Source organism: Amblyomma mixtum, chromosome 2, assembly GCF_055824585.1.
Source record: "Amblyomma mixtum isolate Tamu chromosome 2, ASM5582458v1, whole genome shotgun sequence".
NCBI classification, from domain to species: Eukaryota; Metazoa; Arthropoda; class Arachnida; order Ixodida; family Ixodidae; genus Amblyomma; species Amblyomma mixtum.
Genome location: NC_143013.1, coordinates 249559338 through 249702914, shown reverse-complemented (window position 1 = coordinate 249702914; position 143577 = coordinate 249559338). Strand labels below are relative to the sequence as shown.

General features: G+C 47.4%; 5 protein-coding genes and 1 pseudogene across 5 annotated transcripts; 3 read left to right on the top strand and 3 right to left on the bottom strand.

Moving 5' to 3' along the window:
- The first annotated feature begins 25741 nt into the window (after positions 1–25741).
- Positions 25742–37739, top strand: LOC149363452 (uncharacterized). Its single transcript, XM_089569922.1, has 6 exons — positions 25742–25900; positions 28399–28544; positions 29244–29379; positions 35632–35805; positions 36709–36840; positions 37520–37739. Exons 1-6 carry the CDS (start codon positions 25784–25786, stop codon positions 37715–37717), a joined length of 903 nt encoding a protein of 300 aa, XP_089426048.1. The 5' UTR covers positions 25742–25783; the 3' UTR covers positions 37718–37739.
- Positions 37740–44214: 6475 nt separating this feature from the next.
- LOC149363451 (uncharacterized) lies at positions 44215–46023 on the top strand. Its single transcript, XM_089568554.1, has 3 exons — positions 44215–44532; positions 44662–44864; positions 45519–46023. The coding sequence occupies exons 1-3, from the start codon at positions 44248–44250 to the stop codon at positions 46021–46023; spliced, it is 993 nt and encodes a 330-aa protein (XP_089424680.1). The 5' UTR covers positions 44215–44247.
- A 2220-nt stretch (positions 46024–48243) lies between these two features.
- On the bottom strand, positions 48244–78187 carry LOC149363450 (uncharacterized). Its single transcript, XM_089568553.1, has 8 exons — positions 77826–78187; positions 77332–77507; positions 70784–71111; positions 68897–69731; positions 65465–65729; positions 60848–61099; positions 57495–57985; positions 48244–49668 (listed from the first exon to the last, which is right to left on the bottom strand). The coding sequence occupies exons 1-8, from the start codon at positions 78185–78187 to the stop codon at positions 48244–48246; spliced, it is 4134 nt and encodes a 1377-aa protein (XP_089424679.1).
- Positions 78188–91413: 13226 nt separating this feature from the next.
- LOC149363448 (fatty-acid amide hydrolase 2-like) lies at positions 91414–115193 on the bottom strand. Its single transcript, XM_089573481.1, has 7 exons — positions 114846–115193; positions 104878–105097; positions 101171–101380; positions 100147–100266; positions 97464–97618; positions 93292–93387; positions 91414–92060 (listed from the first exon to the last, which is right to left on the bottom strand). Exons 1-7 carry the CDS (start codon positions 115032–115034, stop codon positions 91485–91487), a joined length of 1566 nt encoding a protein of 521 aa, XP_089429607.1. The 5' UTR covers positions 115035–115193; the 3' UTR covers positions 91414–91484.
- On the top strand, positions 106926–111263 carry LOC149363449 (uncharacterized; annotated as a pseudogene).
- A 5500-nt stretch (positions 115194–120693) lies between the features above and the next one.
- On the bottom strand, positions 120694–137621 carry LOC149363447 (fatty-acid amide hydrolase 2-A-like). The gene is made up of 7 exons (XM_089568552.1): positions 137433–137621; positions 135157–135385; positions 133031–133162; positions 132073–132192; positions 131453–131586; positions 130177–130272; positions 120694–121269 (listed from the first exon to the last, which is right to left on the bottom strand). Exons 1-7 carry the CDS (start codon positions 137619–137621, stop codon positions 120703–120705), a joined length of 1467 nt encoding a protein of 488 aa, XP_089424678.1. The 3' UTR covers positions 120694–120702.
- Between the last annotated feature and the right edge of the window lie 5956 nt (positions 137622–143577).

Below are 143577 nucleotides of genomic sequence, written 5' to 3'. Positions count from 1 at the left end.
AATTTATCGTCAATAAAGTTTTTTCCATCTATCCATTCTCGGCTCTCGCCTGTCAATACTTTAGTTGCCAAAGGGTCCACGCATTTTTTTTTTAATTACATATCGGTAGGCTGAAAAGCATATTTATTTCCATAGTCGCTATTATCCCCAACAGCGAGTTAGCCTAGCTGCTGAGAGCCTAGGAAGAACGAAAGGCAGAAGAAGAAGAGACAGAAGAAGAATCCCACATAAGCCGCTCGCATGCCGCAGCTTGCTATCCTGTGCTTTCGGCGGATCGGTCTGCTGCCTCCAACTGCTTGTGGTTCAACGGCATCGTCTCCAGCGAGCCTCAGGGGCTGCCTACCCAACCATGGGTGAGCGGCAAGTAATAATAGAAAACTAAATGACGTGATGGTATTGGTAACCAACACGCCATGCAGCGGCTGGAGGCACTCTGCATTGCCTAGAAAGCGCTGTAATGCGAAGGCTGCGTTAATGCCCGCGGTGGCGTATCAGATCGCCACAAGGAAGACTTTGTGTTCTACAGAACTATACGCACATGTCTGCGATTTGTAACGTCCTTTAACTTGGATGGACTAGTGGAAATCGTTTGCGCAAAAGCGCGCCTAATTCCCGCTGCCTTGCCAGTGCACGAAATATGGTGCATCAAGATGTGTTACACATTGGCGCTTCTTTTATCAGGGAGAAGATAACACACGCTGTGAGTCCCAGCCAGGGTGGTTCAATTTCTATGGAGGCGAAATTCTAGAGACCCGTGTACTGTGCGATGTCGGTGCACGTTAAAGAATCCCAGGTGGTCGAAATTTCCGGAGCCCTTCCCTATGGCGTCTCTCATAGCCTGAGTCGCTTTCGGACGTTGAACCCCATAAACCAAACCAAACCTCTTTTGTTTTATTGTTCTTTTTATAGTGCTTCAATCATCACTTCCCAGTATGAGTAGTTTCGTAAGCCTACCGTCGATGCCCTGTCGACTCCACTTTTGCAGTCCTATCTGTCTTCACACTGATGCCTCCACCCCCGTCAAGCAGCTTTGAAAGCGTGGAGATTACCGAAACCTTGTGGGGTTCTTAACGTCGTTTCTATATATCTTCCGTGCAATGCGATTAGCGCCCGCATTATTCTTCCCGGCAAAGAAAGATGGAGTTCAGCAGATTGGATCCTCTGCAACATTTTTTCCAAACTCGAAGTCAACAAGGTCCGTCTCTAAGCCCATTTTGGCTTTTACGACTTCCAAAGGCATAGCCTTCCCAGGAGAAAGCGCAATCCATGGCAGTCTGCCGGCCATCCTTACCCCTACGCTCGTGTTCAGACAAGCAACTACCGAAGTGTAACGCATCTTCGAGGATACGCAGATGTTTCGAAATGTGAAAGGGTTCGTACACACGCTTGTCTTTATTCATGGACACCTGGGCTCTATTCTTCGATCTTCGTCTCTTCTCAGGTTCATCAATTTTTTTTCCTAGCGGAAACTTACACTTTCACCTGAGCGTTCAACTGCACCCGAATTGCGCCATCACCGTCTTCTGTGGCATTGACGAATGTCATAAGAGTGACATTTATTCGCCCAGTTATCCGGATGCCATAGAATGTTGCTGGCCGCACATATATTACACACTAATTACCTGGTTGCACTTCCCGCATTTCACGGTACTATCCAATACCTCGAAGTTATTTACCTCCGTCACGTCAAGGCCATTTTCCCCTTCAAGCTCTAGAGTGACATTCATTACACCCCGCGCCACTTCCTTCAGCATCGGGTGGCAGCCTCAAACCACTCGGGGGCCCGCAATGCCGACCCGGCATTAACACGTGTCAGATTTTGCCATGCGGCCTCTCTTGGCGTTTTTGTTGCCAGAAAGACGGAACACGAGGTGACCGATGAGCTCATGCAGCCGATGTTACCTTGTATAACCGCCATTTTGTCTACGTCGTCTCACTAATCGCCTGTCTCCCACTCGACCTATAAACCAGCTGTTTTCCCCCAGAGAGAAGGCGACAGGTGCCACCTCTCACGCTTCCCCAGTGCTCTATCGTCATCCCCTGTCATTATACACAAGCAGGGCCGTGCGACTTTGTGTCCCGGCATTCTGTTGCCCCATTGCGTCCGCTTGACAGACGTGCATGGGCTCTTCTTTTCCTCTTTCACAGTCCTCCTCCTCCTGCGATCTAACGCCACGTGCACATATTAAGCATCGACCTTCATCAAGCCTTCGTCGTCCACATGAGGCTGCCGCCTGCTTGCGAAATGGCCGCGGACGCGCTTCTACATTTTGCCTCAGGCTTTCCGCCCGTCAACCTCCCCCCGTGGCTTAACCATCCCGAGACACCATCGGTGCAACGGTGTGTTAATGGCTCGTTGCTCAGGTGTCTAACGACGTCGCGACTAGGGCACCTTGTTTAATGAGCCGGCGTAGCGGGCGGCATGCGGTGGACGTACTGCTCCTTAGCCTGCTTCTTTAACTTCCTCTCTGTTAGTTACAACAGGCCATTTCGTCATCAACTCGCATTTCCAGGAACTCTCTGAGTCCTCGTCCCTTCTTGCGACAAAGAATGAACAACTGTTGTATCGCTATTGAAAGTATTGCAGTCTTCTCGGCGCGTTGCAGAAGGAAAGCGGTGGGACGTATTTCAATTTGCTTGCTTTGGTAGCACGATCGTGTGTCTTAGGCGGCAACCTAAAGAATGTAGCCCATCCTGTAGAAATTGCGCAAGTGTAACCCACTACATTTTGACTGAGAGGAATAGCGAGGAAGAGATACGTGCCAGGAAATAAATGAAACCCAACACTGCTTTTTTTTGTGGGATTCTAACCGAGGGCTTGCGAGTAGAGAGCAGCAGAACGTCCAACCGGTGCGACAAGTGACTCATTAGACAAGATTCTTTGGGCGGGTTGGAATGCCAAGAGAGGACCTAAATTCCGTGTCATGCGTCTCCTCCACTTGAGTTTCCTTGCTGCCGTGTTCCTTTACGTTGAAACGATGACAATCGAGGAAAACGGCAACGTTGGTTCCTTTGCCAAATTCCTGGGCGTACGAGATGTATGACATACGGCATTTCGTTTCTTTGGGAGCCAGTTTTATTGTACTCTGGTTTTCGCTGCTTTTTTCAATCGGATAGAATTAGAAACCCCATGGGGGCCAAAATGCCTCATCGGTCACAAAATTCACTCATTGGCTGGAGGGAAGCGAATTCACCAGACCAGACAAATCTTAATGGCTGGGGGAAGGGAATTCGCCAGACCAGATTTCACGCCTCTTTCGGTAAAGGCATCAATAGCTTTCTACACTATCGCACTGTCAACATGTAATGCAGTTAGCGGTCCCTGCCAATTTTTTTTTATAGGAGACGTTCCCACCGAGACCACTTCATACGCGTCATCAACGACCCTTACGTCCACCACGGGAACTTCATGTGAGTTAAGCCTATTTCTCCTTGTTCGGAGCAGAGGCGGTACTTTTTTATGGCTTCGTTACCAATGGGCACGGAAGTAACCGCTGTTTACAATGTGCTTGCAGTGGTCTCTACTCTTGCCACGGAGACGACAGCGACGCACACAGAAGGTAAACAAAATCGATCGCCAACCACCGCGGTGCGCATGCATTCTGCTTGAGGAAGTGCTTAGAAGAAAGGAATGTATTTTACAAGGATACACGTGCTGTGATTGAAGAAATATGGGAGATAATTACGGACAAACGATGTGCAGCAAACTTAACTGCAACTGACGTTGCGAGCTGGTACGTTCTTAAAGGCGTAGACGTATGCACTCTAAAACTTGCAGTCAGTTACATTTCATTTTCCTTTTTGAATGCCCTTAGTAACTGGCCTCGCCTATCTTTGTAAACAGAAGTTTGTGGAAAAACTTGCTGACCACGAGGGTGTAAAGTGTTGCATGTGTTTGCATGTGTTGCATGTGCTTAGCATGTGCTTTGCAATTCACGCAGCACCTCTTTAAGAGGAGTACAATCACTGCTCGCGAGTGTCATCTTTTTGGATGCAAAACCGAAGTAGAATAGATAAAGTTTTGTGATATAGACATATTTATTGGTTCAAAAGTGCCTCTAGTGTGCGGCATCAGCCGAGCGTTAAGTGGAGAACCACACACTAGAACACATAGTAGGCTGTTGGTCAATGGTCTATTTATGAACGATGGTAGGGCTTGATTTGGGCATGGGATTAATCAGAGAAATTTACAAAAGCACTACAAAAACATATGTACAAAAAGACACTTCCACTCGACGCTCTCCCTCGGGGTACCTGTCGCATCAAAATGGCTGCTTCTTCCGGCGCCATCATTAAAAAATAGTATAATTGGGCCTTTTCCTTCCCTAGGATTCAATCACTGAAAAGGTGGCAAGTTTTTACCCAGATAACGATTCATATTGGAAACACATCGCGATTATAACTGACAGCAGTGAATATTTTGTCTGAGTAGATACTGTCCGACCAGTAAATATAGAACTCTAAGGGGATGACCCAATAGTTCGATATATATAGAAAGGCAGATAATTGCATTCATAACCTAGAAGCGAAAATACGTTGCACCTACATTAGTGGCTGGCTTCTTGTAGCAACATGCCTCCCATTGCCGTGCTGATAACGCATCCGTCGGTAGGCACTGCTAGGCCTAACCTGCTTCTCATTCAAGCCGCAGCAGATAGCCCCTACCTTCATAAGATGTCTAATTCTGTTATCAGTTGTCTATAAATAGAATAAGGTCATTAAAATTAATGAAGGTTTATCTTCCACAGCGAATCCGGCCACGAAGCACGTCACGTGAGGGCGGCCGCTGCGCTTTTGCTAGGTTGGCTTCGCTACATGACTTAGGTGTGACGGGGAAAATGACTAGAAGAGACCGGAGGACAACCTTGAAACGCACCGCTCGTTCACCTCCTAAGGCGATTTCACAGCGCTAACGCTGCCAACAGGTGCCTAAGACAGGTGCCTAAGCCTGCCCCGTCTGCACACGCAAGAAGGAATCGAAGAGCGCCACGAGGAGAAGCGCGATTTGCAGGGGTGCATAACGCTATTCGATATATAAGTATGCACAAAAGCATGCACAAAACTGCTATGCTTTTGTCGGGGATTTTCAAGGGAATATTCTTCCTGTTAATTTCACCATACTTCGATATTTCCAGGCTCGACTGCATGGTGGTTTTTGAGCTCAGCCGATAGGTGATGGTATTGCCTTAAAGATGAAGTATCGATAAAATATAGACACTGGGTGGCTTGTGATAATCGCCGTAATTAAGCTAAGCATTCTAAAGCGCTTCTATCTAACTTTATGACACAAACCTAGTACCTAGTAGTGTACAGACCTATGCACTACGGCTTGCGTTGGAAGTGTGTGTTTTACTCAGGGCTCTCATATTAACACGCCAGGGAATGCGCAAAAAGAATGCATATTGAATTCATTAAGCAATTAGTCACAACACATTTGAATTCATAATAAAGTCATTTGTCACTCTATACTTTTTTTTTTCAGTTGAATAATTCAATTGCAACCTTAATAATGGTTGAAATGTATCGATCATATGGTTTTGGTACTGCCTAAAACAAAGCTTTACGCCTATAGGCTGCCGGTTAGTTTCCAGTATAGTGGACTGAAGCTACGTGGTCAAATGTTAGTCGCTAAGCAACGAACTTTCCTCTTCCAGTGGCGTTACCTACGAGCGGCCAAGAAGCGCCAGTGGCTGTGACGCCCTCTGCAAGTCTTCTTCCTTTCAACGCAGGTGTGTGGAGGATATATTCCCTTCAGTCACTGCGCTGCTACTTTTCGGACTTCTCAGTTGAGACGGTTACAACGGACAGGTTGAAGAATTATGCACCTTGGAATGCGCGATCAAAGTAATTTGGTTCTGTAGAACGTCTCCAAACGAAGCGCGTTCTGACGCATATGTCCTTGCATTTCCTTATTTCAGAGGGTTTGTAAGTATTTACCCTCAATAACACTTCTCTGTCCGGTAACGATGGGAAGCGCCAGCACCAAGGATACGTGCAGCATTGTAATGATAGCCACTAAGGAGGTTTTCCCTAAGGTAAACGCGACGCAGACGACATCACAGTGTATTGGCGCAGAAGACTGCCCCGTTAGCATGGGTGTTAGCGCCCCCATTAGCTGGCTTAAAATGCGACATTTCGAAATTTTACATTTCATTAAGCTTTGCTGCGTTCCTGTTCAGTTGACCTTTTGGTATTTCGTTAGCGGCTCCTCCCGACAGCAGAGAATAGTTCTGTAATATTTTATTTTTTGATATCTGAGAAAAAAAAAATAGTGACGAAGATCTGAAAATTTGTGTTGCCTTTTACCCCACTCTGTCCTAAGCAGCGCTTGGTGCCTATTTCTCCTCATGCTTCGCGTATCTTCGTTGTTTTAAACTATATTGCTTGTGAACTGACCGGCGTGAACCAGCTCTTACGGTACTTAGGCCATATTTCGGTGACAAACGTAGTTGGGGACAGAAACTGTTCTTTGAAGAAATATCACTAAGCCCATACTGCAGGTTGCACCTTCCTTTAAACTTCATGGTTCAGCCCAACTGTCATAGGTGTACCACTCGCACTGCTATCGTTTCCAGGCCAACGCCCATTATTCTTTCGGACTGGAATCAACGCCTCTCCTACAATCAGTAAGTACGCAGCCTTACCTTTATTTCTGCGTGCTTTCCGATACAGCAACAGTTACAGTTACAGCACAGTATTCAGTATCAGTCATCTGTGGGCTCAGGAGAACGCTACTTAGTTCACCCTGACCTACTTAGGCCTAACCTTGAGTGACATAACTATACATCACTGCCACTTAATTGCACCTGGAGAGGGGTAACCATTAAAGATACCTCTTTCAACCACAATATAGTGCATTTCGTCAATAACCCTTTACAATGTGAGACCGGCGTACCCTTCAACCTGAGCTGCCTCTTCCTCAGGTCGCGCTTAGTAATATCCCCTCGTTACGGGATTGAATTTGACCATTGGTGAAGTCCGCTGGACTTGTTTCAAACTGCTTCTGAACCCCATGCAATCACCGCTTTAGTACGACTGATTCAGCGGAGCTCACTTCCTCATCTTGTTGACGTAGTAGTTCTGGTTGAAACGCTTCCGAGGATAAAAAAAAAATTGGAAGAGGCTCAGCTTGGTTAAGCCCGGAAATTGCGAAAGCAACTTCATCCGTTTCTTCAGCCCGCATCCGCCGTGTCTACCGCCGCTCTGCATAGACGGCTGTTGTTTTTGCACCTGAGAGAAGGATGAATAGCTCGCTGCTGTCTCTTACGCGCATTGCGACGAGCTTCCCTAGCGGTGGGCGGCATCGTCGCGAAGCAATGTTAAGCCGCTGGTGGTTGGCACAGCTACGGCTTACTAGCGACGTGAGTTGAGCCTAATCTCTTCGGCGTAACGCCACAATTGCGCTCCTAGCGGAGAGCCTAGCAGTTAGGCCAGGGCTGTGGCATGTTGCAAGTTTCGCGTCCGCGCCGAGGGTGGCGCCCCGGTCGAAACGATTGCAGCGATCCTGGTATCGGCGGTAAACGGGGCTACAGTTAAGCCTAATAAAAGTGAAATTTTTCGACCACTATCAATAATAAAAACATGCTTATGAACTAAATTATAACCAGCCATAGGTATTAAAAATAAGACATCAAAGAAATTAGTTGCGAAGATGACGACGCGGGTAACGCGGCAGCAGACGACAAGCAGACGACGCACGGTCAGCCGCGCAAGCGAAAACGGCGACGTCGGCGACATTCGCACTGCAGCAGCGTCATTGGCGTCATGTCGAGTCACACAGTGAGCTTTTCTTGGAGTCTTTATACTAAGAACTAGCGCTGCAGCATATTATGTTGTCCCTAGCCCAACGCACTGTGATTTCTTCTACACGAGTCAAAGGTTGAAAATTTTCTCTGCGTGTGTTTATTCATAGCCACAGACTGATGCGTTTCAATACGGGTCAGATGTTTTACTTCTCTGCTATTTACCTAAATCTCTTACAAAGTCGCGTACAAACGTATATTCAGTCATGTAGCATTTTATTATGTATACTGTACCTTGATACCTTTTTTTATCCCCTATATATTCTCTGTGCGCTCATGCATGTCTGCTAGGTTTACATAATGGCGTTTTTTTTTATTTTGATTTTTAGGATGCCTGTTACTGATACTGCAATGTCACTCATACTTAAAATCACTTTTTGAACATCGATTGTCACTGCTGATGTTCTTTTAATAAATTGTTCTTTGTACAAAAACCATTTACGCTTTTCGTTCTCGATCGAGCGCAGCTGCTAAGCAGTCGCGCCGCTCGCCACCATACACCATGCTACATCAACAGACACATCGAAATACAAAAGCGAGTGAGCAGATTCCGTAAGTACTTAGGAAATCAAGCGTGAATGCAGCGCGGGATCAGTTAATCACCACTATTTACAAAGCTTGGATCGAGCTAGCGGCCGCCAGCACCAGGAACGCGCGGGTACAGTGCACTGTAGCGCGAGCAACCGGCCACAACCAGCCGCCTAAACGCGCGCCGCCATATTGGATTTTTGATGCGTTTACCGCCTCTCCCAGGTGCCGCCACCATCGCCTTCTAAAAAAAACGTCCCCATTGGCTCTATGAGAGTGTCACTCCCTTGGTTAGGCGCCGGTGAAGGCACCGCCGCTTCCTCCCATGGCGCGAGATGGTCGCCCAGCTCTTCGGCGTGACGTCACAACACCTGTTGCGCTCCTAGCGGAGAGCGCAGGAGTTAGGCGCCGGTGAAGGCACCGCCGCTTCCTCCGACGGCGCGAGATGGTCACCCAACTCTTCGGCGTTACGTCACGCATGACGTCACACGGGGTTCATGGCACCGCCGCGTCACGGCAAAGGCTTGAAAGTGCAAGTAGTATTGCTTTCGCAATAAAATGTACCATCATCCCATGTATTCAAAACGTCAGCGTTTATAACCGGCTGAGAGTGGCGTGATGGCGCCGTCCGGATTCAGCTGCGAGACAGAGGAAGGGAGGGCACAGGGAGTAGTGTGTATCTGTGGGGGCAGAGCGGGTACAACCGGCAGAGCCCATAGGTGCACAGCACTCTGTTGTTGTCTCCGTTCTACCAGTGGTTTAAGGCAGGAGACGATTTTCCGCTTACTACAGGCTTCCTCGAAAGTACCCAGAGGGAGAAGTTGCCCCAGTTTTTCTGCTGAATTCTATGAGTGCTTCGCCGAATGGCAACGCTTGGAAATCCAAAGTTGGTATTTGATGTCTGATCTCACTATTCATACGAAATCGGGGATTCGACTTAGTATATAGTCGGGCCTGAATTCAGTTCATTATTTTTCTTTGGCGACGTCAGTTAAAACTTAAATGGTAATTCTGGAACATTCCCGAAGTGTATGGTATGTTCATGTAGGTTCCTGAGCTCTTAAGGCAAACGAAAAGCTGTGATCTCTGCAGTGAAGACACTAATTAACGCGTTTTTCATAAAGAGGTTCTGTAAAGGCAAGGAATCTCTGTCTGCTATAAGTGGATTTCCCCTCCTAGTGATCAAGGGAAGAAATGGCAGCGAAAAGCCCGTCCAGTCAGCCGATACGCTTTGCTCATAGATGGAGGAAATAAAACATGTGAAGCCATGATAACACCTTCTGCGAAGCCGGGACTGCCACATTAGTTCTCCAAGTCTGTAACGATTTAGTCACGTCAGTGAAAAGAACCTTACTTCAGTGTCAGAAGAAAAGACGCATTGATCCCAGGGAAGAATTTTACCGTCGGAGCCGTTTCGCTTAGAACCAAATCACTTGACTTGAGGAAATATGTGTCCTAGGCTGACAGGTGTACAAGTGGGCGAGCAAACTTTGTCGCAGAAGACGAAAAAAACTTGGAGCCAAGCGCTTGGAAGTGATGATCCCTTTGTCAGTGGACGCAAGTTATAAGCCTGAATTATCACTTGAGTTTCTGCACACTTTTCACAATGCGTTGGAGATACTAAGTGACCTTCCTGCGTGATATTTCTTCCATTTCTTGGCATCGTGAATGGCCGTCGTCACGGCAGTCGCGCTTAACCAGGATCCGCGACTAACGCAGGATCCGGTGGTTCCCGTTGTAATAGTGTGTTACTCCAGCCTAGAAAAATGGCAGTCAAGTCTCGTTTCTTTAATAGCCCTTAAAGCAGCCCATTAGGAGAAGATATTTACAGTGAAGACATTCGGCCTGCATAAAAGGAAAAAGAAAGGCTCATTCATGGGATCCTAGCTTGGCTCCGCAGATTCAAAGCCAGGTATCGTACCACAAGAGGGTCGCTGTCTATTGACGATGGCCATATTTTTACAATAGTTAGGAATCCAGTTTGCATACTTCATTACAGGAAATTTAGCTGTGAGGGCTGAAAAGAAAGGTAGCGACGTGTAACTTCAAGCTATTTTTTCGGGATGTCGCTTATACCCCTTGCTCATACGAAGCAAGCTGCACTAAACTATGTTTTGCTTAGAAGTACGAGTGACAACAATGGAAGTCTAGCTCTGCTAAAACTGAAAAAATAACAGGCACTTCCCTTTGCTTTTCAGGCGGCAACAGCAAGGTCTAAGGAATTCTTCTTGAACAACTAATAAACACGCCACACAGGAAAGGGGAACATTTTCTGCCTTTTACTTTTCTACTTCAATGAAGGGTTACGGCATGAACGGTTGACTAAAACTAATGGTTTTAATCATCACGACCAGTTACCGAGTCATCGTTAGGAGGAGAAGGAAAACACCTGTATTGGCCGTCTTATTCCAGCCGCCTTGAATATCGACGGGGAGCCGGACCCTTGCTGGCTGTAGGTCGTCGGTGAGGCCCGCCAGCCAGGTGGACCCGTGAGGGTGAGGGAGTTGGGACAGTGCGGGGAAGTAAGAGCGACAGGGCAAGAGAAGAGACAGTGTTCCATGTCGACGTAGGAGGAAGGACTGCTAGGGCAATCGGGCTGCTGTATAAGTTCGTGTAGGTATAGCCTCGCGGAGGTTAGGAGCAACTGGAATCTTCGTTAAGACCCCATATCTAGTTACAGTGTTCAAGGTCCATTGGTTATCTGGTTCTGCAGCGAGTGGGGACTAGAAAACAAGATGCATTAAGTGTACGGCATGGTTCATCTTCAGAAAGGGGGTCGAACAACCAGCGATCGCGCTACGTATCGCAATGGTGCTTGCTTGCGCTGCTCGCGTGTTTTGGCATTGCACGGGAGGAGGAAGGAAAACAACAAGGAAGAAAAAAGGTTGCAAAAACACTTGACGGCTTTCGGTGAATGGGAAAGTCGAACGTCGATGGATTGCGCAGGGGGAGGGGGGGGGGGGGGGGGAGGCGGGCGGAATTTTTCAAAGGATGGCTTTTTCTTTTGTTCAATGATGGGCTTTTGACCCAACGGGTGAACAGGACGGCATGGTCGTTACATGGCTGACCGAGTACTGAAACGATCTGTTAACTTGTGCCCAGTAACCGAAAACAAATCGGTGACGGCAATCGCAGCGTGTGCGCTCGACGGTCGCCTGGGGTGCCCGCCGTCCTCAGCCACACTTCATTAATACTGGCCAATAACTTGCAGATCGCGCAATTAAAACAGCAACAATATGAGCATTGTATAACCAAGACGGCGACGACGATAAGTCAGCGCGGCAGCTGCAATGCCATTGGCTTGTGCGAGCTTCTGGTTGGTGCTGTGACGACTACGAATAGTCCGTGAACGCCGTTGAGTGCTTGGCGCTTATCGTGCTAAAGAAGCCCATTGCAATTGTAAAAACCGCTGCGCGCAGTCAAGACAGAGCACGAGAAACTTCATCGCGTTTCGCATGGTAAAAAAAGTGACAAGCCCGCTTGCCGAGGGCAGTGGATCAGAGAACATGTAAAGAAAATCATTACGGAGCTTCTCAGGTTTATCTCACGAGGTTATGAGGTTTGTGCTTTAGAATGCAGGATGGCCAGAACTTTGTGACAAACACAGACCTGAATCAATCGTTCTAGTACTGCAGTGACAAATACTATGTTGTGAGGAATAAGGAAACAAAAAAAAGGAAAGGTGTCCCCGCCCGCACCTAATACCGAATGAGAGTGCTGCCTGCTGCCAATTGTGTGTTCATCATTCTGGGCTCCCTTCTGTGCACAACTGTCCACCTTGCTCTTGAAAGTAGTTATGGGAGGGTTGCAGCATCACCTTTTCCCTCTAAATTTATTATATTATTCTTTTCCTCTTAGGGAAGCCGCTGGTGTTGTCATGCTTTTGTTCTGCTTCCTGTTTTTCCTGCTGTCCGTTCTGCTGTACGTCGTATTCATTATCCTTTCAGGCAAGTTCAGCATGCTTTGCCAATTTAGTATTTTTACTGCCAGCATTGCCGATGCTTCGTATAGTTCATTACAGTCTATGAACAATCGCTGACGAATATTTCCATGCGTTATTTTCACGTTTGAAAACCTGGTATAGCGAGAACTCATACTGAAAAAAGTTTATGCAATCAGAGGTTGGCGATTTTTTTTATTTGTTTGCATTTAAAGCGCGCTGCTTCAGATTTGATAATGCACTGTGCAATTTGTGCTACTAGAATTAGCTGTATGTATCTATTTCATAGTCTGCACTATGGCTGCGATAATAGTCATTGTTTTGCGAATAATATGTTTGAAGTCTTTAAAGGCGGGTGTTCATTCCAAGAAAAACAACAGTGTTAGCCTTGGGCGCACAGTGCAAGTGAATGTTTGAGGAATAATGCAGGGTCCAGGATGATAATTAACCCCGTGGCTTGCGGATACAGGTATTGAAGTGATATTTAAGGAATTTACTTCAAATTTTCACTTAAAAAATCGGCCTACTACGCTTATCTATTTGCAAACAGCGAACAAGTTGCATTCGTTTAATATGCACTTTTAACTGCGTAAGCAGTACCGGTGTCACAATCAAGAAAAGCCGTCTAGCTGGTTGTGTCCTAGGTGGTGCTGGTATAGAAATATTCTCTGTTTATTTTATAGTGCCCCTCTAATTTATGTCTGGCTATCTCAGCCCGTTGTCCCTTGGGCGGTGCGGGCAGCGCGAATTTTTATTTCTTTTCCTTCGTCCAATCGAAAGTTTGTCTCTAGGCCTCACCCTCCGGAAGAACCTGCCACCAGAAACCTCCCTACCGCACCCCTGCCCACCTACAACTTCGAAAGGCGCTATTCACCCACCCAACCATTGCACTCTGCCCTGTAGTGTCGCAACTCCCCACTATCTCACCTTCCTTCCTCCTGCACAACGCCTGCACCCATTAGAAAGCCACGTAGCAGGGGAACGGAAAAGGTACAGCTAAATCGATGTGAAAGACTCAGTGGCAAAGCCAGCTGCCCTGAAGAAGCACCTAACACCACGTCTCGAACCTACTCGCCTAGCTAGGGGCTGCCAACTCGCCAATCACCATCCCCCTAAGCCATCTCCACCCACTTTCACTCTCCAGAAAGAAGTTGTGTGTGTGAAGCTTCGGCTTAGAGAGAGAGAAAAAAAACATTCATTAAATCCAAATGATTTTATTTATTTATTTATTTATTATACTCTCAGGGTACAAATGTACATTATAGAGGGGAGGGGCGGATGCAGAGGCATACACATTGTACACAAAAAAGTTATTAGTAAAAAATATACACAATCTCTGTAAAACCAGTACAAAAACGAAAGTAAGCATACAAAAAGAATGAAAAAGAACAAAGGTACAGAGAGTAAATTACGAAATCGGTAACGGTGTTAATAAACACAGAAAAAAAAATGACAAAGAAAACAAATAATAAACAAGGAATGCAGTTCCTAATAAACAAACTCGTAATGGAAATATGAACATCATCTATTAACGCCTTTATGATGATATGAGCACTAGCTATGAAAAGAAACTGTGTAGTGCCGATTTAAAGTTCTCAATTTCAGATATGCTTGTTAGTGATGCTGGTAGTTTATTCCAGTCATTTTTTATCCGAGGAATAAACTAGTATGAATATGCAAGCGTATTTGAGTGTGGAATGTGTACCTTTTTGCTGTGGTCACGGCGAGTTGAAATGTATGACGGTGGTTGAACCCAAAGATAGCGCAAGGTTGTGTTATGGTGGTATATTTTATGAAAAAGAGACAGGCGAGATAGCTTTCTTCGGGTCGATAAAAGTGGTAGTTGTAAGTAGGTTTTCATATTAGTAACACTAGCTGTCCTTTGGTAGTTGTTTAAGATAAACCGGGCTGAGCGATTTTGTATTGCCTCAAGAGAATGTATGAGTGTTACGTGACCGGGACCCAGACAGATGACGCGTATTCAAGTTGTGGACGAATGTAAGTTGTGTACAATAATATTTTTAATGATGATGGTGCAAGGCGGAAATTACGGCGTATGTATCCAAGGGTGCTACTGGCTTTAGAAGTGATATAATTGACATGCGATTTCCAAGATAGATTACTGGTAATGAGAACTCCCAGATATCGGTATGATGTCACCGATTCTAATGACACGTTATTAAGCATATAAATGCGACTTATGTGGTTAGTGCGAGATACCCTCATTGATTTGCATTTATTAATATTTAATTGCATGCACCATGTATTACACCATTGAATTAATGAAGCATCTGAAGCATCAGTTAGTATACGGTATAAAACACAGTCGTCTGCAAAAAGACAAATTTTGGAAGAAACGTGAGAAGGCAAGTCGTTTATGTAAATCAGGAATAAGAGAGGACCTAGAACCGACCCGAGGATTAATCCATGTGTCTTCCCAAAACTGTCGCGTCACATAATGATTTCGCTTTAAAATGTTTTTTCTGTAGGGGTGCAAACAACTACTGCTAGTACCACCACTACGGCCACCATAACTACAATGGCCCCTCTGACGTTCACAAGGCAAAGTACGACGCCGCCTACGACCCGCCGTACAACACGAAGCTCTACTAGCACCGCTACAACAACCACCACTACGACAACGACAACCACTACTGCAACTACCACAACTACTACAACCACCACAACCACCACAACTACCACAACCACAACTACTACCACAACCACAACTACGACAACCACTACAACAACCACAACCACTACTACCACAACAACGACAACCTCCACCACTACTACCACAACCACAACTACGACAACCACTACAACCACAACGACAACTACGACAACTACCACAACCACCACCACCACAACGACGACGACGACTACCACCACGTCCACCTCAACAAGTACTACGACAACTGGTAAGTTTAATCATCCACTTGGAGGCATTTGATTCTCATTCATCCTTTTAGATTGATGTACCTTGCGGGGTACTCTGCATGCTTGCAAGCAATAAATAGTTAAGCCCCACGAACCTCAGTATTATATCAATCGTGCAAATGAAATAAGATTACTATACCACTACCATTAATATAATTTTTATTACTAATACGAAACCTGCTCCTCTAATAACTTTAGACACGCTTGTTTTGTATACACGCTCACTTTCATTAAAACATTGTTATGAATGTTACCTTGAATGATCTTACTAACGCCGCTTTGGACGAACTACACGACCCGGAATAAAAAGAGGTTTAATTCAATTTGAATATAAATTGATGGAAGATGCTTCGAAATAGGGGTTTGCGTTGTTGAGAGTATCCGATAAAATTCATCCCTTATTGGCACATGTATTCAAAGGCATTGTTCGACATGTTCATTTTATTCCTGTTTAGTTATTTCTTTTCGCTGGCAGAGATTACCAACCTGCTCGATCAGCCATAATCGCTTGTTATGACAATAATGGGAGTGTATGAAGTCACATGTTCACTGCTTATGTTGAAATTTTCTCCAGTTTTTGCTCTTCATGAGTATTCAATATCCTTTCTAGGTCCTCTTAACATGTTAAGTGGATTGTGAGTCACAGTTTGGTCGTGTAACTGATTGATGAGCAAGTTTATAGACCCCTACAACTTGGGCCTCGCCAAACTGCTTGCTGAACATGATCACCTCGCTCTAATATTGCCCATGGCCTGCGACAGGTGCACACAGCGGCCTAGCGGAAAGACAGATTTAGCATAGCGATGCACGACCGCTACCGCGAACTGCTTCCGCTGGGAGCCACTTTGCATGTATAGGTCGCCCTGAGGGCGCCAGAGGGCGCCAGGTGCAGGACAGCTGCGCGCACGCCTGCCGCGTCGGGACCAATCAGCGCGTGCGCACTGGCGGCGCGGTGAAGTGGTTCGTGGCATAGGCCGCGGTTTACGCTGTGCTACATCTCTCTAATAAAGTTATGCCCAAAGAGCGCTGCCACCGAGCGACATGGCGGTCCCCAAATTGCAAAGACCTCTAGTTTTCTGTTGTAAAGAGCTAGCGCAAACCACAATTCGTGAGTAACGATTCAGCATCAGCTTGCCCGGAAAGATTGTATTCAATAAGGAGCAGTAAAGATGCATTAATATCGTTATTATATGTTGAGCTCCTGAGGAGCGCTAGCTGACATCAGCTTCCTGCACAAAGTCCTTATGGCCATTCTTAATTTTTACTGCCTGCTTCCACCTTATGTGTTTCAAGCCTCCGTGGTGGCTCAGTGGTTGTGGCTCTCGGCTGCTGACCCAAAAGACGCTGGTTCGATCCCGGGTTCGATACGGGGTCACTTTTGGTGGCGGTGAAATTTAGAGGCCCGTGTACTGTGCGATGTCAGTGCACTTTAAAGAACCCCAGGTGGTCGAAATTTTCGGAGCCCTTACTATAGCGTCTCTCATAGCCCGAGTCGCTTTTGGACGTTAAACCCCAATAAGCCAAAAGCCTACCTTTGTATGTCCCCCAAATCGATTAGAGCGCATCGTCCCTTGTGTTCGTCGCCGCAATTCCCTCATCATTCTATGTTACAACGGCTTCAGAATTTATATAGCACCCATTATTCCGGTCTTGACACTTTTAGAGTTCCTTGTCCCCGTTTTGCAAACAGCTGAAAACCTACTAACCTTGTCCTTGTCCAAAAACCCACTGCCTTTTAATTTTCGCGTTTTTGTTTTCTTGTCGTAGTCCTTCCCGAATATAACTCCTTAATAATGCACGCTTATTGTTGATATTTATTGCGAGTCACGCTTGCAATTAGTGAACTGCTTTCTGAGAACTTCGATGGTGCTTCTTCTGCTACCCACCGATGTGTTATTTTTTGTTATTATGATGTGTTCATTTTGTCTTGCTGTTTTGTTCGTGGTTTGTTTCGTAGTAAGTGATTTTCTATTAGTTTGTAGCACAGTAGAGCCCATTTATAACGGCCGCAGCTGTAACGAATGCTTGCTTATTACGAACGAGGGCAGCGCTAGCGTCAACATAAGTATTAGGACAACGGCAATGGAATTCAGATAAAACTAACTATCGTGGCCAAGCTACTGTGAGCGAACGGGTAGCTACCGTATACACGCTACTGGAGCGAAGCCAAAAACCTTGCATTTTCCTGCCTCTCAGAGACCAAGCAGTGTTTTTTAGTACCTGAACCATCTTACGGCCCCCCACACGTCACACGTCGACGGGCTGCAATATCAATCACTACGTGCGACTGTGCTGTCTGGGAAAGTGCCTGGAGGTAAGGAGAAACATGACGGGCTTGAAACAGGGAAAGTGTTGAAGGGACAGTATTCAAGCAATGGCGGTGTTTTAGGTGCTCGGAGAAAGGGAATAGTTTCCTCCATGAAGAAGTTTCCTTCACATCGCCCGTTTAATGGGCTCTCCGCCTTTTACACTGCTGCCGCGTGCGCGAGGGCATCCTTACAAGTTTAGCGAGTATCTTTGGACAAGCAATCCAGCGTACGCCCCTTGTCGGCGCCAATCGTCTCGCCGAAGATAACATGGCCTTGCTGGAGATTAAGAAAACGTCCTAACAGGAGCTGCACTGAACGTCGATAGAGGAATCTTTTATGAAATAGATACCACTTTTGTCTCACAGTATTTTCGACAGCGATCAGAGACGTCCACTTGCTACCAACATCGGATACAACGAATGCTATATAAGCGTGCATTTCTGGGGGTTTGTTACAAGTGGGCTTGAGTTGATAAGTTATATTATCTGTATGGAGAGAGAGAGAGAGAGAGAGAGAGAGAGAGAGAGAGGGGGGGAGAGAGAGATAAAGAGAGGGGGAAAGGCACGGATGTTAACCAGAAAGGTTTCCGGTTGGCTACCCTGCACTGGGGAAGGGAATGAGGGGATAAAAAGGGAAGAGAGAAGGAACGAGAGACAAAGTCACAATCTAACAAGCAAGGCAGTCTCTGGAGTTTTGCGTTTATCATCTGTACAACCATTTTTCTTTCTCAGTGCATTGTTTTTGTACGCTTAAATCCTATAATTGTACTCGGTGTTCCAGTGCTCATACCAGCTGTTTATGGGCGCGTTAAATAAACAGATTGATTGACTGACTGACATCGATTGATTGATTGATTGATTGATTGATTGATTGATTGATTGATTGATTGATTGATTGCTGCATCGTTGGTAAACCACTTATTTGCGGATCTGCTGGGCTGCGTGATATAAGATAATTAAAGATGTTTTCATGCTCCGCCTTCGCGTTCAACCTGCAGCAGTACCGGCACAGCGGCCCATGGGGAAGTACCCAATCTTCTGCGTGCTGACCACCATCCAGCGTGACTACGACCAGATCAACCTGGACGGCGTATGTGACTACGTGTTTATGCCATTCTACGTGAGGACGAACGACACCTTTCTGGACGACAGCCACCCCGTGGTGCAGAAAATGCTCGCCAAGGCTGGCAACAGCTCGGGCAGGACTTCTTATGGAATCAGCATTGCTAACAAGCAAGTTTACTGTGCTACTGTCCATTTCATAAAGTGTGACGTCATGCTTAAACATATGCGTCACATAGGGCACAGTTAGGACACCCGCCATCCTCTACAAATTCTGCATGCCTTTGCCCAGCTGCAGATTAATCGACACAAGCTTCAGCAAACCACTAAAGAGTGGCGACGCGCACTCTTCAATACTCAACGCTTAGCTTCTGGAGAGCCATCAGATATTCTCACACGCTTCCTAAACCGTCCACCTGATCGTGTGAAAGCCGACGCAGTTATGTTGCAATACATGCCCTTCTTGCTAGTGGCTCTTTCTCTGGCAGAAAGAAGTCACCTTTCTTTTTTTAGGGACCACCGTAGTACCTGGAAGATAAACGACTCTCTTTCCTTTTGGTCTCGTTTCCCGTGTGTCTGGCATCCTTGTTGCGCACTTTGTGGCATAGGAAAGAATGAGCTTTTTATTAATTACTACGAAAGTTTTGAGCTATCCAGAAACGTCAAGTGCGCAGTTTGACCTTAGTAAGGTGTAGGACGGGGAGCAACAACACCAGATATAGAACGGGATTATATTGTATATATAGGCAACGGATGGCGGAACAGTACATTTCGACTGTTCGCGACACTTCCATCATTTCTGGGCAACATCCCTGCGGAAGATTTCCATAAACATGCCGCCTATATCTACATCAGACATACAAAACGGATGGCCTTCCAAGCCGTATTATATATGGCAAGTAACAGATTACTATGAGTACCTGTGCCACCCACTGTTTTCGCACCAATACGTCAATAATTGCTCAGGATGCTTACCTCATTGAAGACAAGAATGAATGAAAAGCGACGAACGAAATCCCTCTGTGGGATTATATGCGCTAACGGGTGCATGCAGTTATAAGTATAGGACCGAACAATGAAGATACCGGCGAATTAGAAGTGCATTGCTTGAGGTGCTCAGCGCAACGAGCAAAGTATATAAGCAAAGGTAAGAACCCAAAGTCGTTTTGGCGGTCAGCTTTCCCTCGTAATCACCCTCATTTCGCTCATTATCTCAAGTTGTAGCCCAAGAAATGAGGTACAACTAGCCCGAATTGCGTGGTTCTCTTAAAGTTTAGAGATAGGGATTAAAAGCTCCCGATGCGGAACAGCCAGCGTCTAATAAAACCATGTTAATTGCAATGCTTCATTATCAATTAGTTAAACCTTTGGGTATTTTGCGGGGGACCGTAAACCTACCTGCAGTCATTACGAGTGCTTGCGTTCAGAGTAAACTCTTATATATGCGGAAACATTTATGCCCGCTTCTGATAATACATTCCCTGGCCACACTGATTGGAATCCAGCAAATGGGTCGACCCTGGCGGACGCCTATGATTACTGGGGGTGGGATGAGAAGTCGCGAGCGCCGGCGTAATTCGGAACTAGATTAAACAGCAGTACATTCCTATGGGGCAGAAACGTGGAGGCTAGCAAAGAGGGTTCAGCTTAAGTTAAGAACAACGCAGCGAGCTATGGAAAGGAAAATGATAGGTGTAACGCTAAGAGATCGGAAGAGGGCGGAGTGGGTGAGGGAACAAACGCGGGTTAATGACATCTTAGTTGAAATCAAGAGGAAGAAATGGGCTTGGACAGGGCATGTAATGCGAAGGCAAGATAACCGCTGGTCCTTATGGGTAACGGAGTGGATTCCAAGAGAAAGCAAACGTAGCAGGGGACGCCAGAAAGTTAAGTGGGCGGATGAGATTTAAGAAGTTTGCGGGGATACAGTTGCGGCAACTGACAAAGGACAGGGTTAATTGGAGAGACATGGGAGAGGACTTTGTCCTGCAGTAGGTGTAGTCAGGCTGATGATGATGATGATGATGACATTCCTATGGCACGACCACTGCAATACAGCTGCTCTCGTGTCTATTTACCTGTGCTCAGTCGCCTTTCGCGCAACTCGCCCGATGATATGCGTATACCCGAATTATTTTGCATGCCTTAATCCCGTTGCTGTTTTCCTGTGCTTGAGGGATGCCGTGTCGCATGCAGATAGCGCAACCAAGGCTTCCTGAAGCAGGGGCAGTGTCCCATTGTGCCTTTATATATTCACCAGCTGCTTTTTTTTATGCGCCATGCAAGGTTAAACCGGTACCAGCTCGCCCACTATACCACCCTCCTTGACTGCACAACATCTTCTCTGCATTATAAAAAAGCCGGCGCGAACCAAGGCTGCCGTGGTGTCGACACTGGGTTTCGCCCATATACGCTTTAAACGCTTATTATGGGAGATGCATTGGAAGCCCGTGGTTTTAAAAGCCTACGTGGACTTTTTTTACAATGCTCGCACTGTGATCGCTCTGCTAGGACGTTACATAAAAAAAAGCTCGATAAGGAAGATACGCAGGTCGCATGGGCATTGTAATTTTGCCTACCTACACAGGACTCCCATTAGTACGCGCACTACATACTGCTCATAGTAGCCTGAGGCGCCACCAGACAGGAGATAAAAGTGAACCTGGTGGTGGTGGTGAAAACATTTATTAAATCATAGAGAGAGGTGTTGGGGGTCGTGACCTGAAGGGTCACGCCCTTACAACCACTAGGTGGGATGCCTAGTCAGGCACACCACTGGCGTTTGCCGCAGCCCGGGCGCGCTGCGTTAAGGCCCTTTGGGCCTCGAGGGTGCAGCAACCGGACAGGGTCGCCTCCCAGTCCTCTCGGGTGGGATTCGGAATAGGGGGTAGGGATGGGTTCTGCTGGCAGGTCCACACCATGTGGTAGGTGTCAGCCACCTCCCCACAGTGTGAGCACCGCTCGTCGAATTTAGGATCGAAATGTTGCAGAGTTGCCGGGCACAACATCGTGTTGGTGAGCAGGCGCAGGAGTACCCGCTCGTTGACCTTCCCCAGCCCTTTGCCTGGCAGCGTTTTCAGCAAATACTTTGACGCCACAATCATGGGTGCAGCTTGTAGTAAGAGAAAAATTTATTCATGCGGTAACTCGTGGTAGCCGATTTTCGCGCAATCTCAAAGAACGCGTTATGTTCACGTTTAAAATTACCGCTGCCGTCAAGCACACTGTGCCGTGCCTCGTTTGATGCTGCCAAACATCCTCGATGGCTTTGTCTTCGGTGGCGTTAGTTTTTTTTTCCTTCAAAGCAAGCGCTTATGCGTTGAGAATGTACTGCACCTCCGATGACATCATCATGCTCCTACAACTTGGCACTGTCTCTACAGAGAAGCTTGAAGGCCACTGCGATTTTATTCGGCGATTACGTCACCTTTCCAATCCCAGCCCAAAAGGACTTACCTGCAAGTTTCACACATTCTGCTCCTTTAAGCTCGTCGATTTCTGAAACCTATGCAGTTGCGCTTTAAGGAACAAAGGGTGGCTGGAATTAATCAAGTGCTCTCCACTACGGAGCCTCTGTTGTGCAGCTTTGGGTTTTTAAGCCCCAATACAACATATCACAAATATGTATTACATTGCCAACATGAAGGCATCGCCTATTAGGGTCATGTCTCCAGAAAAAAAGGCCCTCCTCACTGAACCCGCTGCACATAGTTCTACGCCGTAGTAACATTGCCGTACTCCAACACAGTTTTGCCCCCCACGTCGCAGGTGGTGCGATAATGTGAACAATGCTTTTTTTTATCGAGAGCGTAAAGGGTGATAGGTTTAGCATGTGCGCGAAATTTCATCTTATGCGGACAATAACCAAGTGCAAAATACGTCCAGTTCGGAAAAATAGAAAGGACAATGATATGGGTCAAACATTAGCGTTGAGTGGCCTGTCATGAAGAGATATTATACCGCAAGTAGGTGCAAATTATATTTATTTTCTTAATCGATCAAATAGGAGGTCACGTTTAAGGCAATGTTGCGTTTGCAAATGTAACAATTTGCCGAATTTATAAGGATTCATTAGAAATAGGTATCCATTTTTCATTTGAATTGGATAACGTAGCCTGATGGCAGCGTAAGACAAAAGCATCAAAGGTCGCCGCACGCACTGGTTAACCATTTACTGCGCTGTGTAGCCAATGGCGAGTCCGGTCGCAAACCAGAAACAACACGTAATTTTACTTGCCGCAGTTTTAAGAATAAAATAAAAGTGAAACCCAAAAATTAATAGTTATAAATGTATGTTCGTTCGATTGTGTTCGACCACGCGTGAGCAACATCGAACCGAAAACGGAAAGTTCTTCTCTGGGTTCTGAAAGAAAAAATATTTGTCTGCGCAATGTTCTTAAGTGTCCGGCGCCATTAAATGGTTGACTGCACCAAAATTTTGGGGACAATTTGGGCACCAAAATTTCTGCCATTACTACCGAGAAGCAGATAAAAGATGTGAACACCACCTTTGCGATTATTAAAAAATTGCGCAAGTGATCTCGAGACTTGCTTTAAGTCGATGGCCGCATTGGGCAGTCGCACTCAATTAAATGTGGAGGTATAAACGCCTAGCTAAACTCCCCGAATTAGTGCAGGGCTTCTTCTGTTTCTAGACCTGTCGGAAGATATCTGTAAAAGGCAAGCCATCTATTGCCCTCTGCAGTCACTATTTTTGAAGCCATCCAAGTAGTTAACCTCCGCTGCAGCTACTAATGTTCCGCTCCGCCCAGGTATAAGGTTCACGAGAGAGAGAGAGAGCCGAGAGAGCACTACACAGCTAGTGACATACAACGGGGAATGTATGAAACAAAGTTTTACGTTCTCTGTTTTCTCGACAGGTGACGCTTTATGAAGACGCGTTCGGTCGCCAAGCTAGCCTTTCGCATTACGACGTGAGCTACTTCTCCTGTAAATCACACGAAATAAGGTCTTAGCATGTGGCTTGGAGACGAACAGAAGCGTCCGAAGGGCTCCTTAGTTAAGCGAGGGATGTGAGCGGGGTTGACGTATAATATAGGATGTACTGGCTAAGCAGAAGGGGATCGCAGAAAAACAGAATCCGGTGTCGATGGGATCTGCAAACAGGCATTTTCTTTTTTCATAACACGCAGAACTCACAAACACCTTTATATTTTATGGCAAACATGTAGGGAACAAGTATTTCTTTTCTCTATTGTAATTAGAATAACGTCACTTAATTTTATAAAAAAAAAAATTCGGGGCTTTTTTAAAAACCACATTTTTAAAGAAAGAATTGCGAGACTATTTGTTAGTTCGCCAACCCTCCTAAAATTCTAAATGTTCCTAAGATATTGGAAGTAGGCAAACCTCAGAAAATGAATTGAGGTGTACTGGTGGGAATAAGTACGTGGATTAAGATGGATTAGTGGGGTCAAGGTGGAGTAATGTGGATTAGCTGGTCGGATTAGCGGATTAGTATATGCCCGTATGATAATCATTGTAAATTACTCGAACATTATAGTCCTCAGAATGTAAAATTTCAAGGCGCTGATTAAGTCACGACCCTGTCGACCGCTCGTGGAATTACGTTGCGAAAAATCAGAAAATTTTTGGGCGACGATAACCTAAATGCTATCACAACAAAAAATCCTGCGGGCTGTCAGGGAGTAGTATGCGTGCGGAAAACGGCCATAAATAATCCCGTATTAAGAGTGTCACCGGGTTGTTCAAACGAGGTTTACCAAAAGCGTGGACAGTTTCATGTCTTCCCTATGAGCACTAGGCTGTACGGTGAAGTTGTGATAATGGTTGGGCATAAGAGTTCGCTCCCAGCTTTCCGCGCTCAATCCAGGAGAGCAAAGAAAGACAGCCGTGAGGAAATTCTGTGGTCTTTCTACGAAGCGTAGTCAGTCGTGCCCTACAGCAAGGCTCGTCAGGTAAAAAAAAAAGACAAAGGGTACCACTGCACCCAGTCATTCCCGCTTTCCGCGCCTTGTCGCTGCAACTTGGGCCCTAGTTCCCTAGTTTTTCTTCCGTTGTATACTGCGGGTACATTGCTCCAAGAAAACTCGGGGCTTGATTGTTCTCACTGTGTAGGCTTTCCACACGGAGCTTCCTTTTCGGGTACGAATTTAGCTTGAAGCTGCAGTTTTTGTCGGCCACGTGAGACTCTTACCGAGAATTTTGCAGCGTCAGCTATTGAAGGCAAGGTGGCAGCATTCACGTCGTAGCAACAAAATGAAGTCATCACACCTGTGACCTATAATGTGATTTCGCATAGAATGCACCGTCGGGCCAATTTAAATCCTGTGCCCGGCAGCCATGCAATAACTTGGACCGGACTTTATCGCACAGGCATAAAGTCGTCATGAAAAGCGCAAGATAAGCATTATTTCTGATGCGGAGATATTTCAGTTTTGGAGATGATTTATAGATATTATTTTAAAGCGCAAGATAAGCATTATTTCTGATGCGGAGATATTTCAGTTTTGGAGATGATTTATAGATATTATCTAAAATTTTTTTTCCGTAAGAAATTACCACTGCATGAATTTTAGCAAAGACAAGGAGAGCTTACAAATGCTCCCTCCGCATGACTTTGCCAAGTGATGCCGGGAGGCCCGTCCGCACGAACGCAGAAAACCGGTCATGATCGGTTCACGAATATAATGGGGTTATACTTTGCGAAGGAAACTACATGACTGATAGCTTGCTGCTGTTCGTCCGCGCAAAATATCTCCCGGCCTGCACCCTTGTCAAAAGTTTAAAGCCATGAGTTTCGTGCTTTTGGATCAAGCTGAGTGGCTTTTTATGAATCGACAGCGTTAAACATGTAAACAAGGCGAGATGAACTCTGGTTCTCTCCAATCCAAAAGTTAGGGTTTTCGAAGATGCTACAAGAGCCCGACTAAGCAAATCGCCATGGGCACTAAGTTCTTGACAAAGGCTGTACCTAAGTCGACATATAAAGTTGCAAGACAAAATTTGCAAGAATGTTCGCTCAAAATAATACAAGCTTTACTTGAGTCGCATGAGTAATCATACCGCATAATTCCATATAATAATCTGAGTTGGCGTCGAGAGTCGCATCACCTTGAACGAACATTGTCGTGATACTTTTTTCTATGCTTATTCCTGCTGCTGCCCAGCTTGGCTCATGAAGCGCGGCTTCACGTGGAGTCCGACCCAGGCAAGCTGCAGATGAGAAAGTACTGGACCACGTACAGGGTGTTCCATTACGGCGTCCTCGACGTGGAAGTTCGTCCAAGAAACCCTCTGATCGCGGCAGAAGTCAGGAAGGCGTACGAAGTCCTCAGGGTGCGCAGTCTCTTGCAGTGGTGTGTCTTGGCCGCTTGCCAGGACGGTAGCACGATTACATGTAAAAACCTGATTAAAGGGACACTGAGATTTTTACTTGGGATGGTGCGTCACCTTTTCTGGCTATGTTCATGTTTGTTTTGCAGTGAAAGCCGCATTTATTGCTAAGAAAACTGGATGTCAAAAGCGAACATCTTTTGCCACCACGTTATGGAAGCCCAAAAGGAATACGCGATCAACGATTGTATGTAAATGGCAGTGCAGCTCAGCCCTAGATATCTGCAACCGAAATAAACTCTCTTGATGTGGCCGTTGTTTTGCTTGCGAGAACAGCCGGCTGCCGTAATGCCTGCATTTTATACTTCTCATTTCTTTCCCGAATACAAAAGATGAATTTTCATTGAAAGTAACCAGTTTGCAGTGAAAGTAACCAGTTTGCAGTGCCAGAACGTGATAATCTGTTAAAAATGGGCCACACAAAAACACTTGCTGCCCCCTTAAGCCTTTGCTGCAAATATTCTGCGTTGAGTGGAAGTGTCTACAAAGGACATTCAACCTTTACCGTAAGCTAAACTCAAGCAGTAGTGTTGTCAGTACAGTTCCGCCATATCAATACAGTCCCGCTGTATCTACCTCCTCTCATCCGGAGTAAAAAGGGCGGAGTGTTTCGAACACGTTTGGCATCATAGTCTTCTTCAGATTCCGCATCATGTTTTTCTTCAAGTTCTGAGACGTTCACGCAAGGAGTTTCATGATTTATATCAAATGGTAATTTTAAATTTCGCGTTTTCGAAAAACAACCTGTTGGGAGGGTCTTTCAAATCCACTGCAAAAAGCATGGAATCTAGTCTCTTATTTCAACGTCCTCAAAAGTCGATAATTAGGGTGCAATAATTTCAGGTGGTCTAAATTTCGGGAGCCCTTCACTACGGCGTCCCTCATAGCCTGAGTTCTTTTGGGACGTTAAACCCCAACAAACCAAACCAACCAATTTTTCATGTGGCAGTACACCACCACTGTGATGTGAGGTGCGGTCGCAGCGATGGAAAATCTATTTAAATGAGTCGTTAAATATTTGTGTTCCCTGTATTACAATATATACAGGTTTCCGTAAGCGCCGTGATATCTGCGCTGCACTTGTAAGCTTCAGAATGAAATCTATCATGCGTGCTCTCAATACTTTTACGTTAGCGAGAAAAGATATGTGCAATGTAGGCGATTACTGTCCACGTCCCCTTACTCGATGCTATGAAGCGTTCTTGGAATGGAATACTTGGGTTGGAGCCAACCGCTTTGTATCCGCTTGACGTGCTTGGGCAGGCAATTCCCTTGGGGAATCAATAGTATTAGTCAAATGATCGTACATGTAACGTGCCGCCTCGGTGGCTCACTGGTTATGGTGCTCGACTGCTGACTTGAAAGACGCGGGTTCGATCCCGGCCGCGGCGGTTGAATTTCTTTGGAGGCGAAATTCTAGAGGCCGGTGTACTGTGCGATGTCAGTGCACGTTAAAGAACCCCAGGTGGTCGAAATTTCCGGAGCCCTCCACTACGGCGTCTCTCATAGCCTTAGTCGCTTTGGGACGTTAAACCCCATAAACCAAACCAAACCGTACATGTAGCAGTTGTTATGACGTAACTGTAACTTGGGTAGGCAGGCTTTATTCGAATTCAGTAAGCTGCGATCTCAGGTTACGGTTCGCAAGCGTGAAAGCTTGGGATATGAAAATGTTGCTTTATTTTTAGTGGGAGACACTAGTATCGTGGCGCATTATATAAGCGAGCAGAATCAAAATCTATAGGCTGATGCCTATGCGTTGAAAATGTCCCTATGCTGTGTGCACACAGAATGACCGTTCAAAGAAATTCACAGCCAAAGACAGTTGAAAAAGCGGCAATTATTTTTTGTTCAATCTAGTCCCAGGCTTCACGCACGCCGGGTACATCGCGTATATGATTAAACTGTTTTGTCTTGAGCGGCTTTCAAGGTTGTCTATTTGAGCAAGTCGCGAAGTCAGATGCTCGACAGCATCTTGAGTTGGGATGCAGTCGAGTTAAGGCCTGTAGAGCTGCTCACCTTCTCTCGACTAGTTCCAGATGTATTAATACATCAAGTAGCTTAGTTTTGAGGTTTTCTTGGCTTGATTTTGTTGAGTTCCTGTACAAATGGTTCAAAACATCGCTACTAATCCAGCATAGCCAGCAGCCGTAGCATTCGAGTTTTGCTCTTCACAAGATTCACCGATTTTACAACTAGTTTCAGGGTTTGCGAGACAGAAAGGATATTTTGCGCACAAAAATTTGCCGACCTAATTTGTGCAATTGTCTGCAATGCGATTAAACCCTCGGAAATATTTAGCAAGGACCACGAGATGCAAGGATTTTCTCAGGGATTATGCAAGTGTAAGTGCGGAGCGTGTTCTCACGCTAGTACATGAAGTTTTCTGCTAAGGCATTCGGTCCGTTCGGTATTCCAAATATCGTGCGTTCTTGCCGCAGGCCGTGAGAGTCCAGCAGACGCTGCTCAAACAAAACTTCTCAGGGCCTCCGTCTCCGCCACGTGGTTTCATCGTGATGGGCATCCGTATTTGGCCAGGGAGCCGAGCGCAAGACTTTTTGGTTGAAGTTAACAACTACTACTACAGGTATCAAATCTTATTATTTTTTATTTAATAACACAAGAAATGAACTAGGATGCCTTTTTAATCTCAGAACGCGTCGAGAAGCATTCGTCCCGCCTACGTAACTGTTTTGAAGGGCGTCCGGTGGTATTTCATTGCCCTTGTTCTTTCACTTTGCTTGGTATGAACACTTGCCAGGCCTACTCTTGTAGCGTTAGCCCGATAGAGCCTGGATAGAATACATTCGCCTCTATGAAAACAGTATGCTCACAGGAAGCGGCTGTAGTTTTGGAAAGTGTAGCTTCAGAAATGTTTCGGAAATGGGTCTGGGACCCAATCTCGAGTATGTGAAAACACCTTGTGCCCGGGAACTCTTTCCCTAACGCAGAGATTCCCTTACCCCCAAAAGTAGTTAGTCACCAGGATGATCTTCCTCCTAAAGGTGTACCTTTTGCGAAGAGCACATGGGGGCAGTGCTTGAGAGATTACCTTCCTTCCAATTCTAGGAACTTTCACTAATTCTTTGCGGAAAGGTATTCCTTTCGGGGGAGTGTCTATGACGAGGTTTATATTTCCTTCCTTCTTGGGAGGAGTGGCTCCGGGCATTCATACCGAAGGAGTTAGAGGCCCTCCTTACCTCTCTGAGAGGAGCGTGTGCTTGGAGCAGCAGTGCACGAAGCGCAACAGTGTGGGCCGCAGTACAATGGAAACTGCTCTCCCCAGGACCCAAAGTGTCGATGGCTTCATCATACGGACACACATAACCGAAGATGAGCGTGCGGCCAACTACCCAATGTGCGCGGTGACGGGACCTTCGCCGTACAGGGTGAACATCTCAAACACGAACCTCAGAGGCATGGTAAGCGAGCAACTAATGATTTCCTCTGCGCCAACTTCTCTGGTTATATTAATAACGATGTTACAATAAAAAATTCGCTGTGGCTTACCTTGGTTAAGCCCGGTAATTGCGAAAGCAATATCCGTACCTACGCCATGGTACAGCTGGTAGTGTAGCTGGTGGTGGTGCTTGTGGTTAGACTTGTGGTGATGCATCGGTTATACAATCCAATCAAATCCAATCCAAACCGATCCAATCCAATCCAATCAACTCCTATCAAATCCAATGTAATCTACTCTAATCTAATGTAATCTAATCTAATGTAATCCAATACAATGTATTTAATATTGTTTACTGTTGTTCTTTCCACTTTGTACCATATTTTGTCTGTTAAATATTGTAACCCCTCCCCTCACACATTGTTCCAAGTGTAGAACCTGTGAGGTATTTGTATAAATAAATAAATAAATAAATAAATAAATAAATAAATAAATAAATAAATAAATAAATAAATAAATAAATCCAATCAAATCAAATCCAATCCAGTCCAATCCAATCAAATCCAGTCCAATCCAGTCGAATCGAATTCAATCCAATCCAGTCCAATCCAATCTAATGTAATCCAATCTAATCCAACTAATGCAATCAAGGTGAAATGAAGGTCAATGGTGGTCACCGCCGCGGCACGATGGTGGTCACCCTGGAAAGTGCAAGTAGTATTGCTTTCGCAATAAAACGATTTTAGTTACAATGATGACAGGAGTGAAACAGTTTGCGAACTCCCGCTGCTGAAGGAACACTGCATCCACAAACCGGCATCCTGCTTATCCTTTAAAATGAATAAAGTTTCACACATATTCTGGATGACTCAAGTCATGCTAAAAAGAACGCTGCTTAGAAGCATATGCAATCTGGCTCTGTCCGTGTTAAGTGTACAAAAATAAGAAAATTGATTTTCGCTGACGTGGAAGGCGCTGAACAGAAGTGAAAAAGGGTTTGCTTGATGATGTTCGAGCACCCTTTAACAAAGCATACAACAATACAGAAGACTAATCTTGATGCCTACGAGCTATACGCAAGAAGATAGTTGGATTTTTCAACCTCGCCACAGCGTTCATAACATAATTTACCTTCTCAGGCGACCTTTTAAGGTTTCTCTAAGAATACCCATCGATTTAATCGGTGAAAAAAATCAGCAGTGACGTCGAAATTTGGATGGCCTCAAAGATATATTGAACTCCTCCGTCGACAACGGAATCAATGTAAACAAATCAAAACATTGCACCGCTGGAGCGCTAATCTTCGCCAGTTCTGCAATACTGCCGGGAAATGCAGGTCGGTTGAATGGTACAAATTTATTGCAAATTAACGTATATAGGAAAAACATTTTGAAAAGAAACAGCACGGTATTTGAGTACAATGTAAGTCTTTCTGAGCGCCTCGAACTAACTTCCACTCTCTGGGTTGGCGCTGCGCTTTAGCGTATTGTATTTACTGAAATCCTCAGGACTAATGTGTGATTATATCAATGAAAAATTAAAGAGCGAACGGGGCTACAGCTCTGGGCACTGCGCCTTTACTCCGCTCAGTATTCTATTATTCCACGCCAACAGTGGCTCCGCCCCTCGTTTGGCAATGCTTGTCCAATGTCCGGTCTGAATGCGTTCTTTGTAGATAAATATACTTAGTACAAAACTCAGTGCAAAATGTTGTAGCGTGCACTGCGTGTAAGCTTTCGTGAAAGTAAAGTAGTTGCTTTTCCTTGTTTGTGAGGTGCTCTTCAGTTCACAAGGGCGCTGCTTTACGGCGGATTCGTCCATTTTTATTATCCTGTGTGCATACCTTTCCATCAAGTCTTCCGCGTATCCCTGCTTCGTGCAGGCGATGGTATTTCATCACGGCAGCTAAGGTAACAAGCAATTATTGCCGGAAAAGCATGGCACGATTCCATGCTTGTTGTGTAGGGAAGTAGGTAACTGCTTCTGCGTATAATGAGACCATTGTTTGAAGGAGAAAAATCCAGACTATTCGCTTCTTGGAGGGTGAATAGGTGAGAGCGATAGCTGAGAAACTTCCCTCTACACGCCACGGCAACCAGAGGTACATGAATCACAGGGCCTGAAGCGCACCTTCAGAACAAAAAACAAAAAAGGCTAAAATAATACCGACTAAGAGGACATTAGAAAGAATGCACGTTGCTAATTTCAGGCCCATATCGCTCACTAGCACTTCTTGCAAAATTTGATAGCGTATACTTTTTAAACACGTAACTACGTTTCTAAAACTTAAACTTCTTCTCACCTCACGAATATTGTGTTCGATCTGGTTTATTAGCAATCACTGAACTAACGGAGGTAGTCATGACGTTACTCTTTGCATTAGTAACCGTTCCGAACCTGACATGATTTTAACGCAATAGCGTTAAAGACCCCGTTCTCCAGAAAATCCTGCGTTGGCGTTGTTAGCGTTCTTGGCGTCGGCGTTGTGAGCGATCACAGGCATGACTCTGGCAGGTGGTCCCCAGGAGGACCACCAGGCACCTAGGACCCCCTAGGAGGAAGGTGGGCCACCTAGGTCACGTGACCTTGTGGCGTCATCAAAACCTGCCCACCGGGGCAGGTCGCAGTTAATGATTGGTCGCTCGGGAAGAGCAATCTCGGTCGCTCAAGGCCCACAGCAGGGAGCACTTGCCATCTCAGGGCAGTGGCGCATCGCTTAACCGCTGCACCACTGAGCCAGGAGTGGTAGAGAACGCCCCGGGATCTTTGAATGTTTAGTCTATTTCTCCTTCGGGCAACATACAGGTATTGCCCGCGAGGCAAGACAAAAAGAGGTGCTAAACCTCCTTACTGGGTCTTGTCCTCTTCTGGGTACAGCAGCAGGAGCGGTATTGCATTATACAACAAAAAAAAAAGGCTGTCTTTGCCATCACTTACACAACAGACGCATCATAAACAGTTCTTGTCAATATGTACACATAATAAAATAATAATACGCACTAAATATATACAAAAATGGTACAGAAATGCAATACATTAGGGTTGTTCGAACCGACATAGCATTACATCAAACGGAACCAGAAGTAAGCATTTTGTCGTCTAGGGCACAACGTTAAACAAAAAGAAAGACGAACAGAGAAAGAAAGTAGAGAATGACCTTCTGCGTATATGGGAATTGGCCCATTAAGCTTTCGCGTCATACTCTTAAGGCGGAACTTAAGTGTTCCTTCCATTTTGTACTAGACTTACCAAAACCTTTTTATTACATGAGTCGCAACAAGATAATAATGAAATAGAGCAGATTATGGCGAAGGGAGAAGTTTCTGCCTGGATAATTTTTCTACACATTGCTCGCAGTTGGTCATGTTCGACAATATGCCATCTGATGTCGTCCCTGTCACCTTAGGAGTTCCACAAGGCTCGGTTCTTGGTCCACTGGTGTTCCCGATCTTTATTAATGATATTTTGAACAATATAGGTCGGAAAATTAAACTTTTCACGGGTGATTGCGTTATATAGGAAGAAATTCAGAGCAAGGACTGCTGCTTCGTTAGCCAAGTGATGCTACCGTTAAGAATTGGTGCCTATGCCAATAAATCTACGGCAATGACAATAAAAAATGTATCCTCTCAATTCACATATATCGTTTAGAGCACGCGCTTTCGAAGGTTAAAAGACAAAAATATTTAATATCTGTGTCCTCAAGCCTGTATTGGGAAACATACATGACTAACATTACAACTACTATGTTAGCAAAGCTATTTTACCTGAAAAGATTCTTAAAGCTCGCTGCAGTGAATGTTAAGCTTCTGGCCTATAAAACATTTGTGATACCTATATTTAGAATACGGTAACATGATTTAGCTTCCTTCTACAGCAACTAACGTATAGGTAAACTTTAAAAAGAAGAGCAGCAAGGCTCATTCAAAGCAAATATCTTCGCACTGACTGATATTTATATACGTGTCGTAAGATGCTCATGCATTAGCACATTATTGACGAGAGCAAAAGAGCCAACAGAGATCGAATAAAGTTCCTTTTGAAATTCTGCATCGTGAGTATAAAATGGATATCACCAAGTGCAGTCGCCCACAGACCTGTCTCTAGAGCGCTCGAACTCCGTGCCGTCTGCGCTCCGCAGCGCGCAGAGCGACGTCTAGCGGCAGCACCTGTTTCGAGATTGCGCATTTTTTAGTGTCGTCTGAGCATAAGACATGCACTATCTTCAACCAGGCGCTGCCGCTAGACGTCGCTCTGCGCGCTGCGGAGCGCAGACGGCACGGAGTTTGAGCGCTTTAAAGGCTGGTCTGCGGACGACTGTAGATTTCGCATCCGTAGTCTACAATAACATGGCACCAGAAAGAGCATGCGCTAAACGCCGATTGCTTTTCAGGCACCCATTTTTTCGGTGGGTACTCAGAAAATAAGATACCGCCAATCGAAAACAAATTCTTTAACCTAGTTAATTTCTCAAGTAGAGCTCATCGCAAGAGAATAATAATGATTCCTATGTTTTATTCCTTAAGCATTTTAATTTATCACTACTTATACTTAGTACAGAAACTGAATAGAACTGTTGTTTTTCCCTAACATTTTGAGTTTTCCCTTTGTCTAAGGTATGCCCGTGCTGTTGTACATTTTGTTATGCGCTTGTTTTCTATTTAATTTTGGATCCATTGCATTCGTTGAATCGTTTTGCTCTTTCATTTTTCGTTTTACAACCTCAACACGAAAAAAAATACTGTCTTGCTTTTCCCCGTCTGCTAGGATTTCGATTGAGAGCGGTAGTATTATTAAACACGTAAATAACTAAAATATCTACATTATTGAACAGGTAAACGTAGAAGCTGTTGAACGCTAGGTACCAGTACAGCAGGACTGTTAACTTGAAACCGAAATGTTACTTACAGGTTGCTGTACAGAATGAAAGCAGTATTGCTGACAGTCGCTTTGAGCATAAAGGATTATTTGTAACTTCATACGAACCAAGGTAATGCAAATTTTTTTTTTCAGAACTTCCAAAGGGTCTGCAAGGACATTGAGATTTTGTGCTAAAAATCTACAGAGGAGCGCGAAAATTGCGTCAGTGCAAACTTCAAATAACGGCTCAACCCTATACTGAGTTGACACGTAACTATCTTTAAATTTAAAAATTCCTGCTGGCGTTGACCTCATCACAGGCAACATTGCAGTTTTGTTATCGCGGCATTTACGAGCCTCCAGTATTTTATGCGAAGCATATTACTAGAGGTACACTACAGCCCTTCGCCGTGGTTACGCGCCGTGCACACCACGTGGTACAGTGACGTCACACCACGTGACATACCACGTGACACATGACGTCACGACAGAGGAAGACGGAGGTACACTACAGCCCTTCGCCGTGGTTATGCGCCGTGCACACCACGTCGTACAGTGACGTCACACCACGTGACATACCACGTGACACATGACGTCACGAGAGAGGAAGACGGAGGTACACTACAGCCCTTCGCCGTGGTTATGCGCCGTGCACACCACGTGGTACAGTGAAGTCACACCACGTGACATACCACGTGACACATGACGTCACGACAGAGGAAGACGGAGGTACACTACAGCCCTTCGCCGTGGTTACACGCCGTGCACACCACGTGGTACAGTGACGTCACACCACGTGACACATGACGTCACGACAGAGGAAGACGGAGGTACACTACAGCCCTTCGCCGTGGTTACACGCCGTGCAGACCACGTGGTACAGTGACGACACACCATGTGACATACCACGTGACACATGACGTCACGACAGATCACCGTCACGCGCTGGGAGAGGGAGAACGATGCCATCGCACAGTCACCGGAATGTCCTCGAGCGGCATTCCCGCGAATTTCGAACGAGCGTTCACACTCGGTGTAGGTGAAACGCTCGCTCCACCGGGCATGCGGTCGCGGCTTCCGTGGCAATCCAGGCGCCCACCCAACGCGCGTCTCGGGGTTAGTCGGCGTTCCGCTGTAGCCATGCCGTTGTCTTCCCCCACGACGAAGGCTTCTAGTGGTTGTATTAAAATGACCAAGTATTCAACCAAGGAAAGCCATGTATTACCAAGCCTAGCCAACAATATGCTTCGCATCTGACCAGGGTTAACCAAGTTAAGCCTCAGCCATTTTTTTTAAATGACCGCTCACATTAGGTCGATTATTTAGTAGGACCACTGCAGCTCTCTTGGGGATTTACACCATATTTACACCACATTTCACACCCTGATCCTCTGTGTGATCTTTTGGCTTGCAGAGGAGGTCACTAGAAGATGCCACAAGCAGATTAAGGTGGATTGACACCCCGTCTGTAGCCATATCGTACTCTCTTTGCACCCGTCACTACAAGACACCAACGGCGCCGGCTAGCATCAACATGCCGTGCATGCATATGGTCGACCCTCCGCCACCTCCCCGAACTTCTTCCGACGTAAGTACACGTGGCCGGCACCAGCCGCATCTGCAGGATTTCGTACAGCGCAGGAAAGAACGCAAGCGCAACTTCGAAAACGTGGCTAGGTACTGCCTCGTAGGTGTCCACAGACTTCCGTCTCTTCTGTGCTTGATGTCGCTCCGATTACCAGTCATTGCTACTGTTCAGTTTCCAGACTGGTCTGTAGAATTCGGTTCTTGGTTTACTTCGTAAAGTTGCACTCACTTATATTGCGAAGGAATCCCCAAGAACTAAAAGAACAATACGCAATTCTCCCTGACGCCCGCCCCCACGCCAACCCGTTGAGGTGACGGAAGTTCTCGGGTGGGTCGAGACAGAGAGCATTGGTGGAAGGAAGCTTTCCGCGATGAGAGGACACCGGATTTGAGCGCCGATGGAACGGTAGTGAGAGCTCAGCTATCCTCATATGCGGGTGCTCTGCGGTGATAGGGAATGAAGGCCAATCTCCTGTCCACCGCTTCATTCACAAGACGTGGCAGAGAAGTGTGTATTTCGGTTCAACACATAACATGAAGCTTCGGAGTCGAGCACACTGAAGTCACTAGCAGAGCTCACCATGTACTTTAGCAGGAAGGAAAGCGATAATTAAATTAAGTTCCCAATTGTTTGCTACACCGTAGGCTGCATTAGGGAACACTTCATAATTTCGAGACCTGAACCCCTGTGTTCCTGCGGCACTTCTGGAAGCATTTATTTTTCTTGATTTCAGCTAGGACATAACTGCTTGTTTCCTGTCTCTTAAAGCTGCACCTGTGCTCAATATCCCGTAAAGGCTTTTCGTGAGCATGTGAGCATTGTATATACTTTCGCAATAGCTTAAAGCACGGTCATAATATGGCATTACAATTTGCCACATGAGACAGAATATTTTTATTGCAGACATGCAACGATGTGAACGATTGGTACAACGGATCAAGCACCTACGGCTCACAGTATGTCATGATTGCCCAGCTTTCTGCGAAATCCGATATCCTGACAACTTTCGAGAGCGTCTCCACAATCACGTACAAGGTAAAAACACTCAATTATATATGTATGCGGCAGTGTATCTGCATACAAAAATGCAGTGTACATAGCTATGTTTTTCTCATGGTCGTCGAAAGCTCTGAGATTTCTTTAAGTGGTAATGCAGTGTGCATAGTTGGCTCAGAAAAACCAACAGTCCAGACTGGAGGCAGGCTCTCACGTAACAAGTTTAGCGCCAATGACACCGAACCAGATTCCTTTACACAGTTTTTCCTTGCCCAACAGTAACGGGGTTACAAAGTTTCAAGCTACACTCTAGACTGAAAACCGGTAAAATGAAGCTAACTTCTACACTTCGTACTTGTTGCGAGCGGTAAGTCTGTGCGGAGACCTAGTGTGCCTAATTATTCATTTGCACTTAGCCTCTAGGTAAGTGATTGTTGCTTTCTGAAATACTAATGTTAATAATATTAATGTTACTAATATTACTAATATTAATGTTACTAATATTACTAATATTAATGTTACTAATATTAATGTTTATGAAAAATTAAAGTTAGTTCCCAAAGAGCTGACTCCTATGTACGTTTTATTACTTTGTGAAAATTATCAGCTATATATTGATCGCGCAATATACAGTGGCTGTAGGAAGCAAGGGCTTCCTAATCAAGGTGCCCTTTAACCTTCTCACCGAATGAGTCGTGCCTGTTCTCATTTTTTTCAGTACTGCATAATGAGGCTCGTATATACCGACTTGGGCCTGGCTCTGTTCGACATCGAATGCGAAGACTGGTCCAACGATTGCACCCAGCGGCCGTCTCAAGCGCTGGTCCAGGGAGCCAAGAGGATCCTTGAATCGGCCAATTACACTCGTAGGCTGGCGACTGTCACCATAACCCCCGCCACCTTCAGCTGTCCCTGACCACGTCCCGAGGCTGGATGGCCGATCCCACGCTCAGCATCCCTTTCAGAGCTTGGTATCCTGCAGATGCGTTGGACATGTAACGCTCGTTTGTCACAGAACATTAAACTTTTCGCACCTTTTCATGCTGCGCTTAAGCAGGCATTTCTTTTGTTTACGAGCATGTAATCGAAACCCGCACAGCGAACCAGCGTACGTCGGCAGGCGAAATCATTCGTAGCTATTGTTTCAGGCTTCTTAAAACAGCGCAAAAGACACAGACGCAGACAGAAGGGACATACACAGCGATGACTTAAATTTACGTTTATTCTTGAAATTTTAGATTTATACATGCACATGGCTTGGTGGTAGTCCATGCTTTAAGATGCATGCAACGCCAACTGGCCCGCACGTCTACCCTTGTATGTGATGGTTTAGTAGCACTTGTCCAACCGGAGAACATTTTTTGGAATGGCGCGCAGTTGCCTAGAATGTGCTGAACTTCAGGTGGTTGGGCAACGACGATAAGAATGTCTTGTATTTATATAGCAAATAAAAAATTAGGGGAGATAGATTGCACTGATGAAAAGTTCGATAGCATTTTTCTTTCAACCGCCAATCTGCAGACAACCAAGCACAGCTGCTAACTGACGCCGATCTCACCACCGCACTTGCTATGTGTCGTGGTTTCATGACGCCACACACGCCGTCAACCAATAAGCGAATTTCTTGACCGATGGCGCTAGCGGTCCCTTTTTTTTTCTCGGATGGGACTTTAATGCTATCGAATTAACCCCTTTAACCGCCAACCTCGAGCTGTACACGTCGTGGAAGATTCCACAATTATCGTCAGTTACGAGTCACATTCGTGGAGCCTGCCTTTGCGCTGCTCTCACCGCCAAAGAAGAGTCATGGCCAAAAATTGCGTAGCTTGCAATTATCAATAGTAGAGGGCGTTACTTTGTGTATGAAGACTGTTTCCTGCCATTAGCGAGTGTTTAAATAATTTCATTATTGCGTCACGCAGAATGTTGCCGACTGCGGCGATACCACGAGAAAAAGAGCTACTTATTGGACTGAGTCTGACAGCGGCGTTGCTGAAAATCTAGAATTTGTTTCTGACTGACTCTGACTTCGTTTGCGATCTGGAAACTGCTTCATATGAAGACGAGAGCTACGGCTACGACGACGACACTGCCGCACGGGGTAGTGCCCGTTCACTACTAATGGCGAAATCTTGCTTGTGTTAGGAAGAATCAACGTCTATGCACTTCGCAGTACATTACAGCGTATTTCTGTTCGTTGCAACCCAGTACTATGGCATGCTCTGAGGAAAAGTAAGAATCAAAAGTATTTTCTTTTCTAAATTTTCCTGATAATTCTAACCAGAAACAGAGTAATATATTTTAAGAATGAAAATTACATGAAAAAGTAAAAAAAAAACTTTTTGAAGTCGCTTTTCGGGGTTTGATTTGGCAGTTGAAGAAGTAATAATGATTTTAAGCTTTCCTGCTTAACTAGTGAGTATTTGATCAAAACTACGGAAAACCTTTCCTATATAGGGCATTCCCCATTCCGGAACTGCGTCGAAGAAAATTTGGTGTAAGTTTCTGGACATGGAAATCGGCTATGGGATTCATTTTGGAATATTCAACATTTTTAATGCTTTTTAATAATGCTGACATGGGCATGTCACCGTTCTAAGCACCGGTACTATGCATGCCACAAGGATGCTGGAAGGATGACTGTTGTAAGAAATAAGTGCGTGGGATATAGAGAGCATTTCACGAAAATTCAAAATCTTAGCGACTACAGCAGAGTCCGTCCTTGTGCAGGGTCGATCGTCTGCGTTCGTACTTACTACTTAGCTAACGAAACCACGATAATCGGACGAGGGTAAGGAAAAGAGGAGCTCCTTCTGACATGACGGAAGCCAACATTCACTGCAGCCAAGTACCATAGGGAATGTTTTTCTTAAATTGGTCTCGTTCACCAGTGGGGGATTAATAGCGCAATTGTTTTAAAATATTTTATTAGAATGCAAAGGGAAAAACAACCACATGCCGCTGGTTTGATCCGAACCCACGCCCTTCAAGTATCGCGTATGGTCCTCTAGCAACTGAGGTACGGTGACGGCTCTCCCATCTTCTGCTTTGGGGGTATTTGTCTCTTGAAAGTTGAGTGCTCACCAGCGCCACCCTCATTCATAGCGGCGGCAGTAGTACGTCGTATACTGCCGCGAGTACGTGGTCGAACGATGAGTGCGCAAGCTGTGCGGAAGCCTTCTTATTGTAGCTTTTTCTTCTGCCTTGTAATCAAATATCTTTAATTAATTACGCTATTAGTCCCCCATCGACGAACACAAAGAAAGAACATCCCCTATGCTCCTTGTTGTCAGTGACTGTTGGCTTCCGTCATGCATGCTATAACGAGCCCCTCGTTTCCCTTCCCGTGTCTGCTCAATACCTTAACGACGGCCCCGGTTATGGCAATCTGGATGCCTTAGTAGAACAGGATTCTTGCACAGCTTCCGCCCTCACCGTTAGATCACGTTTCACGTGGCACCAACGCTTTTACAAAGGGTCAATTAGAAACTGTCTCTGGAGTGACGGGCCCTTCCTGTCGTCGCAAATAGCCGCAAAGAGACACGAACGCCATCTCTCTAGCAGTGGCAGTACCGTGTTAGTTTTCTTGTGGCCTCTGCGATCGGTTCCGGCGGCGAGAGGAGGCCATGGTTTACTGTTTTTTTCTCTTCGCCGCCGTAACGCTTGATGGCGTGGTCAGTTTAGTGAAAAAAATTACCTTTAGCGGCTGAAGCGGTGAAAGGTACATTAATTCGTTGGTACATTAATTAACTGCCAATTAATGACGATTAATCTTTGCCTTTAGGAGTGGAACGCGACAGCGTGTTGTAGCGCTGACAGGGAGTCCACGGAACGCCGCCACCCGTTCTGCGCGATGCGTTGGCCTTTGAACGCAACGCTTTTTGAGGAAAAATCGCGCTTGTAATCTCGGTGGACACCTGAACCGCGCCGGGCGTAGCGGTCTACTATCGGTCTTCAATGTTCCCCTCAAAAATCGGAATTTGTGCACCTCCGCCCCTCACAGAAGTGCGCAACTAAAATATCTCTTTCTCTTGAGAGTGGTCCCACACGCGAAAGTGATGAGATGCGGGTACTCGGACTCTACATCCACAAACATAGGCGGCCAGACACTACATTGGCCAAACTCCGTAAGGTTGGGGACCAGGTGGGCCGCATGGTCCTCCGGGTTTCCAACACACGCGGAGGGTTACGAAGTAAGGATGCCTTGCGGCTGGCAAACGCCTTCGTAACTAGTCCAATTCTTTATTGGACTTCTTATCTCCACTTACGGAAACAAGAGGAGGACGCCCTTGAGGTCATCCTTCGCAAAATTGTTAAACGCGCCCTTGACCTCCCCATCACTACTTCAAACTGCCGGCTTATGGCCCTTGGGGTGGTGAATACTTTCCGGGAGCTCCGGGAGGCGCACCTTACAAACCAGTACACGCGCTTGTCGCTAACGGAGTCGGGTCGCCGCCTTCTTGCTCGACTCCACATCCAACACACCCCTCCAATGGAAGACAGTTTTCACATCCCAGAACTGTGGAGACGTGCCCTCCACGTGCGGCCTCTTCCAGCAAACATGTCACATGAAGACCATAATGGTCGGCGCCTGGCACGAGCGGAAGCGCTAGCCCGATATTATGGCAACAAAACAGGTGTATACTACGTGGACGCCTCTGGCCCTCACCACGGGGGATGGTACACGGCCGCGGTAGTTCACAACAGCAACACAGTTAACGGCTTCACTTTCAGAGCCCGCAGTGCAACACAAGCAGCAGAGGTCGCGATTGCTCTCGCGGCCTCACATTCCAATTCAAAAAACATAATCACCAACTCGCGAGGGGCCTGTCGGAACGTCGAACAAGGCTGCACTCCCTTCCTAGCCTATCGAATATACCAAAATTGCATACGGGATACGGAACCCGCACACCGTTACCTTATATGGGCCCCTGCTCATCAGGGGTTGGCAGGAAACGAGGTAGCAGACGCAGCCGCCCGCGCGCTCTCTCACCGGGCTGTTTTCTCCTCCCCACCTGATCAGGAACCCGATTTTAATCCGGTCTATACGTTCAAAGATATCACAACCTACTATCAAGATAGCAATCGCCTTTACCCTAGCCCATGTAAAGGCCTTAAGAAGGCGGATGAGCGGCTCCTTCTCCGCCTCTTCACCAATACATTGCTGTGCACGGCAGCCCTAAAACATTTCGACCCTTCCTTTAGCGGCAACTGCCCGCACTGTAGTGCAGTGTCTTCGGACACCTATCACATGGTGTAGGCCTGCCCCTCAAACCCGGCCATTCCCCCCATTCCCAACCCAACCCGGGAGGACTGGGAAGCGACCCTGCTCGGCTGCCACGACTTACAGGCCCAACAAGCCTTAGTCGGGCGCGCCCGGGCGGCGGCTACCGCTACTGGGGTCCCGAACTAGGGACCTCCACCTAGTGTTTGTAAGGATCGGTCCCTTACGGGCTGATCCAAACACCTCCTGTCCCTTCTGAATAAATGTTTTCACCACCACCACCTGAACCGCACCGTACAGGAAGAGAGGAAGTGGAGTTAAAGAAGAAAGAGAAAGAGGGGCCGTAATGGAGAGAATGAAAATTGTATTTGAGGAAAGGAAATTGCGCAGTAACTGTCTCGCATATTTCGGTGGACACCCGTCAAACTTCGCGCGCAGTGACGTCACGACCATTTCGACCAATCTAAAACGCGAACAAATTTGCTAACAGGTCTTGGTCACGACAGCATGAGCCATTAAAGGCTTTCGCCTTAAAAAATGCCCCATGCTGGCTCGCGCCTCGCATCGTCTTCTCTGGGCGCGGCTGCTATAGGCCTTATGCAAAATTGCTGCCATCTATCGGAGAAAAGAAGAACCAGTGAAAATCCGCCATGTTGGAGGATGACTGAAGCTCGTTTCGCCTCTGCCGCTGCCTGTGCTGTCCGGATTTAGGCGTGACCTGCGGTAGATTCCTTACGGCTGTGCTGGCTCGAAAGTCTCATTTCCTGTCACTTGAGCCTTTAAACATGTCTGAATGGTCAGTCGACCTGTCTCTGCTGCCTAAGTTTCCAAGTGACTTCGCTGACACTTATTACGCGTCCAAAACACTTTCCGAACGCCACCGGGTACGGAGCTACAAGTTTTTCACGGAGTCTTACGTCAGTCTGCTGACGCTGAAGACCAAGCAATGTACGAGGCAAGTACAGTTTTCGTTTACGGCTAAAAATGTGCTCATTTAGGTCTAGTTTGAGTCAGTTATTATTACTTTTTGCGAACGGGCGTGCCGCTTGGATGGCTGTTGTGGTAGCGTTTTCTGTATGTTGCGTCGGCGCCGAAGCAAACGATAGTAAACCTCGCGCTCATGTTGGTAGCGCCGAAAAAAGTGGCCTCTCAACATGCGACGCTTTTCATTTTCCTTGAAAAGTTCATGCAGCATTTGTTTGTTTGCCCTAGTAGTGCTTAAAGTTGCTTCGTGCGGCGAGCGGCCAGTTCGTAGTGGTGAGCAGCCTTGCGAAGAGCCTCGGAGTGGTGTGCTGCATGATAAATGAAGTGAATCCTTATCGCAGCTGGTTCGTTGAGGGCACTGCGCTTGTGCTTTTATCATTCGTGCAGCTATGCGACCGCGTTTGGGCGCGAGCATTGCCTATGAAAACCTCGTCCCGGTGTAAACATTTCGTTTTCTTTCGTTCGGCACTCCACAGCTCGCGCGTTCTAGACAAGGCTTCTCACCACTGTACCTGTTTGCGTCTGCCGTTTTTCGCCAACCTCCTGCATCATGTTCTGTGTTCGCTTTCCCACTTAGTTTGTGAAAACCAAAGCACACGCTTTTATTCTATGCAAAACGTGCAGTTTTCACGAATTTTGAAAAATCTTTTATTGCAACTGGTAAACTGGCCCGCAGTAGCTTGCGAAACGCGTGGCAGAAATTGCGGGGCCACGCTTGCAACCTCCAAGAATTTACTCTAACCATGCCACAGAGAATATTAGCAAAAAGGAAGTAGTGATAATTACATGCAGATCATCCTGAACTTAACTATGTGCACCGCTTGCTTCGTTCCAGTGGCACCGAGTCTGCTGTTGCTGTGCGCTGTTTGTGCTACCGAAGCCGTAAGAAGACAGCAGACCCGTACACTGTGCACTTTGGCTTCAGGATGGATTGCCATGTTGAACAGGCCCGATGCAGCTGTCCGGCAGGTGCATCCGGCTACTGCAATCATTTGATGGCAGTACTTTCCTGTATTTTAGCTCTGCAGCGTCTTGGCTACAAGGAGCCACCTGAAGAGTTGTCGCCCACTGAACTGCCTCAGCAGTGGAGGCGGCCCAGGCGAGTAATGGCCCCAGAAGGCATCATGAATGTCAACTGGCGTCAAGTGGGGGAAGGGCGCCCATTGGAGCCACTACAGTGCACAATCAAAGAGACAGCACCACCTTCCATTTCTGAGGAACAACAAAGAGAAGCAGTAATGAGGCTTTCAGCTAGCCAGAATGAAGCAAACGGCTGTTGGGCAGCCATCTTAGCTGAAGCTGCTTCCGCACGCTGTGTGGAAACTCAGTGTGGGCGCTCCTATGAAGGATCAGCAAAAGCTGTTCAGATGCCTCTGCTGCCATCTGGGTTTGAATGTCTTGTGCCCTGGCATGAACGGTTGCAAGCAAGAGAGAAGCTGGAGCCCGCACCATCCTACAAATTTCTTCCAGAAGAACTAAACTGGTGTCCTCCCTCAGAGTTGGCAAGCTGCGACTGGTTGCAGGTATACAGCTGCTGCCATAATACATCTGTGAAGCTTACTTGAGCTGTGATTAACAGAATGAAGGGACTTGTGATAATGTTTAGTGTCACTTGCTGCATGTGAAATATTTTTTCATAAATATTCATCCAGTGTCTGAGGCTGTCACCAGAGGATGCCTGCACACTCGAGCTCAGCACACGTCAGCAGGCAAGGAGCCCAACATGGAATGCTGCACGGGCTGACCGGCTGACTGCATCGAAGTTCAACACTGTGCTGTGCCGGAAACAAGCCTGGACAGAGCGCGGCATTAGCAACATCATGCGGCCAAAGTGCTTCACCAACAACATTGTAAGGTGAGGTGAACTGTCAAAAGTATCATCATATAGAATGCTATTTACCTGGAATCACTCCCCTAATTTTTTATCATCCCTCAAAATAACTGAAGATGTGCAATGCTAAAAAAAAGCGCTAATTGCTTCAACACACCTTACTGTGTATGAGCTCAGACATATGTTTAACTTACTCCTGTACATGATTTGAAGCCTGAAATGTTTATGCCGCTTAGCTAATGATGTCCTATCGAGATGGCCTTTAGGAAATGTGACACTAAAAGAAAAGATTTGTTACAAACAAATCTTACTGCATTATTTGTTGAAGAAATCAGTTGGTAATTTCAGCAGAGCTTTTTGGACCATTCTTATGCATGGAGACAGCATTTTTATTTTTTGCAGCCTTTTGGCAGACATGCAGAGTCAAGGCAAACTCAGAAAGGTAACTAAAAAAATGATATTAATGTATCATTTTTAAACAAGTGTAAGTACATCATCAGGACCACTGGCCGGAGACAGTTTGATATTGTTAAATCAGCAGGTCTACTCTTTAGTAAGAATAGGAACACGTAGATTAATCGGGTACACACAAATTTTCACTATTTTGGTCATTTTCTAGGTTTGCTTCCTAGCGCTGATTGCATTAGATAACATTTCTAGCCCTTCAAATATATGCAGATATGGGAGCACAAATGAACCACGAGCTGTTCAACGGTACATTCAAGTCATGGAGCATCTCGGCCGGCCTGTTGTTGTCCACACCTGTGGCCTTATGGTGCGCCCCAGTTGCCCGTGGTTGGGTGCAACACCTGACCGTGTCGTATATGATGCCGCAGAAGAACCACCGTTTGGTTTAATAGAAGTGAAGTGCCCATGGAGCATGAAGTCGGCGACCCTGGAAGAAGCACTGACTTCACCGGACTTTTTTGTTGAAGTCTCTGGAGGTATTCCAGAGTTAAAAGTGACTAGCCAGCATTACGCACAAGTTATGGGCCAGATGTTCTGTGCTGGCCTCAAGTGGACACACTTTGTTGTGTACTCTGAAAAGTGGTTAATAATTTGCAAGTTAAAATACTGTGAGTCCACTTGGAGTGTCATGAGGACAAAGCTGGACAATTTTTATTTCACACGTGCTGTACCGTTCCTGTCTGCACTCAAATGCGCGCAGGACGTGGCTGTGTAGAACGCTTTCAGTAAACACTGCTGTAAGAATGAAACAAAGACCATGGACTGGCATAGTTCAGAATGCATGAGTGCCAATATTTGTGCGTTTATTTCCTGTATGGGTTAATGTCGCATGTTTTTGTTATACGAGGGGGTACCCAAAAGAAACCGGACTTATTTTTGTTCGAACTTATTTGTTCACATTTTAAGCACAGACCTTCAATCTCCTTCAAAGTATTCCCCACTTGCAATGATACGCTTGTGGAATCTTTCATTCCATTTTTCAAAACATTGTTTAAATTCATCTTTTGTGATGCTTGCAGTGCCTCCGTCGTTTTTTTATTCACCTCAGCAACATCAGCGAAACGCTTTCCATTCACCTATTTTTTCATTGTAGGAAACAAAGAAAGTAGCACGGGGCAAGGTCGGGAGAGTATGAGGGTTGAGGAATAGGGGTCACGCCAGTTTTGGTCCAAAATTGTCGTATAGAGAGGGTTGTGTGAGCAGGGGCATTGCCATGATGGAAAAACCAGTCACTCGACCGCCACAAATCTGGCCGCTTCCACCGCACACTGTTGCCCAATCTTTTCAAAACATCCAAGTAGAAAGCCTGGCTAACTCTCTGACCCTGCGGAACAAATTCTCAATGGACGACTCCTCTCACGTCGAAAAAACAAATCAGCATTGTTTTGAGGTTTGGTTTCACCTGACGAGCTTTCTTGAGGCGAGGTGAATTTGAAGTTTTCCATTGGCATGATTGTTGCTTTGATTCAGGATTCGATTCAGGAACACTTGAGTTGTCCCCATAGCATCGTCCTTGTACGTCTTTCTTAATATTTCAAGAGTTTCCATTCAACTTTTTCCGAGCAAAAATCAGAATTTCACCTGAGCACGCTGTTCACGAAAATCAGCCATTGCAAAAACGACATTCACACAAAACAGTCGTCACTCTAAAACTCTGCCTAAACTAGTCTGCCCTCCTTCAGCGACGGCACTCGGCTTACTGACTCTGGAATGTTCGTTCTATGCGCTCCTAGTGGCAAAACGCGGTACCACAGAAGCTTTGCCGACCAAAAAATTTAGTCCGGTTTCTTTTGGGTACCCCCTCGTAGACATAAGAAAGGTGCAGGAACTGTCATTCTGTCTGAAAGAAGGCTTGAGCTGCACTGTAGGGGAATTGAAATAGAGAAGGGAATGAAAGAAAGGAGAGAGAAGAGCTGGAGTGGAGGACTCTGGGGTAATTGCGACCACCTGGGCATCTTTAACATGTGCTCATGTCACAGAGGCGCATCATTGTTTCGCCTTTATTAAAACGAGGCCGGGTTCAAACTCAGAAACTCCAGCTCAGCAGTCAAGTACCACAACGCTTTTGCTTAAACCGTGCAATGTCACCTTGCTAAAGCTTTAACCTTTGCACTGCTGTTTAATTTTAGAAGAGAATAAGTGTGGGCATGTTGGCTTTAATACTTGAGGACAGCACAACCATTCAGATACAGAAAAGTGCTTGACCATGTCTGCTTGCTAGTCTTTGTTGTGATACAATCAAAGGAAAGTGATGAACAGTCTGATACCATTAATAGCAAAGGGGAGGTTTTTTAATTTGCAGTTTTAACAGTCAAACATCTTGGGTCAATTAATTTGTCCCATTAATATACAATAAAAAAAGATCCTGTTTGCTAGCCATGGTGTTACTGTTCATTTGCTTTCCATCTTCACGAGTTCTTCAGACCCTGCAATCTGTTCTGCCTTTTGTTGTGATACAGTTCCTTTTAAATTATGTATCATTTTCTTTGCATTTCATTTGCTGTACACCAGTTTGATGTAGTGTCACTTATATTTTTATTACCGACAAATTTCCAGTTTATCATCAAGAAAATAAAATTGCTAGTTTATTGCAGTCACACTACACATATTTGGATAGCGCAGGCAGCTTGTGCTTGTCAATGACATGCTTGTTAGCACTGTTATAAAGATACCTCTGACAAGCACTTTCATCCGAGCACATTGTATTTTTAAATTGACATCTCTGAGCGACAGAGGTGGCTTCCAAGTTATATCAGTGATTATAGTAAATAACTGACCAGTACAGCATTATAGTAATGCCATTTTCTCATGAGCGTCCCATCGCGTTGCCCAGATGGTCTAAATTTCCAGAGCCCTGCTCACATCATAGCTTTGAGTTGCTTTGGGACGTTGTCTCTGCCTCCCAGAAAGAATAATTTCCAGAGCACTGTGCAAATTACCATGTCCTCATTAGTGGGGTCTGAAAGTTTGTTAGGATGGCGCACACAGTCCATATTTGATTCACAGTGTGTGCCATTGTGATTGGGATCCTGCGATCAAATATGTGGAAGGATTTTATGCGTTGTATCCGCCGCTCCACGTGAATACGCAGGCTTGCAATAGCTTCTGTCTGAGCAATTTCCTCCTCTGAAAGCTGGCCATTCCTCAGAAATGGTGGCATGTTGAGATGCACACCGATTGGTTCCAAGAGGTCCCTGATGGTGAAGCCCTTGTCCGCCATGACTACATCTCCTGCGTCGAAATGAAGGGAAAGGAATCCACTTGCTCTCACAAGTTCCTTGTCTGAGATGCACCCGGTGAAAAGTGCAGACACAAAAGTCAGTGTTCCATCTGGAGCCACTCCAATGAGGCCCTTAAATGTGTTGGCTGATTTGTAGTTGGAGTAAGTCTCTGACTGTAGCACATATGAACTAGGCACCTCACACCTAATCTCAGTTGCATCAATAATAACCCTGGTGTTGGGGTACTTCTCTTTGAACTCTTGAGGCATGTACTTGTCCACCAACTCACGGGAAGCCCACAGTGACACGTCTCCAAACCGGTGATACATCAAGTTTATCCACTCGTTAAAGATTCGGCTCACTGTGCTTTGATGGATGCTGAACCGGTGACCAAGGTCTTGCTGAAAAAGTCCCAGCCTCAAGTTCACCAGAACCAGGAACAGCTGGTTCTCATCGTTTAGAGTCGGACTCCGACCAGGCTCTTTTCTAGAACTTGCACTGTTCTCATCTGCTGTGGAGTAAGTGCCAGGCTTCAAATAATGAAGCAGTTTTTTCAAATCCGCATAGCACGGTAGACCAGTGTAAAACTGCATGTCGTCATCATTGTTCCTGAACTTCTCAACTGAAAACTCTGCCGAGGCGTTTTCAAGGTAGGCGCATCTCTTCAACAATGCAGAGACCCTCGCTTCTAGTCGAGCATTTATCTCCTGCTGTTTGTACAGCTCTTGGCCAAGTCGAGCAATTTCCTTGTCCTTCTCGGCTTCTGCAAAATTCTCGACACATTCCTCTTTAGTGCATGTATGATCATAAAAACCCTGTTGATTGCCTTCCGTTTCTGGCAGTGGCAGCGATGACGTAACTTCCTGAGCAGGAACAGTGGGAAGTGGCACCTGAACAATGCTTTGCCGATTCTTCGGAGGCTTTCTAGTCTTTTTTTGCTTTTTGAAGGAGAATACTGACGGCACTGCTGAATCTTTCAGAATGTTGCGGCCACTGACTATGTTTTTCAGGAAGTCATCTTCCACAAAGTGCTGTGAGCAAATACGGGCTGTCTGAATATTGAATGGTGGGTCCCTTTTTATGGCAGTTAGCCAAGCCTTGCGCATTGTTGGGTCATGTGGGAGGCAGTGGAAAGACACCTGCAAAGAGAAAATGCAAAGTAAGAAGTGCAGCCTGCATAAAAATATTTTCAGGTATTTATTTCTGGTCCAGGGCTTTTGTTTAGACATATACATGCAAACAAAAAATGGAGCATAATGTACAGAGCACTTTTGAAGGGGTAGAAAAGAATGTGCTACTTGCAACTATGGTTGTGCAACACGCATTTGCTGGAAATGAATTCATCTTATCTTCACTTATGCTGTGTTTGTTGTGGTTCATCTTTAGTTTCAAAACATGCACTAACTAGACCCTGACCGAGTGTTGCATACATGCACTGTCTTGCATGATTTTGTACACCCCTCTTGAATAACATTAACTGTAAGTCCTCTGAAGTCACTACAGTACCTGTTTGTTCATTCCAATAAAAACCTAGAACTGCTTCTTTCCTTTTTATTTCACTTCATGCAACTATGGCCATCTCCAATAAATTATTTAGATGTTGCATTAAGCTCACCTATCTCAGAGACAGAGAGAGAAAACAATTTATCATTATTTGCCAGGCACTAGACCCCTAGGACACCGCACGACCCCACTGCACAAGTGTTTACCATTCTTTGACTATCGCCGTTAAAAACAGGTAGCCCGTGAATGCAGCAATGCCTATGTTTTTACCACGACGAGCAAGCAGTTGTGCACTGAAATTTTTGGAGGATTCTATGCGCGTTATACATTCCCGCTACTAGTTGGAAGTATGGTACCGCTTTACCCTCACGGTCCACTTTTTTTTTTACACAACACACGGCTTCGTGGAAACCGGCCAGTTAGAAGGCGTGGCTGCAAGATGAAATCGCTACATGCATACAAGCCGTCGCTCCACAAGATAGGCATCTTTCCCTGGTCGAACAGAAAAGATTGACTGACTTACAGAGCGCGAACGTTCTGCGCGACGAGCACTTGACCCTTGCGAGTCCGTCGAAACAAATATTCGCACTAAGAACCAATGCGTGTAATCGCTGCGGCGGATAAGCGACGGTTCACAAAAAGCGCGACCCGCACCACTGAACAGCTGAGCACGATTACTCTCTTGCGAGGCCGATAATCGGAGCACTTCACGGGCAATCGCAGGAAGAACAGCTTTTGTGTGATATTTCCTTCGTGCTTACAAAGCTTATTTCTAATTTCATTTGCTACATGGCGTTAACGAAATGTGTTGCGCGATGCCTCCACATGTAGCAACGGTTCTGCAACATTTGTGCCGCGGATATCAGGATTGCAGTCCAAAAATAGAAATGCGCTCAAATAAAGCGCTCTTACCTTTTTTCCCTGGGCGTCTTTGTGACCCTTCTGCGTACAGCAAGGCACTGAGCAGTATGTGGGCATCTTGAGGACGGTGAAACTCGAGCGCGCGCGACGAGCGTGTACCAGTGCGTGCTGTGATTCCGGCGGCTATCCTCCAACATGGCGGATCGCGCACGGCGACCGCTAGATGGCAGTGCATTTCGCATAAGGCCTATAGCCGCTTCTATAGCAGCGCGTGTAGCTATTGATGTTCACTTCGTGGATTTCTACTACGTATTCCAAAACTTTTGGGTATAGTTCTCGATTCGAACTGAAAACCCTTCTTTCCGTGGTTCCCCACGGCAAAATCGAAGGCACACGAGGTGCCGCTGGCGCCCTCATAGTTTGGCGTGATAACGCGTTTGATAAGGTAATACGTTTGAGAATATATGGCCGCAAACAGCTGTCTTCTGATGTCATCCAGCAGGAAGTAGAAGACGACGCGCGCGAGCCCACTCTAAACCGATCGCAGCGCCACCGTTTAGGCGGTGGTGCTGCAATAAACTTTAATATGCCAATAATATTCTTGTCCATTATTATTATTATTATTAATATTGCGATAAATTAAAATTATGGCAGTAACCTTTATTGTTATCATTGGAATCAGTGAGGCATAGAGGGGCGTCGTCGCCCCCAGGTGGGGGCGATTGCCTGGGGCCACGACGTGAGAGCCACTTGTTGCGATTTGTCTGTGGCTGTCAGCAGTCCATTCCATCCCTCTTCAGTGGGAGGCGGTAGCAAGGCATGCGGGTCGGTTGTTTCGCGCATGCCCATAAGATGTGAGCCTGTGTTCCGGGGGGCGTGTTCGCCAAATGCAGCCGGTACAGCCAGCGATGACAGCGCCGCCCACCGGCAGGTAGCAGCCACCATTAAGGCTCGTTATAAATATTCATTCAGGACGACGGCTTGACATCGCCGTTATGGCGCAGTGTATATGCTGCACGCGAAGAACCTCCAAGCTGGCTGCCGTGTCTGGATGAATGTGTGTGCCTCCCTGAATTTTGATGTTTGGATAGAGATGCAGTGTTGAGGTAGGGCTATGGCGGGCTCCTATTAAGCAGCCCGGTAACTTGTGACTCGAATCAGTCTGACTGAAGTTTTCCTCCTTTCTACGGAAGTTCTTCCATGCAATAAAGAAAAAAAAAGCAGTTATGGTGCAGTGGATTAGAGGCTCGTGTTGCGTATGGAAGGTCGGCCGTTCGACTCCGCTCTCTGTACTGTAATTTTATTGTTTTTTTTTAAATTTCATTTCTTAATTTTTTTCCCTTTTAGGTCGCAAATCGTGATGCTTAGTGGCATATAACGCCGTTTAAGCATTGCTTAGGGAATAATTATCCGTTTTAGGTAAGCCGTTGTGACAATATTCAGTCACCGTGATCAATTCACCGTGGTTTCAAGCCTTGTGGCTGTACAGGCTGCAGTTGGCGAATAAGCTTCCGGGTGTACCATTGTTACAATTTGGGCAAGAACGTTGGAATTCACCATTGGTGATAAGCGCGAAACGTGAGTGCCTGAGAAGCGAATGAGTTTTTAATCGACGGAGCAAGGTGGATTGCGTTCTGTCGAGGTCGGGATTGGGGAGTGGGGTGATAGGGTATATATCTGGGGTTGTTCTCTGTATCGGTTGGTAATTTCAGCGTAGGTCTGCGGAGTCTGCGCGAGGGTTTCCGGGGAGGAGGGCGTGTCGACCGCCCGGTTCGTGAAACCTCGGGCTAAGTGGTCGACTCCCTCGACCCCGGAGTTCCCAGCACGAGCAAGAACCCAGACTAGGCCGATGGGTCGCGTAAAGACGAAGTCTTTGAGGATGCATGCCGCGGCAGGGCAAACCGAGTCTTTGGAGTAGTTTCGGATGGCGTTTTTCGAGTCACTAAGAGCGTTCAAGTGGCAACCCTTAAAGAAAAAAAGGTTGCGCTGAAAATGAATTTCGAACACGTTGTATGAATTTGATATTAATTTTCAAATTTTTGCCTTATGCTTAGATTACATTGCGGATTCTTTGTAAGTAAGCTAGGAGTAATATTTTAAACATTCTTACAAATAGGTCAAAAATGCAACTTTTTCCCACTTAGTATAGTTTTTATACATTTAAAATATATATTAAATACATTACATTGCAATAAAAATACACTAAAATATATAATAAATACATCGAAGTTCCGAAGCTCTTCTCTACGGCGTCCCCATAACCTTAGTCGTTTGGGACGTTAAACTTCCCATAAACCATAAACCAAACTTTAAAAATATATTCACTTAGACTTAAAAAAGCTCCAGTAGTCGGCTCTACCGTATGACACTGATTAATATTGTCAACAGCAAAACTAATGACTGAGCCGGCTTTAAGCGATAAGCATACTGGCGCGTGCTCACGGGAGCGCGCCGACCATGAAGACGAAGTGTGCGTGTGTCGGTCGACAAAGACGAAGTGTGTGGGTGGTTCGATGTGCCATTAAGCCCGAGGACATCATCATCATCACCATCATCGTCAGCCATCTTGTGAGTTCTCTGCTGTGCGCTGAACTTCGCTGAAACTGTGAGCCGTGCCCGTCCTGTCTTCTTTACAATATGAAGCCCATCCCGGAGAAAAACGCGGAGGTGTCATCAATCAAGAGGTCTATGACATAGCAAGGTCACGTGACGGAACTTGAACAGAAAAAATGCCGCCAGACATCAAATATTGGCAGTGTGTGTCTTTGAATGCTGCTTTTGTCTCATGCCCGCGCTGTTCCCTAACCGTGCAAGAGAACGAACTACCCTGCCAATACGCTCTTGTTAACAAAATCGGCAGAAAGTTTGGTTTGTTGGTTTGTTGGGGTTTAACGTCCCAAAGCAACTCAGGCTATGAGGGACGCCGTAGTGAAGGGCTCCGGATATTCCGACCGGCTGGGGTTCCTTAACGTGAACTGACATCGCACAGCACACGGGCCTCTAGCATTTCGCCTCCATCGAAATTCAGCCGCCGCGACCGGGATCGAACCCGCGTCTTTCGGGTCAGCAGCAGAGCGCCGTAACCACTGAGCCACCGCGGCGGGGTAATCGGCAGAAAGTGACGTCAGTAAACAGGTAGTGTCCCGACGAGTTTGATACTTGGCTTGCCTTGTACATACCCGCAAGGGACGACACATTACTTTGCCCAATGAGGCGTTTTTTGAGCAAAGACTGTGGGCCCCCAAATTGTCACACGAGTGCCGAACTGGTCGCGTTCGAATCTGGAGCCGATCTGGAACCGAATTGCTCGTCGTAACTTGCGTCAGGCGTCGTTCAGGAGTCGAACTGTTAACAAACAAATACATGGGCGCCTGTGGGAGCCGGTCGACCTTGCCAGTCGGGGTCCTTTTCGCAGGCATGTTCTGCCTGAAGGTGCCCAAAGCACCCTTGCCGGTATAATGCTATCACGTTCTCCACGTGTAATATAAATATGCGTTGATTGCCGTCCTGCAAGAAGTTACCGTAAATGAACGGACGACAGAAAACGGAGAGTTTTCACTGTTCCCCGAAACGTCATTTCGAACACTACATTGTTCCACGGCAGCTTGAAGTGTGTTGCAAATTCGTTCATGCGGAGTGCCATTTGTTTGAACTTCATTATACTTTGGACGAATTATTTCGTGTTTGCGCAAGTGCCCAATAAATACATTGCCAACATCCAAATGCCACATCCCGAAACGCGATTTCGAGCACTACATGATTCTACGCAAGCTAGAAGTGTGCTGCAAATATGTTTAAAAGGACTGCGCGTTTGTTAAAATTGAAGTCTACTTCGGACGAATTAATTTCATCTTGACGAAAGAACCCTTTTAATGCAAGGACAAGACGCTAAAACCGTAAACAGATTTTTTCACGTATTTGAAAAGTGCGCGAAGCATGCTTTAAGTGCGGTATTTTTGGCACATTTTAATAATATATTTCAAATACCAGGCATGATATTTCTGGAACATATTTCTTGCATATTTTTTATTGCATTCAAGGACACAATATATGTTTAAAATACAATAATATAAACATCTCGGCGTATGTTCCAAAAGTATTAGTTTTCGCTAAGGGAGCGCTATCGCAACTTCTGCAGCAGTAGGAGATGAAACTCGCGTAGTGGCGACGTTTAGTAGGGCAACACGAGCAGTGGCAGCGCATATGTTATTTATAGAGGTTGGACTTTTATGTATCCATTTATTGAAAATTCGGCGGACTTTGTTCGATTTATATTTCATTGAGCAAGTTTCGTTTTTTTTTTTATCGGTGAATATTATTTTCTACGAAAGAATTACTGGCTTTATTTAATGATTTAATATGCCAGCTGTGTGTGGTCAAAAGTCAATATCGGATTTTTTTTTCAGCATGAACGATTCGATTGCTAGTAATTAATACAATTTACCAGTACATTTTCATTCGGAGGTGCGTTTGTAGAAAGAATTGATTTCGTGGTAAAAAACTGAGTTAAAGAGACATCCGGTGGACAAAAACGCAAGAGGAAGTTTACTTGTGAGCTACGGTTGTCGCGCTGGGTTGAGAAAGAGAGCGGGACATCACATGGTCTTCGTGTTGCTGGCAGCGATGAAACTGCGGCTCAATTGTCGCGGAAACCCGAACATGATAGTGTTCATGCAACTTAGATACTGGTCACAAAAATGCTCTAAGTGGGCGATAATAGTCAACAAACAATGCGTAGCTAGTAAGCGGCGATGGGATGGCGCTTCCCGGTCTGCAGAGGCCTGTAAACCAGAAGAAAAAATGCCTAAAATCGCATAACTTTGTGGCTTATTTCTCAATACCATCATCTCAGCTCACGCCTGGCTTTCCTATTTAATTCATTTTCAGCTTTAAGTGACACTCGTACGTAAAATCCAGCTGGCTATGCCTTTCATGCCAAGAATACTCACTTCTTTCCGGGTAAAACCGAATTCTAAAAATTGAATTCGTCGTACTTTTATCTTATTTTTTCTTTTAAACCGAAAAGGCCAACCTCTAACTAGTGAAAGTCGCCCATAAGGCTGATATGTAAGTGGTTGAGAAAATGGCGACCATGTACGGTACATGAGAGGCGGGGGATTTGAGCTGTCTTGTGGGCCTCGATGAATTCTAAGTGTGTTGTACACGCAAAGTTGAACGAGGTGTTGTGTTAAGGCATAGGAGGGAAGCCCTATAGGGCAGCCTTGTAGGCCGCACAGATAACCCTGTCTACCGCTTTTATGTCTTGCTTTATTAAATAGACAGTGCATTTAATAAAGAATATGGACCAGAATGGGACTTTAGCGATGTGCTGTAAACGTCGGTAATTTCTCGGATCTCAAAATCATTGCAGGCCCTCAAACAGTAGCTGGGAATCAGAGAAAAAGAAGGCGCTTGCAAACGCAAGAAAGAAGTTTGATACATAAGTAGATATGATGGTGCAAAACTTGCCCGCTTAAATACTGCGGCAAAAAAAACTGCTACTATCGTCACTGAAAGTACGAACATGAAATTAAATGCTCTGGTAAAACAAACTCACACAGTCTGCAGAGCCTATGCTGTTTACTACGGAACACGGTGTGCAGCAGCAACCGCCATGGCAAGAGCGTCTTGCCTCGGCTGCTGTTTACACGACAAAAAGCTGGCGCAAACGTCCATACCAGCGACTATTTCGGGATTGTTTTCGAGCTTCAGGGTGAATAAGCTGGGCACACACGCACCAATTTTCTGATTATTCATGTTACACCAGCGTCGCCTCATTGAAGACTAAAGCCGAGAGAAAACTTAGCACTGCGCCGAAAAAAAAAAAAATTCCCGTCTATCACTCTTCCACAAGCTTTATCACCATCCTTCCCTTTATGATGAATTCTTTCAGCCACCGCCAGTTATCTTTCCACGTCGCGATCATCCTTACAAAGTTAAACGCAATAACTGCCAGTCATTCCATTATGCCTATTCTTTTTTACCGCGCACAATAACCGAATGGAAAGCTTTTCCATCAGAAATTGCCAGAGAATCTGATCTAAATAAGTTCCAACACCTTATTCACTCATGTTTCAACAACTAAAAAGGTATTTTTTTTTTCAGCGTTCTTTCTTCCGACTTGTCTTCTTTTTATTTTATATTTTTTGTTTTGTACTTCAGCGCACTTTATCCAGTGTCTTCTTTTTCTTTTTCTAGCGGTGCTGTTATTTATTCTCAAATTTTGGTGCTGTGTGTATTGTTGCGACTCTTTCTGTGGATGCCTATTTATGGTTAATATTTTGTGACTTCTATTTTATTTTAGTGCCATATTTTTAACCTTATAACAATGATTTGTACTTACTCCCTCCCCCACCCCCCGCCCATGTAATACCCTCAGATGAGGGCCTTTGGGGGGTATTTTGAATAAATAAATAAATAAAATTTCGACGCTCAGCTTTACTGCCAAGCGTAGCACGCTTGTTATGTGAGCCACGTTTGCTGGTGTACTGATTATGCTAAACTACATATAATCCGGCAGTTTACGAAGGCAGCGGAAAGCCCCGCGACTTTCCGGACGCTACAGACAAGCCTAGGCCGCCTTCCTCTGCGCGCCAGTCACTGTGGGCAAATGAGTCTCGCAATGGTTCATGCCGTAGCAGTCGCAGCTGCCACTCCGCTCGGTGTCACTCCAGGGGCACTGAAAGGCCTCCGCGAACTGACGGTCCAAAGCAGCCATGTCGTTGCAGAGCTGTCTTCCGTCCGGCTCACCGCACTCGACGAAGCACAGCAGGCGGAAGAAGAGTTTGTCGCTGTCGGCGGACGCCCGGTTTGCAGCGCCCCCCTCGGCGGCGGGCTGCTTCGCTGCTTCCGGTTCCGGGTTCTTTGCTTCGCCCAGAAGCCTGGCCTTCAGGAACCCGGCCAACAGAGAAGACCATCGAGAGCGCATAATCGCCTTGGCCAGTCGCCTGTCCACGGGCTGCCCGAGCGCCCTCGAGGCCGAGCTGGCAAAGCACCCGTCGATGTATTGACGCGCCCACGATGGGAAGTAGGTTCCGTCAGAGTCGAAGATGGAGCGCGAGATGAGCGTACCGAGGGTTGCGTAGCGCATGGCTGCGCGGCGACAAGGGAGACATTAGCGCGTTACCTTCACGCTAAAGAAAAAAAAAAGCTGACATGCTGAACTGACAACTTGCAAAATTGCAGGAAAGCTGACTTAGAGGAAGACGTTTTCAAACTAAAAACCCTCGTTCACAGACACGTTTTCGCTTCCTGCCCTGACGTGGGTAGCGTGACGGGAGATGAGTCAGCAGCCCCCCGCTGCATCCTTCTTCGAAAGGTGTGAGGGGCTGCTCCCCAAATCTGCGTGAACCTGAAGCCCCTACAGACATTACCAGCTTTCGAGATTGAGTGTAAAGGAAAGTTGTGCAAAGGTTACATTCCCTTGACAAGTACGCCTCGAACTGCTCCTTGCATTCGCGCCCGGGCTGTATAGTGCCCTTTCATCAACTTCCCTCTCATACAGAAAAAGGAACATCTCTCCCCTCCCTTTTCGGAGAAGAATGCGAGATTGCCGTCTGCGAACGAGGGTGTTTGGTTGGAAAATTGTAAAGGACGCTCGTTATTCTGCAAATTGTCAATTATGTTAAGCCTTGTTAGGTTATGTTATATTATGTTACTTTACATAGCGCTTAGCATGCCAATGCAGCCCATGACTATGATAGAAGTGGAAGTGCAGGATTTATTTATACCACCTGCAGTTTTTTGCTGTTTGCTTGCATTCACAGCAACACAGGCGTTTTGGGATTTCTCAAGCATCTGAATGCGGCCGCCGTGACCACGATGCAATCCCACCCCTGAATGACCCGTACTTTTCGCCACAAGCAGAATGCTAAAGAAACCAGACTTCTTTATTCTTACGACTGGCTACACTCCTCATATAGTCCAGATGTTCGAATAGGCACTCTGACTGAGCCAAAAATCTGAGGTTAGCAGAATGTCCTGCCTGTGCAGCTTTCAGACGAATTGCTCAGGACTGACCAAAAGAGGAACATGGTATAAAAAATAAAGTTGCAGGACGCCACCCATAGCTGACATCCTAATTGGCGGCGCGACTGTCAGTAACCACCGCGAAGTGGCCACTGGGATTAGTCGAGACCGAGTTTTCCAAATGGTATAATAAAGAGCCTTGAAAGCACGGTCACAGTTGCAGTAAACAATTCCATCAGCGTCACTGATATCGCAATTCAGCACTATCAGCATCATCACCTAACAGGAAGTGAAAATCAACAACTCCTCATCATCATCCAGCAGTACGTCAGTAACATGAGTGAAAACCAAGGATCCATGCCAAAGTTACGTTGAAAATTTTCTCTTTTTCAAGGAGATGCTTCAAATGCTGTCAGAAACAAATATTACAGGGTGCTTATCCTTGGCAAAAATCTTTATTGCAGCTCTGCCTCATGACCCTGTCACGTGGTGTCGTTAACAGAGGCTAGAGCATGCGGGTCCCTTGAGGACTTCTCAGACTTCAAGTGAACGGACTTCGTGAGTGCGACATGATAGAACATTGTGCTCTATCTAAGGTTGAGGCAATAAGAGAGCGTATGGTAGCGATTTATCAGCTCTCAAACACAAGCTGCTCGTAGATTAGCTTCTTGATGAGCACTCCCGTCGTGCGTCAGCTATTTCTTCCAACCGAGAAATCCCAAGTTCACGAGCTGTCCAATGAGGTTGCACTCTAGGTAGGTCGAAGAGTAGACGCTGTGGTAAGCGCTATATTTACGGCTTCATGGTGGGCAGGTAAAATATCGTAGCATACTACCATCACTGTGAACACGATTAAGCCTACATTGGAGTAAAAAGGGAGCAAATCTGTCTAGAGCACTCCGTTTTAGGGGCAGGGTCAGCTGTGCAAGTCCCTGAGTCGCTTTCATTCACTAAATATACGGAATGCTTACCCATGACAGCGAGGGTATATCATCAGTGCAAAGCAAAGTAACTTGATGCAGTAAGCAACGGCAGGAGACTTTAAACGCGGCACCGGAGGCCTTGAGGTAGAATTTAGAGGATACTAAAATCGCAGTTAAAATCTTCAAAATTGCTAAAACTTTTCACGTTTTCAAGAAGCAATTGGTTCTTGTTCCTTAAGCATTCCTTATCTTTAGGGAGGAAAATCTAACCTCAGGTTGGGCGGCATACCGTGCCCCTTAAAGGCAGTACGCAAGAAGACAGCTTAGTCCTTTCTTATTGCGAAAGCAACACTACTGGAGCCCAGCTCGGCTCGTCGCGTATGCTCGTGCCGATGCGGCTACCAAACGACCTTGAGTCGCCGTTGCCTAGCAACCGCTTCAGCTGTTTCTTCTTCGTCCGCCACCCCGTGCGACTTCTCTAGCCGCAGTGTGGCGCTGGCTTCTTACATGCAGCCAATGCGGGGAGGAAGCTCGGGTAAGTTGGGAGGAGCATCGCGCCTGCTGTAGCTAATGGTAGGCAGGTGGCAGCTAAATTAATTATTGGTCGCGAGAGGTTGCCCGGAAGGTCAACTTCGGTTGCACAATTCCAACCGGTGGCTGTGACAGAAACAGCCACCTGTCAGTGCAGTGACGCATCATTTAACCGCTGCGCCACTGCGCTAGTAGTGGTATGAGGAGACGCAGCCATCTATGAATGCTAAGTAGATAATGATCAATTCTGCTATGGCGTCATACCCTGAACGCGGAGCTTAAGTGTCTCCTCTGACTGAAAAATGAACACCTGCTTTCGCACGTCTAGTCGGTTTGACTGCTTTGAACCCCTACAACTTTTGCACCTATATACGACAGTTCGTATCTATGTAGAGTGCACACTACCCCCCCGTGCAGTAGGGTGCATAGTCTGGGAGTCTTATACGGGTCTCCTTAGTCGTTGCTTTGTAGACAAATCGCCTAACGCTGAACAGAACTGCACAGTGAATAAGAACAAGTCCCATATGCGCACTTGTCTGCAGGCTGCGGCGCGCGGTGACGTCTGCGAAGACGCCGGTTCCGGAAACGTAGGTCGAACTGATGAGGAACTGGCCGCCGCCGCTATATCCGGCGTGGCCTCGAAGCTGGGGCAGCCAGTGCTCCTTAGGAGCAGGTTCTTCCTCGCCTACTCTGGCTGCTGCCACCGCGGCCAGGTTCGGCAGAAATTGCGGCCCCAGTGTGGCCAGCAGGGGCATTGCGCGTAGGCTCTCATTGCCGCCTTCGTCTGTAGCAGAAAACAGGATGACAGCGTTGAGGGTATATTGATAATTTATTACAGAGGTTCAGCATATTATTACTCTACACCGCTAACGCCGGTCACAAACAGCACATGCGCCGATCAACCGAAAGTACAGATGCACATGTACTGTTGGCTGCAGCAGTTTAAGGTAAATGTGCTGTAGCTCCTATACGCACATTTGATGGTTTGGTTTATTGGGGTTTAACGTCCCGAAGCAACTCAGGCTATGAGGGACGCCGTAGTGAAGGGCTCCGGAAATTTCGACCACCTCGGGTTGTTTAACGTGCACTGGCATCGCGCAGCACACGGGCCTCTATAATTTCGCCTTCATCGAAATTCGGCCGCCGCGGCCGGGATCGAACCCGCGTCTTTCAGGTCAGCAGCCGAGCGCCGTAACCCCTGAGCCACCGCGGCGGGGCCTAATCGCACATTTGAGAGTAGTAAGAAGCTGGAAGCGACCATGAGAAGCAGTGTTCCAGCGTGCTATTAGAATCTTACAATTATATAGCGGCTTCATTCCAACCGTAAAATTAAATAGGAACGAATTTTACGTGTTGCCGCAGAAAAATCGGCTATGCGCTAGGAGAGAGGAGAAAAACGCGATGAAAATTTTTAAATATTCCATTTTTTCTTATAATTCGCAATCGGTGACAATAAACCAACAGAACTGTTTGCTACACTCCTTGCATCGCACTCCGTAAATTTTAGAACGAAAAGAAAAATTGAACACAGTATAATTTAATAGGAGAAATTCGGAATGTTGCATTTTGCCGCGACAACTGCAGCGAAGTCATAATGCTCACGAGGCAAAATGAGATCGTCCGACAATAAATAAATTGCTCAGCCTCGCAGTTCACTTGAAGTAGTCTCCAAAGGCACCTACCTCAATCTTTCTAAGCTATACCCACGACAAACACTATGACAGCACCTGGTACTGGTTTTATTCATATAAAATTTTCATCCAGCTCGCACAAGTGCCGGGTAGATTGCGAGCGTAGTTGAGCCGACTATAGCAGCACTGATTATAGAATTTCAACATAAGCGCAGTAGATTGCGAGCGTAGTTGAGCCGACTATAGCGGCACTGATTATAGAACTTCAACATATGCGCAGCCTTTGTGAAAAACATGCAGCCCAGAGGGTTAGGTGTGTGGCTCATACCATACGATTCATTTTGCACTGTTACCGTCCGGAATGTCTAGGAAGTGAGAACACCACTTTTTCTCTCACCTCCAGAGCAACAGTTTACATGAGCGTTACAAAAACCGCTGCATTAATTAGGAGAGACGTCCTTGGGCTGTATATTTTTGACAAGGACTGCACGTGTACAGTGCCAAAAGATTAACAGAAAATAAAAACATCATGCGTAATCCACTTTCCGTACGAAATCTAAGATGAAAACTATACACTCCCAAGAGATATTGCTTGAAATAAATGGACATCATCGCTACGAATCCAAAAAGAATGAAGCAGTGAATGGATCAAACGGAAACAATTATACGTCAGAGAATACCAATAGTCTTAGAAGCTCTTTGCCGAACCGAGACTCGGGACGCAGCCAAAGTAAAGAAGCTCATTAAAGTAAAACGGTATATAAAACATCTGTGTTCAAGGTAACACGGACTGTTTGAAACAACGAAGAGGGCGTCTTTGGAGACTGTAAATCTTGAAGGTAAAAGAAAAGTATTTTTTTGCAATAAGGTGTCAAAAGGCACTGCTCACGAATAAAAGAATGTGAAATCAGCGCATGGTGTTTAATAAATGTTTGCCACGATCGAAAATCAGGCGTCGAACCGAGGAAGAACGTCAAGATCAAAAGCATTGGGGTAACGAAAAGGCGCTCGTACTTGCGGCCCCTCGTTTGTTCGCCGTTTTTGCGAGCAATTTTCTACCGAGCATATTAACCAACAGGCACAACTTCGTGCTTTTCTTTATGGTACTGGCCGCTGTGATATTAGTTGAAATCTTGCGGAGGATGCGGCTTAGTGCATTTAGCTTACATGCAGAAGCTAAGCCATAAATTGTAACACCTTATTTTATGTGACATTGGCCGAAGGAATTGGACACCATTTTTATCACCGATAGATTACATGAGGCAGAAGAGTCTGCGCAAACAGACCGCAACCGTTTTGCCACTCCAAAGACTGCGCACTGCGGTACACAACTTGTAGGGCTGGGCTGAGCAGACTGACTCCTGATCCTGATCCTGAGCAGACTCCTGATTCCAAGCGGCACAGGTTGCCAGCACAATATTGGAAATGTATTGGCAAAGGCTGCTCCTACAAAGAACCACAGTGAAACCAATCATTTCCAATATTGGTACGATTATCTGCGCTGCTTGGGATTGTCCAGCCTCCCCTGCGACAGTTTTCTGTTCCAGTGCAGCGCTTACTATCTTTAACTTCGTACCTGCCGGATGGGCATGTGATTGTAGGTCGGACGGAAAAAAGCACGCTCAACTGTAAAGCAGTGCTGTTCAAGCAACCGTTTTTGCTCGCCAGAAAGACTACGCCGCTTAGGTTTCAACGGGACACTGTGGGATTTCTGCCCTGAACGTCTCTTCATTTTTTTTTCTTACTGTTCTCCAGTGGCTGTGTTGAGGAAAAACAAGAACGCGTAGTGGCACCAGCGCTCCTTGACGCTCTTTCCATTAGCTTTCTTCATGTATCCTTACGCCAGTCGATAACCCCTGTTCTGCTTTCCTGCGTTTGGATCATCGATAGAAAGCGAGAAAGCAAGGGCACAGCTTTGAGAGAAAGAATAGAGCCGTTATCTTTACTTTAGGCCTTCGAAAACATCCGAATGTTGCGTTGTGCCCTATGGTTAGCCCTGTGCTAAAATCATTTCCTCGCAAGTAAGGGAGCAGCAGGATTTTAAAACTATAATCAGAGTGAACTAACAACCGTTTGTAAGAAATGAGTACAGGTGAGCACATAAGTTAACGGTGCCTTTCTGTAGGAAAAGAAGAAACATTGTTTGTCCATGCGAATCCGCACTGCTGTCCCCTAACAGCGTTCGCACACATTAGCTGGCGATTTCAATTACGAAAAGCGTGAAAAATGTTAAAAGGCAAGAGCGCGCTCTGTTTACCGTACCTGTACCTGTGCCCCAATCCAGACCGCTAAGCCGACTAATTTGCAAGGTTCCGAAACACATAACGAGGCGAAATTCGCCACTTTTGGAACGCTCTCATCGTTCGCCAAGCCTCAATAGGCAATTCTTTTTTTCTCTGTGCAAGAAACCCATCTCTTAGACCATAAATTAGATTGCTGTGAGTGTGCGGCTCCTCATGCCAGGTAATAATGCTGGATGGCGCAAAGAAAAAAATGGCACGTGTTTCAGCAGGCTCTGCTGCCCCACAGTGGAAAGTTCTAGATGAATTCCGAACACTTGAAGGTGCCCCAAATTTTGTGATTGACAGGTTGTTCTGCATTTATTCACCACTGAAATGCCACTGGCACAGCCAGTGAAACAGCAGCGCTAGAAGAAGAGTAAAATGCGCCTATAACTGAACTTGAGACAGCAGATAAGTAGAAGTAGGGGTACCAACGGAAGGCTTATTTACGTCTTGGTCTGACTAACGATGTAGATGACTTTGATCAAAAGTGATTACGAAGATTATTAGCCCAAAGTAGGAGCCACTCTGACATTGCGGAGTGTTCTTATCGAAAGGTATGGTGCTTATTCCTCCAATAAAGTCGTCCAGCGTTCGCAGCCTTGGCCGATATGACCCCAAACATTTAAACAAGCCTATAATGTAATAAGGGAGTAATTACTTATTGGCATCCACCCAAGCGCAGCCAAACGGCTACAAAGGAAAGCTAAACAGCTTTCTCAGAAACTTTGTAGTTAAAGAAAAAGTCGTCGTAGTCCGGGGTTCGAACCCGGGACCACCGCTTCACCGGAGCAGTCGCTCTACCAACTGAGCTAACCGGGACGGCAAGCTTATGGTAGGGCGAGAGCGAATTGATCAATAACTCGAAGTGGGAACTGTGTTGGTCAAATGTTTAGGGGAATTCCCCAAGGTGGAGTAGATTTGTAATAAGGGAGTAATTACTCATTGACATCCACCCAAGCGCAGCCAAACGGCTACAAACCAGAGAGACTTCACCGGAGCAGTCACTCCGATGAAGCGGTGGTCCCGGGTTCGAACCCCGGACCAGGACGAATTTTTCTTTAACTATGAAGTTTCTGAGAAAGCTGTATAGCTTTCCTTTGTAGCCGTTTGGCTGCGCTTGGGTGGATGCCAATGAGTAATTACTCCCGTATTACATATTTACTCCACCTTGGGGATTCCCCTAAACATTTGACCAAGCCTAGAGAGACAACCGTAGCAAAAGTAAATACGTGCCGTATAAGACGAGCCGGGCTTTTTCCAGCCGGCCAGTGTCGATCAAGACACCGCCGTTCACTCTCCGGTCGTTCTTAATAGCGGCCACGATGTCTTCGAACAGGGACCGGGCCGCAGCGACCTCACCCTTGCGCTGGAACGTTCGCGCCACCCACAGTGGATACAATCGGCCGAAGTTCTGGGCAGTCACATAGAGGCAATCGGCCACGCTCGTTTCTACAGGCGTCATCTTTGCCTGTTTCTCGGTGGGCGCATACTTCATCACCTGCGGCCAGCCAGAAAAATGTACCTTTTGTACACAGCGTTTCCGCCAGAAAAGGTACCTTTTGTACACGGCGTTTCCGCCATAAAAAGTACCTTTTATACACGGCGTTTCCGCCAGAAAAAGTACCTTTTGTACACGGCGTTTCCACCAGAAAAAGTACCTTTTGTACACGGCATTTCCGCCAGAAAAAGCACGTTTTGTACACGGCGTTTCCGCCAGAACAAGTACTTTTTGTACGCGGCGTTTCCGCCAAAGCAATCCTGCACTTGCTGACGGGCTACGGTGAAAACCGCGCCCGTTGTACTTAGCTAACATCCATCGAAAAGTTTAGGTCGCGGGTACTTCAACGGAAGTTTTCATTTTAAGCCAGTGTGCCTGGATTACTGGCACCTCTAACATGGCCAAATTAAAAGAGTATGCAGACCTAACATTGGTGGCATGTTTTCATATTTATAATGATGCGCAAGACACTACTATGCATGAATAACCATGTGGTATTCGCCGACGGCCGCTAAATAATGTTTAACAGAATTCTTCTGTCATGCTGTTTCGGTCTCGGTTTGAACAGCTGAACTATGGCTTTGACGTCAAAGAGACGTTATAGGTCACGTGAGAGATGTAAAACTGCGATATAATCGCTGCTTCATCGTTCTAATTCACTACAGTGCTGAAACCAGCCAACCCCCAGAGACGGAATGACAATTTATCTAGAAGCACCGATTATATTGCTGTTTTTCAAGCATCACGCGATCTATAACCTCTCTTTGACGTCATAGCTATTGTTGGGCTGTCGAAACCGATATCGAAAGAGCACGAGAAAGAAATTCGACTATATTTTATTTAGAGGTCGTAGGAGAATACCACGTGGTAATCCGTCTATAATAATGCCTTTCGCATCATCACAAAGAAGAAGTCATAGCAGCGCAGAGCTGTGGGAGCGTTAGCAATTAAACAATGAATTGAACGCGTAAATAAGCAATCGGACACAAAAATAGGCTATCAAAACATACGTAGGCTACCAGGCACATAAATATGCCACCAGACCGAAGCTTCGCTACCGCCAGGTAATTTTATACAGAAAATGTTAGGTTTTTGTCATGAGCCACGTGATGAAACAGGTGGCCTGGAACGCTTTCCCTAATTACCTGCAACGACTGTAGCTTCCGACTTTTACTCGACTTACATGAGTATACCAAGTTTCTAAAAAAAATCTGCTACCAAGCTTTAAATTCCTCCGCTTTGAAGTGTATTGAAGTTGTGGTTGGTTGGGTTTATGGGGTTTAACGTACCAAAGCGATTAAGGCTATGAGAGACGCCGTAGTTCCTCTCCTTTTACTAGCTATTTCAGTCGTCTCCAAAGTTCAAAAACTAGCTGTATAGTCTACTTCCTAATCTTCAGAAATCACTGCACAGACCACTCTTGCCGGGCCGTTAGCTATCGTGCCGCGTTGCCTTTCATCGCGTCGCTCAAAATGCGGCAAAATATCTTGCCTTTCAAATGAGGGACTATATTTTAGAATAGCCTCTTGCATTAACTATAGTTTTTTGTTTCTTTTTTCTCGGAGTCTTTCTGCATCCCCACTTTTTCTTTGTTTCCCCTACAGCGACACCTGCACAGAAGTGGGGCAGTACATAGTCATTTTTTCTCTTTTAGTTTATTTACGAGCGTTTTATTGTAGTGTTTTTATTTTCCCTACGTCTGCATTCTCTGATTGCTACTTTGTTTTTCCGCAATAGATACCACTTCTCTCAGTAATGCCCTCGGGGCAACGGGGTACTTGAATTTAATAAAACAAATCGAACAGTAACATATCTGAGCTCGATCCTCGGTGGCAGGCCTTGAATACGCTATGCTTTGGCAAACAAAGATTGCAGACCCTCCGCGGAATACGATGTTCATATTGTATGCTACTTCATTCACATGACGGTTCTCTGGCGGTCGATCCTAAGAAGACTATGGCTAGCCCAAGGTCTAGACTGCGAAGCAACGTTATCAGATGAGATCAATGGCGACGAACGACTGCAGTCATTGACCGAAACACATAAGATGAGAATGACATTCTGAAGGCCACATAGGTTCCTTGAGTTCCTTATTCGCGATATGGAGACAATCACAGTGAAGATAAACGCGAACGCAAACGTGGAGTAAGGTGGTCGGATGTGATTCGGTAAGCCTTCAGGGTGAGGTTGCGGCCGCTGAGCAGGGTAGAATTAATCGGACATTCGTAGTGGAGGCATTTATCCTTCATTGTCTTAGTTAGGATAATAATAATGTCCGGAAAGAAACCCGTATGTGTTCCCAAACCTCATTCCCATTGTTTTTGGCTTCGTAAACGGTTGCATTTATAAAAAAATTGACGTGCATGCAAAAAATTTGCTTCGGAGAAGTTACCATCTGCGGGATATTGAGTTTGTAGACACCGTATAATAATTACCGCTCTAGATATAGGTTGCGGGAACTGGATCAGAAAGAGACGAGAAGGGCTCTCGGGAGCAACCTTACGGGATACCGCCTCTCATCATGAATTAAACAGCGTCGTGAAGTCAGGCGATCGCTTAGATTCATGGCTTCTCGTATCGTTCCATCTCATGAAACGTTCCATCATATGAAAGACGTGTACAGTTATTTTATACGCGTATATATGTTTATTAAGTCACCCTAAATGGCCCGCATGGCTTTACAGGGGGGGGGGGGGGGGGTGAAAGCAAAACAAAGTCAGAACCACGAAAAAGATAAGAGGTTGTGTTGTCAGGATAAGCCTGAGTAACAAATAAGTTGGCAAGTAAGCTGGAATAAAAGGAGGGTAAATAGGCAAACAAACAAAACTCCAATATGGTAAGAGAACTGCGATAAAAAGAAAAAAAGCAAACAATGTTGTCAGGAAGTTAAAAAAAACTGTGAAAACTGTCAATTTATCAGTAATTCGAGCTAACCATTGTATGAAATATTTGTTATTGATGGTCAAGAAATTGCGACACATATATTTCTAGAAGCATTGAATGAAGTGACAAGGTTTAGCATGGAAATAGTGAGTGCAAAGAGGAAAAGCCCAACTGAGCACACGTTCACTCTCCTCATGCGATTTTACTCTTTCGACTGGCTTGAACCCTCTCAGCCTGCGTGCGTCATGCTGCTTGTGATGTCTGAATAGTTCAACCTGACTTACCTGCGCAAGTAGTACAACGAGAGCGTAGAGGCCGGCTGCCTGGAGCTGCTGCTGCCTCAGGTAACCGATGATGCTTCGGATGAAGTCCACTCCGCTAACTTCCACCCCCGCCTTGCCCTCGCGCTCAGTTCTGCTTCTCACAATCGATGGAAGGCCTCTTTCCAGAGCATCCCGCCACACGACTTCCGGTGCGACGGATTTGAGCTCATCCGGGCTACGCAGCGCTGTCCACGGCTGGTCGTACGCTCTGGCTCGGCCGCTTTCAACGCGTCGATCGATAAGAAAGACGGCAGCTGAATTCGTACTAGACGACAACTCAGCGCCGAGGTCATGGATTACAGAGGAGACGAACTGCTTCGCCTCTTGCAAGCGCTCGGGAAACGTAGATGCCAACGTCTCGCCCACGCTGACACGGTACGGACGTCTTCTGAACAATTGTATACGAAGGAATGATGGTAACCCGCTTCTCAGAGCCGTGCTGACCACGAGATCGAGCAACGCGCCGAATGAGGAGGCTTGTGTCCACCTAGAGGAGTCGGTAGCGATCGCGGCCAAAACCGCGGTCACGTTGCTTGCCTTCCTGTAGCCCGTGGCCATCGAGAAACAGCTGGTGTAGAACAGCGCCATCTGCTCCTCGAGTCCGAGTTGCTCGGTGGAGTTCTCCTTTCTAGCGGCCAGGCTCGACAATGCGTCGGCAACGCGCCGGTTGAAGGCAAGTACGTGTTCCTCTCTGTAAGGCACCCGATGAGAGCTCAGCGCTCGCCATCGGCCGCACACGTTCTCGTAGAAGTCCACACAGGGCAGAGCATCGGGATTCATTGCATCTATCATGTACCTGGGAAGAAGGATGACAGCATATTGCGCGGCGCACACCACACGACATGGTGTCGCCTGCTGGAGGCACAGCTTCTTCGGGCAAGACAACGAGAGAAAGGAGATACGCGTGCTTCAACTTCCGTTGCTGTGCCACCGCTTTTTTCTGTTAGTACGAGTACACATCAGCTGGTCAAACTTTCCATGGTAGCTGCAGTTCTCAGATACCAAAGACTAAAGGTTCTGCCTGAAAAGCATGCACGCAACTTTTACAATAGCGCCATATGTAAGAAGGCAATGCCTGGAAAATGTTCAGTTAGAGCGTGCGTCCGTCGGACATTTTATGCAGGGTTAACTCTTATTAGAGCTCACCAGGGCATACGGCGTATGTCGTGTGCTGATAAAGAGACCCGTCGGCCCTTCAGAAAGCTTCCAAATTAATACCTCCGTTATATGGCTTCCAATATTGTAGGTAAAACCAAGCTGGGCAGGAACGTCTGCCGATGGGTTTGTTCGCAGCAAAGTCGCGCAAACACTCAAGAGGCACGTTTCACCGGGTATTGACTAGCAAATAAACGGCTCACTTCTTGAATGTGTGCCGGCTTACTTAAACTCAGGCAACCTGTTGTCGAGATCTAGAACTGCAACGGACATCGAACACATAGCAGATCCCCGCCCCCACCACTCCTTACAACTGTAGTACAATAAATTTCTCCTTTCTGCCATTGACGTCACAAAAATCCAGGAGCCACCCGAGCGCGATTCGCGCAGGTGTTAATGGAGTCCTTTCATTTCATCGCATGTTGATAAAGCACAAAGATGTGGGCTGTTCAGACGACTAATTGACAAGATATAATAGTAGAGACCTTTTTTTTTTCATTCATGAAACCTCCTCTGCTGATGACAATCGGATGATCCTTAAAACCCGAGGAAAAGTGTAAAATACATGAGCCAGTCGTGAAGAAGTGTGACCCCAAAGCCGCTAAAATACTGAGGGCAGAAGGTCTCGCGGCCCTGAAACGTCACACTAAAGACCAAACCACGTGAGGTTGTTTACAGTGCCAGCATACGCACAGGGTGACGTTCTGGCATCCTGACATCGTAGCGTCGCCGGCGCAGAGGGTCAGGAATTCGGGGGCGGCCAGCAAGGCTTCCGCTGTCTGGTTCCGGGCGCCACGGATGTAGATGCCGATGTACACCGCTGTGATCACCGCCGCAATGACTACCATAACAAAGCAGCACAGAGCCTCGGGCGGGAAATCGCAGTAGCTGGTTAGACCCGCGCGACCGGCGGCAGTCTTCTGCTCTGTCACCTTGGCGGCCGCAGGCTCGCTCGGGTCCGCCGCGCGGCGCAGTGGTGACTTGTGGGTGGCGGCCGCTTTTTGTTCAGCAGCCCTTGGCCCTGTTCACGAGCAAAGAATGGCATGGTTTGGGTTGGGTATTGAAGCCTGTAGGCGCGCCAGCAAGGTGCAAATTCACTATTCACGCACGGCGAACGTTAACCCGGTGTATCTTTCCTGTATTCCCGTAGATTACAATGCGTGATTGTTTTCTACTCCAGTTATAAGATGTAAATGCGATTGAGAAATGAAAAAAATCTCCAACACCTTTTAACGCAGTCACCTCATGAAGTATGAATGAAAAGAGGCGCACTATGAAGGAGCTACGATATTTGTTCCTTGGCACAAACTAGCGTTTTTCTCCCGGCGACCAAGGAACTTTCAAGTTCCTTAAGCTCCACTGTTAGATGATATGTGGTTTTGAGTTGAAGTACCTATTTCGCCAAGCATGCATACACTTAAATGCGCTTGCTAAGACGACGCCAATCCATCTTTTTGAGGCCATTGAGAACTACCACAAAGAGCATCAAGACAGCTCACCATTATTCTTGGGACCTGTGGCAGATCAACTTTTACCTGCGTTTTGGACAACATACCTATCTCGAAAATATATCTTAAGCTGCACCGAAAAAGACGAGTTTTTTACAGCCGCCGCGGTGGCTCAGTGGCTATGGTGCTCGGCTGCTGACCCAAAAGACGCGGGTTCGATCCCGGCCGCGGCGGCTGGAATTTCTTTGGAGGAGAAATTCTAAAGGCCCGTGGACTGTGCGATGTCAGTGCACGTTAAAGAACCCCAGGTGGTCGAAATTTCCGGAGCCCTTCACTACGGCGTCTCTCATAGCCTTAGTCGCTTTGGGACGTTAAACCCCACAAAACCAAACCAAACGAGTTTTTTTACAAGTCTTAGGAGGATGTCGCTGATGGCGCATTAGACGGGCGTAGCTTGTCTGCTTTACTTTATCATTTTCGCTGGACAATTCCATGTGGTGGTGATGGAAACGGCTGCTGCGTTAGCCGGCCATGGGTTCGCTACGTAAGGAAAAGACACTGTTCTATGGTTTCAATCCGGCGCCGGCATGGTAAAAAGACGTCCGTATTCATACGCGTTGCTGATAAGACATCGTGCCAGCCCCAACCGACGACTTGAATGCGGTCTTTACACGAATGAACGGTTTGGTGGCCAAGGCCGACTCACTCGAGGTTCTCAGGTACCTGATGCGCTTATCGTCTCCTAAAACGAGATATCGAATATTGCGGAAGACTGTTGCCAATGAGCGAAGTCTACAAAAGGCTTGGCGCCAATCTTTGCTTGTCTGAATGAACGAAAATAGATGCACAAGGTAGATTCACCTCATTTGCACAAGGTTGGGTGCACAAGGTAGGTGCACCTACTAGCACTGTATTCACTCTGGAGGGTGTTACGACGCTCTCCAGCGGCTATTCCAATTAGGTGTATGCATGTGGTGTTCATAGTCCTTAAAGGTGCACTAAGGAGGAATCTGAACTCGTCTTTTTACCGCGGGAACTCGATTTACACATTCCGAGAATTCTTAGAAGCTTCGAACTATTGTCCTGTGCAGCCGATTTCCCCAATTTAAATCGAATTAAACGTACCGGCTTCCGCCTTTTTTTCAACTCACCCCTGAAGTTAAAAGGAGTCAACCAACGCGTGCAGTGCCTTTCAGGCAGTCGCGTGACGGCTTCTCTTCCGGCTTTATTAGGCTCACGGGAATAAAAATAGGCGTGGACTCTTTGCTTTCGCCGATCGCAACGTATCACTCCACCGATGGCAGAGCGGCAAGCCGACACGGGACACCCTTACAAAAACTGGTGTTGAAATTCTGTGAAATTTTTGTGAAGTTGTCTCAATAAGCCTTGTTTTAAAGCTCTCGAAATTCTGTACCATTTCTGTTGATGAACATTGAGCATGTGTCAAAAATTGGCCTGTGTTTATAGACTGAATATCAACTTAAAAGGAACATTAAGCAAACAAGGGAAGGGGATGAGGGGCTCGTTATAAATAGGACAGAAGCCAACAGCCACAGAAACCAAGGGGCAGAGGGGATTTTTTTTTAGGTTATTTATTTTGCGGTGTTGATCAATTTAGAATATAACTGAATTGTTATCGTTTAAAGATAACTGATTAGAAAAGCAGAAGAATAAGTAACCACCTGCCGCCGGTGGGATCCGAACCCACGACCTCCGAATTACGCGTCCGGTGCTCTACCTCTGAGCTACGGCGACGGCTGTCAATTCTTCTGCTTTCGGGGGCATTTATGTTTACAAGTAACCTAACCTTGAGAGTGTTCATCAGCGCCACCTACGTTCATAAGCGGCGGACGTAGAACGTCCTGAGTTACCGCAGGTGTGACGTAGAACGTCATCGAACGGACAGGGTGGAAGCTGCGTGAGAACCCTCTTATGCTTCCTAAGGCGTCAAGGCTGCCAGAATCGAGGCCCTCGCTAAGCCGATGACGTTCTACGTCACACCTGCGGTAGCTCAGGACGTTCTACGTCCGCCGCTTATGAACGTGGGTGGCGCTGATGAACACTCTCAAGGTTAGGTTACTTGTAAACATAAATGCCCCCGAAAGCAGAAGAATTAGAGAGTTTTAGTATAGCGTTAGCGTGATAGCGGACCTAAGGGAAATTACGTTAGCGTGCAGCAAGCAACTTATCACCGCAGACAGTTTTAGTATAGCGTTCTGAAAACGTTAAACGCCACCTGCTTGACATGGATGCGAACGGTCCTTCTAAAATGGTCGACACTGCCGCTACCTTGCCAAAATATAATATTTCCGAGTTTTTTAAACGAATTATTACTGTAGTGCTTATTTTCGTCTGCAAAATGACCCCAAAATTTAAATAAAATGAAAAAAAAACAAACGTAAAGCAGTGGCGCCATCTAGTCAAGGCAATGTTAACTACAAAAACGTAAAGCAGTGGCGCCATCTATTCAAGGCAATGTTAACTACAAGCCGTTCGAGCAAGAATATTTGCCATCACATGACGTGTAATGTCAAAAAAACTATTTGAAATTTAGTATAAACTCGCTTTACATCATTTAAGTCCATAAAACACTGCGAAAAAGCTCCATATCTATTTTTGTTTCGTTCCGGACGTTTGTGTTAGGTTTCGGCTGCCTTTCGGGCAGTTGCAGACGGTAGCAGTGCAGCTGGAGGTCCCATTAGGCTTGCGCGCTCCAGAATCGAGAGCGTAGCTCAAAAACTGGACGGAATGGCAGCTTATACTTTATCGTCGAAGCAAGGTAAGTCATAGCGAAAAGCAACTACACCAGTAGTTACCGGTAAACGTGCCGACCGGAATCGCAAGGACTGCTTAATCGGCTGAAGCGGGCGGCTCTCGCTTGGGAGGACGCCGCTATGTTTTCCCGCTAAACACGCAAAAGCCGCATCGCTAACTTCTGAAAATTGCGTGCGTCCGCTAACGCTATTTTACCGTTAGCGTTCTGCGCATGCGCACTTTGGACCCGCTATTCCGCTATGCACGCAATTACGCAAAGCCCGCAATACTAAAACTCTCTATTGACAGCCGTCGCCGTAGCTCAGAGGTAGAGCACCGGACGCGTAATTCGGAGGTCGTGGGTTCGGATCCCACCGGCGGCAGGTGGTTGTTTTTTCTTCTGCTTTTCTAATCAGTTATCTTTAAACGATAACATATTCAGTAATATTCTAAATTGATCAGCACCACAAAATAAATAACCAAAAAAAAATCCCCTCAGCATCTTGGTTTTTGTAGCTGTTGGCTTCTGTCCTATTTATAACGAGCCCCTCATCCCCTTCCCTTGTTTGCTTAATTGCTTAGCGAGGGCCTCGATTCTGGCAGCCTTGACGCCTTAGGAAGCATGCGAGGGTTCTCACGCAGCTTCCACCCTCTCCGTTCGATGACGTTCTACGTCACACCTGCGGTAACTCAGGACGTTCTACGTCCGCCGCTTATGAACGTGGGTGGCGCTGATGAACACTCTCAAGGTTAGGTTACTTGTAAACATATATGCCCCCGAAAGCAGAAGAATTGACAGCCGTCGCCGTAGCTCAGAGGTAGAGCACCGGACGCGTAATTCGAAGGTCGTGGGTTCGGATCCCACCGGCGGCAGGTGGTTGTTTTTTCTTCTGCTTTTCTAATCAGTTATTTTTAAACGATAGCATATATTCAGTAATATTCTAAATTGATCAACACCACAAAATAAATAACAAAAAAATCCCCTCTGCCCCTTGGTTTCTGTGGCTGTTGGCTTCTGTCCTTAAAAGGAACATGTGGTTCATGTGTTGACTTCCAGTTGTGCACATGACAATCCATTTTGTGCGGTATATTCACATTTATTGCTGCAATTTCTCGTTAACGTGACGATGAGATCCCCAGTCGTGTAGTTCTCCACACATACTCACAAACACATGTGTATGTATGTATACTTACATATACAAATACACTCCCGACTTATACATCCATCAGATAAACAGCAAAGACCAGTATTTCACACGAGGCTATAGCAAGAGTTCATACAGTTCACCTTTCCATTTTAGGCGCAATCTTGGCTAGTCCTTACATAGTCCTGCCCAGGGGTGTCTGTATCTGTGCAGGGAGTGGCCTGCCGATGAGCAAAGTAAAGTAAATTACTACTATTAATATTTATTTATTTTAGGTGTCGTAGAAGCAGTCGAGTTCACATGAAACGTTCTGTTAGTTGAAGACCCTGATTCATCTATAAACAACAGAAATAAAGCACTAATTAAGCGCCCTTTTTGATGAGCGCACATACGAATCCTCCGAAGTAGGTACGCCTGATAGAGCATATTGCACTACTAGCACTCTTTTCTATGCAAGAAAATGACTTTGAGCAGTTTAGGAGAATTTTAACAGGTGCTGCATGCGTTCCTAATATGTTTAATGTGATAGAGTACCAGCGCCACGAGTGGCGCTTGTACTGTCGTGTACGTTTCTCGCTTGTCCCCATATTTCGCGCCGTTTTCTTTGTACATGCATCTAGAGTAGCAGCTGATTTCTAATATAGCCTTACATTCGCCTGTCAGAACAGCTCATAAAGTCGCACACAGTGCCACGGACGGTTGCTAAGTACTTACTGTTGAGCATTTTTCTGATGCTCAAAGAAAAAAAACAATAGAAGTTCAACAGAAAATATGCACCATATTTGTGTTGAGTTTTTGGGTACAGAAATTCTCTTGAGTGAGTGTTGCGTAAAATCAACACAAATTGAATTCGCATTTAATTTCTGTAGACTCAACACATGCTCAACATTGCGTCACAGAAATTCAAAGCTCATTTTTATAAGGGTGGCTGAAAGGCATTCCACGCGTTGATGGACCCCTCCGACCGTCAGCGGTGAGTGCAAAAAAAAGGCGGGAGTCGGTACGTTTAACTCAATTTAAATTAAGAAAATAAGCCGCACAGGACAGTAGTTCGAAGTTTGTAAGAATGCTCGGAATGTGTAGATCGAGTTTCCGCGGTAAAAAGGCGAGTTAAGATTCCTCTTTAGCGGTCCTTTAAGACGACTTGGGCTATGAGGACTCTGTAGTCCAATGCTCCAGGTAGATTCCGGCCTCTTGAAGTTTTTTAACGTGCACTGACATCGCCAGTACACGGGCACTGAGCGGTCATGCGGTCCGAGTGTGGCTGTTGCTAGGTTCAGTCATGAAATCGGCGCCCCGATTCGCCTAAGATATTATAGCCACCTCTTCTCCAGGAAAAGAAAATAGGTATGGCAGCTTCGTTCAAAGTTAGGGCACTGAGCTTCCAGAACGAGCGTTAGGAATAGGTGACCAAGCAGGGCACGCCAGCAAGACAACTGCGCTTAACTTATTTGCGCCTGCAGCCGCAAATGGGAAAACGTGATCTTACAGCGTGTTTCCTGTGGAGGAAATGCTCTCTATTCAGATGCATAGTCTACGGGCCGCCGTGTTCCACCTAAGGCAGTGTCCTTGCACGATGTGTTGGATATACAAGTTCAGGTCACGAACAAATGCAGCTCCCGCGATTATGCCCGACACAGTTAAAAATGGTTTCTTTCACAGCTCCTCCAGATGTTCAGTCTACAACTACTCTAAAAGACAGCACTACAGATTATCTCTCGGATATACAAGCTTGCCAAGTTTGCACACAAAAAACCCTAACTCAAATCTTGACCAGTTCCGTCCCGTTTGTGACACGCTAAACCTGTGCCAATTCATATTTACTCTGCGGAAGCGACAGCCCCTCAATTTAGTCATGTATGAAGTATCCTTGTAGTAGTGCAGGCCAACATACCGGCCTCCTTTGTCTCCGTGGATGCGCCAGTTGTTGCGGCAGTGGTTGGTACCGTGGAGGCGTCGACAGCGGCTGTGCTCTCGCTGGGGTTGATGCTCGTGCCGGAACGGGCGACCCTCGCGGGAGACCCGAACCTTACTGGTGACTTATTGGGAGGTGAACTCCTCCCAGATGCTCTGCGAAGATCGTTTAAAAGCTTAGCAAGTCTGTTCCAGGATCACTAAACTCAATTATGACATTTCTTCAACTTTAGGCCGCGTATCAACGTCGATTCTTTTCTGGAGCATCGAATAGCGTCACCGCTAAACGTTTTCGCACTGAGCACGTGTGAAATCCGTACTGATCGTTATTCGCAGGTGACACGTGGTAGCTTTTCGTACATAAAGCCTCGTTCTTCAAGTCGCAGGTTCATGCCCAGAAGCGAGGGATATGACCTGCAAAGCCTGTAATAACATTTTACGCTAGAACTACCGGGCCTTAAAGCACAAACATACCCAAACAACCGTTTTGCGGCGGCCGTTGGTGATGGTATTCCTCGGCTTCTAAGCGGACTTGCTCTTCCTGGCTGCCTCACGGAGATCAAGCTGGCCATGCGGCTTGGGGTCGCCGATGGAGACGCGCGCCGAGGTGATCTTGTTCCGGGGCTGCCCGTTGCAGCCATCCTCTGAGGACTCTTAGTTCCGGTTCCTCTGGGCGTTGTTGTTCCGGGGCTTCCAGGAGCCGATCCCTTCCGAGCCGTACTTGTCCCAGGGCTGCCAGGTGACGCTGATCCACTTGCCGGTTTCTTGTTCGGCTTTGCGGAAACTTGGTGCTCGGCCATCGCCTCCAAGAGCGATTCAGCTACAGGGAGAGCCATGTCTCCGAATTAGCTTATCTTTTTGTTCTGTGGTAGGACACAGCGAGATGGCTGGCTCACGTTCCGTTCTTCTTCTTCTCCATACGAAAATGGCACATACCCACGCGGGGGGATTGGCCAAGGTACGGTGGTGAATGCCAAGGAGGTATATGTGCGGGAAAAAAAGCTAAGTAAAATAGTAGAATGTTGAAATTAGAAAATATGTATGAATTGTTAAAAATATTTAATAAATAAACAAATTAGATACATCAGGAATAAAATTGAATACGCTTTTTGGATATTCGGTGGAATTTTATATGGAGTTAACAGGGTAACCGACCAGTTGCAATGATGTAATCATGAAGGTAGCCGCAAATAGTGCTTAACGAGAATCCCGTGGCGCTCGCACCATACGAGAGCAGAACGGGTAGAGACAAAGGGAGTCCTAACCTCGAAAGAGGGACTTCCAAATACTGTTTTCTCTGAAATGCGAACCGCCGGCAAGAGAGGAGATAATGGTCAATTGTTTCAACTTCTCCGCATGTGTTACAAAGGTTTGTCGTAGCGAACCCGCATCTGCATAAGTGCAAGTTGAGGTGGGGGATTCTTCTTCTTCTTCTTCTTCTTCTTCACCATATGAAAATGGCACATAACCACGCGGGGGGATTGGCCAAGGTACGGTGGGGGATTCTACCTCTTGTTCTTCTTCTTCCTTCCTTACTGATATCGCGTGCCTGTACTAAGCAGAATCTTTTTCTTCTCATTTAGTTGAGAGGCCGATGTCATTTTTTGGGGGGGACTCCTGATGTTGCGCCTTCGTTTACAACATCCGCAGAGTGTCCTGGAGTCCACATGAATATAGATTTGAAGTCTGTATCTCCTTTAGTTCTAAGTAATATGTTTGCATCTTTATCAATCCTTCAGCTGCCCCCGCGCTATTATCCCGGGTCCTCCCAAAATTCGCAGGAATATAATTATTCAGAACCGCTATTAAGGTATAGGGATTTACTCAAAATTAGAGACCAACGAGGAGAGTGTACGCCGAACCGCACAAAAATCTTAACAGAGAGCAAGGGGTCTTCCTAAGAAAATTGCAGGCGAATACTCGTATTAGACCCCTCAAATTAAGCTATGTGCTTCTAAATTCGGGCGATCCGCATTGAGCCCTCTGCGATGAGGTGGCTAACTGGTACCATATGTTAGGGGCACACCAGAAAAACGAAGCTATGCAAGGAATCAAAAATTAGAGAACACTGCGGCGACGTGCATTGGCAGTATGCCTCCTCGGCGCTCGTCGCCTCTCTTTGCCTCTCTTTATCATTTTATTTTTGTTTCTTAATTAGCTAATGAATTAGCGTAATTATCTTATAATTTAATTAAACATTGATTTATTTACCCTCATTAAACCTTTTATCTAAATTACCACTCTGATTTTTCATATTTCGCGCTGTGGTTGCTCTCCCGTCCGCTTCTGTATCCCCGTCCAGCCTATTCAACCGTCCAATAGATTTTGTTGAAAAATAATGAATTAATTAATCTAAGTCAATTAATCAAGCCACAAAAAATGCTAACGTGTATCGCTTATGTTCCTGCTGTCGCAAATGAAATGACCCATGTGTTTACGATCTAACATGTCTGCTTATGCTGCAATATCGGTTGGCCACAACGTATACTGCATGGTGACCTTCTCATAAAAATGTAACGGCGGGCGGGAGACAAAATAAGATGGTAGACAGTCATTTTGAGGCGTGTAGAGTTAGGATACGACGGACGACAAAATGACTGAAGATAACCAGCCAGCCCAGCAACATATTTTACTTATAGTAGACAGGCACGCCGTTTTGGAGTTTTACATCTTGCATACTTCTGGGTAACATTACAGATCGGAACGCAGCGAAAAGACTCGATGCGGAAAAAAACAAACACTACGACGGAAAAGCGGCACGATGAAACAGTTATCACAAGCTTATCTAACGACGGCCTCAAATTAAGAAACTAAATTATTGATGTAGTTCGATTATTCTCTCGTTACATTCGAAAGGTACACTAATGCGGGCAAGTGCCAAGATAGACAAATAGCAAGATAGGTGAATATGTGATATTGACGCTAGCGCTACTGAAGACGACGACGTGAGGACATTAAGCGAAAAGGACGAAGTTCGCCACCATCGGACTCGGCACAAAATCCTTCAGACTTTTTCTGGTATTCAGTTCTCTAATCTTTATGCCGGTTTTTTTTTTCATTCATTTCTTCCCGTAATTTCTTTTTATCCATAATTCCATCTTTAATTCCTCGCAATACGTACCCAAAGTTAATCATTAGCTTGGCCCCAAAAGGTTATCCATTAGCTTGGTACCAATTTGCCTTCTTTGGGCTCTCCTCACTGAACCCTGGCCAATCCCCCGTCGTGGGTACGTGCCATGCCACCAAGGCAACAACAACAACAACAACCGGACGTTCTTGGGAGCCTTCTAAACCGCCTTGAGCGTTAGCGCGTCTTACACCGACGTGACATCTGGTGGAGCTGCTGGGTACATCTTTCATGTACCGGACGCCCCCATCAAGCCGCGATTCCAGCAGAGGTCGACCACCCCCGGTAGACACGCCCGTTCACCAGGGCAGCCGCCGACTACAAGGCCTATCTCCCGAGTTCGGGCTGCTCCCTGACCACAAGTCAACAAGGAGTACCGGCGCTGCTGCAATGAATCCTCCAACATCAACTGCGCCCGTCCTTCTCCACCACCAACGGGATCTGCCGCGTTTCCACGGCCTACCTCATGAGAACGCCGAGGACTGGCTGGACCAGTTCGACCGGGTGACCACATTCAATTCTTGGGACGGGGACTCAAAGATGCGCCATGTCTATTTTTCTCTGGAAGACTCTGCAAGGACATGGTACGTAAACCATGAGTCTTGCCTGCAAACATGGGAGACATTCAAAGCAGAATTTCTCCAGGCGTTCACCAGTACGTTTCGCAAGGAGAAGGCCGACCTCCTTCTGCAGAATCGCATACAACTTCCGAACGAAAGTGTAATGGTGTACGTGGAAGAGATGACACGCCTCTTCCGTCGCGCAGACCCAGCATGCCGGAGGAGAAGAAGGTGCGATTGCTGATGAAGGGTGTAAAGGAGCAGCTTTTCGCAGGCCTTGTTCGGAGTCCACCCGCAACAGTAAACGACTTCGTCAAGGAAGCAATGTCCATTGAGAAATCACTCGACATGCGGGCACGACAGTACGAGCGCACTAACGTATCGATGCTCTGCACCCGTACTGAGGGAACCTCCATGACCTCAGGAGAATCGCTGCGTGAGGTCATTCGAGCCATAGTAAGGGAAGAGGTGGCGAAGGCTTTGCAGCACACCCCTGCTCAGCCGCAGATTGCGTCGTTTACAGATGTCATTCGCGAGGAGGTCGAACAAGCATTAGGTACGTCGCAGCTTCCGGCAGCCACTCCACCGCCGCCACAAACATTGAGTTATGCTGCCGCCGCAAGCCGTTTCCTTCCGGCCTCGACCCAACGATATGAAGTACCTACGCCAGCCGCTCCTCAGCTTCCACCTTCCCAGTCGAACATTGTCCAGCGACCTAGGCGTCGCAGAACTGACGTCTGGAGAACCTCGGACCATCGACCGTTGTGCTACCATTGCGGGGCACCTGGGCACATCTGGCGCCGGTGTCCATATAAGGAGATGGGTCTTCGAGGGTACCCCTTCGGTGCTCCCCGTCCGCTGCCTGGAGAGCGACCAAGGGAGATCGCAGATTACATCTCCCATGCGGACTCCGGCCAGCGTCGCATCTCGCGATCACCATCTCCGCGCCGCTACAGTTCTCCGGGACCCGGCGACCAGGGCCAGTCTAGAAGTCCCCGTAGGGGAAACTAGACGCGGCAGCCTCTGGAGGTGCGGCTGCTCGACGACAAGAACAAGACCCTCCAACGCCGCCAGACACATCGCCAATGCCGTGCAACACACCGTCCTCGACGACCCACGAACGACAGCATGTTAAGACAAGCCGACAACCCGCCGCACTTCTTCGTAACCACGACGCTTCTCTTCGACGCCGCATCCCTTCGACGCACCAAAGCCGCGATCGGACTCCTCGACAGTACCGCAAGACGACACCACCGGCCGATTTAGACGTTTCAGTAGACGGCACAGCCGTAACTGCTTTAGTTGACACTGGTGCCGATTATTCTGTGCTCAGTAGACAATTCGCCGCTGTGCTCAAAAAGGTTATGACAGCTTGGGACGGCCCGCAGTTACGTACCGCTGGGGGACATTTGATTACGCCGATAGGAATGTGCACGGCTAGGGTCACGGTGCAAGGGCAAACTTTCCCTGCAAGGTTTGTTGTCCTCGCTGATTGCTCTCGTGATGTTCTCCTGGGTATGGACTTCCTAACGGACAACGGAGCCATCATCGACCTGCAGTCCCAGTCCGTCCAGTTTTCGACAGAGAATGCCATTGACACCACAGATGCCCTCCCGTCGGCGCTCCATATTCTTGACGAGCAAGTGACCGTGCCTCCCCGCTCCAGTATACTGGTGACTGTCGGTTCGCATACCATTCGAGACACTGAAGGTATAGTCGAGAGTAAACAACTTTTGCTTCTCGACCGCGGTATTGCAGTACCTCGGGCGGTCGTGTTTCTGGAAGACGGCAAAGTTGATGTACTCCTGACTAATTTCAGCAATGAGCACCAGCACCTGAACAAGGGGACGACTGTCGCTTACATAGATGCCGTCACTGATACCAAGTGCGCACAAAGCCTGACTCGTGTTGCACGACCGGATCCAGAGGACATAGTCGACGTCAAGTACGACATTAATCAGACGTTGCCGCAACAACAACAAGGCATGCTGCGCGACCTGCTCAATCGCTACAGACACACATTTGCGTCGTCTCCGCGAGTCGGCAGGACACACCTTGCTACACATCGGATTATTACGGACGACAGGACGCCACTGCGACAGTCACCCTACCGTGTTTCCTCTAGAGAACGCGCCGCCATCAGCACTCAAGTAAAGGAAATGCTTGATAACGACGTCATTCGACCGTCTCGGAGCCCCTGGGCCGCACCTGTCGTGCTCGTAAAGAAAAAGGACGGAACATTGCGGTTCTGCGTTGATTACCGGCGACTGAATAACATTACTAAAAAGGACGTTTACCCTTTGCCCAGAATCGACGACGCTTTGGATCGTTTATGCAACGCCAAGTATTTCTCCTCCATGGATTTGAAGTCTGGGTACTGGCAAATAGAGGTAGACGAGAGGGACCGCGAGAAGACGGCATTCATCACTCCAGACGGGTTGTACGAGTTTCAGGTCCTGCCATTTGGTCTTTGCTCCGCCCCAGCGACCTTTCAGAGGCTTATGGACACAGTACTCGTGGACATGAAATGGCACACTTGCCTCGTATACCTGGACGATGTGATCGTGTTCGCCCCAACTTTTGACGAGCACCTTCGTCGCCTCGAGGCGGTGCTGGAGGCCATAAAATCCTCTGGACTCACTCTAAAAGCCGAGAAGTGTCACTTCGGTTACGAGGAGTTGAAGTTTTTGGGTCACCTCGTGAACCAAGAAGGGGTCCTTCCGGACCCTGAAAAAACCGTCGCCATCGCGAATTTCCCGCCGCCACGCGATCAGAAAGAAGTTCGGCGTTTCCTCGGCCTATGTGCGTATTATCGCCGCTTTGTGAAAAACTTCTCTAACATCGCTGCGCCCCTTACCTACCTGACCAAGGCCGATGTCCAGTTCCAGTGGGAAGCGCCGCAACAACAGGCGTTCCTAGAGCTTCAACGCCGCTTACAGTCACCACCCATTCTGGCGCACTTTGATGAATATGCTGACACTGAGGTACACACCGACGCCAGCAATGTCGGTTTGGGTGCAGTCCTAGTTCAGGTCCAGAAAAATCAACATCGTGTAATTACCTACGCAAGTCGTGCACTGTCTAAGGCCGAGGCAAACTACTCTGCCACCGAAAAAGAATGCCTCGCCATCGTGTGGGCAATTTCCAAGTTTCGACCATACCTTTACGGTCGACCTTTCAAAGTAGTGACCGACCATCACGCACTTTGTTGGCTGGCCAACATAAAGGATCCTTCAGGGCGCCTTGCACGATGGAGTCTCCGACTGCAGGAATACGACATTTCTGTAACCTACAAATCTGGCCACAAACACTTGGACGCCGACTGCCTTTCCCGTGCCCCTGCTCAACCAGCTCCTGACGACGCTGCGGACGACGACGCCTTTGTGACCGCCCTAAACTCTACCGACTTTGCTGACCAACAACGCGCCGTCCCGGACCTTCGAGACGTCATTGATTATCTTGAAGGTGCCAGTGGCAGAGTACCTGCCGCCTTCCGGCGAGCTTTGTCTTCCCTCTGCCTCCGTGACGGCGTACTCTACAAAAAGAACTTTTCTTCTAACAGTCGCGAGTACTTGCTCGTCGTGCCCGAGAACCTACGCGTCGAAATTTTGAATGCCTGCCACGACGAACCTGCTTCCGGCCACCTTGGCGTCACTAGAACGCAAGCCAAGATTCGCGAAAAATACTACTGGCCTCGCCTTGGACATGTCGTTACGCATTACGTTCGCTCTTGCCGTGACTGTCAGCGTCGCAAGGTTCCTCCTGCCAAGCCCGCCGGCTTCCTCAAGCCCATTGACCCGCCGTCCCGACCATTCCAACAAATCGGGATGGACTTGCTCGGCCCGTTCCCCATATCAAACTCCGGAAAGCGGTGGATAATTGTCGCCACAGACTATCTCACGCGTTACGCGGAGACAGCCGCTCTTTCGAGTGGAACCGCTATCGATGTGGCCAAATTTTTTGTGCTTCAGATCGTCCTGCGCCACGGCGCACCCCGGGTTCTCATTACTGACCGAGGAGCTGCCTTTACTGCTGAGCTCATGGAGCATATCCTTGCTTTCAGCCACACGAGCCACCGCAGGTCGACCTCATACCACCCCCAGACGAACGGCTTGACCGAACGTCTGAACAAGACTCTCGCGGATATGCTTTCGATGTACGTGGACGTGGAGCACAAAACGTGGGATGAAGTCCTGCCTTATGTCACGTTCGCCTATAATACCGCCGTCCAGGAAACAACCAACATGACACCGTTCAGTCTCGTCTATGGACGACAGGTGACCACAACACTCGACGCTATGCTTCCCCACGTCGACGACCACCCAAATGCCGACGTTGCCCACTTTTTACAGCGCGCCGAGGATGCTCGTCAACTAGCCCGGGTGCGAATTCGCGCTCAGCAGGACCAAGATGCCCAACGGTACAACCTGCGGAGACGGGCGGTCGAATATTTCCCAGGCGACCTTGTCTGGGTTTGGTCCCCAATCCGACGTCGCGGACTCAGCGACAAGCTCTTACGTCGTTACTTCGGCCCCTACCAAGTCCTACGGCGCATCGGCGATCTCAACTATGAAGTCATTCCTGATCAAACACCACGCTCACGACGCGACGCGCGCCCCGAGGTGGTCCACGTCGTTCGCCTGAAACCGTATCACGCAAGGACACCGTGACACTCCCTCTGACGCTGGTTTCCTTTAGCATCGGGACGATGCTTTTCGAACGGGGGGGCTAATGACGCTAGCGCTACTGAAGACGACGACGTGAGGACATTAAGCGAAAAGGACGAAGTTCGCCACCATCGGACTCGGCACCGGACGTTCTCGGGAGCCTTCTAAACCGCCTTGAGCGTTAGCGCGTCTTACACCGACGTGACAATATAATAAAGTCATGTTATGGTGTCCACGAAGTGTTCCTCATTTTGCTAAGATATATTTGAGACATCCAATAGACGGAGGTGTATTCTTTGCGGCGAAAGCTGCAACCATTGCTCAACGCATGAATGTAACATTAAATGCAATCAGCAGAACTGACTTCGCTCGGATTAAATCAACATCGTACAACCATTGCAGCCATGGCTGCCTTCAGGTGCATTTCGGTCCATTGCTTAAATGCCTACCTTGCTACTTTTTTTACACACGCCGTTTACACACCATTCTCTTATGATCATGGAATGGGGCCTGGTGTTTACTACAGTTTTTGATTTACCTGCTGATGACCGCATACACTCGGTTTTGTTAAGTGATGTAGCTGTGGTTGTTACATTAAAGTAAACAAAAATTGGTATGTTCCGGGTGAGGCGAGGCACAAGGGAAGCCAATTTAAAAGCGTTCAGTTAGCTCTGAGGTAACCTGCTTTCTTATGCTAAGTGGCATGGTGAGATATACGGTACTTAACGTCCCAAAGCGACATGGGCGATGTGGGATACCGTAGTGGAGAGCTCCGATTAATCTAGACTTCTTGAGTCTGTTTAACGTTCACCGAAACCACACAGTGCGAGGGCATCTTGCTTTTCGCCTCCACAGAAACGAGGCCGCGGCAGCCGGCATCGAACTGATTCAGCTCAGCAGCCCAGCACCACAACAGCTGAGCCACCGTGGCCGGACTGTTTCGTCTTACCATTACCAATTTAGAAACAGGGTAGGAAACCCATACTTTCACTCACTGCCGAGGGACTGATCGCGTCGACGTATCTGTTTTTATTCGAAGCTTATCTTTCTTATTCTTGCTTTCACCCGTGTCCCATCAGTCGATGGTTCCTCTCATGCAATACATTTTAGAGGGACATTGTTTTTACAGCCTGTAGTATGTTGATCCCTTTAAAGTTAAATAATGTAGTTCGATTTGCATGGCCCCTGCTGATGACCGCGCCACACGCACGCGCGCACGCACACAAACCGAGAAGCCCCGCCACTCGTACGCCAACTCTGCATCGCGAAGGGTTCCCACAAGATCAAGGCTGGCGGCTTATGCAGATCACCTGACGCGGCTGAGTCCAGCAACTATGCAAAAACGAGCCCAGAAGCAACGTTGCTATAGTAAAACCCCGTATAATTTTCTGCTCTCTAGACACCGCGTTGTGAAAGGGAAATTGGGGGATTGAACGCCTATATCTGTCTGTTGGGGCGGGTTCTATTTTATTTATTTTTATCAATTATTTATTTACTTTTACTCGATAGCGTTAAGGGCCCCGTGTCGCAGAAAAGCCGGCGTCGTCGTCGGTGGCGTTGGCCGTGAGCGAGAAATCCTAGACGCATTAATAAATAAAACCGGGTAGAAAATTGGTCGATTTGGGGACTGGAACCAGGCCCTCCGGAGTGCGAGACGAGCAGGCTAACCACTCCGCCACGCCAATTCGTTGTCTTGGAATGAACAAAGGCGGGTCTAGTGAATACGGTGTTGTCTTAGCAGGGTGCTTTAGAGACATGTGCTGCAGTGTATATTAGTAATTATGAGCATGTTCGTGGCTCCTCGAGGTTCCTGCGGCTACGCCCTGTACCATCCCCACCTTCCCGCTCCTGAAACCCACACCAGCGGGCCGTATCTACACCCTCCGGATGCACTTTCCCTCGAGGTCCTTGCCATTGCACATGCCCTTCAGTCATTTGTTCTCCTTCCCTCTCTTCAAGAGAACACAGTCTATTCAGACTCACAAGCCGCTATACACCACATACAGAAACGCACCCTAACCCCTTCTCTCCAGCAGGAGGTCGAACGAGCGGTCACCGCATTGCAGCCTTCCATCGTTTTCCTCCGCTGGGTCCCTGGGCATTTAGGGATTGACGGCAATGAGCTGGCCCATCAGGTCGCCCGAGACACATTTTTCCGGGCCCCGTTGATCCCCAGGCCCAAGCCCTCAGAGGACAGTGGGAGACTCACCCTTCGCCGCACCATAAAAGAGGTCTACCTCGAGCTCCGCCTAGACAAACGGAACCAACTCGCCCAGCAACTTACCTTGTCAGACAAACGCCTTTACCCTCCCCCTCATCCATCGCTCACGTTGCCGGAGGCTCGCCTACTTCGGCACATCCAAATGAATGCAGTTATCACCCCGTCTCGCCTCTTTCTCTATCGCTGTCGATCAGACTCTTCCTGTCCCAACTGCCCCTGTATCTATGCGGACCTGGCCCTTCGCCTCTTCTATTGCCCGGCTGCTCAGCAGTCGGGTTCCTACCCCGCACCTTCTTTATCCATCACCACCTGGCTCGACTGGCTTGGCACTGAAGGGGAGGAAGAACAGCGACTTCTGGTTGCCCAGGCGGTCGACATGCTCGGCCTGTAAATTATGGCCAAATAAAGGTTTTGTACTACTACTACTTATGAGCATGGAAGTTACAAAAGTCTTAGTTAAGCGAGTAGCAAAGTACGTTTCCGCTATTTTTCCTCTTCGCTTGGCGCGCACGTATTAAATACATAGCCAACATCCAAATGCGATTTCCCAAAATCGATTTCGAGCATTACATTGTTCAACATCAGCTTGAAGTGTGCTGAAAATATGCTTACGCAGACTGCCCATTTGTTAGAATTGAGGTATACTTTGGACGAATTAATTGCGTATTTACGAAAGTACACTTCAAATACATTGCTAGCACGCAAATGCCATTATCCGAAACGCGATTTCGAGCACTAGATTGCCTCTTCATGTGCAAGAAGTGCGTTTTCAGAGGACCCCTGGGCACTTCGGCATTACTTCAAATTCGAAGGCCGATTTCTTAGCGAAATCATGCCATCAGAGGGCCCGTTGCTCATGATGTTCCGAACCTCACCCTGCTGATCATGACCCGTTATGAACGTTACCAAATACACCAGTACCTGAGCCATGAGCCCATTCTTGGTACAGCGGATTTCGAACATTTAAAATTCCCATGAAACTAACGTTCTTGCACAACAAGGCAATGTGAGGTTTCCATGACGCTGTGGCGCTGCAGGATTCATCGTGTTAAGTTATATTTATGCCGTTCTGGGTTCACGCCGTCGAATCTATGTGCGTCATGCGGGTACTTTGAAACGACAGATCATTTCGTCCTCTACTGCCGGCGGTTTGTATGGCAGATAATTCAGTTTTTGCAAAATCCTCTCGCTTAATTAGGGCTGTCGTTTACTCTTCCCGTCCTCCTCCCTTTCGGTGCAACCGTCAAAAGGCATGCCCTTAAGCAGGTGTGTCAGCTTCTTCACAAGTGTAATATTGAAACCGGGAGATTTTTGTGTTAACTTCTGGATGCCTTTACTTTACTCTCACAAAATAGCTTTATTTCTGATTATTGCTCCAAAATTGCGTTATTGCACCCACGCCGCTTTGTTTCCTCGATTTTCATTCTGATTTCCTCAAGATCTCTCAAAATTCGTGATTTTTTCACACATTTCTCTATTTATATTTAAGAGCCTCTTGAGATGAACCTGGATTAGTTTTTTCCTCCCTGGATATGCCCCAAACTCTGGCCAATACTCCACCGTGAGTATGTGCCATCGTTTTTAGGCAACAACAACAACAAGTAGAGCCGCTCTGCCTGCTATTATGTGCACGTATCATGGCGGCGCCTGATTGCTGAGGGAGGTTTCATCGGTTCCCTCTCAGAAAAGTGAGATAAATCGACACCGTTACCCTTTCCTTCTTTCTCCGCCTCAATGGCGCTCACCGCTACGTAAGCACTCCACAGGAGAAAGGGAAACTGCTCTGCGCGAGATCTAACCCAAACCAGGCTACCACCAGCCGCATGTTTAGCAGAGCTATAGCTTTAGAGAAACGTGATGAGGATTGCTGGTCACTGGCCAAAGTCAATAAAGAAAGACGTTTCGGGAGCGCTACGGCTTCCTTGTTCACGTATGGCGTATGGCGCTTATGGCGCTTACACATCATCCGAATCCGTGCATTTTTATGACCGCCACGTTGCGCAGTCGCTACATGATTTTGCAGAGAGAATGCAAAACTTTTATTCAATCGAATTAATTGGTCGATGGTCGCCATCCTCTTCGGACCTTGCTTTACTCCAGTACTCCGTCGGCTGTCGCCATGCAGCCACTCTTTGCTGCTCTTGCATGTTTCAGTTGGACGGAGCAGCCTCCCGAGAGGAGAAAGTAGAGCTGGGTGATTGGTGCCACCGTGGGTCGAGGAATTTCCTTACCAAATGTAAAAGGGTTGGTCAAAGGCTGCTGCAAGTCGGCCGGCCTCCAGCGTATTGGGTGTGGAAGATGTTTGGTTTGGTTTGTTGGGGTTTAACGGCCCAAAGCGACTCAGGCTATTAGGGACGCCGTAGTGAAGGGCTCCGGAAATTTCGTCCACCTGGGGTTCTTTAACGTGCACTGAGATCGCACAGTACAGGGGCCTCTGGAATTTTGTCTCCATCGAAATTCAGCCGCCGCGGCCGGGATCGAACCCGTGTCTTTCGGGCCACCAGCCGAGCGCCGTAACCACTCAGCCACCACGGCGGGGTGGGTGTGGAAGTTGTGTTTGTGACAGGGGTTTTGAAATTGTGCACATGCTGACGTCGAAAGACTGTGACGAAAGCTCTGCTGAGAGGTTTCTGTCTTGTAGGAATTGTTCCTGTCTAGCGTATGTTATATTAGAGTGGTTCGAGTCCCGGCTCGACCCCATTTTTCATCTCAGCGCAACCGCTTTTCTTTCTAAGAGGGTTCTAGTGTGGGCTAGTTGATTCATGCTTAATAAACAGATTCACACAGCGTTACGGAACGAGGACAGAGCGAACACGAAAACACAGGACGGGCTTTTCTTTGTTCAGAGGCACTCGGTAATGGTGGTTAAATGACGTCGCGACTCTGTACATCAATGAGAAATTTTGTACTGACGTTTTGATTGTTGTTCTCTGTGGCAGTTGTGGGGAGTTTGAGTTTTAATTAGTTGTGGGTTTAAGCTAGTTGGTAATCCATTTTTGACAACACAGCTTGTCGCTTTTCGCCTTAGTCGTTTTGTGCGCTTTGTTGTCAAGATTGAATTACTCGCGCGAGGTCATGTGGTTGCGACGTCACGACCCTTCCGGATATTTTGGGCAGCTCGACCCGCACCGACCGTACTCGTAAACGACGCGAGCAGAACGAACAGCACTGAATAAAAAAAAACTCATTCATCTCCCTCGACTCTTCTCTAAACCTGAGAATCAATGAGACCGATTGAAATATTGTGTTTATTATCAGCAGTTCTGTCGCAATCATTCGACAATTGTGGAGGTTCTGGAGTACTATTGCACTCCAAGCGTCAGGTACACGGGGAGAGAACTCTCATCAAATACAGCGCCGAGCCACCCGATGTGTGTCATAGTGGTGTAATTGGCGGCTCCTGACTGATTACTGTCGAGACTGAACTTTTTACGCATAAACTGCTAATATTTGCCACGGAGGACGCTCTATCGCACTCATTGTCGAGCGCCGCAATCCACAAGACTTGGCAAAGTCCACAGAAATCAGCGACCCCTCAGGTAAAGTTCGTCATTGTGTTCAGTTGCCAACTCCTGGACAAATCCATCCACCGAAGCGCCGCTCGACCTCCCTTGCCACGGCGAGGCAGAGCCGGTCATTTCCCCTCTTCGCCACAACTTGAACAGCCAGAGGTAGTCCATTCGATGACTTGACAACCGGACATACCGTCGCGGGCACCTGGAGGATGCTGAACAATGCCATCATTCCTGGCGAATCGTTGAAAAGTAGATCTTGATTGTGGTACACAGCCGTACTCATTGCTGCCGGCAGTAGAAGAACGCCATCGTCACCCAGCGTCTCTTCGAGGCGGCCGCGTAAGGCGTCGACAAAGGCGAGGTGCGCTTCCGCTTCCTGCTTGGACGAGAAGCGGAACGCCGCCGCCGTTTTGGAGTGAACCAGATAGGCCAGAGTGTACCGGCCGTTTCCGATTAGTGTGCGCAGGAAGTCTACAAGCAAGTTCACCTCGCCGAGTCCGATGAGTTCGGGGGCTCTGGCTGCGTACGTTTTGTACCACGTGATCATGGCGTACTGAAGCTCTGGTACGTGCAACTGGCGAGTGTCGGAGCCAACTGCTTTCTTGAGGTGTTGTACAACCTACAAAAAGAATAGAACAACGAAAGAATGGTCTGCATGATTTCGAGGACTGATCGTCGACCAGGATTTAAGCATTAGCTTGCGGCCACGATCGGACGTTAAAAACACTTCGAGAAATTTTGAACAGATCGGCATTCGCTGGAGAGGCTGCTGAACTAATTTTTTGCCCTGTTTTGTTTAAAGTGTAATTCACCCGAACTGCGCTGAAGGAAAAACCACGCAAGCCTTATCGCATACCAAAAGTTATTCGTTATGACGATCCCTATTATTCCGATTGTTTTGTATTCCGCCTATATGATCCATCTTGTGAAACGGCACAAAACACAGTAGAAGGAAGACGAACGACACAGCGCTCGTGTGCCTACCTTCCTTGTCCTGTCTTTGCCGTCGTTTCTAAAGATGAACTTACAACAAACAGCCCAATCGTATACGCATGGGCTTATATGGCAGTCCACGTGTGCGTTGGACACGATTTCCATGCGGCTATAACGGTTTACGTGATATATACAGTCTACAGATGGACAAAAACGAGCCGGGCAGAAAACGCATGTCGCGGTGTGAAAGGGATCAACGTTTTTCACAAGAATTTAAAATATTATGCTCATTTCTCAACTAAACATCCCAATGACTTTCGGATATTACACGGCAAGGGGAACTCTAGTTAGAAAACAGAAAACAAAAAAATATGCTTGAGACTCATATTTACTGCGTCATCAAGAAATGAGCTCAAAGTTTGTTCCCTCTCATACTGCTAGCGACTGTACTGAAAGTGCTACACAGATCTGAACAGTTTTTTGATTGGCCTACGTTTATTCGCATTCTAATAGGCCAATCGAATTATTCTTCCTCCCCCCCCAAAAAATAATTCTTCTTGTGTTTGGGAAGCAAAAAATAACACCAGTACGCAAGCTATCAACCCTCACAGTAAATGGCGACATCGCTGTGTTCTAAACGTCAAGCTCTGTATGTTGCTAGCGTACAAACTTCAACGTTTGTATTTCATATCTTTTCAATCCTTTCGTTGCGTATATAATTACGTGAGAGCCGGAGAGATTCGCAGGGAAGCGACTTCACCGTAAAAAAGAGTCTAAATGGAAAGTAGCAAATGCATTTGCTCAGTTCGAAGCACATACGCACATTAAGACAAGCTGATTACAGTAGATAATAGAAATCGTTTTGCGTCAGGAGTGACGTAGCTCTCTGTGCTATGAAGCACAATAGTAACACTCACCTTTACGACAGCCTGACGAGCCTCTGAGGTGACGCGGCTGAAGAAGCGGCTTCCTTCGGTTTCCGTGAAGAACACCTTGAGCCCTTTGAGATTCACCTGCACAAACGTCACGATCTCAAAATGAGCACAGCAACTATTACGGTTCAACTGCAAGCTATTTATCCATGCAGCGTCCTGCTGGCCTGAGGAAAAAGCAAAACCAGGAATATATAAAGATCAGCTCGCGTCTCTAGAATAAATAGCTTTTCTAAAAATAGCTAGCTTTAAAATATAGCTAGAAATAGCTTTTCTATATATAGCTCTGTTTCACTGCCATCTAGTATATTGAAATCTAGTATGGGGTACCTGCCATTAAACCGATTCACATAAATTATTTTCTCTTCAGAAAAGAGCCTTACGTGCCTTATGTCTAAGTACAACTGATAAAACAAATATCTTTAAAACTTTTCATGCACGCAGTTTCCTTAACTCCAACAATTTTAGTTTAGTGATTCACATTTTTCATAACATTAAAGAGGATTTCCCTTCTTTCCGAATTATGTATCATTCTAGAAACATTAAATACGAATTGTACATGGTTTCTCTATCTACCACGTTATCCAGAACGAATTATAGAACGCAAAGTATAAATAATCAAATTGCAGCTTTATGTAATGCGCACCCTTTTTTAGTGGAAATAGCTTAAGAAGCTACGAGTTCTATTGCTCTTAAAAAGAAATTGAAGTTGCTTTTTCCTGTTTCATAATTTTGTGTTTATTTGAGTGAGTTGGCACTCTTTTTTGTTGTTTTATCAGTGTTGTGGATTTTTGTCTTTCTTGCATATTTGTACTCCAGTGTCTGTTGTCAATTTTGCAAAAGATTTTCAATTTGCTACTATTAGTTTTGTTGTATTTTTCTGGTTTGCCAGTTCGGGCATAACGGTGCCATGTTTCTGCTTTTTAAGGTTTTAGGAGTGGTTCTCTTTGTTTATCTTTGTGATTAGGCTTGCTACCCTAAAGTATGGTGTTCTTTTCTTCTACGGTGTTTTTTTTTTATTGCATATGTGATTTGCCATTTAGTCACCTGTGCCCTGATGTGTTAGCCGGGTTGTAGGCCTCTTTAGGAGGCATGCTTTGTCTGCCTCCTTTTGCCTCTTCCCGAGGGCATATTGTAAACATTGCCGAATAAACTTTTCAAACTTTCAAACTTTGTTGAGCATAACCATTCTGAACATTTTAACATGGTGGTTGCAACACCGTGGAGTGCCGACGAGCTGGCTAGCGTGGTAGTAGAACGAGCTTTTTATATATTTATTTTAGCTTTTTATTAACGCGAGAGCATTTATGGGCTTAGGCTTATGGCTTATGAAGTTTTGACGTCCCGAAGACACTCAGGCTATGAGGGACGCCGTAGTGAAGGGCTCCGGAAATTTCGACCACGTGGGGTTCTCTAACGTGCACTGACATCGCACAGAATACGGTGCCTCTAGAATTTCGTCTCCATCGAAATTCGACCGCCGCGGCCGGGATCGAACCCGAGTCTTTTGGGTCAGCAGCCCACCGCAAAAACCACGAAGCCACCGCGGCGGATATATGTCGGCTGGGTCGCGTCACTAAAATGTGTCCGCAGCAGTTGTGACGTTCTTCACTGATGTGAGCATTCTGGGCAAAAGCAATGACACTACGGCTAGGGAATTGATAGAAGCGTTTTTTATCAAAAAGAAAGGCGACATGTGCGTAAGCGACACATCAGTTGTATTGTTTAACTGTGAAAAGAAATTCCTGGAGCGCGCCTTATCAAGTCGTTCTTGATCTTTAGGTGACCCTCCTGCGCATGTGACGACAAGCTTTATAAGTACGTTACAGGCATGCAATAAAATCAGTTCGAAGTTGGCGCTTCGTCCTGTTACCTACCTATGTGTCTGTCGGTTTTTTTGCGCCTAAAACCTATTCAAATATGAACTAAAACCAACTAGCCCAGCAGCAAGTGCTCTTAGTCAGAAGAGATGGTATCAAACGAGTGGTTGTAATCGAAAGAGGATGATATGAGGATGGCGCGCAAAAAATATGTCGATAGGGTGATTAGTTAACTAATTAGAGAAAAAAATGCAGAAGAAACGTACAAACAGCGTGGACGTCGACAAAATGAGTGGACGGAGAAACAGCCCCAGACGACAAAATGGTGCAAAAATAGGCAAATGAGTGAAATTAAAGTTTGTAACGAATTGAAATGTATGTGATGAGTGAAAATTAATCGAAAAAAAGTTTCATCGACGTAGATTAATTAAATAATTATCAGCAAAAACAACTGAACGGGTGAATAGGCTGGACGGGGATATAGTAAGTGGACGGGAAAGCAACTACGGTGCAAAATTTGAGAAATCAAACTGGTTGATTGAGATAAAAGAAGGTATAATCAGAGTACATTGATTGATCTTTAATTAAAGGATAAGATAATTGCGTTATCTAGGAAGTTAAATTAACAAACAAAAAGAAAATGACAAGGAGAGGCAAAGAGAGGCAAAGAGAGGCAACGAGTGCCGAGGAGGCGTCAATGGTTTCGCATTCTCCCAATGCCGGTCGCCGCAGTGATGTCTTTAATTTTAGGCTGACTTGCGCCAACAAACATTTCAGCAACTTGAATGCGGCAAAAACAGCAAGCGTGCTCGGCTGTCGTCGAAGAAAAAAATCACCGCCGCCCTCGAACGCGCTCAACTGAAAGCTGACGAAGAACCTTCCAGATAACGCGCAGGAATGGAAAGGTGGGCTGGACACAGGACACGCTCGGTGTCCAGTGTTATTTTTTTTTGTGCCTCGTTTAGTTTACGCCCACGTATTTCCATCAAGAATTTTTGGTCATTTTTCCTGATTTGAAAGCCTCATCTCCCATTTAATTCGGAGTGGTGAAGAGCACAGAACAACAGATGAGTGTGACACTGCACTGTTTCACCTTCCTGTTTCGCCGAATCCAATGCGAGGACAGCTCGCGCTCATAATGAATTTTGTGGCGAATAAAGTAAAGCGTCGACAGTGCGACACTGCACATAAATCTGGTAAACTTCCAATTGAAAAAAAATAAATTAAATCTGGGTGCCGATGGCAATGACACTGAATAAACAAAAAATACAAAGCTTTCCGGCGATAATTTTGTGACAATAAATTCTTACTTCAGGAGTGCAACCAACTACTTCCATGTGAGAAAATAAAGACCACAATCTGTTCACTGCGGTCTATTGTCTCGCCGGTTGCTCGACCACACAGGGACCTTTGGGATAGTTAACGCTTTAACCACCAACCCCGAGCTGTACACATGTAATGTTGTATCAAAATCGCCAATAGTGAGTCCTACTCGTGCCACCCAATGTTGACCTGCTCCTACCGCCAAAGACGTGTTACGGTCGGCAACTGCGTTCGTTGCAATTTTCTACACTACAGGGCAGCGCAACAGTGATTTTCGCCAGAAATCGTCAAAAACATTTGACGATAATAACACGCTTTTCGGAAAATAATTTAGAGGTTAACGAGGTAATCAGCATGCTTTAAAACAACAGAACGGATAGATCACGCTTCTACCACGGAAGCACTATTGCGCGCTAAAACAGGGAACCTTGGGAACAGCTTGAACTCTTTTCAGCACTTATCATGATCTCACCAATGATTTTAAACTAGAGAGAATTTTCCCCCCTCCGGACAAAAGCCTGACTAAAGAACAAGAGGTTACGTGGCGTCGTCTACAGACGAGATCGATACGCACTCCATCACTCCTCGCGCACATTTATCCAGATCTTTACAACCCAAATTGTAAACACTGTGGCCAACGAGTCACCTAGGATCACATCCTCTGGGACTGCAAAATAGAGCCACCTCCGGGTGATCCAGTTACCGCTCCTTCTCTCGAGAGGTGGGAGACCGTGCTGGCTAGCTCTAACCCCAGAACACAAGTTTTGGCGGTGGAGTGGGCTGACAAAGCCTTCGAGGGCTGCGTACTCTCGACCACTTAACGCGACCTCTTACCAAGCTCTTTCCGGCGAATAAAATGTTTTACAATAAAGAAATTGGCTTTAGAAACGTGATGGCCCCGAAGAATACTTATCAGGAGCAGGGGCTCTATGCACATGTGACTATCGCTTTGTCAGAAGCGTTAGAAGAAAGCATATTGGCCGGTGATGCGAGCAATTAAATCTGCATACAGACCTCTTCGTCTAGCCTTAGACGATCGGCGGTGCCTCCTGCAAGAATCTTCAAGAGCAGAGGCAGGTCCTCTGAAAACCTGGTAATGGGGCCGACGCAGTTGTACTCTCCCATGTTTTCTCCCACATCTGGTAGGAGGCCAGTGTTTGGCACAACTCCTGCGAGTATTGGCAGAACAAAAAAAAAATGGTTTGGTTTGGTTTATGGGGTTTAACGTCCCAAAGCGACTAAGGCTATGAGAGACGCCGTAGTGGAGGGCTCCGGAAATTTCGACCACCTGGGGTTCTTTAACGTGCACTGACATCGCACAGTACACGGGCCTCTAGAATTTCTCCTCCAAAGAAATTCCAGCCGCCGCGGCCGGGATCGAACCCGCGTCTTTTGGGTCAGCAGCCGAGCACCATAACGGCTGAGCCACCGCGGCGGCAGAACAAAAAAAAATGCCGATGACACAAACAAAGCCACGTGCTAGCGATCCTGGAAAAACATTTGCACAAATGAACCACTCTAATTTAATTTGGCAGCTACAACTTTGTTGAAATTGCTGCGCTTTCAATACAAGAAATTCGTTCTTGCTGCAGTCACCTATGGCCCTGACTGAGCGCCTTCATGCGGATGAGATGAAAGCACCTCTTTTTTGTTTGTTGATTACCCTGCTGAAAAAAAGTTGTATGAAGTAACCTCATAGAGGCTTCATCATAGAATATCATACAATTTGTATGATATATCATAAAATTTGTATGATATTCTATGACATCTCTATGATGACTGTATGGTTTTACAGAAATGTATGCCATGTGTATGGTAATCTTCTACGATTTGTATGATAAGTCTCTGATATTTGTATGACAAACTGTATGAGTTTATTGCATCATAGAACTTTTTTCAGCAGGGTAGCCTGGACGCTTGTTAATGAGTGGTACAATTAAAAAGCGCCCCTCCAGACAATTAGATGAAAATATGGGCATCTGTTCAAGGATGGACGCGGCGTTCAGCAAATCTTCATTTCGCGACCGTTTCACATGACACTTTTTGAGGATATTAAAAATGACGTAATGGCTACAGTCAAAAAATATCATTGTTACGTGTCCAGAACACTGCTTGCAAAAATTTATTTTTTCTCTGAATTTCGTGGAAAGTACTGCGGAGTTAACGAAAATTGTCAGAAGGCTGATTTCGTATTGATTGTATTGCTTGACGAATGCTACAGGTATATTTTTATTTCGCGGAACACACGTTTTCAGTTTTCAATTTCTTCTATGCCGTGTCCGTAGCAACACCAGACTGAAAAGGAAGTGTCATACGCGAAAATAATGATTTCCAAAATTGGAACACAAAGATTGTCCTGGCCTGCCGTTTGCATCTGGGAGCGCTATAAAAGAAACGCGCTCAAAATAAGCGAAACAGCCGCAATGAAATCATCTGTACAAAATGAGCGACCAGCGAGGAAGACTACATTGAGTATAAGGCATTCAAAGTTGAGCACCGCATTTACTCATCCTGAAGACACCACGGTTGAAGTCCGTGGCGTCCTTTCGAATAAAGTGTTTCTTGGCTGCCTCTTTCTGCCCAAGACCTCCTTTTCAGCTAGTTGAAATGGATATTTCGCGCTTGCTCCAGCTAAAAAAAACTCAGCTGCACATCCATAGCGTCCATCGATCAAGCCACCTTCCACTCACGCGCTACCAGCGAAGCCTGAAGAACTCGGATACGTGTCCATGGCGCCCTTCGCAATATATTCACTCACTGCAGCCCGCAGAGTAGTCTTCTTATGATTCTTGGCCTTTGCCGATACCCACTTCCAGCCGCCGTAACCGTTCGCCAATTTGCACATTTTATACAGGAGATTCGCACCATATTAGCAGAAGTGCGAAGTGAAAACGTGCACTCCCACTGTTTTATGGCGTTGCCAAAGCAAGCGCAGCCAATAGATGGCACCAGCAGACGCCGCTTCAGTGGCTCCTCGTAGAGAGCGCTGGTTGCTGCGGGCAACTACGAAGGAGACCCATGCTGTCTCGCAGCAGTCACATGGAAATACCTTGAAACTTTCGCTTTTTATGTCAGTTGTTTTCAACCTGGATTCAAGCTGGCGCGTCAGATTTGAAGGCGAGGAGACGCCTTTTGCCGAACCGAAGCGCCGATCGGTAGCGGCGCCGCTACAATGGCAAGATTAAAAAAAAAACGCCTTTTTTTTTACCCTTTGAAGATATATAGCATGAAGCACCGCGATTCATAAAATATGTATATTATTTTAATATTCACCGGCAGGTTTCTGCTAAGCAACTTTGTGACAACATAGAAAATTATTCTTTCAAATAGATACTCCGGCTTTCAAACACCGAAATTTTGGTTCAATAAGATGGAAAGTTGGGCTAGACACAGGACACGCTCCGTGACACAGGACACGTTCCGTGTCCTGTGTTTTCTTTTTTTTTTGCCTCCTTTAGTTTGCGCCCACGTATGTCCATCAAGAATATTTGGTGATTTTTCCGGATTTGAAAGCCTCGTATCCCCTTTAATTCGGAGCGGTGAAGAGCACAGAACACCAGTTGAGTGTGGCACTGCAATGTTTCACCTTCCTGTTTTGTCGAATCCAATGCGAGGACAGCTCGGGCTCATAATGAATTTTGTGACGAACCAAGTAAAGCGTTGACAGTACAGCTTTGAAACACGGCAGGCAACTCACCAGCAGTTGGCTTGTGGCCGAAAATCCCGCAGTAGGCAGCCGGTGTTCGCACGCTTCCGCCTATGTCTGTGCCTAGTCCTATCAGGGATCCCGCAGAAGCCAGAAGACTGCCTTCGCCGCCTGCATTAACAAGCAGCCTGTCGTTACAGCTGCCCTTAACATCGATTCTCGCGACACTCTGGTGCCGAGAGTATATTGAAACAATTGTTTTCTGTTATCACACCGTAGAACTCTTCTGTAGAGTTTCTTCTTTGAGAGCGGCCGTCTGTTACTGCTTCTTTTCTACTTACATTTGCATGCCACATACCACTCTCGCGGAAGAAAAATAAACGCTTGCGATTTGCTAATAAGAAGCGAGACTAATAAATGTAGCATAGCTTCTTGTAACTCCAACTTTGCATCTCGTTTCAAGCTATCTGTAGCTACTAAATATCGAATTGGTTTGCAAATTCTAGTCATAAACCTATTTCGTTCCTGTCAGTAAGCAAGTGCTCTCGTTTATTCAAATCTATGTGTGCGCGTGGCCTCCCACCTATGAAAAAAAAGAACGTCGGAAAATGCATGTTCATCGAATTTCGTTCATTAAATCTGCTTACAAGAAAGACGATGTACAGTCTGTCAAAAGTTTGGAGCCCAGAAGGTTTGCTTCTGAGCCACACTACGTGGTTAGTAATGCATCTCCAGCGCTCCAAATTTTTCGAAGGTGAGAAGATTTCTGGTCCTGCCTCCTCCAATAGATAGAACTTCTACGAATGCTTCAGGAGGCCCACTGCAAGGCTTATAAGCAAACCCCCTGGGCTCTAAATTTCTGACAGACTGGACTCGCGCCCGTTCCTAAAGCAGTCCATGAATTTTCTCGCCTTAAATACACGGCCCTTGCGTAGCCTCCTATTAATGACCACGCATTTTGTATAGTGCTCTACAGAAAGGACACAGCTACAGGTCCTTCACACTAAGCTCAGTGTGCAGCTGAGGAGGCACCATCATGGTTTGCGCTGGAATACACGCCAGCCAGCCAACCCACCGCTGCTTCCTCCGGGTCCCCGTCGCGTGTCGTGCGGGTTCCGAGTGGTGCCGTACAGGAGATTGTGGGCGTCGTCCCATGCGCACAGCTCCGGCACGTTGGTCAGGACGAGAGGAATGGCTCCAGCCGCGCGCATCAGGGCCACGGCGGGGGCGTCCTCCTCCGCCCGGCGACCGCGTTGCATCAAGCAGCCGGCGTCTTGGCGCATACCTGGCGGAAGAACTTCTGAGGTGAAGAACTTCTCCCTACTCTAAGAATAACGAGCAGAACTGGCGTGTTTTCAAGGAATTGCTGTTGGGCTTAATAAAATTTGTTCTCTTTCGCACACACACTCGCCCCAATGCCTTCAGTATGACAAGGAAGAAGATCTTATGATAGCAAAGCCACGTTAACTCCCAAATCCAAACTCATACCTCTTTTCACTCCCTGCCCTCCTTGTGGTAGACTCCCCCGGTGTTATGCTCCGTGTGGTTTTCTTTCGCCTCTAGTGTGTACAGGTGAATAGCAACCTTTACCTCTCTATTCTTGGCCGATCCCCCAGTGTGGGTATGTGCCATCTTTTCAAAGGCTAACAACAACAACAACATAACTCCCAAGGTTACATAATCCTACCCTACAGAGGAGGAGAGAATGGCACAGCACACAGGCGTCGTTTCCGTTTCGCCTCGATAGAAACGAGGCAGCCGCGACCTCTACATCCCGCCGACGCCAGAAAACATGAGCCCCAATTCCCCACAAGGAAAGCAGGCAAAACAATGCTAAGGCCATAGCTAAAGATATGGACTCGGAAATACCGGAAAACAGTGGCATACACGGACGCAGCTACCGGAAAATCTGGGGCCTTGGTCGCCGCGGTGGTAGACGGGGCAGGCACCCCTTTAATTACAGCATGGGTTAAAACGAGAAACGCTGACATCGCCGAGGAAGTAGCTATTGGCCTCGCGTGTGTCGGGACGCAAGCCAGCACCATAATCAGTGACAGCAAGTCGGCCATCTGGAATTTCGCCAAGGGAAGTACCCGGGTTCGAACCCGACCGCGGCGGCAGCGTTTCGATGGAGGCGAAACGCAAGAGGCGCCCGTGTGCTGTGCGATGTCAGTGCACGTTAAAGATCCCCAGGTGGTCGAAATTATTCCGGAGACCTCCACTACGGCACCTCTTTCTCTCTTTCTTCTTTCACTCCAACCTTCCTCCCTTCCCTCACGGCGTGGTTCAGGTGTATGCCGAGATATGTGAGACAGATACTGCGCCATTTCCTTTCCTCAAAAAACAATTTACATTTACATTTAAGAATGGCGGCAGAAACGAAGAAAATACTCGAATGCATTGAGATTTCCCGCAAGATCAACATTATTTGGACCCCTGGCCACGAATCGGTACAGGGGAATGAAGCCGAGCACGCGCTCGCTCGAGACGTCTTCTACTGGACGAACACAGAGCGGCTCGACGACCCGGTCCCCGAGGAGCGGCTGAACATCTTCACAGATATTTGCGATTACCAGAAACTCAGTAGACAATCCTACGGCACACCACACATACAAATGGACAATGAAAAAGCCAATGGCCTGAGATGGCTCTAGGCGGGGAACTATCCGAGCCGACATTGGCTATACCTCCTTTGCAGAGAAGACAGAGAACACGACGGATGTGAACAATGCCTTAGAAGAATTTGTTGTTGGGCTAGTTGGTAGTTATTCATAATTAAATTCAAAGGCGCCAAACCATACGCACACACACACACAGGAGGCGCTCTGTCTCGTCTTTCTTCTCCTGTGTGTGTGTGTGCGTATGGTTTGGCGCCTTTGAATTTAATTGTGAACAATGCGACCAGAAAGGTACACTAAATAAACCATATTACCTGGCAATTCACCATACTCATCTGGGGCTGCCGTAAAAATTCGTAATAAAGAAGCTTGGGAGTCTCTCCTTCAAAGCTCGAAACTCGAAAACCAGCTTGACGCCATCCGCCTGGCAACTGAGGGCTCGAAGAACCAAGCGGTTCGCCACACAGGCCTCTAGGCGCGAAGCCCCATAACTCCGTCCTGTGTCTGCGTACCTGAGTTTGGAAAGTAAGGGTGCCTCTTATATCGCAGGACAATAAAGTTTCTATCTCTCTCTCTCTCTCCGCTACCGGGGTTTAAACCGGGTCTTCCGTCTCAGAGGCCGAACGCGCTAACCACTTACCAAGCACGAAGATGAGAACGTAAAGGCGGAGAAATATGTTGCACTTCGGTGGTCAGGACGAGGTGAGAGTCTAGATCGTCCCGAATCCGTAGAGCCAAGTGCGCCTTCAAACTACAGACGTCCATCGTTACAGCTCAACAGGCCAGGAAAAGACTCGAATAAAAAAGAATGGTTTGCAAACTCCGGCAGGGAAATGAGAAGTACTTGTGCTGTGAATACCATCTCATAGCATATGTTGGGATAGCCTACGTTTAATGTCCCGAAGCGCCTCAAGATATCTGTGAGTAACGCCGTAGTAGAGGGCTCCAGATAATTTCGACCACCTGGGCTTCTTTAACGTGCACCGATATCGCACAGTATATGGGCCTCTAGAATTTCGACTCCATCTAAATGCAACCGCCGTGGTCGGGGTTGAAGCCGCGTCTTTCGGGTCAGCAAGCGAGCGCCATAGCCGCTAAGACACCACGGCGGCTAGGTCTATAACTATTCACCGAATTGATGTCGCCATTTTTCCACGCTTCTGCTACCTTTCAGATGACGAAGTATTGTCTATAGAAGCTTGCAATCGTTACTTGTACATTATAGCTGCCATCTTCTCAGAAACCTGTAGTTACTCGTCCCTTTTTTTTTTCTCGCCTGCAGTGCATTTAAAGAGCAACTTCGTGGGTCTTTTAAACATTTTAGTTGATAGATCACATTCCCTAGAGTCCACTTTCTCCGGTACAAAAAACTATTTTTCAAAATACCGCGCAGAAGTATTTTAAGACAGCAGGTACCACAAAACTGAAACTGAAATTGCCTTTCGACCAAACAGCGGCATGGCGACAAAACAACTTAAGATGTCATGATTACTGCTCCAAAACCTAACGTCATTAAAACTTCCTGTTGGGCGAGTTGGTAGTTCATATTGAATTAGAAATATTATAGCGCAAACAAAGACACGGGCAAAAAAGAGAGGAAACACACACACAAGCGCTTCTGTGTGTGTTTCCTCTCTTTTTTGCCCGTGTCTTTGTTTGCGCTATAATATTTGTAAAACCTAACGTGTGCCCGTTTATTCAGTAAACTCGCACTGTGACTGACGGCGTGGGTCATTATTTGTCTGAAATGATCTAAAGCAATTTCGAAATTTTCTCCTTCATCAAACACAGAGCGAATATGGACGGCCGTGAACCCAGTGGCGCCCCACACGCAAGGTTGCCCGTAGAAATCTCCCCAAACGAGGCCACGAAATGGGGAATTTTACAATTCTTTTCAACCTCAACAAAACTCGTCCCGTTAAGAAATCTGGCACAAATGACCCGAAAACTGCGGAGAGCGTACCATGATAGTTTCAGTAAAATGCGAGGAGGTAAAAGAAACGCCAAAGTGTCCCTTTAGGCTTGAGCTTCATTCAATTCGCCTTTGAGATCGAGTCTTGTAATATGGACATAATTTCATAACAAGTGGTTCCGACTGAGCTTAGCAAGCAACAAATAAGGAACAACGGGTAACTTAAAGCCTTGGAGGAATAAGTTCTTGCACCTTTAATGGCGACGCTATCTTTCGCACTGAACGGCACTCCCAGGAGTGGTTTCTCTTGGCTCAGCTGGTGCTCGCTCAGTGTGCCAGATGCCACCAGCTGGTCTGCCGCTTCAGCCTCTCGCAACGCCTCATCGAAGCGATCCTCGACGACAGCGTTGATGATGGGCTGCACCTCCCGTATCCGCTTGATGTACGCCGATACTACATCGGCGCTTTTTACCTGCAATAAAAAATGTGAGCACGAACCCTTTATTTCTAATTGAAATCAGTCTGACAAGCAAGCATGCAGCTTTAGGGAACAGTTTAGCAAGAACGTCCGGGCATTAAAATTTTTACTGAATCAGATAACATCCTCTTTGATTCGCTGCGCGAATCGCTGTTCAAAAAAATTGGAGTGTATACTTAAGGTTTCGCCTTAAGGGTATACCTTAATGGGTTTATTCCCATATATACTGAATAGGACATTCTCTACTTCAGCCTGTCGCGGTAGCTCAGAGGCTATTGCGTTCGGTTGCAGGTCCGAAAGACGCGGATTCGATCCCGGCCGCGGCGGTAGAATTTCGGTGGAGGCGAAATTCTAGAGGCCCGTTTACTGTGCGATGTCAGTGCACATTAAAGAACCCCAGGTGGTCGATATTTCCGGAGCCATCCACTAAGGCGTCCCACGTAGCCCGAGTCTCTTTGGGACGTTAAACCCCATAAACCAAACCAAAGCCATTCTCTACTTCACATTCATAGATCCTCGCGAATCTTCATACCAATCCTGGCGTAGTGGTGCAGCGGTTAAGCGATGCGTCACTGCCCTGGGTATGGCAGGTGCTGTCACCGGTGGACCTTGCGCGACTCAGGTGGCTCTTCTCAAGCGGTAAATCATTAATTTAACTGCCACCTGCCAAGGCGGGCAGTTTGCTCACTATCCGGTAGGCAGGTTGTGATGACGCCGCAAGGTCACGTGACCCAGGTGGCCCATCTGCCTCCTAGGTTGCTTCTCTCGGGATTTTTCGTTGATTTTTCGCTCATGGCCAACGATGTCGACGACGCCGCCGCAGGCGACGCCGGATTTTCTGCGACACGAGCTCCTTAACACTGCTATGAAAACTGAACTTGACTAAAGAAAGAGCGTCCATTTTTTTTAATACTTGCAACCGATTGTAACCGATTGTAACCCATGCAGAACAGGTAATCAGCCCAACATTGGAAATGTATTGGCAAAGGCCTGTCCCACAAACGACCAAAGTGAAACCATTCATTTCCAATATTCGGCCGGTCGTTTGTGCTGCTTGGGAGGAAGCTTGCAGACGTAAGGCATTCGGACATCAGTTTTTACACGTAACGACGTATGTTACATCACAGGCTCGCATTAACGCGCACAACATGCGGGTGATCGCACGACATTAGCGGAATACAGTTCGTGGCATTTTGGCTCAGTGGTTAAGGCGCTCGTCTACCGAGCCGGAGTACCCGGGTTCGAACCCGACCGCGGAGGCCGCGTTTCAATGAAGGCGGAACGCAAAAGTCACCAGTGTGCAGTGCGATGTCAGCGCACGTTGAAGATTCTCGTGTGGTCGAAACTGCACCAGGAGGGGGAGGGGGGGGGAGGGGGGGGGGGATGGGGGGGGGGGGGGCGTTTGAGCGTGCGACGTGAGCACACGCGTGTGTTACGGCTCCGCCGGTTTTCGGTTGGGGCCGCTACCCAAATCATCCTACCCTGATAAACTGGCATCTATTGACCCGTAACCTCGAGCGGAACAACTGGATACCATATCTGTCCAGGTGGGCCCATTTACTTCAAATTCATGCCCGATTTTCGACCGACCGCGTAGGTACCGTCGTTAAGCTTAACGACAACGCCGACGCTCGGCCGGTTGGACTCGGCCCTCCGAGTAAAAATGGAGAACTCCGAGCTTCAATTACGCGCCTACGACCCTGAGGCGATGGCGTGTACCTCGGTCCCCACCGTCGGCGACACAAATTTGACGGTCTCTCCCAAAATTCGGAGTCAAGCTTAGCTTCAAGCGGCTGCACGCCGCTCCCGGGAAAAAGCCCAGATGGCGCGTTCGGAGCCGTGCGGGCCGCTCTCGCGTCGGTGGGAAATGTGAAAGCTCCTGCGACGCGCGCCACGGGAAGCAAGGGCAAGGCGTTCACGAAGTGGAAGCCGGGACCAATGCCCAAACCCGGTCCTGAAGACTACGTTGCAGTGATAAAGCCCCGAGAACGTGTTTCCCTTCACGAGGCGCTCACGGAAACCGGCTACGGTACCGCTATTTCGGCGTACCTAGGGCCGGAACGGGCCCGCGCCATCTTCGTTCTGCCCTCGCGAGACCAAGACATCATCATCGTGAATACCACGGACATCGAGGACTTTGCGGTTAATACCGAGAAGGGACCGGTCAAGCTACAGAGTTACCTGAGACGACCGATTCGCCGCCAAAACCAAATCTCAATGGTGGTCAACGCCATCTCCAAATCGCAAGAGAGAATCCCCGCAATGACTGCCAAATAAATTGCGCATTCCTCGCGCCCCTCGGGCAGGCCCGCGGCGGTCCCTACAAGGACGTATCCGGACGCGCTCTCAAACCTCCGAGGCGCACCCCTGAGGTAGACGACGACGACAGCTGCTCGCTAGCCGGTATGGAGGACGCCTCCTTCCCGCGAGTGCTGGCTTTCGAGCAGCGTCACTACAGCCCGTCTTTAACCTAAATGGCTATGACGAGCAGCCCTAATATCAAGCGCTTCCCCAGAATCAACTCGGCCACCCCCGTCCAAATTGTCCAGTAGAATTGTCCGGGCTTCCGCTCGACCGCAAAGGGGGGAGCTCCGACTTTTCCTTTCAACCCTCGACTCGCCTCCGGCGGTGGTTGCCCTCCAGGAGCCAGGGAGCGGCGCAACCTTTTCAAATTACATCACCTTCCAGCAGGACCCCTCTTCTTGCGTCTGTGTGCATAAAAATTATACGGCTAATCTAGCCGATTTGGAACTTCGCACTGAATACTCGTACGTGATGGTGACACTCCTTCCGCTCAAGAAACGCGATGCACCACTCCACATACTCAACACCTACAGTTCCCCCAGACTGAAAAATAACTTTCGCAGCACTCTTTAGCCGCGCTCTAAAAGCTGCGGGCAGGCACCCACTTCTAATTGTAGACAATTTCAACGCCCACAGTACGCTTTTGGGTTACGTGCGTGAAGAGCGGGGACACAAGCTAGCGGAACTTGCGTCCACGCTGGGCTTGAGTCTCTACACCAACCGTGCCTATCCAACGCGGGTGGGTAACTCCGACACCCGGGATACGTGTCAGGACGTTACCTTTACCAAAAACATTACACACGCAGAGTGGGCCAACACGGAGTAAACTCTCGGTAGTGACCACTGCCTTACCAATACCTCCGTCCGAAATGGCTGGTGGATCGGGCTTTACGTGAAGCGCAAGCCCGTGGACTCCTGGACTAGTAGGGGACCACAATGGAAGATTTTTTTTTTGGTGTAATAAAGTTGTTTCCATCCATCCATCCATCCGTAAGGATTAAACCATTGGCAAGACCTCATGCACAAGCTCGGCTCCCTGACTAGAATAAATTCCGGCAAAGCTACATCAATTCGGCCTCTATGCACGAACAAGGACACCACGCGTGGACACAAGGATTTGTTACGCAGCTTCGTTCGACGGAAACTCAAATTCAACTCTCGGAGGCAACGCCGGAGGCAGACAACCACCTTCTGCACCTTTGGGAGGCGCGGCACAGCCTCGTCTGCAGATTGCGCCACCAAAAACATGATAGAAAGCTTAAAATTCGTATCACCGAGCTCACCCAGCGAGCGGCAGAGTACGCGGCCCAACTCGCCGACTCGAACTGGTTGAACCGCTCTAACACGGCGGCCAGACACATGTCTAGCCGGGGCACGTGGCGCCTCTTCCGCGCCCTAATGGACCCTACTCAAATTCGCGCCGAGACACAAAAACATCTCCAACGAGCTATTCATAGCTTCGATGGAAATACCACAAAATAAGCGTGCAAACTTCGCGACCAGTATCTTTGCACTAAACAGGACCCCTGAGGGCCCGCGTACTCGTATGCAGGTTCAGAGAATGCGGAGCCGGATCAGCCATTCCAGCTGCACGACCTGAAGGCGGCCCTGGCTAGAATGAAACGAGGAACGGCAGTGGGCCGGGACAAGATAACTGTGGAAGTGGTTGCCAGTCTTCCCGACCTCGCCTACGAAACTCTCATCGCTTTCATCAACTCAAGCTGGCTTCATGAGGCACCCCTCCAGTAGAGCGGAAGACCGCCTAGTAACTTTCATTCCGAAAGCCGGCAAAGCCATAAACGCGGACAACCACCGCCCCATCTCCTTCACATCTTGTGCGGGAAAGCTGATGGATACCATGGTGCGGGACAGGCTGTCTGGGTTTCTGGAAAACCAAAATGCATTCGCTGACACCATGTGCGCAGAATGCTCTGCTTCAACTCGACCGAGAAATACCTAACCCTGTCGAATACCCCTTTAACGATAAGGCAGTACTCGCCCTAGACTGGAAGGGGGCTTTCGACAACGTCCCACACGAAATTATCCTGCAACATCTCTCCCAGACCACCTGTGGACATAACACCTTTCAGTATAACAAGCAATTTCTCTCGGATCGACAATCTCTCATCCGAATTGAAGGCGAAGAACACGGCCACTATCAACTAGGAATGAGAGGAACACCACAGGGCGCGGTCCTCTCGCCGTTACTTTTAAATCTGGCCACGATTAAACTCCCGGCTCAGCTGGCGCAGGTCGAAGGCGTCCACATAACCATATGTGTCAAACATGGAACGGTTGGCGACATTGAAGCCAATCTGTAAAAAGGGGCGGAGATCGTGGACGCCTACGCCCACCGCTGTGGCCTGCAATGCTCCCCGTCCAAATCCGAATTTGTGCACATTCGCCCGTCGCCTAAGTGCGCCACTAAAATTGAACTATCTCATCTCCGGCCAGTGGCCCGATACCCGAACACGAGGAGATTAGAGTACTTGGTCTCTTTATCCACAAACATCGACGGGTTGATACAACACTAGCCAAACTGCGCAAGGTGAACGACGAGGTTGGCCGGATGGTCCACTGGGCTTCCAACAAACGCGGGGAGTTACGGTACAAAGACGCCTTGCTGCTGGCGCATGCTTTCGTGACCAGTCGAGTACTCTACTCGACTCATTACCTTCCTTTGCGCAAGTCTGACGAGAACTCCCTCGAAGTGATTCTAAGAAAGATGTACAAGCGTGCCCTCGATCTCCCGGTGAACATGTCCAACCAGCGCCTCATGGGCCTGGGGATGGTAAACACTTTCAAGGAGCTCCGGGAGGCGCACTTGACCAATGAATACACAAGACTTTCAAGGACGCCGTCGGGGCGCCGCCTATTAGCACGACTACATATCCCCCCCCCCCCCCCCCCCCCCCCCCCAACACTGCCGGAAGAGCGCGTACGCATCCCCGAAGTCTGGAGATACGCCTTGCACGTGCGTCCTCTTCCGGCCAACATGACACGTGACAACCGCAGTGGCAGCCGCCTTGCGCGGACGGAGGCAATGACCCGCCACTATGGAAACAAACGGAGAATCTTCTTCTACATGGATGCCTCCGGCCCTCACTATGAGGGGTGGTACACAGCTGCGGTCGTCCACCAAAATGTCGTGGTGAACGGTCTAACGTTCCGAGCTCAAGACATAACATATGCAGAGGAGGTCGCCATTGCGCTAGCCGCCGGAGATCAGGACTCGCGAGTCACCATTACCGACTCGATAGGGGCCTGCATAAATATTCAACAGGGATACATTCCTTTCTTTGCGTATCGCATCCTTCAAAATAGAGACTACCTCGGGGCCCCCGAGTCTCGAACGATCGTATGGGCTCCTGCTCACATGGGCCTCAAAGGCAATGAAACGGCAGATGCCGCCGCCCTCGCGCTCACTCTCCGGGCAACGCCTTCAGACCCTTGCGAAACGGTTCCTTAACCCAATCCGGCCCTCACTTCTCACTTTTCGAGAAATTACTGAATTATACTAACCTGGCCACAAAATTTATCGTAAGCCCTGTAAATGCCTTACGAAGATGGAGGAACGCACACTCCTCTGTCTTTACCCGAAAGCACTGCTGTGCCCGGCAGTTTTAAAGCACTTTGATACTGCATGTACAGGAAATTGCCCGTACTCTGCGGAGAAGTCTTCGGACATCTTTCAGATGGTATGGGCATGTCAGACAACCACGAACCTCGCAACAAAACCCAACTCCCCCCGGGAGGACTGGGAGGCAGCCCTGCTCGGCTGCTCCGACTTGGTGAGCCAGAAGGCCCTGGTTGAGCGCTCCGAGCCGCAGTGGTCGCCAATGGGCTCCTGTACTGAGAAGCGCACCTAGTGGTTGTGAAAGGTGGCCGTTTCCGGGATACCTGAAACTTCTTGCCTATTATATACGAATAATAAAGTTTTTCAGACAGAAAGACCTCCAATACGGCTCCTCTTTCTCTGTTTCTTCTTTCCTTCCACCTTCCTTCCTTCCCATGCGGCGCGATTAAGGTATCCGCCGAGACAAGTGAGACAGATTCTGCGCTCCTTCCTTTCCTCAAAAACCACTTCTACATTGCGACAACTACACGGTCAGGATAAATTTGCTAGTTCTTCTAAAAAGAAGAAGAGAACTAAGTTGTAATCGGCGCATGATTCTTCGAGAGTCACACGTCACAGATTCGACCAATCAAGGTTTGTAGATGGAGGGCACTGAGTGCGTACGACCACTGTTTGCGAGAAAATTAAAGCTCTTCTTTGCGGCCGGACAACATGAAGCCATACCGGTGTAGGCGGACTGACAAGAAATTTGCCCTGTCTAGTTCGTGCTTCAAGTGCGTGTCGATATGTTTACGCCCGGTCGATCATGCGCTGTCGGAGAGTTACTGAATGCACGAAACTAGCTCCTCTTTGGATCAGAGAAAGGAAATAGTGAGTGAAAATCGGAGTGTAAAACATCAACGCCAACGCCAGTGAACAAAAACAACGAACGGGCAACGGCGACGGCGACGCCGCGAAACGGGCGCCAAAGAGCTCCGCTCTAAAATACTACAATCAAAAAGCGACCGCAGTCGCCAAAGGCAATAAAAACCGCACATGCGGGAAGCCCGCCACGCGCCAAGCGGTTCGCGGAAGCAGCAGTGAGTTGACCACAAGGCTTTCGCCAAGCACATTTTAGAATTTCCAAAGTGGCTTAGGTAATTTTTTTTTCCAACACGGCATACTTACTATTATAACATAAGGACAACTAATATTAAAGAATATGCTAGGAACACAAATAATATATTTATTTAACAATTTTAGCGTAACGAAAGCAAGCGTGATACATATTCGTTTCAGCGTAACTCCGGGCGTTTTAGACGCTGCGCTAAAACTCTACTCGACCCCTACGTTACGCTGGCGCGCTGCTGGGCAGCTCCCAGTGTAGCGGAACGTAAATCCTCTCAGCGGAAAGTCCCTCATATCTGTAACGAAGAAGACGTGGGGCGAAGAAAACGGTGATGCCTCGCGTTTTGCACACTGTGTTTTCTTGGGCCACTTGACCCAACAACGGCCACTAAGGGAGCGCCCGAGTACTCGGTCATGATAAGTGAAAAACGACGCCGTGTACATGGGGAGACGTGCCCTTAACGGTTATCGCTGTGCGGTAATGAAATTAAAGACTGTCACACGAACGGCAAAACATGGCTTATTCCGTGGAAAAGCTGGCGCGGTTCACCGAGCGCACATCTTTTCGCCTATGGGGCGTTTACACTTCCGCGGAGGAGGCAGCCATAGCGACAATCCATCATCGGCTGCGGTGGCCGCTGACGGGCCAGGCACCATGAGGGCCTCCTCCATCTGTTGGTTACCACGTTCACGGGTGTAGGCGCCTTTCATCTGACAGCGATGCTAGCTCTGGTCCCAGCGACGAGCAGCTGTACTTTGGGCTGTGCGTACGGCCGTGTCTTCCCTTCTGCGACGAGAATCCTGGCTCAAGTCAGTCGTGCTTGTGCATTTCATGCGGCCGGTCCTCTTGACATCGGTTTTGATGCGCTTTTGCCGTGTTAGCGGTTTGTTTCCGGCATTGCCCGTTTTATAGATGTAAAGAGCTTCCAGCTATGAGCGATAAATGTGCGCTGACGTGCACAGCCACGTACGTTGTCGTTCTTTCTGTCTTTGTTCGGCGTGGTTAAGCAGTACGTGAGCACAAAAGTAGAGACAGTTAAGTTGTCCGGCGGACGCCCTTGGATGAACTGCTGCCTGTGTGCTGTCAACATCGCTGTCTTCGTCATTCTGCCGCAGGTGGCCACTGCTGTCGGCGAGTGATACTTCATATCAGCACTGACAATCTATTTTCGACGCTTCACGGCTCTCAGGATAGCGTAATTTAGGTATATCTTTTCCTTTACATAAAATAAGCAACAGCAAGATAACGGAAACGAGCAATAGAGAGAACAAAACAACAGCTCGTCTGGAAACTGGCATTTATATATTCATTCATTTGAAGTACACATAGATCATGGATTAGCGCTTTTCAACTCAATTCCAATGACTGAAGCTTTCAAAGCAGCTTTTCTCCCTCTAAATTTCTACCATGAGAAATCTGGGAGCTCAGCCCCCCACTCTGTGTTTTATAATGAAACAGAAGCAGTGTACTATTTCCTCCTAATCTGTTGCCAAGTGTCCTCCCTCCGCCAAGTTTTCTTTTACATTAGCCTCCGAGAACTGTCCTTGAGTGTTGCTACAAAGTTTGCTCACTTTTGGCACGACGCAGTTGGACTACAGCCACGGATCTCTTCTGTCCGCTATTAAGTACTTGATCTATGGCTCTGGCTGAAATCCGCTAGGGCGCCGTTCATGCGGCGGCCTTTTGTTTCCTTAGCTTCGATTTTAAATCTGCTTTCGGAGCTAGCATTGTTGGTTGTTGCGGTTTCGTTCGCTGCTTGCTGTAATTTTTTTTTCGTTCTCAGGCTTTGTTCGTTGTTTGCCCAAGTCCTCTCCCGACCTTCGGTACGCGCCCTTTTTCGAGGAAAAAACAGCAACAGCTACCGGTATTCATTGCCCGAACGTTAGAGATCACAGTTTCAATTCTTGTTTAGGGTTCGTGTCTTGCTGTATTGTCGAGTCAGCGTCCCGTATCTTTTGTTCTTAGAGCTCCGCATAGTCTCCAGGATTAAAACGTCACATCAATTAGCCTGTATCTCGTTCTATTGTGTTGCAATCAAGAACTTCGGCATTTAAACCCTAATCGCTCAGCATGCTATACTAATGAACCTCGGAGGGTACACAGTCAATACTGTTACTGGAGCGGTCATGTTGACAGGGTGGAGTGACCCTCTTCCTGTGGGCATTCAGCGTATACTCTGAGAAGGAAGTGGGGGGGGGGGGGGGGGAGGGGGGGGGGGGAGCTACGCCCATCCTGTACCTGTTTCATACCATACAAGCCCCACTTTCGAAACATCCCATAGAAGACGCTGATATGTAATTATGAATACATGGAGCCCGCTTAGGGGAAAACAGCAGAGATCCATACACTTTCTTTATATTTTCCGTATTGTTTCATGACCAGTCCATGTAGTTTGCACATCATTTATGTACAGTGCGCACGACGTCACGTGCAATCTAAAGTTTCGACGCCTCTGTGTGCGGTATGCATTTCCCGTATAGACGTTTGTATCTTCGATAACATTTGCGAGTGACCAACGCAGAAAACAAAAGTATTTACGTGAATCGTCACATAACATGCTTCGCACGAACACGCACTCCCTTCCGCATAAAAATAACGTTTATATCTGCAACCGATCGACACTTACCTCGTACTTGGGTCATGTTAAACAGACGGTGGCGCCGACGATGTTTGATCAGGGCATATGCTGTTCTTCAGACAGAAACCGCTCTTAAAACTCCGTACAAGCAAAGTAAAACGATGCGTACGCTCACCTCGCCATTTCTGATAGCGGCAGCGAGCGAAGTCGCCGACCGGAGCAGAATGTCGTCTTTCGGCGGCGGGAGCGGTTGCGGCCTTTGCCAGAAAAACCACAGATGGAACAGCAGCCTCGTGGCGTGGCACCAAAAGTACACGACGATTTCCACAAGCACAGCCCTGCAGCTTTTCAAGAAGGAAGCCATCGTCGAAAGAGCGTTTTCCGTTTCCCAAAGAACAGCTCCGTTTTCGGACCGCGGTAGATAACAAGAGCGCGCCGCGACGACGCTGTTACGGCGGCGTACAGCCACAACAGTTCGAGATTGCGCAAGAGAAATATCGCTATGGCCTCTAGCCTGCCCTCTCCGTGCTCGCCCCTATGGAGAGGGGCGTACGCTCTCCTAATGCACGCGGCGGCGGCGCTGCTCGCTGTAGGATCTGGTCGGTTGGGGCGTTGCCGCCGCTCCGCTGCGTTTCTTTGATGTTCTTCACAGCGTGTCTGCTGGCTCGCTTACCACAACGGCGGCGCGTTGAACAATGCCTGCAATGCGCGGAGCTTTCAATCTGCGTTAAGCGCGCACTCCATGAACTAACCTTTTACAGCCGGCGGAGAACAATTTTTTGCTTCTTCAGGCAGGATTAACGCTGAGTGCAGCGTGTCGTCTGCTCTGAACGCATGCCCAGTGGTAATAAGCTTAGAAACGAGCAAGAGATACTTAATACGACACGTGCCAATACGAATGAAGAGCGATGCACTTTAAACACAGCCCTCTAAAACTGCAATGCGCACTGCAGGTTCCTGTCATGCTTCGATAAAAGTACGGTAATTAAATTTGCGCACGTCATTAAGGAGGAGCGGAATAGAAATTTCGGTGAGAATGAAACAATGTCAGCCGCCGCGGTGGCTCAGTGGTTATGGCGCTCGGCTACTGTCCCGAAAGATGCGGGCTCGATACTGGCCGCTGCGGTGGAATTTCGATGGAGGTGAAATTCCAGAGGCCCGTGTACTGTGCGATGTCAGTGCAACTTAAAGAACGCCAGGTGGTCGAAATTTCCGGAGACCTTCACTGCGGCGTCACTCATAGCCTGAGCTGCTTTGGGACGTCAAACCTCCATAAGCCATCAACGAAACTGAATGTCAGTGAAAAGTAAAAATCACTTGTTTAGGGTCCGCATTGGATTCTAATGGTCGAAGCATTAATTCACTCACAGGGCAAAAGACAGGGGCATGAGATGAACGAAGCAAAAAATTCCACAGATAACGTGTTTACTACATTCGCATCGTCACGCATCACGACCCTCTTTCTTCTCCTCCTCCTCACCTTCACCAGTGCGGAGTAGTAACCCAGATATCAATATTTTTGGCCGACCTCTTTGCCTTCATTTCATCAAGTCTATCTATCTGTCCAATCAGTGCGAAAAAATGGATATGTGCTACGTAGAAGACAACGATGAGCGGAAAGTGCCGCGAAATGAAGCAGATGGAAGTTGATGAGGACGACGATCTGGATTGCACAGCGCGATACTGTGGTGCAGTCTAACCTATCAGTTGCCGCCTGTGTCTTGGCCAATCCCCCGCAGTAGGTACGCGCCATTATTTAGAGGACAACACAACAACAGTCTAACACGTGGCCTGTCCGTGCGTGGCGATAGCAAGGGGAGTCTCCATTGCAGAATAGTATGTGTGTACAGTCGCGGGTAAAAAAGATTAGCACACATGATGGAACACCAGAGCGCCGGAATGACAACGCGTGACGCTACGGGTGACGAAGAGGCTGATAACGAGAGTGCCGGGCCGTTCCCATTCTACAGTATTAGGGAGGTTCAGCGGACTGCCACGGACAGCAAAATTACTGGCTAAAAGCAGCGCTATCATCTATTGTTCCCGCGAGTTCCTTTTGACAAACCATCGCGGACATAAAAAAACAGCAATAAAAAGAGGCCATTTTTGCTCATGATAACCGAGTCAAAATAAATGCGGCAAGCAGTCACGTAGGGTCGGCACTTCAACGCTCGGGCGGTGCACGCTTGATAAAGCTTACTTCATGCCGTCCCCCCCCCCCCCCCCCCCCCCCCTACGCTCCAAACATGGAAACGGCCCGTTAGGCAGGTCTGCGTACCGCAGCGCCGCGTGGTGAGATATACGAATTCGGATCGCCAATGATCTGTGCTAATATTTTTTGCTCGCGACTGTACGTAACGTAGTTGGTAGCTCAGCGGGATTTATTTCCATGCAGTCAAGAAAAAACTGCGCCGATAGCCTAGTGGTATCGCGCAGCGGCCTTTGCAGCTGATCTGTTAGCGCTGCCGCGGGTTCGACTCTCTCTCGTGGATACTGATGTGATCTGTTCCTCCTAGGTTCTGAGCCTCCAGCCATATATCGGCAACAGACGGTGTGTCTCGGCTCTGAACCTCTGGACATAAAGGGAGAGTGCACATTTGTGTTTTCGTGGAGACTCTACTCCAGAATGTGTTAATGACATGCGTCGGTGTGTCTGTTCAAGACATGAATTTCACGTGCGTCTACTCACCGCGATACGAGTGCCAGCCAGTGTGTGTGTGCGTGTGTGGACATCACTCATGAAGCTCATTGTATTATGCCATCATCAACCTTCATTTTCACTTTCCCTTTCCCCAGTGTGGAGTAGCAGGCCAGGGCCATGTTACAATCAACCAACCATCTTTTCCTCTCATTAAAATTCCTTTCTCTATCTCTCGCTGATGTTCCCAGCGGAAACATGGCGCCTTGTCTGTGCGCGCTGCTTTGCATTGAAGATGTTATTCATAACAGATTATTTCGCACTTTTCAGCAAAGGTGGCGTCCCCACGCGGTTTTTTTCCGAAGCGGTCGGCCGGTGATCAGCGTTCGCAGTGCAAGCAGCTACTGTTCGCGCAATGGTTGTGCCCATGAAAAAAGTGGACAGGAATTGTTTGTGTAGTGTCCCCAGTTCGTAAATCGTGCATGCAGTGCGAGGCGAATTGAGCCTGCGCAGTTCTCCGATGTACAAAAAATTGGAATCATTTTGGAGCTTGGAGCTGTGGATCGGGAATAAAGTGACTGATTCGAATGTAGTCGTCGTATGCAGTGAGGACGTCTAGAAAGTGTATTTCTCCTGGCGTTATATCGGTCAGTTAGCAGACCTAGCGTGTCTGGTTACGGCGTTCTTTGGTCCGGAGCTTTATTACATCAATTAAGGATCTGAACCTTGTGCGACCACCGCTGAAGGCCGGCACCATGTCGTCGCTACAGATTACCGTTCATTCTTACGGGTGGCGTCAAGAATCCAGAAAAAAAGCACATGCCGGGTAGGGAGGTTGCAGATGTGTGTTTTAACGGTGCGCTTTGAATATGAAGAGTTGAAGATCTTTGGCCGTCGTGCTTATGAAAAAATTAAATATAGTGGACCTCTGTGCACACTAACGTTCTGTATTTTACGCTCGTTATCCTGTTCATGAGTTTTGTAGATAGGGCGAGGTTGAAACAGTACATTATTGTAATTTACGATATACAGTCGGCACCCGTCAGCAGGGCTCACTTTTTTCTGAAAAAAATTTTGTTTACTAGATTGTCCGCGCCGGATACTTACAGCCTACAACGTGTGCGACCGGCGCATAAAAATGTATCTACAAGCACGGCGGAAGTCTAACCTCGGAATAGAATAAGCGTAGGGTATTTCGTTCCATACCCGGCGATATTGAAAGATACTGTGCTGTCCACGCTTGTACTCGTATAGTTAGTGCGCAAAGTGCAAAATTTCAGTTTTTTCATGTACAGCCCACGGAGTGCATACCTGAAATTACGGTATACGGAAGCCAGTTAGCCATTCATGTTAAAAAGTTGCAGCACAAAGTAATGCAACACAGGAAGAGAACAGTCGCATGAAAGTGTTTACTTTGTCCCTGCCCTCCTTTGTTTTGTATGGAGTCAAGCGGTTAGTGGATCATATGGCTGCGCATTAAATGGTGTCTCGTATTCTACGGCGAACCTCTGCGTTTCTTTAGCGAGCGACAGAATCACTTCGACCAACACAACTGGGCCGGGAGCTGCACGCTCCTCCAAACGCGCGCGCTTCCGTGGCACCTCCCTCACCGCACCGTTCTCCATTGCGACGATGCCGCCGCGCCACCTATAGGCACTGAAAAGTGCGAATACTTCCGGGCATTTTGAGCATACAAGAAAAATCATAAGTGCTCTAAGATTAGAGTTGACTTGTCAGAAGCATCGTCAGAACCACACTGGCTATTTTTGAATTTCTTCAGAAAGAACTCGAAAAAGGCTTATTTAATAATTAGGGTTATAAGAAACACTAAAAACCTCGTTCTCTGTACCGTTGTGCTTTGTATTGGTTAGTTCCAATGACTTATTAATGAATCATCTGTTTAAGGCAGCCAGCTTGGCAAAGTTATCGCCAGAATCAGAAAGAGTTTTGGAGGCTGAGAGGGGTTCGTAATTTGATTTTGAAAACGAACTTTCCTGAATCTTAGCACTTCCTTAAATTGTGTGAGGACAAGAGTATACCAAATCACCAAATTTACTAAGATTTTCTCAACAACGAATAGTACCCTGTGGCTTTTGCCTGGGTTGCGAAAGATTCTGGTTTGTGCTCGTTGGAACTGTGATCCCTGTGTCCTGGTGGAACCTGTAGCTGAGATATTACTTTTGCTTTTGTTGCCTGCATTTCTTATTACGCTGCCTCGGTTTACGTTCCCTAGCAGTGCTTGACACCTTGCAATATATGCATGTAACATGAAGTCCAGTATACCTCCATATTACTGGGGCATCTGGCACTGCCTAAAGGGAAGCTTATCAGAAAATAAACATGCAGCTTCCTCCGAAGCGTCAACTATAATCTAGAACATGTCTCATAGTCGCCTTCGCTTGGATAAAAGACCACCAGTCACTTGATGACATCTGAATTTTTTTTTTATGCGTCGCAAGTACATATATTCAAATGGCTCCCTCGTCGTGCCACTGAATATCATCCCATTTTTATCTTCCTGCACTAAGTGGAACAACTAAACTATATCCACCAATGGAAGGAAAATACCTCTTCAATGTTTCTTCAACGCGTGAAGTAAAGTTGTTTCAAGCGCAGGCGAAAGGGTAGCAAGGAGGGAGAGGGCGACCGGCTATCCTTTAAACCTGAGGGAGACATTTTATTCGGGAAAACCGCATCAGCTCTAATCTTTGCTTTTCGGAAAAGTGTTCAAGAACTCCGCTGTCCAAATAAGAACGCTTCATACGCAACCACCCTCCCAAGATTTTCCATAAATCTACCCTGGGCTCTTTTGAATATCAGGTTGAGTGAGTGCAATAAAAGCGAGCATATCCCATGCGGATTATACACATGTATGTTTGACCTTTAAAATACGCAGACATTGCAGCTGGCTGGTATAGTATAGTACGCGTCCTAGCGATATTACCACCGGCATGGTGTATGAAACTCCTAAAGGACCACCATCCCTGTTCAACATCTGGGCAGTACTGCACATATTCGTTTTCAGATTGATTGTAAAACATTTTATTCGCCGGAAAGAGCTTGGCAAGAGGTCGCGTTAAGTGGTCGAGAGTACATAGCCATCGACGACTTTGTCGGCCCACTCCACCGCCAAAACTTGCGTTCTGGGGTCAGAAAACATGTTCTACTCAGTCGCTCGAGTACGGCGGTCGGTTGATGACAATGTCACTAGGTTGTCCTCCCTTGATGATGTCAAATATCACTTTTTGATTGTTGTTTAAAAAAGATCTTTATTGCATACATGGTTTAAAACTTAGCCACAAAACTCCCATGTGCTAATATCCGCAAGACTGAAAACGTCTGCTCATGTGCGCAGCCCTCCGTGCAAAGATATAATTCGCTTTCAGTTGCGCACTCAAGGTAGAATCCATCCACCGAATTGCCGCTCGATCTCCTTCGCCACGGCGAGGCAGAGTCGGTCGTTGCCCCTTGTCGCCACCACTTGAACAGCCAAAAGACTTCCGTTCACTGACTTCCCAACCGGGCACACCGTCACGGGCATATTGAAAATACTGAACAGAGCACTCATTCCCGCCGAATCGACGGACAGCATGTTTTGATCGTAAGAACCAGTGCGCGTAGGCGCCGGCAGGACGAGGACACTGTCGTTACCCAGTGACTCTACTAGGCGGTAGCACACGGCGCCGACGGAAGAGTAGAACGCTTCGGCTTCACGCCTCCTCGGGAACCGGGACGTCGCCGCCGCGATTATCCTGACGAGCATAAAGTTGTCCAACCTGCGTCGCCCTGCTGCCAGGAGTGTACGCAGAAAATCCTGGAACGCCTCCTCTGCGCTGAGCGCGAGTAGTCGGCACGCTCTCCTGTCAGCCACGTTGAACCACATGAACAATAAGTGCTGAAGCTCTGGTACGTGCAGCAGGCGAATGTCTGAGCCAACTGCATTCTGAAGGTGCCGTGTAACCTATATAACGAGAAAGAAAAAAAATCAGGTGTTTGTATTGCTTTAGTGTTCTCCCTCAGAAAAACTTGAGCACTCCCGTACAGCCGCGAGGGACATGTAAAAAGCATTCCCGCCTTTCCATACTTCATATCATTGGCTACTGAACATTTTGACGGAGCAATTCAAAGGCCCGGAAAGAAAAAGTGGCTGGGGTCAACTTGACTTGAACATAGTAATACAAGCGAAAGCTCTATTAAGCATGGTTTGCAGTGTCTCAAATAAAATGTCAAGGTCATAGGTCAAGGTCAGGTACCCAGTGGTCCTAGACACATGATCACGGGGTCATACTACCACAGCTTGGGCCATACCACCACGCAGTGAACTTCGATTTCATCTTCTGAGGGATTGAAAGTCATTGTCAATGTGGTGCCCGCTGTCTCAAATCAACTGTTAAGGGTAAAGTTCAAGGGTCAACGCCAAGAGTCAAGGCCAGGTACACAATGGTCATCACCATATGATCACGTGCTCATACTACCATACTCTGGGCCATACTACCACGCAGTCAAGTTTGGTTTGACCTTGTGAGGCATTGAAGGTCATTGTCTCATTCACATCGACATCGGAAGTGGTACCCCGTGGAGAAGAGCTCTCGCTCTTTGTCAAGGAATCCTTGCCGCATTTCTTTAGAACCTTTCCGTGTAACGCTTCTTACTTCTCAGAATTCCATTTGCCTGCAAAAAGGCTAAAATTGCATTGTAAGGCCGCCACTCATTTCCAGCTGTCTCCGTTGGCAAGATGCCTGCGTTCGCGGAAGTGGCTTTCCCTTTGTCAATGACAATTTCCGCAACCACAGTGCAAAGGGGAATTGTGGAGGGTTTTCTGACGCACTGCCGCCGTCTTCACGGGACCTCCTTACGCCGTGGGCCATCGTCGGAGGGGCCCGATGTCCCACAGCAGCCCGCAGTGCAGCGTGGTCTAACAGGAGGATTTCACGGGTGGCAGTAATGAATGCCGGTTAAAGCAATTACTGCGTCGCTATGACATACTGACCCAATTCGTGAGGAAACAGGACTGTTGCTTGCCTTGTTTACCGAGGCAGCAAAGGGCGCCCCAAAAATATATTACGGCGACTCTCTGGCCATGCGTGGGAACCAAGTCCTTTCCTTATTCTTTTTTTTTCTATTCGAGATGTTTGCCATTAGGCATAATGTAAAGGGGAAAGAAAGTTATAAGAAGGAGTGCAAACAAGCCTCGCTTAAAATGTGGCAAAAGTTCACGGTGAGCGCAGCGCCGTCTTTGGTATAGTGCTTCTGGGCCTTTACCCTTTCTCTTTTGTTGCTGACGAACGGCACGCACTGAGAGAGAAGGGGAGACTTTAATGAATAATGGAGAGGTCTGCCTGGTTATGGACCTGGCATGCTACTCCAGATGAGGGTGAAAGAAGAGGGTGAAAGAGAGAGAGAAAAAAAAGGTGACATTAAACATACTAAACACTCACGCACTCACAAACACACATGACTGTCAAAGTATATCCGTGTTTCTTAGAAAAACTAAGAATGCTTTTGTCCCTCGCTCAGCCGAAGTCGCATTAGTCCAGGGACCAAGGACATGCTCTAGGTGCACGAAGCCGTCCTGACGAAGTCCTGAAGCACTTAACAGTGTCTTGCGATGGGTATTAAAGATTTGGCAATGGCAGATCAAGGTTGAAGATCCTCGCGCACACCACATGTCGGGCACAGAGGGCTACTCGATACACCAGTTTTATAAAGATAGAATTTAGTGAAGGCAACGTCCAGACGAATTCGGTGCAGGCAATTACAGTCATGTCTATCTAAATTGCGTGGCATTCGGAATTCACAAGTGGGGTCGATGCGAAGGAGGGGTCTGTATTGACGCCGCGGGTCACACCACAAAGAGCGTTGCATATGCCAGGAGTTAGTAGCGAGAAGACTCGCGCCATCACTACGAGAAAAGGGTATGGGTAGGAACAAGGAGGTGTCGCCATGCGCCGACCTTGCTGCACCGTCAGCACGATCGTTGCCTGCGAAGCCTCAGTGACCGGGTAACCACTGAAGCACAACACGGTGACGTAGCTCACAGGCCTCGGTGTGTAACCTGTTCCCGTCATCGACGATCTGCTCCTGATGGCTTCCTGTTGACTTTATCGATTGTAGAGCAGCGCGAGAGTCACTGAAGAAAACCCACGCTTTTGGCGGTTGTTGTAGAATGTAAGGAAATGCAGCACGCAGAGCAGCCAGCTCGGTAGCAGTAGTCGATGGGCGGTGGCTGAGTGTCGCTGAAATTGTGGTGCAAGTTGACGGAATCCAGACGACAATCGCTGATGACAAGGACGTGACAGAGCCATTAGTGTAGATGTGGCGGTACGCATTGTAGCAACCATGGATGTGCTCAAGCCCAAAGTATTTAACTGCAGCGTTGGCGGTGCTTTTTATTTTAATGCCAGGTATTGTGATCTTGATATGCCATGCTGCGTACCTCCAAGGTGCGGTGTAGGTTGTGCCTGGATGCTGGTACTGTGATGGGAGAATGTTAGAAACTTCCTCCATGCAGTACTCAGCGAGTGGATGGTTTGGTAGACGAGCCACAAACCGCACCTGGGCACGAAGGAGCTCCTGGGTTAAGATCACTGATGCCGATAAACGTCTACTCTCAGCTAGCGTACCCATTGGGGAGCTGTTTTTGGGAAGGCCGACACAAATTCGCAAGGCTTTAGCTTGCATAGCTTCAAGGATTTTAATGTTTGTTTGCGAAATACCCTCAAGAGCTGGGAGACTGTAGTGCAGAAGGCCTTCAAAGAGCGCTCCATACAATCGTAGTAATGAAGGTGTAGAACAGCCTCTTCTGCTGGTGGAGAGCATAAAAAAAAAAAGAGGCGTAAGAGCAGAGCTTGATTTTCAGCTGTTTCACATGTGGGGACCATGACAGTGACCTGTCAAACGTTACCCCCAGAAATTTATGGCTTCTGATGTACGGTATTGGAGTACCAGCCACTTTCAGCGCGTAACGCGAAATATCACGCCTTGAAAATGCGATTGCTGAGCTTTTATCTGCCGACATGGTGAGACCGCGCTTTCTTAAGAATGATTGAATGCAGCCTATTTCCCTCTGTAGTAGGTCATGCACAATGCGCCTATTACGTACAGAACGTAGATTTAAACTGTCGGTGGCAAGCATTTTTCCAAGCCAAGAAGTGAGATAGTGAAAAGGGTGGGACTTAGTATACCCCCTTGAGGTACTCCGCGAGATATTTGATGCGGAGCTGTGTCACCTTCACTTGTTGACATAAAAATCAATCTTTCGTGAAGATAGTCACGCAGCCAGTTATACAATCGCCCAATAATTCCAATTGATTGTAAAGCTGAAAGATTTGCCTCATGGGTGACATTATCAAAGGCTCCCTTCACGTCAAGAAACACAGCAATGGTCATAGACCGCAGAGCTTTGCTGCGTTTGAAACAACTGACAAGGGCAAGAAAATTGTCAATGCTGCTGCGTCCTTTTCGAAAACCAGGCATGGTCGGAGGATTAATTCCCCTGTTCGTCAGGTTCCAGGTTAAACGGGAGTGAACCATTTGCTCCATCAGTTTTCCGACGCAACTTAGAAGCGCTATGGGATGATAGGCGTTTAAGTCAGTTGATCGTTTTCCAGGCTTGAGGATAGGTATGACACGCGCAAGCTTCCAGCACGTTTCAAGGCGGCCGAACTCCAAGGAGGTGTCATAAATTAAATTACGAGCAGTTGAACCTTGGCGCCAGTTGTCAGGTGAGAGAGGGTAGTGTAGCTTACGCCGTCTGGTCCTGGGCAGGATCTTTTATTGGTAGTTGCCTGAGCCGCATGAAGTTCATGCATAGTGAACGGTTCGTCAAGGAGGGCGGTGTTAGGTGAAGGGAGCCAGTTGCACCGACACGGCTGTTGAACGAGCAATGATCTTGGAACAGAAAGCCTGCGCTGCGTCGAGACGCGAAATGTTCGCATTCACAGCTACGTACGCAAAGTAATTTAATGGCGCGGGCTGACTACTGAGGCTGCGTACGATGCTCCAAATTTTAGAAACAGGCTTTCTGGAATCAAGCTTTGCGCAGAAGGATCGCCATTCCCGTCTTGCGAGTTTGTCCAAATGGCGCTGAACTTGTTTCTGTGCGCGCCTAGCAACGCTGTTGTCTTCGCTGTTATTGGTACTCCGTGCTCGTCACTCTGCTCTGCGGCGAATTGCTCGAAGTCACTCATATTCAACATCTACACTTGAGTACACTTTTGGTAGGATTATAACTTTAGCGCTGGTCGTTTTAGCACGTGCTCCAGCATCAATGAATTTATAATAATCAAGGTTTGAGGGCTCTAATTTTTCTACTATATCAGAGAAAACATCCCAATTCGTGTTGCGTACCTTACGCCGCTGGGAACTAAAAAAAGCACCACCAACCTTAATGACCGTAGGTAGATGAGCACTGCCATGAGTTTCTATGTCTACATTGCAAGTTGCTGAAGACGACAGATGCGCAGAAATCATAGAAATGTCAAGGGCACTGGACCTTGCACCCTGATAAAAAGTTGCCTGGCCGGTGTTGAGGAAATTCAAATTGTTACGCTGTGCAAAATCAGATAACTGTTGTCCTCTGCCTGTTGATCTGGTGCCTCTCCAAGCAGGATGGTGTGCATTGAAATCGCCCGTTATGATGTGCGGTGCAGGAGTACTGCGTGCTATATCCTGAAGGCGGTCAACGTCAAATGTGACACGGGGGGGTATGTACCCGACGATCACTGTGAAGGACAGATTCATGATCTTGACGTTGGCTGCAAGATACTCATTCCGTGAGTCGACAGGTAACGGTTGTGGGATGGAGGTGACGTCATTCCGGACAGCTAAAAGAACTCTGCTGATGTCAGTACCGGTCATAGAGTTATTAACCGCATAGCCTGAATGCCTGTATAGCCGATTATTGCCCGCATGGCAATAATCGGGAAACGGTGCTTTGAGCAAAATTGTCGGAAATCAGACAATCGTGGACGAAGGCTGCAGGCATTCCATTGAAAGATGGTGGCCGTGTTACGGATGCTTTTCCCGCTAGGGAGAGTAGCTGGTGCATTGACTGCTACCGCCATTGTGCAAGTAGAGGTGAAATGAAGTCAAGGATTGTAAGGATGGCCTGTGCCACCGGCGAGGAGAGTGGTGTAAGAAAGGCGCGGATAGCCTCAACAAGCGAGCACAGTAGGGAACTTGTGCCGTCGGAGTTTTGGCGAATTGACCCTTCGCGCGAGTGGTTCCAGGGTACATACTGCGGCTGCCGTGGAGTATTCACTCTTGTACTCGCAACTGAAGGTGGCTCAACGTTTGGCGCGGTGGAAGAGGAGGGAACTGAACCACGTCCTTAACGCGCAGGTAACTCGCTTTGTCTTGTCCGGTTGTCGAGGAGCTTTCTTCCCCGGCGATGATTTTTTTCAGCGGCGACTTCCCCGGATTTTATTTTGCTCAATTAAAGCAGATTTTGCTGTCCTATAATCTTTAATATTGGAGTTCTTGTATTTGTAGATGATCTTCTCCTTTTGATAGGCTGTGCAACGGATAAACGTCGCCTCATGTTGCTTTCCGCAGTTTGGACAAAGAGGGTTATCACTTGCACATTCATTTCGGCCATGGCTCCCACCACAACGGGAGCAGCGCAAGGCAAGTCGACAAGCGCTACCCACATGGCCGAAGCGCGGACATTTGGTGCACTGGAGGGGGGGGGGGGGGGGTTAATGTACTCGTACACACGGTACCTTGTATAGCCGAGAATAACGTATCGCGGCGCAGATTCTGTCGAAACTACAATGCGGATGTTTTCTGAATTGCCTAGCCGCAGGACAGATTTGATCGGAGCTCTCTGTAGCAGTGCAGAGTAGATCTCTGATTGAGGAGGATCCAAGGGGACACCCTCAATGACACCAACACCGAAGTTGCTGGTACAGGGCTCATAGGCTTGAACGGCAACTCCAGCTATGCTTGTTGTTTGCAGAAGGCGTTCTGTAGCGTGCGCTGTACGGGTGTCAACTGCCAGAAGGTTTAGACGATCTTTAGGACGAACTTGAAGAACACCGTCTGGAGCCACAGATCCGAATTCTTGCCTCAATGTCAGTGGATTGAAGCGGGTAATGCGGTGTCCAGAATCCACTGGCTTGATGACAACTGTAAGGTTGTGCCTAGTTTGAGTTACGTTCGGAGTGTCTACACTCAAAAGTGACCGTTTTGAGCTGCGACGGCGCTTTGAAGGCACATGGATAAATTTCTCAGACCCTTCTCCGTACTTCACAGTAGTGTCCATGTAGATGATAGTAGAAGAATCTGACGAATCAGAAATATCATCCTGACCTGAAGGTAGCGGCAGATCAGGGCTTAAGTTGGAAGCTTCAGGGGTGCGATGCCCATGGGGGTCTGGATATGCTGGTCCTGATGCAGCTGAAGCAGAAGAGTAGCTGCAAGGCACCAGGTTTGAGGCAGCAGGTAGGGCTTGCACAGCAGGTATGACCAGCTCAGCTGGGCCTGACGGAATGCCAGGAGATGCCAGGAGAACATTCAGGTGTTGAGATCGGGCGCGGCACCGGCGGAGCCGCACCCACCTCTGGAATCGTACCAGGGTGTTGCAGCGCAGGTTATCTGAACCCAAATGTTCAACACCGATCACAAAACATCCACAATGATTGGCAGAGACGAGCGGGCACAGCCCTACAGCTCCACTGATGACGGGTGGGAGCGCATCGGTGTCAAGAATTTCACTAGCAACGCAAGCAGGAAGGCGTTCCCCCGACGGGAGAGGGTGCGGATACTCTTACCGGAGAGAGAGTGATGATTTTTTTAATTTTGTTTTTGTCGTTAGCGGGACCCTGAGTTCGAGGCTGAGTCCAACCCACAGGGTATAGTTCCCACCTCGCATGACATTTTTGATTGAAGAATTGTTGGATGGAGCAGGCGGCTGAGAATGACCACCCTTATTTCTTTGTTAATTAAGTGTTTAAAAAGGCAAGCGAAAGAATGACAGTCCAGTCTAGTCTGAGCAGGGGAAGTTAGTTCTTTTTGTAAATTCATTTCTGCTTCTTCCAGTTTTACTCTATTCATGGTGTGCCAGCTAAGTTGGACCGAGATTTTGAAAAAAAACCTAAGCATTCTTCAAAACTGAAATCACCTGGCTGGTTTGGGGTTTAGCTTAAGTTACAGTATCATTTTTTTGCTCGTCTTATAATTAGTCAAGATAAATAAATTAACTTTTTAATAGACGTTGAAACTTTCAGGCGTCAACTGGAAAGTTGTGGAGCTCCAGAAATATTGTTCAATCCAGGCACTTCCAACGAGATATACTTAGCGTGGCTATTTTTATTCGAGAAGAACGAAGGCCCGCGGAGTTAAAAAAATCTCTGCCTCTCCCGTAATCGAGAGTAGAGTAAGCATGAAATGTTTACGGGCATAACACATCGGTTGTAGATGGTACTAGTCAAAATCTTGAAATGGGTCTAGTGTTCAACACCACATCACACCACGCTCTTCTTGTTGCGCCGAAGCGATCACCTGCAATAGTGAGGGCTTAAGTAGGCAGCCGCGAACCGTGGCCGCCTTGTCGCTTTCGGGAGCGGCCGCATAATTATGGCGTTGTCGGCAGGGGCGAGCAGTCTTCTGCTGTGGCGTATCACTCGCAAAGCGATCGCTTTCCGCAAGACGATTCCTACCTCTCCTTTCATGAGGCTCCATTGCTTGGCTTAAGCAGCTGTGACGGTGGCGGCATTGAAATGCAGGACGATGCAGAAGCGTACGCGGACACGAGGAGACGCAGGCCTGACAAGAATGTATATGCAGCGCGTTAGAATACTCCGCGAGCGTGTGTACATCTGCCTGCCAAAGGGAGAAATGTCACGAGCTGAGGCCCGGCGGCCGGTCTTTTACATGCGTGAGTGTGGGACCGCGGTGCCATCCTTGGGGACGGCGCGGAAGCAGTTTTTCCGCCCAAAGCCCTTCTCGCCGTGGAGCTCCCCTCCTGCTCTAAGCGACCCTCTCTCAAAGCCCCTATCAGATCACGTATGAGTCTCGTTAAATCTCGTACGGTGCCCGGATGCTCTCGGTTCAGCTCCCGGATGTGTGGAATTCATTGCCCGGATGAGTGGAATTCAGTGCCCGGATGCTGGCTCTCGGTCTGGGCGTGACGTCACCACCCTGCCGACAACGGGAGCTAAAAGCATTTCATGCTTAAAAAACCACGTGACAGCGCACCCCAGCGCCCGAATGCGCCGCGATTGCAGCGCTCTCATCCGTGCTTCTTAAAAAAAAACATCAGTCGCTTCACGCCTTTCGTGCTGCCCAATAGAGAGTTTCGCTTTGTGCTTGGTTTCAAGACAAGCGCCAGTGGGCTCGGGCGGCAGCTGAAAGAAAGCGCGGCTTCCGTTTTTCAGCGCAATTCACACAACGTAATGAAGCTTGTTATATGAGTCTTTGCTTGCTGAGGTCTTGCTCCCAAATTCGAACTAATGAGATTGTCATTGCTCATCTGCATGCATTCTGCTAACGTGAGAGCGCAATTATCGCCGCAGTGAGTGGCGAAATTTTGTAGCTTGGCTTCTGCGTAACCAGAATTACAATCGCTGGCTCTTACCTGCGGTGCTAAATAGTGGGAAAAAGTCTTCATTGTGGATGTAGTTGATTTTAAATCCCGGCCATGCACGAAGCAGTGATTTCGTCCTCGACTCTCTCATTCCTTGACAAACTCGATATACAAAAGATTGTTGACGAAAACAAGAAAGGAAACGATTTAGAAATTTCCCTCGCCTTTTGTCCGTCTCTGCCTCACATGATGTTCACGAGATACAATTTGTGAATGGAGGCGGAAGAAGTTTTTGTGTTGTTTGCGTGCGCTTCATGGTTGACATGGAGTAATGGTACTCGCCTTCTCGACGCCCTCACGAGCCTCTGTGGTGGCGCTGCTGGGGTGAAGGATTTCATTGGTTTCTATGAAGAATACCTTGAGCGCCCTCAGGTCAACCTGCACAAGACATCGCGAACGCTACAAGAGCAGGAACAAATTTATAGCTTAAACTAGAAGCTAATAGACGAGACAACGTACTCCTTATCTCCTGAAGGTACAAAAGGAAAGAAATCGAGTGAGGTTAGCAAATTTGTTCGAAGAAGCAGCTCGCTGTCGCTGTAAGCGTTATTGATGTTTTTTTAAGGTGGAAGCCTTTAATGCCTCATCGTTGTAAGCAGGAGTTGTCGACAGAAATGTCACGCTTTTAAATTGGTCGAAATGGTCGCAAAGTCACAGTGCGCGAATTTCAAACGGGACCAATTGTACTTAAGCTAGTAACCATGCAACCAATTAAAGGGATAGTATAGTGATAAATAAATAAATAATATCCAGTAGGAAATTGATCGACTTTGGGAATCGAACCAGGGTCTCAAGAGTGCGAGACGAGCACGCTAAGCACTCCGCCATGCCAGCTCGACGGTTTGTAATGAAGAAAAGCTCGCCTAGTGAACACTGTGTCTTCGTTCACATCCACCTTCCTCCCCTCCCTTATGGTGAGGTTGAGGGATCCGCCGAGATATGCGAGACAGAATTATTTTCCTCAAAAACCAATTTATCGGCGAGCAAGGCGTAGAGTAGAATGGGCGATGGCGTTCTATGGACTCCCTGGCAGAGTTGCAAGAGGCTGTCGCGTTCCACTCTTAGAGGCGAAGCTTAACACCCTAACCAGACATCAGTGACACAAGCAGCAACACCGCGCTTAAGGCTTTCACCTCATCGCAAGTCAACAATGCCCCCCCTGAATTTTTTCACATTAAATTTCCCCGCCGATGTTGAGGCACTTGCTGCCACATGAACTTAGAGTGAACCTCGGTCGGTTCGATGCGGCCTGTCGTTTCGCTGGCCGCTAGACCAAAGCGAAACATCATGAGGGGGTGAACCGCCAAACCGCAAAATAATGGCGTTAAAGCATCGGTGCATTTCAGTAAGGACTATTACGTGCTTATCCAAAACAGCTCTCTCTAGGGGGTTTATTGGCAGCTCATACTAAGTCCAATAGACGCTACAGATGTGATGAGTGACGAAAGTAGAGAGTTGCACCACTGCTCTATCATCAACCTTATCACTTTGATGAAACGCGCAGACTGAAAGCGTATTCGCTGATGAGCTTACAAAATTTCTTGAGCTGGATACAGACCTCCTGGTCTAGCCTGAGGTGATTGGCTGTATCTCCTGCAAGAACTTTCAGGAGCAGAGGCAGATCCTCTGCATACCTGGCCATGGGACATATAATGTTGTCTTGTATGTTTTCTCCGGCATTTGTTCCCGATACTGTGAAAAGATTGAAGGAAAAAATTGCTCACCACACATTCCAAGACTAGCGCTAGTGCTGGTGGTGAGGAGACTATGTCATGTGAACCATTTTTAACAAGGCGGCTTCAGTTAGCTTTGAAGCACTGGGTTTTTAACAGAACGTTCTTTCTTTTAGTGCAGTCTGCTATGCCCGTCACTAAAGCACCATCGCCAAAATGGGACGAGTCTGCTGAATGCCATTTTCTCATCATTAACGCTGTCTAAAGAGCGCCACAGTTAAAAAAGAACACGGCCAAACAATTCAGCATAGCCGCCAGAATTTTCCATGCGCTGAAATGCCAAGCGATGAAAGCCAGAGAACTGCACATGAGTGCGCAATTAAACTATTTTTTTATCACAGTTACGAACATAAGCAAAAGGACATGCTCGGGGTCCCGGAGGTGTTCATATACTGAGCGTAGCGAAGTGCAGGCAGTGCATCGTTGAAATACGGCCAGGGCTCACCATCTGTTGGCTTGTGGCCGAAGATCCCGCAACCGCCTGACCGCAATCGCACGCTTCCTCCAATGTCGGTGCCCAGACCAACCAGAGAGCCCGCTGAAGCCAAGAGACATGCTTCGCCACCTGTAATAACAAGCAGTGCGAGTTTACAGACACCCTCTCCCATCTGTTGTCTCAGCATGTCAATGGCGACGATTCACGAGAAATCTTAGTCGCCATTCCGAGACCTTAGAGCTATTTTGGAAACTGCCTTCGTTGCTAGCGATATTATATCGCTGTTTTTTCGACAAGTGAAATTTAGACAGGCGTGCCGCTTCTTCCATGAAGGCAACTAGTTTTACAAGGCCTGCATAGCACGAGCAACATATGATGCAAATACAGTAAATGTTGCGCACCCATGATATTGTTTCTGCTAAAAATTCATCGACGAACACTTTCCAATTTTCTACACCTATCACAGAGCTTAGCACATTACAATCAGAAATGCGCGGGAATTTCAAATTTTCGGTTTATCCTATTGATTTTCTCTGGCCTTCGGAAGCAGTTGGTGTGAACGCTCAAAGCATTTTGCAGCAGTCAGGAAGAGGCAGCCATGATGATAACTACTTTCGCGCGGAATCTCTCGAATCGACAGCTCTCTCAAAATCACTAGTTCAATTAAGTGTTGGCGCTCCTGGCGCCAACAGCATAATCCAATTGCTGATGTCCAGGAAAGGTAGACATACTCCTTAAAGCGCGATTGGGGCAATGCCTTTTGAATATATACTTATAGAAGGGCAGGCACCATCATACCATTTGATTAAGAAATCGCTGAAGTGGATATAGTTTTATAACAATTGCCTGGGTATTCCACGCAATGTAAAGAGCTGTGGGTCTGAGGGCAAATGCAGTGTTGAAAGCTGTCCTCCCGTGTAGGAACATCTGGGCTTGTGTCAGTCTTAATTAGTGCCATCCAACTCACCGCTACCAACTCCAGGCAGTTTGGTCTGCACCAACGGGATGGCGCCGGCTGAACGCATCCGGGCCACTGAGGGGGCGTCCTCCGTGGACAGTTGCTCACGTTGCAGCAACGAAGTGCTGTGTTGCCGCATTCCTGGAAGGAAGAATTGTGAAGGTCCGCACCCGACTCGTTCGGAAAATTTACAAGTGTGCATCGGTGTACTGTGGTGTTAACTCGAGGATTAGCTGGTGTGGCTACTGTGCTCAAAGGCTATTGCTAATGCTATCCGGTGCTGGCACCAGACCGGTCCGGCACATTATATTTTGCACACAGTCGATTCATTCCAGTGTGCAAAACAAGCCGGCCTGACACGTGTTAGCGAACCTCCCGATGAGCAGCGAACGCGGGCAGCGGGAAAAACACAGTCGTCCGACAACCCTGGGCGACGGGGCGACCAGCAACTCCGGGGAGGAAGACGAAGAGGCAGACGCAAAATGGACGCTGGACCGTACGCACCTATGTAATCACTCTTAGCTAACCTTGTTAATAAACATTGTTCAAAAAAGTAAAAAGGCATCCTGCCGTTAATTTGCGCCCGAACACGAGAAACACCCTATACATGATACAGTGCAAGGAACGTCGAACTTTACCGCCTGCAGCCCGCTGAACACGAACAGTCGCGTGCGTGTCTTCAACTGACACTAGGGCCGTTGGGATTCGACCGCTCGGTCTGAGACAATGTTAGGGAGAAAGCAGGGCACCAGATGTCTCCACCCGCCGGAAACACACCGTGTTGCACGGTGTGGGACCCGGCGGCCGGCGCTCATCGGTTCTAATGTGAGTGCAGGACAAGCACTCGTGTTAAGGGTTGTTGTTGTGACTGAAAGGAGGATGAAAAGGAAATTGCACGAGCCTGCCGACTGGCTCGAGCCAAGCCAACCCCGCTGCCATGTACAGATAAAGGAGGTAAATGAGATAAAGGAGATATGAGAGGAAAGAGTGAACGAACAGACGCGCGTCAAGGGGCTGCCGGCGGTACCTATACCTCATTTAAGGCGCAATTATATAGCTGGCAAACGAGATTGTGTTGTGAACCGTCTGCGACTTTGTGGAATACTCGTGCGCTATGTCCCGACAAGATGTGGTTGAGGCCTGGAGGCCATGAAGGCGCACCAAGATATTAGGATACGGTTACCGAAGACTGCATGCGAGCTAAAACGGCAAAGGCAAAGCAGAGAAATAAAGGAGTGATCTTTCGTGAATTACAGAACTTTCCATGCATTCCTTCTGAGGCGGTCAGGTGGCTGCAATTCTTTTTCCCGATATTATCTGGACATAAGGCAGCATCAGGTTTCCCCCGTGCTTACTGAAACGCATCTAGCCTAACATCAGCCGGGAAACGCGAGAACCATGTCTGAACTTCCACTCTGGAGTTTGTGCTAGGCACTGCCGGCGGGAACACGAGGACATAACCATTTTCTCGGGAGCTCAGCCCACCACGATTGCTATCTCTTTTTTTTTCCGGCCAGATCTTCCGTTGCCTTTACAGCAGAAGGGGAAGGAGGATTCGTAAGAAGGATGCTCTGATCTCACTCTCCCTAGACAGGCGCGATAACTCCCGCGGGAGTACCAACTATTTCCGTTCATGAGGAATCGGACATACAGGATGGGAAAATTTTTTTGCCCATTCTTTCAGTCATCCTTCCACGGATCTGCAGTTCACTGATATGATCTTGCCACATTTGTTCGCCTATTGCTTTAGTTGCTGTAATTCGACTTCATCTGCTTCTGTATGGCACACTAATCGAAACACTAACAGTCTTACTGAACGATGCCAACTAAGAAGAAAATGAGAAAAACTTTTGGTTTAGGTTTGGTTTATTGGGGTTCAACGTTCCAAAGCAACTTAGGCTATGACGGAAGCCGTAGTGAAGGGCTCCGGCAATTTCGACCACCTGGGGTTCGTGTACTGACATCGCACAGCACATGGGCCTCTAGAATTTCGCCTTCATCAAAATTCAGCCGCCGCGGCCGGGATCGAACCCACGTCTTTCGGGTCAGCAGCCGAGCGCCGTAGCCACTGAGCCACCGCGGCGGGGTGAGAGAAAACTTTGGATCAGGCGCTTCAGAGGAATAAATTACTTCACCTTTTACTGCAATCCTGCAATCGACACTGAATGGCACGCCCAGAAGTGGTTTCGCTCGGCTCAGCTGTTGCACGCTCATGTTACCACATTCCACCAAAAAGTCGGTGAATTCAGCCTCACGGAGCGCCTCCTCAAAACGTTCCTCTACGACAGGACTGATGAAGGACTCCAGCTCTTCGATGCGTTCGATGCGTTCGATGTACGCAGAAAGGAGATGGAAGCTTTCTACCTGCAATTAAAACGAAACGTTAGACGTCGAGCCAACTTCGACTGGAGCGTTGGCTCTCAGTTGAGCCTGACGAGCAAAGCGAGCATAAAGTCAGGAGCAAAAATTTTCAGGACGAGTGCTCACGACGTTGAGGCGCTTAGCATAAAGCCGCTTAATTATGAATATAGCGCTTTTCTGTGAACTTGCCTCCGTGCCGCAGAGTCCCGCACATCCTCTTCGCCCGTCTCTGCTCGGCGTCATTCTGAACTATGATTGGCTCCTCCGAACGTCGGCCGGGAAACGCGCGCGAAAGAATTGTTTTGCTTGTGTGTTTGTTTTAAGGCGGAAGCCTTTAATGCCTCATCGTTGTAAGCAGCAGTTGTCGACAGAAAATGTCACGCTTTTCAATTGGTTGAAATGCTCGTGACGTCACAGTGAGCGAATTTCAATTGGGGCCAATTGTACTTTGGCTAGTAACCATGCAACCAATCAAAGGGATCGTATAGTGATGCTCCAACTAAGTGGGATTGAGTTTAGTTAGTTGCTTAATTAATCAATTAGCCTAATTAAGATAGAGGACAATGAAGAGGTCAGAAGACAGAGGAAAAGAAAAGAAAGACGCGGGTCGCAGCGACAACAGCGTCCGCGGAAGGACACGCTGCTGAAAAAACAGATAAGTACGAAGCCGCGTTCGCTCCACCACCACGCACTTCCCTACTCAGTTCGACGTTGCTCGTTTCATATACGTTGTGTCGAACATCCTAGACAGTTCCAACATTTGACAGGTGAATGACAGAACACGATGGATAGAAATACAATGATGTAAATATGAAATAGCCTAATTAACCTTTCTAGTTAGACCGCATCAATCAATAAAACCGAGAACGAAATTGGTCGAGTTGGGGAATCGAACCAGGGTCTCCGGAGTGCGACACGAGCACGCTAGCCACTCCGTAATGCCAGCTGAATGGTTTGGAATGAACAAAGGCGCGTCTGGCTAATACGGCGTCTTCGTTCACTCCCATCTTCCTCCTTTCCCTTACGGCGAGGTGCAGGTGTCCACCCAGATATGCGAGAGAGATACATTTCCTTTCCTCAAAAAATAAATTTACCGTCCAGCAACGCGTACAGCCGAATTGGCAATGGCGTTCTGTGGACTCCCTGGCAGCGTTGCAAGACGCTGTCGCGTTCCACTCTTACAGGCGAAGCTTAACATGTTAACCACACATCAGTAACACACGCAGACAGCCAATGGACGCGTCATTCGCTGGTAGCACTTTAATCATCATTCACAACCACATTCGTGGCAGAATGCTGTACTCAGGCTTTCGCCTTGCACCACTTTAGTCGCCAAAGTGACTCCTAATTTTTTTTGTTGGCACCATGTGCGGGCCGTCTGCCTCTGCTGCCTTGAGAACCATATTACTGGCCGCAGTTCTGTGTGCGTTGCTTCGACTTTCAGTCACACAGACAGTTTGTTTTTCAAGATTAATCAAAGATACTCTATGGCTTATAGCTTAAGCAAACAACAGCAACGGCAAAAGTGGCGTATGCTGTCAATTTGCGATGAAATAAGACAAGGACGTTAAGCAGTAAAATAAAGGAAGTCACCTGAACGCAAGCATGCATACTCCACACCCTCCGAGATTACATTCGCCAGTGCGCCAGAGTGTTTGTGTTTCGTTGCATCCGGTTTTCAGCGCGGTGTATTTAGCGCTGCGCATGGTCTTCAAGCTTCAATTGCTACGCCAACAGGCCTCAATCAAATCTTTTATAACGGAGTTAGCGTCCGGGGTCGTCTTTTGCATTCGCATCTCCCTAATGTGTAGTAACTAACAACTGCAGCATGCCTCCCCTGGCCACTGTGAGCGATGCAAGGAGGGCCATTCAGAGGCACACTGAATATCATGGCTTGAGCGGTTTTTGTTGGTCCAACAACAACAAGAACAACCAGTATTTGCTGATATGCCGATGTTGTCGCCGATGCTGTTCACACAAGAGCACACATCCTGAACTAGAAAGAGCTGTAAAAGCTACGAAGCAAAATCGAAATGAAGCAGAGCCTCACCTGGCCAGTCCTGATGTATGCAGCGAGCGATGTCGCAGAGCTCAGGGCAAGGTCGTCTTTCACCGGCGGCAGGTGATGCGACCTCATCTTGTATTCCCATAGCTGGGACAGTAGCCTGGTTATGTTGCGCCACAAATACACGACCAGCTCCCCAAGCTTAGTTGTGCAGCTTTCCAGGACGGTAGCCATCGTCTAGTGAACAGTTTGCGTTTCCAGAAGAGCCACTCCGTTTACAGACAGGTGCAGAAATGAAGCGTGCGCTGCAATGCGTCGGTCAGAGCAGCATGCACAGCAGTATGGCTTTAATCTTTTTATCACTCTGTGGGGAGGAGATGAAGGCTTCCACTTCTAAACGCAAAAGCACCTTGCCACCCTCTTTAGGAAAATGCGATTGTGTTGTACCGCCATCACAACAGCCTGACTCGGTGAATCGTGGAAGCTACCGAGATAGCAAGCGCACGTGATGAATGCGTCACTAAGCCGTCTGCGACCCTATCACGGAGGAAGCTTCATTTCATGTCACGTATGGCAAGTGGCAATGTTTCAACCGCTTTCTGTGCGTTCATCATTCTTTATGCAGATTCATTGCATGAAGATAATATTGCGGGACGTGGGAAAGCGTGCCGAAACTGCGTTCTGCGCCACCTAACGGTGCACCCTCGCTCTTTCGCCCCTTGTGGGCATCTCTGTGCTGTCACTCCTACCTTACGCGTGCCGTACGTAGCTCAGAACCGGCGCCAGGCGCCGCATCGGTATCTGGCAAGCATCTGCCTAAGCAGCTGATAGGTGAAGCGGATAGCGGGTTGCCTTTCGTGGCGCAGCGACTCATGGTAAAGAAGAGGGAGCGTACACTTAAGTTTTCTGTTTATCATAGGCCTCCTCGCAGGCGTGACCACCAATTTTCAATGCTCAAGCACTGAACTAACGGGACACAAGGCTCCGATTGCCGGGATGACCAACTGCTTATGGTAGCGAAGAGCCTTGGTATACAAAGCCTTCCGCAAAAAATGCGGTCACGTGAAACAGAAAGAGGAAAAGTATAACAATGTTCGGCAACAATTCCCTCAGGTGTGTCACGCGTGTCCAGCATTCTGCGAAGCTAATGCCCCGTGAACTTGGCCTCGGTGGTGCTTACTGGATGTAGTTGATCTGCGGGGGGGATGGAAGCTTCAGAAGTCGGCGTTTTGGGTCAGTGTTGCTCATAGTGCGAACGCAGTAAAACAAAGAACACGTCACTGCGGGCCTCTTCCCCTTTACGCAAGTGGTTGCTTCGCGAAAAGCGGCAACTATCTGTTTCGCTCTTCACAGTGGCTGGGGCCGACGCTAGCCGGATATTGAAGCGGCACCTGGCGCCTGTTCCGATCTACGTCCGCCGTGCGAAACGTAGCAGTGAGGCTACAAAAACGCTTGCGAAGAAAGAACGAGCGGGAGTGCGCCGTTAGGTGCCGCGGAACGCAGTTTTGCCACACTTTCACACGTCCCGACATATTGTGATCGCGATAGTACGTGCTGCATATCCGCAATACATAACTAAGTGAAGGTTACACCGCTTGTCCTGTCGCTTCTAGTCCTCGTACTATCTTGCTTTCGCGCTATGTTTTCCTGTAACGATGAATTACCAACATGCCCAAACCTATTCACTTCCTCTTTAGTACCGTCGTTCGGTGGTAACCAAAGGACGCCATGCCAGTGCACTGGGTCTGGAGAAGCGTGTACCACAGCGGGATAGCTGATTCGCAGAGCTAAACATATCTTACCACCAGAATATCACTTCGACCCTTGGAGATTTATTGACAAACCTAAAGGCTTAGGCTTTCTTTTCAAATCTTACATTCTTTCTTTAGTTTGCGACAAGCTGTATATAACCTGGTACACTGTAAGGGAATAAATGTGGATGTCCAACAAGATGGAACAAGCTTTTTTTATTTTTTGGTTGATCGCCTCATGCACACACCGTTATCTTTTGTCTGCTATCCGAGACTTGAGCAATGCGCTCGGGAACGTTAACGCTAAAGCGCAGCAGTTGCAACGATGCACGAAATTCGCGGTGTTTCATGTACCTTATCTAGAGTTAGCAGCTGTCCTTAAATTGGGCGTGGGCAAGACCCGCAAGCATTCTTACCGCGGAGCCCATGAGGCCGTGGTTAATTCATTCTCATTTTACCTGCGGCTACCAGGTTGGCGATGAAACGCGAAAATAGTATTCTGTGGACTGCTTCTATGCTTATTTTTAATGTTTGTTCCTTGTTTCGATTGTTGATTGTGGAAAAGCACTCGGTTTGAAATCATATTTGAATTACTTCTTAAAAGGCACTGAGATGTTATTGGAATGTAATAACATTAAATATTTCCATGTAACAGCTTATTATTGGCATTATGCAGCAAATCCTTCGTTGCGAATCCGGTTAGAAAATAAATATACCTACGTGAACCGGATGGGGTAAAGCTTTGTCAAAAGGGTCCCTGATCTCCAAAGGTAATTTTGGTTGGTTGGTTAATGGGGTTTAACGTCCCAAAGCGACTCAGGCTATGAGAGACGCCGTAGTGGAGGGCTCCGGAAATTTCGACCACCTGGGGTTCTTTAACGTGCACTGACATCGCACAGTACACGATCAACATGACAGAAAAGAACTAGAGAGAATGTTTACTACATTCGAATCGGAGCGAACGCATGGATTTGTGCTACATAGACGACGACGGTGAGCAGGCAATGCCGCGGGACGGAGCAAATGGAAGTTGATGAAGGCGCTCTCCAATGCACAGCATGAGATTGTGGTGCAGTTTAACGCGAGGCGTTCTGGCTGCGGCGATAGTCGAGTGGTCTCGATGAGCAGCCCTTAAAGGAGGTCTGTTCGCGGAGCCGCGGGTTCGACTCCCAGTCGTGGATATTGATTGAATTCCTTTTTCGCTTTTTCATGGTTAGACCTCTAACTCAGCTGAAGGTCAAATTTGCACGGTCTGCGATTGAAGCCTGAGGGCCTGTATTAAAGCTTTCGCTTCAAATGTACTGGTTTAGGACGGGAATAAAGTCAGACCATGGTACACATATGTCCCCTAAATTGGCGATGGGTTGACAGTCAGTAAATAAACCAGTTTTTTTTTCTCATCGCTGAATAAATGTCTAAAGCATCGGAACTCAAGCCGTATGTGTCCGTGACAAGCCGCCATTTTCTGTCGCTATAAGGATTCATGCGCACCACGTGGACGGTCTCAGTCGGATGGCGCCGCCGTGGTAAATATCTCGGGTCCCGCGGTACAACTTCTAGGTGATGTCACTAAGACGCCTAGCTACCTCGTATGGACCGAAGTAGCCGCGGAGTAGCTTCTCGGGGAGCACTCGACGGCGCACGGGTGTCCGTACCCACACAGAATCGCCGGGTTCATACCAAACGTCTCGGCGTCGGAGGTTATAGCGACCAGCGTCGTGGTATTGCTGGTGCTGAATTCGGCATCTTCCGAGCAGGCGGTCTCCTTCAGCCCGTTGGACGAATGTGTCGACGTCAGCACAGGCGCCGTTGTCGCCTACGCCGTGACCCGTGGAGAGGATGGCGTCCAACATAGTTGTAACACGATGTCCGTAGACCAGCCGGAAAAGGATAAGACGGGTCGTCTTCTGCTCTGCCGTATTGTAGGCAAAGGTTGCATACGGGAGAACTTCGCCCCACGTGCGATGTTCAACATCGACATACATAGAAAGCATATCTTCAAGCCATTGTTAAGGTCGAGTGAGGAGCAATATTTAGCATTACGCAGCCGATCCATGGCGTCGTCGATACATGGAAGTGGGTATACGTCGCGCTTCGTGACACGATTTAACTTCCAATAATCGGCACAGGATCGCAAAGTGTTGTCTTTTTTCTTCACCAGCCCCATGGGCTGCTGGGCGGTTGGACTACTTCGTCGGTAAGCATTTCTCGCACTTGGATCCGTGTAGCCTCTCGTTCTATCGACGATGGATTGGAGAAGCCGTGCCAGTTTCACGGGTGGCAATATTTTGCCGCTGGTAGTCGCGGCACGTCTTCACGTAGTGCTGGACTGAAGACAGCAACTCTGGCCAGTAGTGAATCGAATGGATGCGTGCGAATGAAGGGATGACGGGCTGGGGCGGGGGTGGGGGTTAAGGGAAGAGAAGACAGCGTTCGCGGGGGTGGGGGGGGGGGGACCGTAGAAATCGAAATTTGACCAGCACCTCCACCAGAAAGTGTAACGAAGACTAGCCAGAGTCGCACTGCCACAGCACAGGACTGATGAGCACGCGGCAATATATACGGCCTCCGTGTGCGCCGAGAGCCGGCCGTAACGCTCTTTTGCCTCTTCTATCGCTGTTCAAACTCGTTCTTTAATACTACTTTACAATTTCCACCTCCCCGTTTGTTTTTCTGGTTGTTGTTCAGCCCCGGCCCGTGTGAGGGCTGTCGTGCTGTCTATTATACGGTCCGTTTCCCTCATTCTCAAGTTTGTTTCGAGGGCGGAGATTATACCTCCCCGCTTGTTCTGTGTACTTATATTGACGAAACCGATTCATTGTAAGCCTGCCCTGATGAAGGGAATACTATTCCCGATATCGTTGGCAAAATAAACCTTAAAGAAACGGTCGCGTTGTCGTAATGCTGTACCTATATATATATATATCAGAAAGGGGTGAAGAACGGATGGATCCGATAGAACACAGACGTAATTTGGTTGACACACGGTAGAGAAACAACTTTATTCTAACGTTTCGACCAGGGTCTGGCCATCGTCAGAGTGAGGCCTGCGTCACTCTGACGAAGGCCAGACCCTGGTCGAAACGTTAGAATAAAGTTGTTTTTCTGCCGTGTTTCAACCGCATTACGTTCATATATATATATATATATATATATATATATATATATGATTCTGACGAAGGCCGTTCCACGGTCGAAACGTCAATAAATTGTTTCAAGCGTTTCAAACGTTGGTCTACGTTCTTACTACTACATACCGTGCCAAGCTTTTCCCCTTTTTTGCTTTATATATATATACAGGTTGCGAGAACATAACGTACTTGACTGCTTACAAGAGTATATAGCGAAGTATATGCTTCGTTAAAGGAAACATATTTATTCCACTCGACGTTTCGATCGGAAGACCGGAAGAAAATCGGCCTTCCGATCGAAACTTCGAGTCGAATAACTGTTTCCTTTAACGAAGCGTATACTTCGCTATATATATATATATATATATATATATATATATATATATATATATATATATATATATATATAGCGTGGGTGGCGCTGATGAACACTCTCAAGGTTAGATTACTTGTAAACATAAATACCCCTGAAAGCAGAAGGTTTGACAGCCGTCGCCGTAGCTCAGAGGTAGAGCACCGGACGCGTAATTCGGAGGTCGTGGGTTCGGATCCCACCGGCGGCAGTGGTTGTTTTTTCTTCTGCTTTTCTAATCAATTAGCTTTAAGCGAAAACATATTCAGTGATATTCTAAATTGATCAACACCACAAAATAAATAAATTAATTTTAAAAAAAATAAATAAATAAATCCCCTGTGCCCCTTGGTTTCTGTGGCTGTTGGCTTCTGTCATATTTATAACGAGCCCCTCATTCCTCTTCCCTTGTTTGCTTAATTGCTTAGCGAGGGCCTCGGTTCTGGCAGCCTTGACGCCATAGGAAGCATAAGAGGGTTCTCACGCAGCTTCCACCCTCTACGTTCGATGACGTTCTACGTCACACCTGCGGTAACTCAGGACGTTCCACGTCCGCCGCTTATGAACGTGGGTGGCGCTGATGAACACTCTCAAGGTTAGATTACTTGTAAACATAAATACCCCTGAAAGCAGAAGGTTTGACAGCCGTCGCCGTAGCTCAGAGGTAGAGCACCGGACGCGTAATTCGGAGGTCGTGGGTTCGGATCCCACCGGCGGCAGTGGTTGTTTTTTCTTCTGCTTTTCTAATCAATTAGCTTTAAGCGAAAACATATTCAGTGATATTCTAAATTGATCAACACCACAAAATAAATAAATTAATTTAAAAAAAAATAAATAAATAAATCCCCTGTGCCCCTTGGTTTCTGTGGCTGTTGGCTTCTGTCATATTTATAACGAGCCCCTCATTCCTCTTCCCTTGTTTGCTTAATTGCTTAGCGAGGGCCTCGGTTCTGGCA

Excerpts from the sequence above, each read along its gene's own strand:
- LOC149363452 (XM_089569922.1), top strand. The coding sequence starts at position 25,784 with ATGAGAAAGTACTGGACCACGTACAGGGTGTTCCATTACGGCGTCCTC. Across the intron at positions 28,545-29,243 it reads GTTAACAACTACTACTACAG|GACCCAAAGTGTCGATGGCT; the intron begins GTATCAAATCTT and ends TGCTCTCCCCAG. Across the intron at positions 35,806-36,708 it reads CTCCCCGAACTTCTTCCGAC|ACATGCAACGATGTGAACGA; the intron begins GTAAGTACACGT and ends TTTTTATTGCAG.
- LOC149363451 (XM_089568554.1), top strand. The coding sequence starts at position 44,248 with ATGAGGCTTTCAGCTAGCCAGAATGAAGCAAACGGCTGTTGGGCAGCC. Across the intron at positions 44,533-44,661 it reads CAAGCTGCGACTGGTTGCAG|TGTCTGAGGCTGTCACCAGA; the intron begins GTATACAGCTGC and ends ATATTCATCCAG. Across the intron at positions 44,865-45,518 it reads TTCACCAACAACATTGTAAG|ATATGGGAGCACAAATGAAC; the intron begins GTGAGGTGAACT and ends AAATATATGCAG.
- LOC149363450 (XM_089568553.1), bottom strand. The coding sequence starts at position 78,187 with ATGGCTCTCCCTGTAGCTGAATCGCTCTTGGAGGCGATGGCCGAGCAC. Across the intron at positions 69,732-70,783 it reads GGATGCCAGAACGTCACCCT|GTACATGATAGATGCAATGA; the intron begins GTGCGTATGCTG and ends CCTTCTTCCCAG. Across the intron at positions 65,730-68,896 it reads TCGTTGTACTACTTGCGCAG|GTGATGAAGTATGCGCCCAC; the intron begins GTAAGTCAGGTT and ends GGCTGGCCGCAG.
- LOC149363448 (XM_089573481.1), bottom strand. The coding sequence starts at position 115,034 with ATGGCTTCCTTCTTGAAAAGCTGCAGGGCTGTGCTTGTGGAAATCGTC. Across the intron at positions 93,388-97,463 it reads GTCTAAGGCTAGACGAAGAG|GTGAATCTCAAAGGGCTCAA; the intron begins GTCTGTATGCAG and ends ACGTTTGTGCAG. Across the intron at positions 92,061-93,291 it reads CTCGTCAGGCTGTCGTAAAG|GTTGTACAACACCTCAAGAA; the intron begins GTGAGTGTTACT and ends TTCTTTTTGTAG.
- LOC149363447 (XM_089568552.1), bottom strand. The coding sequence starts at position 137,621 with ATGGCTACCGTCCTGGAAAGCTGCACAACTAAGCTTGGGGAGCTGGTC. Across the intron at positions 133,163-135,156 it reads TTGCAGGATTGCAGTAAAAG|GAATGCGGCAACACAGCACT; the intron begins GTGAAGTAATTT and ends TCTTCCTTCCAG. Across the intron at positions 132,193-133,030 it reads ACTGCCTGGAGTTGGTAGCG|GTGGCGAAGCATGTCTCTTG; the intron begins GTGAGTTGGATG and ends TTGTTATTACAG.